General features: G+C 40.3%; 1 protein-coding gene and 1 non-coding gene across 3 annotated transcripts; both read left to right on the plus strand.

The window, feature by feature from the left end:
• The first annotated feature begins 1190 nt into the window (after positions 1-1190).
• Positions 1191-120015, plus strand: LOC126177122 (inactive pancreatic lipase-related protein 1). 2 transcript variants are annotated; one of them, XM_049924391.1, is made up of 8 exons: positions 2751-2800; positions 11558-11667; positions 17983-18031; positions 57076-57227; positions 88169-88420; positions 94573-94779; positions 110235-110394; positions 119686-120015. In XM_049924391.1, the coding sequence occupies exons 2-8, from the start codon at positions 11595-11597 to the stop codon at positions 119762-119764; spliced, it is 972 nt and encodes a 323-aa protein (XP_049780348.1). In that variant the 5' UTR covers positions 2751-2800; positions 11558-11594; the 3' UTR covers positions 119765-120015. The 2 variants fall into 2 exon arrangements, with proteins under 2 accessions (XP_049780349.1, XP_049780348.1); XM_049924392.1 differs by lacking the exons at positions 2751-2800; positions 11558-11667 and adding an exon at positions 1191-1282.
• Trnat-ugu (transfer RNA threonine (anticodon UGU)) lies at positions 40722-40795 on the plus strand. Its single transcript has one exon. It is a non-coding gene; the product is annotated as a tRNA-Thr (tRNA).
• Positions 120016-144179: the final 24164 nt, after the last annotated feature.

Below are 144179 nucleotides of genomic sequence, written 5' to 3' on the forward strand. Positions count from 1 at the left end.
ATACGCACAACCCATGAGGTGTTTTAGGTGTTTGTGTTTTGGGCATGTCTTCTCATTATATGGATGACCCTCTGTGTTGTAAACGTGTACACCCACTCCATGAGGGGTGCCCAGGTATTCCACCTCCCATGTGTGTTACTTTTCACAACCATCACTCTCCTCACTCTCCAGATAGCTGGTTTATAAGAAGGGAAAGTAGGTACAGGAGTATAAGCCCCTAGTTCGTTTATCCTAGGCAGAAATATCACCATCTTCACCCCATGTCAGTGGTATCTGAGTTTGACTCTGCTACATCCTTTCCCCCTCCACCAACCTTAACACCAAATACGCCCTGCCACCTTCCTTGTGACAGGTATTAGAGGATGACACTCATGTGGTTTTATGTCTCACCTCAGTTTTCTTCAAGAAAGTGGTTTGTCCTCCAAGATTTAAGTACCTGAATTTCCCTCCGAAATTGGAGTTCCTCGATTAGCATTGGTGTTGGTTGGAGGATTTGTCCTTCACACTGACCATGTTCTCCCCCCCCCCCCCTCCATCCTTTTACCCTACTTTTTTCTGGTCTTTTGTGCCATTTTGTTTCCCATTCTCTTGTGTCTTCTTCCCCTGGTGTTGTCGCCATTGTGCCATGATCATGTTGTAGTATGGGGATTGGGAAGAGTCGTCGATGTCGCTGGTACCCCAACGTGTGTAATGTCTTTGGGCCTGCTCTCACCGTCCACCCGTCCCGTTCCTATTCTTTACTCTTCCTACTGCCCCGACGTTCCTTTTACCTCTTTGTTTGTCCGTTTTCCCTCCTCCTTGACTGGACTGTGCTGTTTGGGTAGTTTCTCCCTTGGTTTCTGCTGCTTTAGATCATGGGACCGATACCCTTGCTGTTTGTACCCGTTCCTCAATCAAACCAACCAACCAACCATTCAATAATGACAGTTTACGCAGTCATAATAATATGGTGCGAAGAAAAAAAGGGCAGACAGGGATATTCTATCCACAGACCTCACGCTGTTGAAATTAACACTTAAACACGATCGGCTGCGAAGTGCGGACTTCTTGGTTGCTAGTGACCATACAAAATACATAAATACGCGTAAAATTTGCAAACTCGATTTTCTCGTAAACGGTTGAGAGTTTGCATCTACCTGTTGACCTATGTTGCATAGTCGTGTCCTACACATCCTGTCAATAGGAATCAAATGGGTGAGGGAAGTTCGTACGATCCTCATGTTAATGTTGAATCAAATCCACAACCTTGAAGATACATGCCAACTACCGCTACGGCAAGTGTGTAGGTATGGTGATACTTTACTAATTATACTATGTTATGTATCTCAAATTTATTGAAAAGAAAGTGAAAACTTAGGCGTTTCGGCATTTCATGTTCAAAGGAGGAGCCAAACCAATGACATATGTACTTATTAGAACTAACCACAGTATTGCTCAGAGAAAACGACTGTACCCTCAGAACTGAAATAAGAAATGCACTGCGTAAGCATTTAGCATACTGACCAGCAAAGCCTCTGATGTCTGTTAATGCTTTAGAATGTCTTACAATTTCATTAGCGGTAGGATAACACAAAATATGTGATACAAATTAGGGTCTACTTCCAATGGCGTAGCAATACTCGTGAACGCACGGTACAACCGCGACCAATCGACGCGCAGGTGTTTACATCACTATCGTTGTTACGATCAATAGGGTATATCAAAATGACAAAATCAAAAGGTCCTTGCATAGCAGAAGGCAGGGCAAAACATTTTTTGACAGTTAGCGGAACTTGTTCGAATATATATGGAGGAAACAGAACCAAACACCAGTCTCATTTTTTTTTTCTTTTTTTGCGGACTGCTGCATTGGTTTATAATCAAAGTGATTACAATTCTTCCACTTTAATTTTTGTGTTTTTCCTTCCCTAATTGTTATCCCTACTTCGAGGAGCAAGTCTATCAATATTATTGGTTGCCACAAATATTTGACTATTGTTCGAGATTACTGGTGTATCCCTTATTACGAGGTTATAGTTAGCATCTGATACGAAAGTTTGGTTGTGAGTTCTGAATGGTATAAAACCACTTAGTGGCAGACTGATCTGCAGTTTACCCGAGTTAATAGGTTAGATCGCGATGTGATAGTTTGGTTGTGAGTTGGCGGAGTCAGAAACTAAGAAGCCAACTTACGATGACAGACAGATCTTTAGCTTATTCCCATGCCTCGTTTAGGATGGGATGCAGAAGCCTAACGTACAAAAATCAAATTAATAATATACCTTGGCACAATTATTTTATTTTTTTCTGAACACGCCACAACATAGAGAGACTGTTGTTACGTTGTGACCTAATAACACAGCTTGCATTAGTATAACTGAAACGAGCAGCAGTTAAATTAAGATTTTGTTCACACACAAGTTTCACACTTTTTGTGAATGATTTCCAAGGCTGTGGCATATTCACGTGAGAATGTGTTTATTTCTTGGTCGCTTGGTTTCAAAAACGTCGTCCGTCTGCTGCTATTTCAATAGCTGCTTAAAACGAGAAGTTGACACACCCTCTTTCATTTTCATAAGCTTTCCTGTGTGCCCTGACAACATTGCTGCACAAAACACATAAGTAAGCAACTGGCCCCAATCTAGCAGTGTACATTCCTACTCCCCAAATCAATTACATCAAAACTGTAAATTTTAAAATGTTGCCCTACCTTGCATAAATTTTACGGGCCTGTATGACTACAGCTTTATATGTGTTATTTCAAACTGGCTGGGTATCCTGACTTATTGTGTTATGATTAGGTGACAGGATCAATAGGAAGGTGAGAAGAATATTATTGAATTGAACTCTGACTGTGAAAACTTATGCTCCTGTATTACCACAAAACTTTTTGTCCATTTCCATAGTATTGTTGCTTGTTCCAATTCTCCAGGAACCTCACTCTAACACAGTGTATCCCAAAATCCCAGAGAAATCAAACCTGTTAAGATTAGCAGTCAACCTCTTTTTCAAAAATAATATTTTCCATAGCTATTGTTTATTTTTTAATACTTTTTATTGGCTTAAAAATATTGTTTATTTACTGCAAACGCTCTGTTCTCCTTATTTCCACTGCAGAAATAATCTTGCAGTCGTTCTTAACAATCACTGTCCACGGCATTTTACCCCCATACCATTTTCTCTCATCATTATAATGGGTTTATCAAAGTGCTGAAGATAGAAAAAAATTTTTTTTTTCTATTACACTGGAAGAGACACGAAATATGCAGAACTTACTAAAAAGAAAAAATCCCTGTGATAAAATATTGAAATCAGTAAGTTAACAAATTTTTGGGTATTTTCATTCAGTAATGTCCTACTGAATAATGTTATGAGGCAACTCATCTTTAAGGAAGATACTTTTAATTACTCAAAAATGAGCACTGTGCTGTAAGAATAATATGTGGTGCTCACCCACGATCATCTTGTAGAGATATGTTTAAGGAGTTACATATTTTGACTAGGCCTACTGCCTCACAGTAAATGTACTGCCTCATGAAGCATGTTGTAAATAACCCACTACAATTTGAAGGAATGATGGTGTATGTAATTACAATACCAAAAGAAAAAAATGACATTAGTTATTCCACATAAATGTTGATATTTGCACAATGCTGCCAATGATACAAAATACCTGGCAGGGAACAGAGTAAAATTTGAAAACAAACTGAAAAATTTCTCTTGACAGCTTCTGTTCTGTAGAAGAATGCCTATTCCCGTAACATGAGGATAATCAGTGGAACATGAAACTAACTAACTTTACAAGTGTTAAATCAAATAAGCAAAAGAATTTAGTTAAGGTCTATTAGTTGGACCATACATAATTCACTAGGAATTATTTAGTAAAAACTTGTGAAGTCATAATCATAATGGCTGAATCAGGTATCCTCTGTACATAAACATTTTTTCATACTAATTAGTTTAGTTTTTTGCAATACACTACCCTTAACATAATCCAGGGAACTTGTACATACTCGTTCCGCTGAACAACTTTTCCGTATTATAATTAACACTAAAATATTCCCATTGCAAAGGGAAAGATTTGCCAAAAGAAAATCCCACTCCCAAGGGTTTAAAATTATATCTGTAATCTGTTGGTAATAACTATTGTCTCTTTTGGAAGCTTATTAAAAATGTAACAGATTGCTGCAGACAGTTTTACCGGTAACTGAGGATACACTCACAACATAAAGACCATTTCACTATCTTGTGCTCACCAATTGAATATATGAAAATGTCTGTTTCATAAACTGCAGAGTGCTTACGCAGAGACCTTCATGAAATTTGTGAATTAACATCACAAGTATGACAGGAAGACTGCTTCTGGTAAACATAGTCCTTCTTCCTGAATTCAATTGTCCCAACATATTACTGTATCCCACTTGATATTGAGGAGTGCAAACATGTGGCATGTAGTCAACTGCACTTTACAAGTCACTGCATGTAACATACAAAACAGGCAACAAAGTGAGCACATGGCACTTGGTAAAAAACTGAGATCGTATAGTGGCTCGCCCCTACAGCTCAACTCGCTGAAACCTCAGTCACGACATAATTTAAACTGGTGTACTGAATTGATTAGATGGAAGCCTAGGAACACTTCACATTATGGTAGCTTAATCAGATACTAACTGTTACCATTACATGTCAGTGTATAGTAACCTGTTTTCCATTACTTAGATGACACTGAAGTTATGTAAATGTCTTTTATACAAATCCATAGTCCTCTAATTTATTTAAAATGATTACACAGTCAAGTCGAAAAGTACGCCTGATGGGTGTATTATTTTTTATCAGTACCTTTGACTTGAGGACCGAGACTTCCGGTCAGGTGAATACAGGGTTATAAACACAAAATCAAATAGGGGTAATTCAGGAATAGGTTTAATACTGAATAAGAAAATAGGAGTGTGGGTAAGCTACTACATACAGCATAGTGAATGCATTATTGTCAAGATAGACACAAATCCCATGCTTACCACAGTAGTATAAGTTTATATGCCAACTAGCTCCACAGATGATGAAGAGATTGAAGAAATGTATGATATGATAAAAGAAATTATACAGATAGTGAAGGAAGGTGAAAATTTAATAGTTACGGGGTACTGGAATTCGATAGTAGGAAAAGGAAGAGAAGGAAAAGTAGATGGTGAGCAAGAAGGAAAAGTAGACGGTGAGCATGGACTGTGGGGAAGAAATGAAAGAGGAAGCCACCTGGTAGAATTTGCACAGAGCATAACTTAATCATAGCTAACTCTTGGTTTATGAACCATGACAGAAGGTTGTATATGTGGAAGAGGCCTGGAGACACGGGAAGGTTTCAGATAGATTGTATAATGGTAAGTCAGAGATTTAGGAACCAGCTTTTAAATTGTAAGACATTTTCAGAGGCAGATGTGGACTCTGACCACAATTTATTGGTTATGAACTGTATGTTAAAACTGAAGAAATTGCAAAGAGATAGGAATTTAAGGAGATGGGACCTGGACAAACTGAAAGAACCAGAGGTTATAGAGAGTTTCAGAGAAAGCATTAGAGAATGTTTGACAAGAACAGGGGAAAGAAATACAGTAGAAGAAGAATGGTTAGCTTTGAGAGATAAAATAGTGAAGGCAGCAGAGGATCATGTAGGTAAAAAGACAAGGGCTATAAAATCCTTGGGTAACAAGAAGTCTTTTCTGAAAGTATTTGTATGGAATTTAGCCACGTGAAACATGGATGATAAATAGTTTAAACAAAAGGAGAATAGAAGCTTTCGAAATGTGGTGCTACAGAAGAATGTTGACGATTAGATGGGTAGATTGCATAACTAATGAGGATGTGCTGAACAGAATTGGGAAAAAGAGGAATTTGTGGCACAACTTGACTAGAAGAAGGGATTGGTTGGTAGGACACGCTTTGATGCATCAAGGGATCATCAATTTAGTACTGGAGGGAAGCATGGAGGGTAAAAATTGTAGAGGGAGACCAAGAGATGAATACACTAGGCAGATTCAGAATTATGTAAGTTCCAGAAGTTTCTCAGAGATGAAGAAGCTTGCACAGGATAGAGTAGCATGGAGAGCTCCATCGAACCAGTCTCTGGAACAACACCTTTGACCACCTCATACAAGAAACAATATATGTGTAATCACATAAAGCGATATTGCTAAAACTTAATTGGGAGTCTGTCAATGAGCTGTGCTCAGAGAAATGGGTTTCCACATTATTGTACATGGCCTTATTGAAATTTTTGTAAACATGAGTGACAACAACAGTGGGCTGCCATTCCCAATCTCACGGTTTCCTATTTCCTGTATAGATGACTCACACTTGAACATTAAAGTTTGTTTCAGGAGAAACCAGCCAAAAAAGACAAGTTCGCAGGTAACGAAGTACGGTACACTGATAATATCTGACACACAAATCTTTGTCACTCTTCTTCACCTCTGGACATAAAAACATTAGATTTCAAAGACTCTGTAATTCCTTACTTTTGGTGCCACGTCGTTCACTTAAATTGTGTTTTGTAAGTAATCTGTGTACTGCATGGTATGCAAGTTCTGATTCAGTTTACTGGTGACAGACAGGAAATTATAAGTGATATTCTGCATCTCTCAGTAGTGCCAGCAAAACCTTAATTTTCTCATTTAAGAAATTGGTAACTGAGAATCCAGTCTTCATTCTGTGCTATTTTGTTTTGATTTTACTCTCAGATTTAAATATTGTACTCATAAAACTCATCCTGATATCATCTCTAATATTAACATATTATTTAATGTTTTTAAAGGCTTAAAATATTTTTTTATGTTAAGTTACTGCCAATGGCTCTAAAGTGTGCTTCTCACTTTGCTACTGTTCCTTCATTCTCTTTGGTGAGATTCCTTTTATTAAACAAATGGTCTGCCAGTCATCAGCTGAAAGCAGCTTACACAAAATGTGAAAGTTTTTTTTTTTTATTTTTGAGATCCATGGATGCTTGACATGAGTGTGGTGCTAGGATGTAGAACATATCACATTTTTTACCCAAAAATACATATATAAACGGTCATAAGGCTTAAAGTGTTAATTGTAAGTGAAGAGATACATGGAAAGCGGGGTCCAAGTGCACAAATGATTCTGGTAATAACAGCTGCACATGCAAATATTTTACTCAAGTCAGAAGCCATACAAAGCTCTGCACAACACAACAGTGCAATATTGTGGGCTGCTGCTAAAACAACAATTTACATTATTTACAATTAACTGAGTTTACATTACTGAAAGAAGAGGAGAAAACTAAATGATCTTCATCCAGTATTGTGCAACAGCAACTGTAGCACCTTCAGCCTTCATCAGCTCTTCATCACTGCATGACTCAGGGCAGTGTGGACAGTGGCACAGGTGATCCATTATCCATTCTCCTCTGCAGTAACATTATGTTGCTCCCTTGGAATATTCCCATTTGACAAGGTTGTCTTTCAATTTACCAGCACCTGATATTGGTCTGTTCAGTGGTCAGGTTATTTCTAGCTGCTAAGTTGTTCTTGGAGACATAGGTAGAACGGACAATGAACTAAGAAAACTACCTCTGGATTTCAACCTAGATCTTGGTGGTTGACGACCATGGGATGGATGTAAATTATTTAGTTTAAACTTTTTCCTTTCAATGTCTGTACCTACTTTACATCGAATATCTGATGGTACAATATATATCAAGCAGTAAACCTTGTATGCAAGTAGCACTTTCAGAAATAGTGACCAGTCATGCAGCTTCATTCAGTGTGACTTCCATTTGCTTTGCATAAGCAGAGCTGACCCTTACAGGAAATACATACTTTCTTTCAGAGAAACATTGTGCCTTGGTGGAAGTTCTGATTATTTGGGTTGGGTTCCCCATTTACTGCCAATGGTTTCCAGCTTATATTATTTAGGACTGAACCCTCTAGCTTAGTGCTCTGTGAGTGTTTGAGGAATGTTAACAACCTGGTTGAAGTGACATCAGGATATTCAGATATACAACAGTGTTCCAACTTAGTGCCCTTCCAATTAACTTCTAGTTTTCTATTTGCCAGTCTGTTTCAGAGGTGGAAAGCACAGACCCGAATTTTCCAACAATTGGCTCTCAGGTGGTTACTATCACAATAGTCAGTGAAATGTTGTAAGAACTTGTTTAACTTCCTCAGACTTCATTGTCTGAGTAGCTAAAGTGAGATCATTTGTATTTATGAAGCTTTTGTGCACGTTAGGCCTTGATTGGTCTTTGGCATATATGCAGGGCTATTACAAATGATTGAAGCGATTTCATAAATTGACTGTAGCTCCATTCATTGACATATGGTCACGACACACTACAGATACGTAGAAAAACTCATTAAGTTTTGTTCGGCTGAAGCCGCACTTCAGGTTTCTGCCGCCAGAGTGCTCGAGAGCGCAATGAGACAAAATGGCGACAGGAGCCGAGAAAGCGTATGTCGTGCTTGAAATGCACTCACATGAGTCAGTCATAACAGTGCAACGACACTTCAGGACGAAGTTCAACAAAGATCCACCAACTGCTTGCAATCTCACAGTTTAAAGTTTACGGCCCCTTTTTCTTCTGCGAAAAAAATGTTACAGGACACGTGTATGTGGATATGCTGGAAAACTGGCTCATGCCACAACTGGAGACCGACAGCGCCGACTTCATTTTTCAACAGGATGGTGCTCCACCGCACTTCCATCATGATGTTCGACATTTCTTAAACAGGAGATTGGAAAACCGATGGATCGGTCGTGGTGGAGATCATGATCAGCAATTCATGTCATGGCCTCCACGCTCTCCCGACTTAACCCCATGCGATTTCTTTCTGTGGGCTTATGTGAAAGATTCAGTGTTTAAACCTCCTCTACCAAGAAACGTGCCAGAACTGCGAGCTCGCATCAACGATGCTTTCGACCTCATTGATGGGGACATGCTGCGCCAAGTGTGGGAGGAACTTGATTATCGGCTTGATGTCTGCCGAATCCTAAAGGGGCACATATCGAACATTTGTGAATGCCTAAAAAAACTTTTTGAGTTTTTGTATGTGTGTGCAAAGCATTGTGAAAATATCTCAAATAAAGTTATTGTAGAGCTGTGAAATCGCTTCAATCATTTGTAATAACCCTGTATTAAAGAGTACAGGGGACTAAACACTTCCTTCATTTCAATGACTTCGCCTTCAGTGAAACTCAAGAAAGGATCTTCAGCTGCACAATATAGTACCAATTACTTTCATTAAGCCATAACTAGGTGTCATGCTGTAGATATTCTGGAAAATTAAAAGGTTGATTAGTATCATAGGTTGAACATAGATCAATAAAATCAACTCCAGTGATGTCACCTCTTTCAAATCTATCCTCTTTGCAGTAAGTTAAGTTGGCTTCTTGTGCTGTGTAATTCTTTTTTGGTCTGAAGCCTGCCTGTTTAGGAATTAGTAGACCATCAATCATCGGAAGGCTTTTGAATACACATTTGAATAACTTTTGGGATCAGATGGTTCCCCCCTTAGTTTCAAGATGGCAGCTACTTCAGTTTTTCTACATACTTTGGGATCTGATTTTGTATCAAGCACTCATTTCATAGTCACTTGCTCAGATCATTTTATTTACCCCACCCATTTATCATCCATGCCAGCTGAGTTATAGTTCTTGCATTATCGAATGACTTCTTGCAATTCTTCTTCACTGAGCTCTTGAGAGAGTTCATTAGTTTCCAGTTCAGCTTGTGTGTGTATCTTAGATCCAGCACTAGCCTTGCCCATTTTTCTTGGGATAACTAATGAGTCTCCTGAACACATAAGACAATACACTGACAGTAATGGCAAAGATTTCAGGGTAATTCCTCATTTGCTGCAGAAATTTCCCATGCTTCCATGTTTATAGATATGACTGTCAAAATTGGTCTTACCAAAGATCTCTTAGGCCGATCACTTCTGGAACTCAAAGGATCAGTTACCAGCGAATGTTCAGTCACTGATGTTGCCCAGAGTACATCTCTGGGGAGGCCCCTTTCATGTGCCCCACATACAAGTTATAAGGTTTAGAACTGGTGTGTAAGCCACATAAAACTTATAAGGCTTACACTCTTTCTTGTATAAAGTGCTACATGGTAAATTCTTATAGTACACTTAAAATTAAACACAGTTCACATATCATCAGAAACTGTCAAACTTATGTGAGGAGTAGAAAGTGTGATCTAGAAGACAAAGTTTTAGATTTTTTTTTTTTTTTTTTTTTTTTTTTTAATTTACTCAGATTACCAGTGACTCACTGGCATAAACATGGAGATTAATTGTATACCTTTGGACTCAAATGACATGCCCTTCTGTATCATGTTGGGATTTTTTTACATAATTTTGAAGGTCATGTTTACTTCGTGAATCATGATGATGACATGCTCTTTTTATTTTGTAAGTAATGAAATTCTTGTTAACAAAGGGCTTCACTGAAAAAAATGTACTGGTAAGTCATGAGGAGGATCCCCAACAGCTGGAATAAATTTCTGCAAGAGCATCTAGGGTGGACTCTACTCATAATACTGATGACTCTCTTCTGTGCCATAAACACTTCAGTTCCTTGTGGCAGGTTTCCCTATAATATAATGCCATATGTCATAAGTGATGATATATCCTATTTCCAAGTCATAAACAGATGCAGTTGAGTGAAAAATGCTTCCAAATTTGGTTTTTTGCATAGGTCAAGGAAGTGGAATGATGCAGTTTAGGTTGCTATTAGTATGTAATCCCAGGAATTTGGTTGACTCAGCCCTTGATATTTCTTTGTCACCACATTTTATTTCCATATCTTCCTGTTTTTCGTGAGTTGAACTGAGTTTTGCTAATTTTTAGGGACATACCACCAGAAGTGAACAAGTCTATAGCTTCCTTAAGTATAGTGGAGTCAGTGTTCTCTATACTGCACTGTCATTTGCAAATAGGGTGAAGTGCGCTTTTTGGTTCATACACCAAAGAAGGTTGTTGATGTAGTAAGGGACCAAGCACTGTTTATAGTAAAGGACCAAGCATGTGGTATTCAAAATTTCACTGTGCCTCAGTCAGGACAGGCAAGTGCCATTGCAGAATTATTCACAACCTTCTGCTTTTCTGTCATCTAGATATCTCTTGAGCCACAACCTTACTTCACCATTTATGCCATAGTGCTCAACCTTCCTAAGAAGAATTTTGTGATCCACCTAGCTGAATGCCGTAGAGTGGAGCTGTCCAACATATGGCCCACAGGTCACGTCATGGCCTGAGGCGATGAAGAATCCAGCACATAGTAGCCTGACGAAGTTTTTGTTTCCTTTTTTTTCCAAAACAGTAATAAATGAGGACAATGTTTTAAAATTAACATGTTTTGTCGATTGCACATGACACAAACAAACATGCATGTGGGGCACAGGAGTGGTTGCCTGCCTGCTAACCTACTAGCTATATTCTTCCATACCTGCTACCCGCCACATGTTTCCCCACCTGTGACTCATATGGGTGATGAATTGGCCAGACAGGAGATGTGCAATGGTATCCTCACCTGTACTCACTTACTTCCTTTGTTTCAGTTGAGTCAGTTAGTCAGATACACTCTGTGCTATTGCAATGGCAAGGCACTGCTTAATAGTTAGCTCCGAAGGTTACATATTTCCCATCATTTGCACATGGGTGATTAAAGGTATGTAAATACAAAAAAAACTTGTTTTAATTCAGAAACAAAGTTCAATTAGTCAACATACTAGTTCCAAATGAGACATGTGCATGTAGCATACTGTAGGTGGCTGCATGTGTGAAATCTAGCAGATATTTAACGGAATCTAACCTAATCTGTGTGGCTGCATGTGTATGTGCTTATAATGGAGTCATATATAAGCATAATTTTTCTGGCACTGTGTGGCTGGCAGTGAGGCTATAGGGCTTATGTTTGCAGTGTTTCTGGGATTGCTATGAGCTGCTGAGATGATGCGTAGTATCTTTTGTTTGGTGAACATACACAGCAACTTTTGTTTATTAGCCAATCTTTCATATATGGTCATTGTTGCCCATGTTTCACATCAACTTCCATGTGGTATGGAATGGGCGATGGCAACATTACCAGAAAATGATGCTCTTGTACAAGCTCCAAAGCCTTGGAAATTGATAGTGCACTGTAACCTTGTGAACTGATGTCAGATTACACATATATCTGTTCCCCTCTGACACTCACAGGGCTATGAAAGGAGAGTTCAATTTTATTGTAATTCAGGTCTCTTAGAGACCAATTTTGCCTCTCCACTACTTACTTACTTACATTTTATTTTGGGTTTTGGTCAACCAATGAGATTTATGAGAATAATTATAATTTTGTTCCAGAAGATGCATGTGATTATGAAGATAAGTATATTTGTTGGGTGTATTGATTATCAATCAACAATTCAGGACTGTTAATGCAGTCATGTCATCCATGAAAAAATGGAAAGCTAACACAGAATGTCATGTATTCAAATTGAGTTGGAATGAAGCCTATTGTGACTGAACAAAATAGGAACATACTGTATCTTATCTGTAATGAAAGAATATCAGTTTGTGTGAAGTACAACATAGAGTATCATTATTCTACAAAACATGCTCCTAAGTATAATGAATACAGTGGCCAAATAAGAATTGACTGATTCAGCTCATTGGAAGAAAAAGACTGGTACTTCAATGTTCAATAAATCAATTCTCACCAAGACATCACTATGCTTTTTAAGTAGCAGCATGATATTGACACAGCAGGTCATGTTTAAAGTACCAAAAGAAAACTTAGAAACTGTAACAAAACTAAGCTTTAAGATAGTAAAAGCTATTACCAAAAGTGGAAAACTTTTATCTGTATGTTTGGAAAAATTTCCTCAGCAGCATATACAAAACAAGTATCATTAGTGAGGCAATACTAGCTTGTCACATCAAACCACAGCACAATGAATTGATAACATGGCAAAAGATATTGAAATTTCACTTAATGCACAATTAAAGGAATGTGTATTTTACAGTTTAGCACTCAGTGAAAGTACTGATGTTTCAGATACAGCTCAGTCGGCAGCCCTTGAGAGAGGAGTGGCTGAGAACTACATGGTAATTGAGGAGTTACTCGACTTGCGTTCAATGAAAGATACAACAACAGGTCAAGATGTATATGAAGTAGTAATAAGTTGTATGGAAAAGTTTGATCTTTAAGGCAAAAATCTTTCCGGCTCAACAACAGATGAGGAGAATAAATGGACCTGCTCGTCTTCTTTATGGCTGCCAATGTCAGTGTCACCTGACAAGGGATGACTGCTAGTCACACACGCATGGTGCATGTTGTATCAGTGAATGTGCTGTTGATGTGTAGAATGAGGAAGGCTTAAGATCTATGTGAGTTTGACAGAGGGCAAATTGTGAAGGCCTGGAGGCTCGGTATGAGCATTTCAGAAACTGCATGACTTGTCCAGTGTTTGAGGAGTGCTGTGGTGAGTGTCCTCTACACCTGGTAACACCAAGGTGAAATCATGTTCAAATTCCATCAGATTGGGCAGCCACTCCTCATTACAAATGTTGGATTTTGTAAGCTTGGCAAACTGATAAAGCAGGACAGGCAGCAAATTGTGGTGGAACTAAAATCAGACTTTAATGGTGGGCAGAGTAAAATTGTGTTTAAACACACAGTGCACTGAACATTCCTAAACGATGATCCTCCACAGCCAACAACCCACGCATGTATCAATGTTAACATCATGCCATTGACAACTACAACTGAAATGGGCATGTGACCATCGGCACTCGGCTTGATGGCAGAGCATTGCATGGTTTGATGAATCCCCATACCTTCTTCATCATGTTGATGGGAGCGCGCAAATCAATGGTTTTCCAGGGCAGCTGCTCCTTGGCACCTGTAGTGAGGAATGAAGACAAGCTGGGGGTGCCTCCTTTATGCTCTGGGGAACATTCATGTGGGCATCCATTGGACCAGTGGAGCTCGTGCAAGGCACCATGATGATGACCAAGAAGTACCGTACACTGATTGCAGACCACATACACACCCCTTTATGACGGTCGTGTTTCTGACGGCAGTGGCAATTTTTAACAATATAATGTGCCATTTCAAAAGGCCAGGAGTGTGATGGAGTGCTTTCAGGAACACAGTGGTGAGTTCCAGTTGATGTACTGACCCCACAACTTGGCAGATCTGAACCTGATTGAACACATCTGGAATGTTATTGAATATGGTGTCAGAGCTCATCACGCCTCTCCCTAGAATTTATGGGAATCAAGTGATGTGGTGCCAGCTTCCTTCAGTGACCTACCAAGGCCTCATTACTTCCTTCCTTTTTGCAGAGTTTCACTGAAGATTTTCTCTTCATAATAGATGTTTTCGAAAAATGAACCATTTTTTGCAAAAATTGAAAAACGTAAAAAACTGAATTAAGAGGGGTGGGGTGGGGAATGCTCACCTGATAGGGGAGGGAACTTTTGTTTTTTACTACTACATCCTCTGAGAGTGTTCTCCCAAAGTTTCAAAACTTTAGATATTATTTCTCCCCTTTTTCCTAATTTTCCTGGGGTGATACAAGATTCTCATTTTCACAACTATAAACCCACAACTATCTGAGGGCATCTGCTTCTTGTGTCAGTATGAGATGAAACATAGGGTAAGTTACATGTTACCTACCCACAAACTAAAACTATATGAAAAACAATCCGTACTACATGGACGTGAAAGTATAAATAAAATCTGGAAGGTGAGGTGTGACCCAGATCTAAAAAATAGTGGAGGAAACCTGGAAAAACATAAGAAAAGCAAATGCTACTATAGTGTAGAAGATTTCTCAAGTGATAACCATGTAATATAATATCTGTCTAAATAAGTAGCATCACATGTGTTATGACCATAATTATTTCCTTTAGAATGATAAGCTTGTAAAAAATATCTCACTGAAGAATCAACAACATATCTATTGTAACCTTAGATTAAGATTATTAGTTTGCTTGTAGTTTCAGAACTGGCAAGTCATCTATCAAGATGTTTGTTTGAATGAGGCATGTTATGTGATAGTAAAAATTTAATTTTATGAAGAGAATACCTGAAATGTAGAATCAATCAAGTATGATCCTCATCATCACCATCACCACCATCATCATCACTGTCATCATTTTCCAACACAAGTCTCCTGGATGTGATGTACAAGCTCTTGCCATCTCCTTCTGTCTTCATACACCTTCTGCTCCAGGACAACTTGGTTGTGGCATCATACACAGCCATTAACCCAAATCCAAGGGGATAGGGCCACCTTCCCTATCATCCACTTGAGCAATTCTTGCTTCTCAAATCCACGCTGTGGCAGAGGGCATCCTCCACACCAGTAGGACAATGTGAAAGGATGGCTAAGTTGAGGCAGGGGCCTAGCTTCATGGGGTGTAACATGGAACCTATGCCCATGATTACAGGTGAAGACCTTAAGAGTACCTTCAGCAGAGGAAACCTTCGGAATAGTGGAGATGGTGAATGAGGAAACCTACCCTCCCTGCTGATAATTAGAAGAGTACAACACTGCCTTGTGGAGAAGAGGGATTTTCAATGATTAAGGGAGCAAACACTGGAAAAAAATCATCATTTGTGTTAGACATAGCAAGTCAGCAGCTGAGCAAATATGTATGGCTTTCAAACCTAAACCATGCCTCAGATGGAAGAAAAGAACTGTACTACCTCATGAAAAAACTGAGCTTTGTGCAAAGAATGAAAGCATGGAAAATAAGCCTGGAAGGGCCTACTGTCAGGAGACCAGACACTTGTCAGGCCAAAACTGTGCTTACTGAAACACTGGATGGTATCTGTCCAGTTGGAAGAGCAAGGAAGTGGTCGGAGGATGAACTGCAGAAGGACCAGCTAGGTGTCTACAAGAACTGGTCCTAAAGCACACAACATTGACATTTACACAGGAACATGTAAAGTCAGTGCAAGATCTTCAGGATTCATGATCACTAAGAAGGGTCTGTATGTATCCTATCTACTGGACCAACATGAATGAACACGGAAAACACCAAAATATATGGAAATCTTCATGAAATTTCTACTTATAGTGTTAGACACAGCCATTAAAATCAAATGTCAACAACAACATCAACCAACAGACTGTTCTCTGTACCAAATTGATGGGCTTCAGTCAACATAAAGACACAGCACATCAAAACCTGGGAAGAAAGCTGCAGCAGACATACAATAAAACCACCCTCTTACATGCAATCGGCTTCCCAGGAACCCCAGCCACAATAGTCATGTGCAAACTACATGGATGGACAAGGATCATGAAAATTGAACTTGAAACTCCTCATGAGTGAAATAAAAAGACTTGTCTTTTGTGAATTAATGTTTATTTTTGTTATATCTTTCATCATTTCTTTTATGCCTTTACTGTGACAAAACATTTACATTACACAAATTCAGAATTTTGAATTAACTGTGTATAATTTGTAAAATGACATTAAAAATTACTAAAAATAAAAAAAAGTAGTGGATGGCCCATTTCAGCCATCATGAGTCACAAAATTGATGACTATGTGTCTTCATTATGGTGGTGTTCTTCATAGTTGTGCTGCTTCCATCAGTTCCTATGTACCACTGAAACTGACATCCTTAGAGAGTACAGGTATTCAATCATACTCCATGTGAAGTACTGTAACATGACTAAACAATCTGAATATTATTGTGTCTGAGACACTCCTATTTTATTAATAAAATGTGATTTGAAACAAATGAGGGGAATGCCACTGGCATGAAATCTCTGATCCTGCTTCAATTCTGTGAACTGTGTAACTAGAGACAAAACAAATGCATCAGATAACAATACAATTTGTTGATACATTGTTGATTGTAGATTAAAAGTTTGCAGGCTAAGAGTTTACTGTGCATTTTCTGATATCCAACACTTTATATTAAACAAACGGGCTCTGTTTGTTTAGTTCAGTCATGAAAATTTAGTAAAAAGCTTCAACAAAAATTTATTTATTTGTGGTATATAATGACATTTCTGGTATCTATATAGTTTGCCCACTTAGGCTGTGCCACAATTGGTTATAGCTCTAAGGATTAATCACCTGTTAACAGATTCTTCCTTCAGTTCTTGGTGGAACAACATTTTTTAATCATCTGGTGTCTTGAATAAATAATCCAACTATATAATATGAGAATGATAATTTCAATAGTTAGGAAGTCTTTTCTGAGGATTGTAGAATTTAACAGAAGGGAAATGTGGATGATAAGCAATTTGAACAAGAAGAGCATATAAACTTTTGAATTATAATGCTGTAGAACAATGCTAAATATTAGATGAGTAGACTGTGTAACTGATGAGCAGGTTCTGAATCAAACCGGGAAGAAAATAAATTTATGGTACAACTTATTGATATGATAAAATCCAAGGCATCAAGGAATTGTGAATTTGGTACTGGAGAGAAATGTGTGTGTGTATTGGGGGGGGGGGGGGTGGGGGGGGGGGGGGGGGGAATTGGGAAATTTTAGAGGGAGATCAAGGGTTGATTCCCTACCTTTGAAGTATGCTACAAAATCTCTTAGGACATCTCTCTTTTTTGATGTTGTACAATTTTAATATATATAGGCATATTTTATCATACTGGAGAGTGAAATCTCACCCTCTCCATCACCAAATGCACTGACATTAACATCCCAACAGAGTAAATCTGTGTTCTGGATTGAAAACAACAGATTACCTTTCATGTACAATGGTGTGTCAAATGAGCACGTCTGTGCAAAGACAAAAAACTAAATTCCAGTCTCGATCCAACACACAGCTTTAGTCTGGGGGAAGTGTTCTACTAGTTGAGAATCTACTGCCATTTAAGATATTTTCACATTCCAACAACGTATATGAAAAATCACAAAACATATTTCTCATCCCTGATGTTATTGGCATGCTGAGATTGTAAAACAAAAGTTTTCAGGTAGTGATGTTAATACAGATATTTCTTTTTCCAGGTGGCATCAATGCTGGAGGTTCTGATTTCAGTTTTGCTTTGTACACAAGGTAAGTATTATCACGATTTGTTTGATCATTTCAACATAATCGGTTTCCTTGTTTATTTTTTGTGCATGAGTATGTCACATTAGTTTCCAATGTAAAAAATAGGCTGTGTTACAATTTTACTACAAATATCACTGTACAGTACCATTTTATAGAATGTGAATCACAGTAGAAGGATACAATGTAATCCACATTGAATGGGAACTGTTGAATGATGGATGTACATAAAAAATGTAATGATGACAGCTAGTGCTGTTTGTAGCACAAACAATTAAAATCAAATATGAAATATCAACAGAAGTAAATTATTAATAAACAAAAATGATGGAAGTCCACTAGTCACTGGTGGTAGTGCCACATAAAATGCATGGCTGTCCAGAAAATTTCACATTTCTAGTGACGTGATGAGAGAGTGATAAAGACCAAAATATCATTGAAGCAGTTAATGATGACGATATTAAAAGTATATGCCTTAAACCCCCTCCTTCCAATGAACCATGGACCTTGTCATTAGTGGGGTGGCTTGCATGCATCAGCAATACAGGTAGCTGTACCACAGGTGCAACAACATCAGAGGAGTATCTGTTGAGAGGCCAGACAAACGTGTGGTTCCTAAACAGCAGCAAAAGCATTTTCACTAGTTCCAGAGGCAACAGTCTGGACAATTGACTGATCTGGCCTTGTAACATCAACCATCAGCCTTGCTGTGCTGCTACTGCAAATAGCTGAAAGCAAGAGGAAACTACAGCCATAATTTTTCCTGAGGTCATGCTGCTCTACTATATAGATATATGATGATGGCAACCTCTTGGATAAAACATTCCAGAAGTAAAATAGTCCCCCATTTGGTTCTCTTCATGGGGCTTCCTCAGGAGGATGTTGTCGCCATGAGAGGGGTGGAGGGGGGGGGGGGGTAGGGGGAGGAGGTAACAACTGGTGTTCTACAGACTGTAGCATGGAATGTTAGATCCCTTAATTGGGCAGGTAGGTTAGAAAATGTAAAAATTTAAATGGATATGTTGAATGTATGATGGGAATTAGTGAAGTTTGGTGGCAGGAGGAACAGGACTTTGTTGGGTGAATACAGGGTCATAAATACAAAATCAAATAGGGGTAATGCAAGAGTAGGTTTAATAATGAATAAGAAAACAGGAATGTGAGTAAACTACTATGAACAGCATAGTGAACACATTATCATAGCCAAGATACACACAAAGCCCACACCCACCACAGTAATACAAGTTTATATGCCTTCTAGCTCCACAGATGGAAAAATTGAAGAAATGTGTGATGAGATAAAAGAAATTATTCAGACTTAATTGTGGACTGGAATTTGATAGGAAAATAAAGAGAAGGAAAAATTGTTCAATATGGTCGGGGTTGAAGGAATAAAAGAGGAAGCTGTCTCGCACGGAGCATTATTTAACTTTTGCTAACACCTGGTTTAAGAATCATGGAAGAAGATTGTATGCATGGAAGAGACCTGGAAATACTGGCAGGTTTCACATTGATTATATAATGACAGGTTTTAAATTGTAAGACCTTTCCATGAGCAGATGTGCTCAATTTTTTGGTTATGAACTGTAGATTAAAGCTGAAAAAATTGTAAAAAGACAGGAAATTAAGGAGACGGAACCTGGGTAAGTTGAGAGAACAAGACGTTGTTGAGAGATTCAAAAGAAGCATTAGGTAATGATTGACAAGAACAGGGGAAAGAACTACAATAGGAGATGACTGGGTAGCTTGGAGGGATGAAATAGTGAAGGCCACTAAGGATCAAATAAGTAAAAAGACAAGGCCTAGTAGAAATCCATGGATGATACAGGAGATATTGAATTTAATAGATAAAAGGAGAAAATATAAAAACATTGTCAAATGAAGCATGTGAAAGGGAATACGAATGTCCAAAAAAATGAGACTGACAGGAAGTGCAAAATGGCTAAGCAGATATGACTAGAGGACAAATGTAAGCATTTAGAAGAATAGGACACTAGGGTAAAGATAGATACTGCCTACAGGAAAATTAAGGGGCCTTAGGAGAACAGAGAAGCAGCTGCTTGAATATAAAGGGCGCAGATGGAAAATCAGCCCTAAGTAAAGACCTGAAAGGTGTAAGGAGTGTATGGAGGGTCTATACAAGAGAGATGGACTTAAAGGCAATGTTATAGAAATAGAAGAGGACGTAAATGAAGATGAGATGGGAGATATGACACTACGAGAAAAATCTGACTGAGCACTTAAAGACATAAGTAAAAACAAGGCCCCAGCAATAGAAGACATTCTGTAAGAACGACTGATAGACTTGGGAGAGCTAGCCATCACAAAACTCTTCCATCTGATGTGAAAGATATGAAATAGGCAAAATACCCTCAGATTTCCAGATGAATATAATAATTCCAATGCCAAAGGAAGCATGTGTGGACATGTGTGAATATTACCAAACTGTCAGTTTAATAAGCCATGGTTGCAAAATACTAACACACATTCTTTACAGAATGGAGAAAACTGTCAGGAGCCAACTGTGGGGAAGATCTGCTTGGATTCCAGAGAAATGGAGGAACATATGAGGCAATAATGACCATACAACTTATCTTAGAAAATGGATTAAGGACAGGCAAACCACACATCCAACAATCTTAGAGAAAGCTTTTAGCATTGTTGACTGGAATACTCCCATCGAAATTCTGAAGGCAGCAGGGGTAAAGTACAGGGAGCAAAAGGCAAATTACAGCTTTTACAGAAACCAGATGGCAGTTAAAAGAGTTATGTTATTCAGTCTGTACATTGAGAAGGCAGTAAAGGAAACTAAAGAAAAATTTGGAGTGGGAATTAAAGTTCAGAGAGAAAAAATGAAAACTTTGAAGTTCGTCAATGACACTGTAATTCTGTCAGAGACAGCAAAGGTCCTGGAAGAGCAGTTGAATGGAATGCACATGTGTTGAAAGATGGATTTACGATGAACATCAACAAAGGTAAAACAATGATAATGGAATTTAGTCAAATTAAGTCAGGTGACGCTGAGGGAAATGGATTAGGAAATGGCAGGATATAGAATGTAGCCAGGCAATGGCAAGAAAAGCGTTTCTGGAGAAGAGAAGTTTGTTGATGTCAGATATAGATTTAAGTGTTAGGAAGTCTTTTTGGAAAGTATTTGTCTGTGGGGTAGCTATATAAACAGTTTAGACAAGAACAAAACAAAAGCTTTTGAAATACGATACTATAGAAGAAGAATGCTGAAGACTAGATGGGTAGATTGTAGTGTGGGCCACAATTCTCAAAAATGATTGACTTTATTACAATATAACTCTTCTGAACAAGTTTCATTTCTTGGTACTTATTTTAAAAAATGATACATACAGAATCATTGCACTTCCAGACTTCATCTTAAGCAAGGGTAGACAAGCATCATCTGATTTAGGCAAACTATTAAAATAATGTGATTATTTAGTTTCTCCCGGCGTATTTGTTGCTCGAATAGTCCACGGGTATACTGCCGGTTCATAGTGTCCAACATGCACAATATTTCGGCGATCGGACATGTCGCCATCGTCAGGTGTGCTGACGAACTGAGCTCCTGAGGGCGGGCGGCCGATTTAAATCCCCTCCTCCCACGGGCCGCTCTCTTCGCCGTCTGCGCCCGCGTGCCGGCGGTCGCGAAGACGTGGGCGTCGGAATCTGTCGTAGCATCAATGTGCTTGCTACGTCCACCCTGGTTGCCAGTTCATACTTCTTGCTGAGAGTCTTCTTAATTACATTGAATGCCGGGTCCCAAGACATGCTGAGATTGTAGCCGCAATCTCGGCTGATAAGATCTTCCCTGGTGTGAATTTCAATAGCCTCCCTTATAACGCTGTCCCAATATTTAGAGGTCTGAACCAGGATCTTGGTACACTCATAATCCATCTCGTGTTTCTCGGACAAACAGTGCTCTGCTACCACTGACTTATTTGGATATATCAGTCGAGTGTGCCTTTGATGTTCTCGGCAGCAATCTTCGATGGTGCGTACTGTTTGTCCGAAATAAGTCTTCCCACACTCAGAGGAAATTTGGTATATGCCGGCATTCCTCAAACCAAGGTCATCTTTCACACTTCCCAGTAATGCCCGTGTTTTATTGGGCATCTGTGCATCTGTGAAAGTTTGTCTTTTACTTGGCAAGAACACAGTGTAAACTGTTGTGACAATGCAGACAGCTTACAAAGGACATGCTGTTAGTAAAACCCAAGCATACAAATTGTTTTCTCCATTTAAAAATGGATAAATGGCCATTGAACATCAGCCCCATTCCTTCGCTCTTCAACAGTTTGAAGTGAGGACATTGGCAAAATCTGTGATCTGATGAGTGAATATCAATGCAGGACAATTGACCAACTTGGACTTATTTGGATTGTTCTGGAGCTCAATTCAGCGCATTTTGATTGTTGATCTGAGGATGTGAAGAATGGCAGCAAAGTTCATGCTGAGACTTCTCACTGGAGATCAAAGGGATCAGCACATTCAAGCCTGTCATGCAACGAAGGATACATTTAAAGAAGATCCAATTTTTTTTCAACAAAATCATCACAGGTGACAAGTCATGGTGCTGTGGGTGCAATTCAGGAAGTAAACAACAGTCAGCTCAGTGGAAGTCAACTCGCACACCTCATCCGAAAAAAGCTTGGCAGGTGAAATCGAATATGAAGATGGTGATGATTTTTTTTCTTGACATCAAAGGGTCATATACTCAGAATTTGTCCTTCAAAAACAGACAGTAAACCAACAATTCTATTTGGAGGTTATGAAAAGACTGCACAGAAGTTTGGTGTGAAACTTTCCACCTTTATGGCATTCCAGGGAGTGCACATGCCTCTCTGTTTACCATTTTTTGGCCTTAACAAAGGTGGCTACCTTGACACTGCCTTGTTTGCCAGACTTCTTCCTGTTCCCGAGGATGAAAAGAGACTTGAAAGGGAAGTGTTTTGTGTATGTCAGAGACATAAAATGCAGTGTCAAGAACGTGCTAGCAAGTATTAAGAAGGATGAATTTAAAAGGTGCTTCCAACACTGGACTGAACATTTGGACAAGTTCATTAATGCTAATGGAAATTAAGGGTGTGTTTGAAAAACAATAAAGTGAATGCTTTCTACAAAGAAATTCCAATTGTTTTTGGGTTCCCCCTTTGTCTATTAGTAGATTATGAAATGATGAAAAACTGTATGCGTCAGTTGTTAGTACTGAAGAGGACTAGAATTTTTATACCCTCAAAGCACCACAATATGCACAAAAATAATGTTACGACCAAAAATTTACAAAAGTATGCACAATAACATAAAAGGTATGACCTAACAATATTAAAATTAGGTAACATTTATGCTGTAAAATAAATTAATGAGCTAATTTATTGATAATGAACTATTTATTTAAGAATAAAATGCACTTGAGAAGTAAGCTAAACTATGGAATTTGATGTTATTGTACAACTTTTATTAACGTTATCTGAACATAGTTAACATGTGGTTTTTGCTTTTTCTTTTTTCATCTTCATTTTTACTTCAGTTTATGAGCTCTGAGATGCAATATGCAAGAAATATGTTGTGCAAAATTTCGAATAAAAAAAAAACTTTTTATCTCAACCAGCAAAGCTCTGTACTTTGAAAAGCTTCTTTCTGCCTCAGCTGTCACAAGAAGAGCAAGTTTAAAATTGACACTATCATTTGAATCTAAATCTAAATGATTAAGAGAGAACTTCTCACCAAACAAAATCACTGAAGTGGAACACCGTGTGTGATATCCTAGGTTTTTTCCCTTACACCTTGTCCATTCTATTTGACACTTTGTTTCCAATTTTGCCACAAACAGCTCCTAATTTATTCACAATTCTTTTCACATGTTCTCTATGTTTCACTTGTGGCCCTTCTGATTGCTCCAAGGCCGTTATGGCAGCAGAAATAAATCTAAAATTTGATTTATGTACTAGGTTGCCTGAAATTTAGGCATTAGCCAATAATTCTTGAGCTAGTCTAATTGAAGTGGCTTCACCACTATCAAATGGAAAATGACACTTTTCACAACACTGAAGTTCCAGCAGTAACAGTAGCTGGCATCAATCTAGGACCACAATCCTGACAAAGTGGTAACCGGTGGTAAGGAAATGTCCGGAGCTAACAACTTAAATGCTGCAATACGTGAATGGGTTTCAAAAATACTTCTTTGACTGACCCGGTAAATTGTCAATATCACTAAATTTATTACAGATCTCTTCTGCAGATCTGTGTGAGATGTGAGTGAGCTAAACAAGTCACATACACAGTTTTTCTGTGTAAAACTTTCAGTGAATTAGCATCTTGCACCATATAAGGTGCAGTATCCATTACAAAGAGTAGTACACTACCAAGCTTAACACTTTCACGCCATATGGCACCCATAGCTTATAATGCAACAGCCTCCCCCAAGATCATTAGGAACTGTCTAATACCACCTTTTTTGTATGCATCCATGTATTTATCATACGGTTCAGTGCTTTCTAGGGCTTTTTATGTGTATTTTTGTAGGTATTGTTCGGTTCAGTTTGCCAGAAAAACCTATTCTTCTTTGTAATTACGTACAGAATATTCTGGAATGACATACATTCTCATCCCCCCCCCCATGAACCATGGACCTTGCTGTTGGTGGGGAGGCTTGCGTGCCTCAGCGATACAGATAGCCGTACCGTAGGTACAACCACAACGGAGGGGTATCTGTTGAGAGGCCAGACAAACGTGTGGTTCCTGAAGAGGGGCAGCAGCCTTTTCACTAGTTGCAGGGGCAACAGTCTGGATGATTGACTGATCTGGCCTTGTAACATAACCAAAACGGCTTTGCTGTGCTGGTACTGCGAACGGCTGAAAGCAAGGGGAAACTACGGCCATAATTTTTCCCGAGGGCATGCAGCTTTACTGTATGATTAAATGATGATGGCGTCTTCTTGGGTAAAATATTCCGGAGGTAAAATAGTCCCCCATTCGGATCTCCGGGCGGGGACTACTCAAGAGGATGTTGTTATCAGGAGAAAGAAAACTGGCGTTCTACGGATCGGAGCGTGGAATGTCAGATCCCTTAATCGGGCAGGTATGTTAGAAAATTTAAAAAGGGAAATGGATAGGTTAAAGTTAGATATAGTGGGAATTAGTGAAGTTCGGTGGCAGGAGGAACAAGACTTCTGGTCAGGTGACTACAGGGTTATAAACACAAAGTCAAATAGGGGTAATGCAGGAGTAGGTTTAATAATGAATAGGAAAATAGGAATGCGGGTAAGCTACTACAAACAGCATAGTGAATGCATTATTGTGGCCAAGAAAGATACGAAGCCCACACCTACTACAGTAGTACAAGTTTATATGCCAACTAGCTCTGCAGATGACGAAGAAATTGAAGAAATGTATGATGAAATAAAAGAAATTATTCAGATAGTGAATGGAGACGAAAATTTAATAGTCATGGGTGACTGGAATTCCAGTGTAGGAAAAGGGAGAGAAGGAAACATAGTAGGTGAATATGGATTGGGGCTAAGAAATGAAAGAGGAAGCCGCCTGGTAGAATTTTGCACAGAGCACAACTTAATCATAGCTAACACTTGGTTTAAGAATCATGATAGAAGGTTGTATACATGGAAGAACCCTGGAGATACTAAAAGGTATCAGATAGATTATATAATGGTAAGACAGAGATTTAGGAACCAGGTTTTAAATTGTAAGACATTTCCAGGGGCAGATGTGGACTCTGACCACAATCTGTTGGTTATGACCTGTAGATTAAAACTGAAGAAACTGCAAAAAAGGGGGAATTTAAGGAGATGGGACCTGGATAAACTGAAAGAACCAGAGGTTGTAGAGAGTTTCAGGGAGAGCATAAAGGAACAATTGACAGGAATGGGGAAAGAAATACAGTAGAAGAAGAATGGGTAGCTTTGAGGGATGAAGTAGTGAAGGCAGCAGAGGATCAAGTAGGTAAAAAGACGAGGGCTAGTAGAAATCCTTGGGTAAGAGAAGAAATATTGAATTTAATTGATGAAAGGAGAAAATATAAAAATGCAGTAAATGAAGCAGGCAAAAAGGAATACAAACGTCTCAAAAATGAGATCGACAGGAAGTGCAAAATGGTTAAGCAGGGATGGCTAGAGGACAAATGTAAGGATGTAGAGGCTTATCTCACTAGGGGTAAGATAGATACTGCCTACAGGAAAATTAAAGAGACCTTTGGAGATAAGAGAACCACTTGTATGAACATCAAGAGCTCAGATGGAAACCCAGTTCTAAGCAAAGAAGGGAAAGTAGAAAGGTGGAAGCAGTATTTAGAGGGTCTATACAAGGGTGATGTACTTGAGGACAATATTATGGAAATGGAAGAGGATGTAGATGAAGATGAAATGGGAGATACGATACTGCGTGAAGAGTTTGACAGAGCACTGAAAGACCTGAGTCGAAACAAGGCCCCCGGAGTAGACAACATTCCAGTAGAACTACTGACGGCCTTGGGAGAGCCAGTCCTGACAAAACTCTACCATCTGGTGAGCAAGATGTATGAAACAGGCGAAATACCCTCAGACTTCAAGAAGAATATAATCATTCCAATCCCAAAGAAAGCAGGTGTTGACAGATGTGAAAATTACCGAACAATCAGTTTAATAAGCCACAGCTGCAAAATACTAACACGAATTCTTTACAGACGAATGGAAAAACTGATAGAAGCCGACCTCGGGGAAGATCAGTTTGGATTCCGTAGAAATACTGGAACACGTGAGGCAATACTGACCTTACGACTTATCTTAGAAGAAAGATTAAGGAAAGGCAAACCTACGTTTCTAGCATTTGTAGACTTAGAGAAAGCTTTTGACTATGTTGACTGGAATACTCTCTTTCAAATTCTAAAGGTGGCAGGGGTAAAATACAGGGAGCGAAAGGCTATTTACAATTTGTACAGAAACCAGATGGCAGTTATAAGAGTCAAGGGGCATGAGAGGGAAGCAGCGGTTGGGAAGGGAGTGAGACAGGGTTGCAACCTCTCCCCAATGTTATTCAATCTGTATATTGAGCAAGCAGTAAAGGAAACAAAAGAAAAATTTGGAGTAGGTATTAAAATCCATGGAGAAGAAATAAAAACTTTGAGGTTCACCGATGACATTGTAATTCTGTCAGAGACAGCAAAGGACTTGGAAGAGCAGTTGAACGGAATGGATGGTGTCTTGAAGGGAGGATATAAGATGAACGTCAACAAAAGCAAAACGAGGATAATGGAATGTAGTCGAATTAAGTCGGGTGATGCTGAGGGTATTAGATTAGGAAATGAGACACTTAAAGTAGTAAAGGAGTTTTGCTATTTGGGGAGCAAAATAACTGATGATGGTCGAAGTAGAGAGGACATAAAATGTAGACTGGCAATGGCAAGGAAAGCGTTTCTGAAGAAGAGAAATTTGTTAACATCGAGTATAGATTTAAGTGTCAGGAAGTCATTTCTGAAAGTATTTGTATGGAGTGTAGCCATGTATGGAAGTGAAACATGGACGGTAAATAGTTTGGACAAGAAGAGAATAGAAGCTTTTGAAATGTGGTGCTACAGAAGAATGCTGAAGATTAGATGGGTAGATCACATAACTAATGAGGAAGTATTGAATAGGATTGGGGAGAAGAGAAGTTTGTGGCACAACTTGACCAGAAGAAGGGATCGGTTGGTAGGACATGTTCTGAGGCATCAAGGGATCACCAATTTAGTATTGGAAGGCAGTGTGGAGGGTAAAAATCGTAGGGGAAGACCAAGAGATGAATACACTAAGCAGATTCAGAAGGATGTAGGTTGCAGTAGGTACTGGGAGATGAAGAAGCTTGCACAGGATAGAGTAGCATGGAGAGCTGCATCAAACCAGTCTCAGGACTGAAGACAACAACAACAACAACATACATTCTCATGATTTTAATAGATTGTTGTCATGAACAAAATATGTATATATGCCAAATTAAATATCAGATCGTGAGATTGAAGTAATAAATGTTTGGCAACAAGTATAAATAGGCTGTGCAAATGTTAGCATAAATAACTAATCCCTCTAATTACCATAACTGTAATTTGTAATTTCACTAACACAAAAACCTCATTATGATTCAAATTAAAATAACAATCATTATCTAGTGATGTAATTTCATTTTTATTCCTTTTTATGTAATTCAATGTAATTAATGGTGCTTGTAAATTATGCAGATATTTACCTCTTGTTAGTTACATCACCCAAATTTATGAAATTCCAGTATTTGAGAAAACATATGTGTATTTAATTTATGTAATCTGGCAAAGCAAGATGCGTATTCTTTGAACAAATGTTAGCAATAAAATGCATACAGTAATTAACTATGAAATTAAAGTAAAATTAAATAATTGTTGAAATTAGATTGTGAATTAATTTTCACACATAAAACCAAGATGATGACAAAAATTATTATGTCATTTGACATCATATTTTATAACCTGTACAAATGTAACAGCAGTTATTTTAGATGAAATTATTTTTAATTGTAAATTACATTTTGTAATAAATTAACTATGGTAGCAATTGTTAAAATGGTATTTGAAGTGATGCAGCAACGCTGCAGCAGTCAGTTGAGTTGTGTTTTCTTGGAGGTGTCAGTGCAGTTCAGTTCGTCAGTTGTTTGCACTTACGTCAGTTCTGTCGATCATAATAATTTGTCAAGCTTGAAATTTTCATTATGTTCTCATTATTCAAAACATCCACAACATTGATGAACCACAGGCCAATGTAAGTTAAGTAGTAACATTTAAAAAGTTACAAGCTCTGTCAAACAATTTACTTTTTGTAAACGGTCACATCTGCAAATAAATTCTTTTCCTTGACTATCTTCTCACAATGACATTTGCAATATATCTTCCCATAGTAACTTTGGTTTCATCAATTGACACTTGTATTCTTTTTATTTGCAATCCATTGTCAGATTTGTTACATTGCTTTTTCATGGCTTCAAGTGATGTAGACCTGTCTTAATGTGAAAGAATGAGGAAGAGACTTGCCTTTGTATTTTTCTAAGAATTCACAAAACTTGAATGGTTCATTTTACTTAACGGAAAGTCAGCACAAAGGATAGCTGTTCAAAGTTCTTCAATGAATGGTGAATAAGATTGATGGAATTCCTCTAGGAAACATTCACTGTAGTGTTTCTCCATTTTTAGTCCAGTGTACTTCACACTTTTCTGAATGTTAAATAATGCCTCCACAGTTACTCTTATACTGCACAGTATTTTACTATCAGTTGAAAATACTTCCTCACCATATTGAGACACAATCTGTTGTAACTTTGACTTACTTTAGGGATTTTTTTTCCATAACTATACTGCACACCTCTGTCTTCAACAAGATTGAAGAACACAATGAGACACTTGCCTGCAGGCCAGATTACAGAATGGCTCGAACAACTACTTGCTCTTGGAGTAACAATAGACTACACAAATTCACTGTTGCATAAGGGTGAAGTCCATATTGTGAATTCAAATTCTCCAGGAAACAAAATGAGGTGCTTGACGGAATCACATTGGTTAAGTATCTCAGTGAAACAGTATGAACTGGAACAAGTATATAAGGAAGTAGTAGGGAAGATGAAATGGTTGACTTCAGTGTGATGGGATAATTTTAGGGAAGTGTAGCTCATCCACAAAGGAGATCCATATAGAACACTAGCATGACCCATTCTCAGGCACTCTTAGAGTGTTTGGGATCCCCACCGCCTTGGAATAAAGGAAGATGCCAAAGCAATTTAGAAGCAAGCTGCTATATTTATTACTGATAGGTTAGATCAATACACAAGTATTACAGATATGCTTTGTGAACTAAAATAGGAAACTCTGAAGGAAGATGACACTCTTTTCCTGAAGCAGCATTGAGAAAATTTAGAGGACAAGAATTTGAAGTTGACTGGAGAACAGTTAAACTGCCACCAACATGCATTTTGCATAAGGATTAGGAAAATAAGAGAAATTGGGGCTTGTAGAGAGGTATATACAGTCATTTTCCTCTCTGTCTATTTGTAGTGGACAAGAAAAGGAAAAAAGGAAATGAGTAGCAGTGGTACCTCCACCGTGCACAGTATGATGCCTTGTGGAGTAGGCCCTATGTGTGTTGATGTAACTAAGCAATTCTGATAAATTTAACAAGGAAGAAAGAAATTTGCATGAGAATACTTCTTTAATTTGTGAAAGAGTGAAAATATAAGAAATATGACCATTTACATATGAAAATATGCTCTGTCAGAGAGAAATGGTCATATATGCCTAAATATGACATAACAAATTACAGTAATTTATTTAGCTTTTTCATAGCAAGCACGCACACACACACACACACACACACACACACACACACACACACACACACACACACGGGAGAAAATGAGCATGAAACCAAGAAAGTTCAATAAGCATATGAAAGCTAAAAGAAGTAGAGTTGAAGAAACAATATCAGTGGAAAATAAAAAACAATATCCATCTGGGTGAGCTGTAGACTGTGGAAGAAGATTGGATGTTTCTAAGAAGGAGAATAAGGCACTTAGTGTGTGGTATCAATATAGGACACAAGATACAAGGGAAGAATATAAAATGTGAGAAAGAGGGAGGCATGAAAAAAGTTGTAGAGAAAAAAAAGTGAATGGAAATGTGGAACCCAATGATCGAACATGATAGTAAAGGACAAAAGAAAATAATATATGAAATGATACGAAATTGAAGAGGAATGGTAAAATATGTAAAAATGTTTGTTTGACCATCTCCATAGCCAAGTGGTCAGTGTGTCTGATTCTCATGTCAAGAACCTGGGTTCAATTTACAATATTGCCAGGGATTTTTCTTGGTTGGAGGATGAGAATGTAGTGCACTCAGCCTTGTGATGCCAATTGAGGAGGTACATTAATGCAAACTAGTGGCTCCAAGGTCTGAAAAAATCATCAGCAGATAAGAGAGCAGCATGCTGACACTATGCCCCTCCATTCTACATCTGAATGACATCATGTGGCAGAGGCTGACATGGTGGCCAACCAACATCATGTGGTCTTCAGGATCTAATCATGGAGTTCAGCTTTTAAAAAGAGAATGAGATAGAGGAGGAGAAGGGCCTCAGAGAGTTGTGGCAGGTGTATTTTGATTTGTAGAATATAGATGGAGCAGTGGAGGAAGAGAGTGAGTGTGTGTGTGTGTGTGTGTGTGTGCATGTGTGTGTGTGTGAGAGAGAGAGAGAGAGAGAGAGAGAGAGAGAGAGAGAGAGAGAGAGAGAGAGGGAGAGAGAGAGAGAAAGAGAGAAGGCTGAACTACTAATGAATAAATGGCTTCAGGCCAGGATGGTCCCAAAGGAAAGTGTGAGAGAGTAAAATTTTTAGAGGGTATTAAAGGCATGATTGCAGTAAGCAGGTTCAAGAGGATGTAGATTGCAGTAGTTATGTAGAAATGAAGAAGCTTGTACTGGATAGACTACCATGAAGAGCTGCAGCAAACCATTCTTCAGGCTGAAGACCAAAACCAACAACAACATGAAAACACCACTTCAGTTATAGTTAAGATATGCTTTAATTTTCAGTACTGGTTCATTGAACATCCTCAGTGACAGGTGCTTATGACCTTGTCAAGTGCTTTGGCACACAAGCGAACAGTTTCAGTAAAGTATTAAAGCAGCTCTTAACAGCAGCTGAGGTGATATTTTAAGTATATCTTAAGACAGAAAAGTTATTTGGTGATGATTTCATGGTGTGGGAGAATGAGGAGGAAGCATCGAAGCAGTTAGATGTTTGGGAAGAAGTTTTACAAGTATGTGATCTACAATTTAATCCAAAGAAATGTAAACTGGTAGTCATAACAAGAAAAAAAGGGTATCCTATAGGCTACAGTAAACATGGTACTCAATGGGGAGCAGTTGAAAAGGGTGGAAAGTTTCAAGTAATTAAGTAGTATGATACAGAAAGATGGAAAGAATCAGAGAGACATGAGTGAACATGCAAGGCAAGCTGATAGCCTGATGAAAAGTCAGAAAGGAAGAACAGGGAACAAAGATGTCTGCTATAAAATAAGAAGGTGTTCTACAAAATGTATTATACAGGATTCCACTTTCAAAAAGCTGTACAAAGAGAACCACTGCTCAGATGATGTCAAATTTGAACAGCATATTACTGATGTCGGGGAAACTTCACAGGAAAAAGAAAAAGAAGAAGAACAAGAAGAAGATCAATGAAAATTTGACCAATATATGGCACTGTAAGCACAGAATATGCACACCAACAGACATGCAGCACACAGCTGTTCCTCAGTTTGCATCCAAGACTCCCAACATGATTGTCTCCTTGATGGATCATGCACTACTGGTGAAGCTCTTTGACTGAATGGTTACTGTGGGCCAGTTGCCCTACGTAAGTTCCAGACACTCAAGGGTATGAAAAAAGGCATTGGTCCAATGTCTGCTAAGGGTCTGGAGAAAATGATTCAAAAATTGAAAACGATAGGTTCTTTGGAAGTGCAATGTGACACAGGAAGGAAAGCAGTTGATCTGACGTCTGTTGGTTGTGGCTGCAGCATTGCAGGAGACAGTTCGAGCAGTCGTGTGCAAACATGCAGTGCGTGAGGAATCGTCTAAGTGTTGAACATGCCTGTGAGCATGGTGCATAAAATTCTATGAAACATCCTGCACTACTATCCATAAAAAATCATCTATGTTCAGGAGTTGCTTCCTGCTGACCTGCAGCAAGGCAGACGTTCACTGTGGAATTTCTTGCTCATGTGGAAGTGGCCAATGAATGGCCATGGAACTTTCTGTGGAAGATGGAGCCCATTTCCACCTCCAAGGAATTACCAATACACAGAACTGCAGAAGATGAGCAACAGCTCTGCAGTCAGTACCACTTCGTCCTGCAGAGATGACAACACATTAGTGTGAGGTGACATCATTTATTGTATGGCCATATTATTTTCAGGAGAAGAGTTCTATAGGTTGTGTTATCTGTACCATCACTGGTAAATGCTATGATAGTCTTTTGTGCACCAACAGTCATTCCAACCCTTCAGCAGCATTTTTATGCAACACAACACTCTTCTGCACATTGTGCAGCCACTGAAGTGGCTGCTGCAGAGACAGTTCAGAAATGCTAGAATTATCAGCTGTCATTTCCCTTCAGCCTGGCCACACAGATTACCCTATCTTAGTCTGTGCCTTCTGGCTGTGGGGATATCTAGAATATGTTGTATTCAGTGCCCAATTATGAGGTTAGTTGAATGGAAGGCATGTATTGTGCAATGCATTCTGAATGTGACTCCCAAGACACTCTAATGTGTTGCGGAACATGCTGTTTCTCAGTTTCCGTTAGTGGCACAAAACTGTGGACAGCATATTGAACATGTCTTCCAACAATCTCATGACAGTTAAGAAACAAAGTCATTTTGCTTTTTATGTGGTTCTTGGCCTCAGGACAATTATCAACAGTTTTTTCTCATTCACTGTGGTACAATCTTGTTGTGGTGGATGGGCTTACCTACCTAACAGACTGCCAAACTTCTGCAGTCATATTGAACAATATGGATGGTGTAATGTGTAACTCAGTCCATAGCTGTCATATTGTGATTCCTCTATCAATTGTAGCTGACCCCCACTACATTAAGCATCAATAATATGCTATTCAAATTTGATGTCATTCTGAGCAGTGGTTTCCTCCTACAGCATTTAGAAACTGGAACTTTAGTTATGGACACCCAGTGTACCATACATGTGTACCATACACTGTGTACAGTGCAGAAACATGGGTCATCAAGGAAAGAAAAAGAGTTACAAGCTAGCAAGTGAAACATAGTTTTTGAGAAGTCAAATAGGAGTAACAAAAAATGGAAAAGGCAGGAAATGAAAGTGTTAGTGAGGTAACTCAAAGAACCCCTGCAAGATTGTGTTGAGAAGAAATATGAAAGTGGTACTACTATGTGAAGGAATACATGAGACAAGGTTGCTTAAGAAGATGCACAGCATGATGATGGAGGATAAGAAGCAAGGTGAAGGCCAAGGGACAAGTAACTAAAAGGAATGGAAGAAAGCATTCAGAATAGAGTAAACGGGGTGAGAGTAAGGACAGAGAGATGGTGGGAAGATCAGAGAAGATGGAGAAGCTAGTGTTCCAAGCAGACCCCCTGTAGTGGTGAGAAACTGTAGATGACGACAATGATGATGATGATGATGATGATGATGATGATGATGATGATGCTCATGCTCCTTTCCCTGTTCTATTTGATAATTAAAAAATTGTGATCCTACTGCAGTCTGCAATGACTAACTTTCATACATCTCAGTACTGCTGGAGGATACATTAAAAGTACAAAAAGTCTATTACCAGCTCCAGGAAAAATCTTTTCCTTTCCTCATCCTCAGATCAAGTGAGTCACTATCATCCTAAGGTGTGAGTGACCTGCCCACTTTTCCAAAAACTGAATTTTATCCTTGTATTCTCCTGACAAAGGAAGTAAAACTTCCAAAAGCTAGGAGTAATTTTTTTCCTATTTTTAAATGTGTGTATCGGCAGTCTAAAGGTAAGTTTTGTGACTCACAACATAAAAAAAAAAAAAAAAACAGGACACTACACCTCCAGAACAAGTACATTTAATGACCCCCATATGGCAAACATTCACAACAAATACAACTGCGTAGCAGCATGAAAAAACAGATGCAGTACATTTCTAGCTAGCATAGTAAATAGCGTGATGAGTGAGAGCAGACTGAGGGTGATTGTCAGGTGGTAATCGCATATGTAGACTGTGTCCACAGGTGTTGCTGGGATGTGGCTGTGCAGTCATCATGTGCGATTTCTCTGCAGCAGTGTGTACCACTGGTGGCCTCACTTTGCAATAATGGATTCTGTGTCACTCACAAATTACTTGTCAGTCGTGATGACAGCTGACGTTGGAGCTTTTGGCTGAAATCACGCATTGGAGAAGTATGTGCCGAAAAAGTGGGTTACGGATGGAAAAGACCCACCGTGGTTTAACAGCGCAATTTGGAGAAAGCTCAGAAAGCAAAGACAGTTATACTCACGGTACAAGAAAGATCAGGAGAATGAGGACAGGCAAAAGTTAGTAGAGATTCGTGCTGCTGTAAAAAGAGCGATGTGTGAAGCATACAACCACTACCACCATCATACCTTAGCAAAAGATCTTGCTGAAAACCCAAGGAAATTCTGGTCTTACATAAAATTGGTAAGTGGGTCGAAGGCTTCTATCCAGTCACTCACTGATCAGTCTGGCCTGGCAACGGAAGACAGCAAAACGAAAGCTGAAATTTTAAATTCAGCATTTGAGAAATCTTTCACGCAGGAGGATGGTACAAACATACCACCGTTTGAGTGTCGTACGGATTCCCGTATGGAGGACATAGTGATAGACATCCCTGGGGTTGTGAAGCAGCTGAATGGGTTGAAAATAAATAAATTGCCAGGTCCTGATGAGATTCCAATTCAGTTTTACAGAGAGAACTCGACTGCATTGGCTCCTTACTTAGCTTGCATTTATCGCGAATCTCTTGCCCAACATAAAGTCTCGTACAACTGGAAAAAAGTGCAGGTGACGCCTGTATATAAGAAGGGTAGAAGGACGGATCCTCAAAATTACAGACCAATATCTTTAACATTGGTTTGTTGCAGGATTCTTGAACATATTCTCAGTTCAAATATAATGAAATTCCTTGAGACAGAGAAGTTGCTGTCCATGCATCAGCACGGCTTTAGAAAGCATTGCTCCTGTGAAACGCAACTCGCCTTTTTTTCACATGATATCTTGTGAACCATGGATGAAGGGTATCAGACGGATGCCATATTCCTTGACTTCCGGAAAGCGTTTGACTCGGTGCCCCACTGAATACTCCTAACTAAGGTAGGAGCATATGGGATTGGTTCCCAAATATGTGAGTGGCTCGAAGACTTCTTAAGTAATAGAACCCAGTACGTTGTCCTCGATGGTTCATTGTTAGAATTTTGGGAATATGTGATTCATCTGTAAAGGAGACTGCTTATAAAACACTAATATGACCTATTCTTAAGTACTGCTCGAGCATTTGGGATCCCTATCAGGTCGGATTGAGGGAGGACATAGAAGGAATTCAGAGGCGGGCTGCTAGATTTGTTACTGGTAGGTTTGATCATCACACGAGTGTTGCGGAAATGCTTCAAGAACTCAGGTGGGAGTCTCTGTAGGAAAGGAGGTGTTCTTTTCGTGGATTGCTACTGAGGAAATTTAGAGAACCAGCATTTGAAGCTGACTGCAGTACAATTTTACTGCCGCCAAATTACATTTCGCGGAAAGACCCCAAAGATAAGATAAGAGAGATTAGGGCTCGTACAGAGGCATATAGGCAGTCATTTTTCCCTCGTTCTGTTTGGGAGTGGAACAGGGAGAGAAGATGCTAGTTGTGGTACAAGGTACCCTCCACCACACACCGTATGGTGGATTGCGGAGTATGTATGCAGATGTAGATGTAGATCTAGGTGGCAGTCCAGTGGAGTCCCACATCCCTTCTTCCATGGGGAAGTGGCGAGCAGTGTCTCAGTGAGTTGACACCCGCCTAGGCAATGCTCTCAAGCAGGTCAATGTCTTTGGAAGTGTCACATGACCCCTCCAGATTTACCACGTCCCAATGGGCACTGACAGGAGTGTACAGCTGGCAGGTCCCACTCACTAGCACAGTCCAAGCCTTGGTGGCTCATAAGTTCAAAGCACAGTCCACTCCAAAAGCAGAGTCCACTCCATGTCCACATTGGGCCCTGACATGGAAAAGAGCTGCAATAGCAGGTCTAATGCCGCAACCTGATCTTGTGCCTATGTCTGATCCATCTCAGGCAGCCTATAAACAGAGGAAGCTGAGGTCATGGCTGGATTGGTGAACAGGACTGAGAACCAGAGAACAGGAACATCTCAGGAACAGGAGAGGAGGCAGCAGAGGATCCAGTGAAGAAGAAATCATGGGAGGTGCAGCAGTTGGGTCTCCCACCATAGTCAGAACTGGCAAGTCATTGCCAGGTCTCCCATTACCACCCTTGCTGCTGCTGGATGACTGCTGGTGTCCACTCCTTCTCGCTCCTGAAACCCCACCCCCACACTGGTATACCTGGCAAGAAGCATGGATTCAGTGCCACGGGCATTGCGAGCATAAGATGGAGGAGGAAGAGTGTGCAGGGCTGATGGCCATGGAACAGTTCCACTGGGCTCTTCTCCTCTGTCAGCATTGACCTGTCAGGGTTGACTCGGAAGAAATCTGTTAGCACCTCATCCATAGGAGCATCAGCTATGTATTTCTTCATATGGATTTTAAAAATTCACGAGTCTTTTGGCCTCACTATTTGATTGGGGGTGGAAAGGCATGGACAGCAGGTGTTGAATGCCGTTGCTGCAGCAGAACTCGCCAAAAACCTGGGAGCAAGATTGTGGCCCTTTGTCAGACACCCACATGAGAGAAAGTTCTACAATAGCAAAAATTCTGCTGAGCACTGTGACCATAGCCCCCACACTCATGAATTGAGATCCAAAGTCAACATGAACCCTCTCCCACTGGTGTGAGGGCATTGGCTAGGATGCGAATGTTAGGTGAGGAGCCGCTTGCTATTGTTCACACAGATGACAGTTCAGGACAATATGTTACTTGCCGGTCTATTCCCAGCCAGTACAAGCCAGTACAGTACACATGGTGACCTTGATGCAAGAACCATAAGGTTTTAGGCTCTGGTTTTAGGCTCTGGCGGGACTACCCAGGGAGACAGCTGATCCATGGTTATTATGATAATCCTTTTCACTAAGACTAGCTAGTGGTCGATGTGGAAGTAATGCTACAAAGGTTTGGAGCCCTGATTGAGAATACTGACTGGCCAGCTCTATTGTATGTACTGATGTACAGGGCGACAATTATTGAACTATATGAAATAAACTCATCATAACTTCTGAATGGTTTACATTAGGACGTTCAAACTTCATGGTTGGTTGTGGGTCATGATGAAAATTAATATGCACATGCATGCTTTGGTTTAGCACAAAGCCCACTTTCATTTGGATGGACTCATTGATAAGCAAAATTGGCGCATTTGGGGGACGGAGAATCCACATTTCGTGATCGAGAAGTCTCTTCACCCTCAATGGGTGACTATGTAGTGTGCGATGTCCAGTCATGGAATAATCAGTGTGATATTCCTTGATGGCACAGTGACTACCAAATGGTATGTAGAGGTTTTGGAAGATGATTTCATTCCCATTATACAAAGTGATCCTGATTTTGACAAGATGTAGTTCATGCAAGTTGAAGCTTGACCCCTTCAAAGAGGAGAGCGTTTGTTGTCCTTGAGGAGCACTTTGGGGACCATATTCTGGCTCAGTGGTACCCAGAGGCCACTGGCATGTGCCTCAGTAGGCCAACATATTCTCCAGATCAGAACACATGTTGTAGCAGTTCCATATGCTTTATTTCTTCATTCATTTGATTGTCCTCAGTGTTGACGTATTGGCTGAAAAATGGGGTGTGGAAGTCAAACACGGACTACTTTAAATGATGTAGCTGACAGATGCACAGTTACATTTCACAGTCTTTTACTTTCACTTTTCACAACCACTCATATACACATTTAATATGGCCAGTGCACTATTGTTTAACTTTTAATAAGTCTCATTAACAGGCCAATATCCACATACTGCTACAATAGTTTACTAATGAACATCTATGAGCAGCAAAAAACTAACCACAAGGCTCACAGTTCTTGAAGCATAGAAAGGTATGTATGGAGCAGGCACTGTCATTGTTTTTAAACATGGCCTAATTGTGTAACATGTATTTCACTGTTAAGTCAATGCATTGTTGTCATTCTAACCAACACAGGTTCCTAATCTGAAACTCAGCCATGGACAGACTGTCTCGTGACCAAACATCAGGCCCTTATATGATCACAGTAATAGGGACTTAAACTACACATTGTTCAAAGTTAAATTTACAGAAATTACAATTGAAATTTAACTCATTTGATTAGCTGAATACATCATAAATTCATTCCTTTTAATAGTTTCTTCTACTACAAGGTTTAGGCTGAATTATTTGTTATATGATGAAATTAACATATATCATTACATAAACAATACTTTTGACAAAACTGTTAATTACTTTGGAATTAATGAAGGGCTGGTTTTGCTAACATGTTTTCGAATAGAGTCAAAGAGATACTTTAAGATTACTAGTATTTCGTCTTCCAAATGTTTACATTTATTACAGAATTTATATTTGTTTATATATCAACAACAGAATTTAAGTTACAAAACAATTACTGAGTTCATCCTATAACAAAAGATACTAACTAGGAATAGTCAAAATAGATTATAAAATCAACTACATACCTAAAACTATGCACAAAATAAGATCTGGTGTTATATTCTTTAAAACTGAGAACCAAACTTTCTCTGTTATGAAAATACAGATTATACACAAGTATGTTAATGGTAATTAGTTCAAAAATGAAAAAACAAATTTAAGTAGGCAGATGGCAAAACAAGAGGGGAATTAAAAATATCCCAGCTTGCTTCATCACAATGTGACTCTTTTTTTGTGAGACTATAGTGAAGACAACATATACAGCAATAACCCCAAAACCATTGCCAGGCAGAAAACAGCCATTCAGGAGGTCATCAACAGCAACAATGTTCCAACTTCCAACACTTCAGTGGCTCATGTAGAATTTCACTATTCGTCTGCACCACATCATCACCAATGATGGCAGACATATTGAACATGTCATAACCTAAATCCGAATATCTGTAGTGACGATTACATGTTGAATAAAATGTGTGCACACCATAGTTTGTAACTAATTTAAATTTTTTTGGTGTAGTTCAATAATTGTCACCATGTACCTACTGTAAGGAAGTGTCCTTGGCCATGGCTGTGGTCACAAGGCCCCCCCAAATGAGAAAAGTGCCCTCTGCCTCTTAAGTCTCTTTGTCCAACTGGAAGCACAAGATATTGTCTTGGTCAAATTCAGAACCAGGACCTATCTGTAAATGGGACAGGGCAGTCATGTTGACATGTAGAGTGGTGTTGCAAAAGTGAATTTTCTAATTGTACTTGCTGGGAAAAAGTGCTCAGCACTGGAGTCAGTGGGCAGTGCTGTCATGTAGCCTTGCAAGACCAAAGGGGGAGATAAATGGCTTATGATCCATAATGAGTTTAAATGATAATTAATTGAAACCCTCAGCTGCACAGGTGTTGTTGATGTACCTTGATGGGGACAGCTGAAAATGTGTGCCCCGACCGAGACTCGAACCCGGGATCTCCTGCTTACATGGCAGACGCTCTATCCATCTGAGCCACCGAGGACACAGATGAATAGCATGACTGCAGGGAGTGCATTTCATGCAGGCAGGAGTATTACATGGATTTCTGCCCAGGATGAGCTGGCAGTAGCTATAACAGTTATTATATTCATATATATTGTTAGAGGCTACCCAGCCATTGACCTTCATCTGTGCAAATGCACACAGGTTGCTTGAACTCTTACAAGAATTGTCACCTTAGTGTGCACAAGTAATGAGTGGATGGGCAAATATCTATTAGGTACATTACGTATGTAGATTGTGGACAGTTGGGAATGTGGGTCTCACAGGAAGCATGCAAGGGATAAGTCCCTGCAGTTGCACTATTCATCTGTGTCCTTGGTGGCTCAGATGGATAGAGCATCTGCCATGTAAGCAGGAGATCCTGGGTTCGAGTCCCAGTCGGGGCACACATTTTCAGCTGCCCCATCAGGGTATAACAACATCTGTTGGCAGCTGAGGGTTTCAATTAATTATCATTTATTCTAGAGAAGCTGCACAGACATCAATGGTCTTTGTTCTTTCAAGAACAGTTACTATCTTCATATACATAATGAGTTTGTCCCATATAGGTATATGTGGAATTTCTTCAGCACAAAGAATTTTCTTCTATGGACTCTTGAGCATGTGCACAATTGACGCCACATCCAGGATAAATGTTCTGTTATATGTTACAGGGAAGGTGATTTTATAATGGCCAGATCTGTTACCTGAAATGTGGCAAAGTGCTGCCAGAGGTGCTTCTTGTATGCTTACCACTCTTCTATCACCTTGTTGTGAGGTGGACAATGTAGCTTACTGATGTTTCTGTCCCTCTAACTGCTGTTGCAGAAATTGATGTAGTACACCTTCCATTTACACAGCTGGTAAGGTAGTCTGCTATGCAGAGTCCATGGTTGCATAATTAACACAAATTGCACACTATCCTCACCAATTATGCAGTAACTTACAACATAAAAAAAAAACAACAGATGACGCCTCCAGAACAACTATATTGAACAATGTCACAAGGAAAATAGTTCACAATGGATACAATGTATGGCATAGTCACATGGCAAGACAGGTACTCCACAGTTCTAGCTAGATAAATAACATGAGGTGTAAAAGCAGACTGATGGTGATCACCAGAAAGCAGTCATGTACATGTTGTTGTTGTTGTTGTGGTCTTCAGTCCTGAGACTGGTTTGATGCAGCTCTCCATGCTACTCTGTCCTGTGCAAGCATCTTCATCTCCCAGTACCTACTGCAATCTACATCCTTCTGAATCATGTACATAGGCAGTGTGTAATAGGCGGCCCTGGGAGGCAGCTATGCAGCTGTTGTGTGTGATCAATTGGCCACAGTGTCTTCCCCTATGCTATGCTTTGCTTTGCAATAGTGGATGCAGAGTGACTCACATTATACTTGTCAGTCATGTGATGACGGCCTACATTGGAGATGTTGGCTGGTGCCCTACACCTAGATGGTAGCTCAGTGGGTTACCACAGTAAGTACTGGTAAAGAGATTTGTCCCCCTTGATAGAAATATCTACATTAATGTGCCTGCTTCCGTGTTATTGGGGGGGGGGGGGGGGGGGGAGGAGCACTGGGTCTGGAATGAATCCATTCATGGGTTAATGGTGGTTTCCAATATGTGCAATGTGTGGAAAAGCCTGGATATGAGTTTTAGACAGTTTCCCTCATCCATCTAGGTAGATACCAGACCAGTTCCCACAACCTACCTCAGGTGGGTATCGCAAATTGTTTGGAAAACAATGTCACATTTGACAGCAGGAGTGCATTTCATGCGGGAAGGAGTATTACATGGATTCCTGCCCAGGATGAGCTGGCAGTAGCCTCGAAGACTGGTGGCCCTATCATAATAATGGCCTGTATATGGGTATTGTTAATTCTCCACATAATTGGAGAAGTCCCATACTGATCCCATCGCAGCACTGGCCAGATAAATGGCACCGGGAAAAGGGAGGGGATCTATGTTTTCTATACTCCATAATCCTACTGACAAATTTTGACAGAGTATTTCACATATCGGCACTATTAGTGTTCCTCACATTACTTGTTCTACACGTGAATAATACATGAGAAAAATGTTCTGAAGTCTCTGTATGAGTTAATTTTTTTTTTTTTTTTTTTTTTTTTTTTTTTTTTTTTTTTTTTTTTTGCTTTAATGTTATGGTTATTTTATGAGATGTGTGTAGCTTACCCCCTTCTCATCAAACTTCAGACTGGTAGTTGGTTATTAAATTGGTTATTAAATGTGGAAAATCATTTCAGCTGCTCAAATTTCTTTCAAAACTATATGCGCCACATGCAGTTGCATATGTGGACTAGGAATTAAAACAAGTTGGAACAATTCATGAAGCATGGCTATGATTGATTTCATTCCTTACCCATCCCAAGAGTGATGTTGTGCTCCATTTTTAATGATCCTCACATCATAGAATGTCCTACTGTTCAGATTGCTTCAGTTTAATTATTACAATATACTGATTTCAACCTGAGGTTCTTTTCTTGCTTGGTTTGGCTAGCCACCAATTTTACACTTCACAGCTGTACACTTCATAGACTCTGCTCAGATGCCTCAGTAGTACATATGTGCTGTGGCACTTCCATAGGCTGAATGTATGATACTAGTACAACCATCTGAATCTAAACATCCCTTCTATAATTTCTTTTACTCCAACGTACATGGAGAAGATTAATTTAAAAATTACAAATGAAGGATATAAATATTGAGACCTCATTTTAAAGGATTGTTTGTAATGGTTTTCAAACCTCACACATTTATAACCAAGAATCTGATTTCAAATCACCATTAAGTTAATCACATGAAAATGTGTGGAAACTCCCTCAAATTAAATCCACTCTCTTCTGCTTTCTCTGTCGGTCTCATGGCAAAAATGCCAGCCTGCTAATGAAAGTCATAGCTGTAGTAGCTAACTAATAGTTAATTGGCATCAGTCAAACACTAGGCTATGTAGAGACTAAATGTAATCTTAGAAACTATATTTAGTTGTTTTGGGTGGTCTCCAGAGCCTCGATAAATGTGAAGAGTGATATTGTTTCCAACAAGGTGTTATTTTTTAAAATAGTTCTATATTAAGTGTAAGTAGCTAGTTTTGAACATTGCTCATTCTTAAGTGCATAATACACGTTGATACATCACCACCATAAGGAGTTAAAAATAGAAATGATATTACACGCACAGTTACACATAGCACGATGACTATCAAGGTTTGTACCCAGTTGCCTCCTATGTTAATGCACTTACCATTTCAAGGAATGAGTATATCAGTGCCCTCACTGTAGAATTATGTCGCCTGAGAGCTAAGACATGCTTTGACTCTCTCCTTTAATCCATTGTCATCTTCAATATGCTGTGACCCCAGCCACTTCATCATATTTAAACATATTTGAAAATTGATGGGTGACAAGTCAAGATTGTACAAAGGATGATAAACAATTTCCAGTTGTAGCTGTTAAGGAATATTTTTTTTGCATTTGGTAGTATGTGGTCTCATGTTACCAGAAAAAAAGAAGAAGAAGCCTTTTGTTTCAGATGGATCTTCTGAACCTGTATGGGGTTTCATAATAAATTTTGAGTTTTATTGAAATGCCTCTTTCCATAAAATCAACGAGGAGTACTCCATTTTTAGCCCAAAACCAATTGTCATAAGTTTTCCTGCAGAAAGTGTTTGGTGGCATTTCAAGGTTTACATGGCAAGCTAACGTGGCCCCCACTCCATTGGTTCATATTTTGTCTGCAAGGTACCACATCAGAAATGATAATGTAGCTCCCAGTCTCTTAGTTTTTGACATCATTCAGAAGCTTTGAGACCTGTTGATAAAAATTTGTGATAACCAAGCTTGTCAGTCACAAGTTTGTTCAAAACTGCTTGTGAAATCTGACAGAAAGTGGCTGATAATTCTGTAATCATGAACTGACAGTTTTCTCTGATTCTGTCATTAAATTCTGCAACAAGTTCATTTGTTAAGTGCAACGGCCTTGCCGCAGTGGATATACCGGTTCCCATGAGATCACCGAAGTTAAGTGCTGTCAGTCATGGCCGGCGCTTGGATGGGTGACCATCTAGCCGCAATGCGCTGTTGCCATTTTTCGGGGTGCACTCAGCCTCGTGATGCCAATTGAGGTGCTACTCGACCGAATAGTAGCGACTCCGGTCAAAGAAAACCATCATAACGACTGGGAGAGCGGTGTGCTGACCACACGCCCCTCCTATCCGCATCCTCACTGAGGATGACACGGCGGTCGGATGGTCCCGATGGGCCACTTGTGGCCTGAAGACGGAGTGCTCATTTGTTAAAATAGATGTCTGCCCATTTTTTACTTCATGACCTTCCTAAAACAAATGGCAGAATTTTATTACACCATGATTACCATAATGTTGTACCTGTACACTGTACAAAGTTCACTATGAATGTCTCCATCTTTCATGTTTTTTGCACACAGAAAACAGATTTCATCATGCAGTTCAAAGGCAACAAGATTTTCAATGATAGTGGCCATTTTGAGACACTGTTACGGCATGAGCAACAGAGTAACATATCAGCACCACTCCCTGACTTGTATGAGCCAGATGACATTACTCTGCTGAAATCATTCCACTACCCCCACTCCTCCACTCATGAGACAATATTGGAATTTACTATTCAATCAACCCCTGTTTTAGGTGGGTAGAAGTGTATGGCATATCTGAAATATGTTATTTTATGGACTGAATTATATATTCACAATAAAATTACAACAGACAGTCAGTGACTGCAGAAGTAATGATAGCAGTAATGTACCTTCTTATTCACATTAATATTTTTCTCTGAGATATTTTTCTCCACTACAATTTAGCCACCACTAACCAAAAAAGCCACTACCAATTGACAACTTTCAGAAATTTGCAAAACAACTTTTTAAAAAATTGAGGATATCAGTGATAATGATAATACATTTCACACACATTAAGACAGTAGAATTGATTCTGATCTGGTGATTAATTATGGAAGAAATAATAGGGAAACAGCAGAACACTTTCCACGAATTTTGAAATATAGAGAAAAATCTTCAATAATATAAAGTGGAATAAAATATTTGAAATCATGAGAAATAGAGCTCATAAAAGTGAAAACACAAGTTTGTATTAAGATGACAGGGATTAGCATAGTACTGGTATTTAATTTGCATGGTAGAGAAGTAACAATGGAAGTGAAAGGAAATTTTAGTACTAGATTGAAAATGCAGTGGGGACAGATGCCTATACTAAACTTCACAGATGATTCCAATTTTATTCAAAAGGAAGTGAATCTTTAGAGGATTGTTTAATAGAATGAACAGCTTAATTCACAAATAATTTGGGTTAAGATTAAACTAACAAAGAAGAATGACAAATAGTAGGGACTTGATAAATGAAGGACCCAGTGGAAAAGGGGCACATGCCACCAGAGTATGTTGTGTCACGAAATGGGAATTAAGGAAACATGATTTTGTATAGTAATGTGAACTCCTGCTGTGATATCAACAATTGTTACAGTAACTAGATGGTGTTTTGCAAATACTATTAAATATTAGGCCACTTTATTACAATTTAAAGTACAGAAAATGAAATCCTTGACATGTTGACACATTACATAGCATGTCATTAAAAGTCAAACTCCTCATCAATGTTTTCCTGTTCCCTTGTATTGTCACTACCACCACTTTTCAATTGCAGATAAAAACTTGAATATATTGGAGGCACAAATTGCAGTAAGCTCTGAAGGTCCTTGAACTTTGCTGCTTTAATTTGACATCCATTAGAATACTTGGGAACTAATTGGCAGTCTGCAAGCTTAGTAAATCATCCACGACACTTCTGTAAACTAACTCTCGCAGGTTCCTCAGTTTGAGTGTGTGAATATTTGAACAGAATGTTCATCACTTACTAATCTAAACACCATTGCCTTTCGGATGTCTGCAGGCTTTTTGTCAACAGTAATGTTACGTTTGACGATACTGTTCATTATAGATAACAAAGACATGCAGTTATCTTTCTTCATTTCAGTCACAATGAATGGGTTCTTTTGTTTCCTCTTTCTTATAAGTTCAACTCATTTTGCTGGAGTGTACACAGCCTGTGCCTTTCTTTTCAGCTTCTCAATAACTCCAAAATCCCTGTCACATGGCAGGAAAGTGTGACCAGGAAGGAGAAATTTGTGCTCAACTACATCAAAACATTTTTTTATCTAGAAGATACAACTACAGACCTAGGATAATACAGTTTTTATTTTCCAACAAAATAATCAGAATGAATGATGAACCTTCAATGACGTTCTTCCTCCACCGTGTCTGAAGCTTTTAAAACACAGCTAGATAGGTCATCGGCCCCTCTAGATGCAACATTCTCAGACCAGATACACATCACTGCCTTCTCATTGCTACAATGGTGAATACAGAGATTATATGTCCAAAGTTGTATCTTATAAAAAATTATTTCTGTCGAAATATATGATGTTAGCAATGCTTGTTGTAACTCCATGCACAAAACGAGTGCATCGTTACCATCCTGTTTTGACTCATTTGAGTCAGTTTTCAGAGCACTATATTCAGCTTCAGCTTTCTCAAGGTGTAGTTTTATATCTGTAGATTCGGGGTTATTATGTGCCTTAGCAGAATCACAAATATGACGTATATCACTCAACAGCAATTTAAAACCAATATTATATTCTGTGTTGAAAATGGTTTCATACACATGTCATTTCACTGGAACTTCATCTGTATTTTTAAGATCTTTACAGTACAAATGATACATTCCAGCAACTGAGTGAACAGAGGTTATGAAGGACTTGTTCAGATTCTGCGTTCTACTATAATGTGATGTGTACCTTGGACACATTTTGATGTGGTTTCTAACCTTATTTTTTCTCTCATTATAAATGGCATGAGATCCATTAGAATGCTTGCTCTGGTATCCTCTCTAGGTGAATGTGCAGATACATGTGTTATAGTGTCATGACTCTCTGTGCCACAGTCTTCATTGCTACGGACAGTCCTCAAATGCTTAACAGAAATGGCATGAACAGCAAAAATGCAGTCCTACACACTTCAACCTCAGTAACTGGAATGTCACAAATAAAATACCTGAAAGAAACCTTCCTCTGGCTTACTGTTGGAACCTTCCTCTTCTTTGGATACACTTTTTTCCATTATTAGGCTGCTCTAATCCAAATAAATAAGCATTTTGCTTATAATCTCCCAACTGATAAAACTCAATAAATATCAACTCCTTCTGATCTTCATTCAATGCTGAGTATTCACAGAAGCTAGTATTCCAGCATGGATCACATGTACTGATGCATTTTCATCACAAGTAACATTAATAGCAACACCTATTGCTGCCATCTTGGAAACATATGAACAACATTTGAGAAACGCTTTCTGATTGGCTTTCCAAAACCAGGTCAACCAATGAGATGAATCGACTCATAAGACACAGAAATACTATTGGCATGGGCCTCTTTTCCACTGGGAATGTGTCAGTCCTGAATAACAGCAAAAATAATATGCTCTCTTTAAAGGAATGTGTACCTGCCTCTGTGCTAGAAGTTACCACCTACGATACTAGATGGCATCAGCTGTCTTCCTGTACCAAAATCACAAAATCACTGTGCATGTGCCCCTTTTCCACTGGGCCCCTCAAATATTAAAAGGGTGATAAGCTTCTGGTGAGGTAAATTAGTTCTGAAGAAGTGAAGTAAATTAGCTACTGATATTCTGTACATCAAAAGATGAGCACTGATGGTTCATAGCAGTGTTATCAGCTTTCAGCTGTGAAGCCGAAAGGCTGCTAATGGTAGAGATGCCATATGACTGAAAAGCTATTATTGTATACAGAGATGCAGCAGCATTGAGGCATTACTGTAGAGATGCACAAAAAATCATGTCATGTGTTTTGATGTGGTAGACATGGAAAGCTGCTTTAACTGTTAAGTCTCCTCTTTCGCTGTATAGACTATAGGAAGGAAAAGTAAACACCATGGATGTAATAATAGAGTGTTAAAAACCAAACTTGCTCAGGTGAATAAAATATTCTTTACTGAAAGAGCTCTTTACTGGTTGTTGTTGTTGTTGTTGTGGTCTTCAGTCCTGAGACGTTTGATGCAGCTCTCCATGCTACTCTATCCTGTGCAAGCCTCTTCATCTCCCAGTATCTACTGCAACCTACATCCTTCTGAATCTGCTTAGTGTATTCATCTCTTGGTCTCCCTCTACGATTTCTACCCTCCACACTGCCCTCCAATGCTAAATTTGTGATCCCTTGATGCCTCAAAAGATGTCCTACCAACCGATCCCTTCTTCTAGTCAAGTTGTGCCACAAACTTCTCTTCTCCCCAATCCTATTCAATACCTCCTCATTAGTTACGTGATCTACCCACCTTATCTTCAGCATTCTTCTGTAGCACCACATTTCGAAAGCTTCTATTCTCTTCTTGTCCAAACTAGTGATCGTCCATGTTTCACTTCCATACATGGCTACACTCCATACAAATACTTTCAGAAACGACTTCCTGACACTTAAATCTATACTCGATGTTAACAAATTCCTCTTCTTGAGAAACGCTTTCCTTGCCATTGCCAGTCTACATTTTATATCCTCTCTACTTCGACCATCATCGGTTATTTTACTCCCTAAATAGCAAAACTCCTTTACTACTTTAAGTGTCTCATTTCCTAATCTAATTCCCTCAGCATCACCCGACTTAATTTGACTACATTCCATTATCCTCGTTTTGCTTTTGTTGATGTTCATCTTATATCCTCCTTTCAAGACACTGTCCATTCCGTTCAACTGCTCTTCCAAGTCCTTTGCTGTCTCTGACAGAATTACAATGTCATCAGCGAACCTCAAAGTTTTTACTTCTTCTCCATGAATTTTAATACCTACTCCGAATTTTTCTTTTGTTTCCTTTACTGCTTGCTCAATATACAGATTGAATAACATTGGGGAGAGGCTACAACCCTGTCTTACTCCTTTCCCAACCACTGCTTCCCTTTCATGCCCCTCGACTCTTATAACTGCCATCTGGTTTCTGTACAAATTGTAAATAGCCTTTCGCTCCCTGTATTTTACCCCTGCCACCTTCAGAATTTGAAAGAGAGTATTCCAGTTAACATTGTCAAAAGCTTTCTCTAAGTCTACAAATGCAAGAAACGTAGGTTTGCCTTTTCTTAATCTTTCTTCTAAGATAAGTCGTAAGGTCAGTATTGCCTCACGTGTTCCAACATTTCTGCGGAATCCAAACTGATCTTCCCCGAGGTCGGCTTCTACCAGTTTTTCCATTCGTCTGTAAAGAATTCGCGTTAGTATTTTGCAGCTGTGACTTATTAAACTGATAGTTCGGTAATTTTCACATCTGTCAACACCTGCTTTCTTTGGGATTGGAATTATTATATTCTTCCTGAAGTCTGAGGGTACTTCGCCTGTCTCATACATCGTGCACACCAGATGGTAGAGTTTTGTCATGACTGGCTCTCCCGAGGCCATCAGTAGTTCAAATGGAATGTTGTCTACTCCCGGGGCCTTGTTTCGACTCAGGTCTTTCAGTGCTCTGTCAAACTCTTCACGCAGTATCTTATCTCCCATTTCATCTTCATCTACATCCTCTTCCATTTCCATAATATTGTCCTCAAGTACATCGCCCTTGTATAAACCCTCTATATACTCCTTCCACCTTTCTGCCTTCCCTTCTTTGCTTAGAACTGGGTTGCCATCTGAGCTCTTGATATTCATACAAGTGGTTCTCTTCTCTCCAAAGGTCTCTTTAATTTTCCTGTAGGCAGTATCTATCTTACCCCTAGTGAGACAAGCCTCTACATCCTTACATTTGTCCTCTAGCCATCCCTGCTTAGCCATTTTGCACTTCCTGTCGATATCATTTTTGAGACGTTTGTATTCCTTTTTGCCTGCTTCATTTACTGCATTTTTGTATTTTCTCCTTTCATCAATTAAATTCAATATTTCTTCTGTTACCCAAGGATTTCTATTAGCCCTCATCTTTTTACCTACTTGATCCTCTGCTGCCTTCACTACTTCATCCCTCAGAGCTACCCATTCTTCTTCTACTGTATTTCTTTCCCCCATTCCTGTCAATTGTTCCCTTATGCTCTCCCTGAAACTCTGTACAACCTCTGGTTCTTTCAGTTTATCCAGGTCCCATCTCCTTAAATTCCCACCTTTTTGCAGTTTCTTCAGTTTCAATCTGCAGTTCATAACCAATAGATTGTGGTCAGAATCCACATCTGCCCCAGGAAATGTCTTACAATTTAAAACCTGGTTCCTAAATCTCTGTCTTACCATTATATAATCTATCTGATACCTACTAGTATCTCCAGGATTCTTCCAGGTATACAACCTTCTTTTATGATTCTTGAACCAAGTGTTGGCTATGATTAAGTTATGCTCTGTGCAAAATTCTACAAGGCGGCTTCCTCTTTCATTCCTTCCCCCCAATCCATATTCACCTACTATGTTTCCTTCTCTCCTTTTTCCTACTGACGAATTCCAGTCACCCATGACTATTAAATTTTCGTCTCCTTTCACTACCTGAATAATTTCTTTTATCTCGTCATACATTTCATCTATTTCTTCATCATCTGCAGAGGTAGTTGGCATATAAACTTGTACTACTGTAGTAGGCATGGGCTTTGTGTCTATCTTGGCCACAATAATGCGTTCACTATGCTGTTTGTAGTAGCTAACCCGCACTCCTATTTTTTTATTCATTATTAAACCTACTCCTGCATTACCCCTATTTGATTTTGTATTTATAACCCTGTAATCACCTGACCAAAAGTCTTGTTCCTCCTGCCACCGAACTTCACTAATTCCCACTATATCTAACTTTAACCTATCCATTTCCCTTTTTAAATTTTCTAACCTACCTGCCCGATTAAGGGATCTGACATTCCACGCTCTGATCCGTAGAACGCCAGTTTTCTTTCTCCTGATAACGACATCCTCCTGAGTAGTCCCCGCCCGGAGATCCGAATGGGGGACTATTTTACCTCCGGAATATTTTACCCAAGAGGACGCCATCATCATTTAATCATACAGTAGAGCTGCATGTCCTCGGGAAAAATTACGGCTGTAGTTTCCCCTTACTTTCAGCCGTTCGCAGTACCAGCACAGCAAGGCCGTTTTGGTTAATGTTACAAGGCCAGATCAGTCAATCATCCAGACTGTTGCACCTGCAACTACTGAAAAGGCTGCTGCCCCTCTTCAGGAACCACATGTTTGTCTGGCCTCTCATCAGATACCCCTCCGTTGTGGTTGCACCTACGGTACGGCCATCTGTATCGCTGAGGCACACAAGCCTCCCCACCAGCGGCAAGGTCCATGGTTCATGGGGGGGGGGGGGGGGGGGTATTAGATATAATATGAATGTGATGAGTAGTCCTTATAGAGTTACTATAACTGTGTGGATGGAAATGAGAATTCTAAAACTCTGGGAGAAGGGAATAACTGTATGTGTCTTCAAGAAGAGAAGTGAAAGTTATGTAAAAAGACTAAAGTGTCATTACTCACATGTGCCACTGTACAAAAACATATGTGAAGATTCTGGAGGGATGAATTCAAAGAACACTAGAAAAGCAGCTGAGAAAAGAACACTGTAGCTTCAGGTCAGGAAAATCCACAGTAGGTCTCATATTGTTACAGGTGCAAAACCACCACAGTAAGTGTGGAAGGGATCTACTGATGGTCTTCCTGAACTTAAGGACAGTATAGGATACTGTATCCAGAAGAATAGTTTGGGAGGAGTTAAGAAAGTAATAAGTAGAGAAGCAAACTTTACTGAAGGTAAAAAGAGTGGATCCAGTGATTAGTAATTTGTGTGAGAATGAGAAGACAAAGGACATGGTGGCTGACAGAAAAATTATCTGAATCAAGGAAGACCACTATCTCCATGAATCAGGAGACAAATAAAGACTGATTAAACCTTTGCTGGATATCTTTTAACAGAAAACCATCTATAAGATGTAGATTATGAAGTTTTACAGACTGTTGAGAAAAACAGAAAGGTGATCCCATTGGAAGTACTGGAAATCAGTAAACATATGATACAGACTGCCAGCTGTGTTTTAAATGACCAAACTGTTTCCTTTCCCCTTCTCTTAAATCAAATTTTAGTTACATAAATATTGGATTACAATTGTAAATTCAACTTTATTTGTCATTAAATGTAACTGTGCCTACATACCATAAATGTTATATTTTTGTCATAAGCATTCCATGTGTCATAAATTTTGTATCTTTCATATCTTCTGTATAAATGTTATCAGTGTAAGTCACATGTCATTTTATCTGTGTTTGCAAAATTCAGATGTCTACTGATGATGACGTAAGAAACTGAAATGTGGTTCATGACCAAATACATATACACTGCCCAGTCACATTGATGTGACCACCTGTGGAAAGCCTGAATAACCACCTTTTGCAGCACAGAGTGCTGTGAGACAGGCAGAAAGAGTACCAGTAGGGTTCTGGAATGTATCAACAGGGATGTGGAGCCATGCCAATTCCAGTGCTGTGGCCAGCTTCACTATGTTCCTCAGTTGATGATACATGGTGCGACAGCCTGATCAATGTGGTGGTCCCATAGATTCTCGACTGGGTTCGAATCCAGGGAGTGTGGTAGCCAGGGGAATATTGTAAAGGTGCTCACTGAACTATGCACATACAATCCTAGCTGTGTGACACAATGCATTGTCCTGCTGGCAAATGCCAATGTGCCGAGGAAAATCAAGCTGCATGTAGCAGTGGACATGGTCCCCATGGATAAATGCCTACTTGTGATGAAACCATTCACCCGACCATAATGCTCCCTTCTCCAGCCTAGAACCTTTCGACGGTTGTTGCAGGGTGTTTGCTTTGAGATGTTTCACACTGTATGCACCAATAACCATCTGACACATGGATCATAAAACGTGATTCACCTGAAAAGGCCATCTGTTGCCACTCAGTGGATGTCCAGTTATAGTACTGGCATTAAAATTCCAGCCTTTATCACAGATGAACAGTGGTCAGCATGTGTGCATGAACCAGGTGCCTGCGGCGGAGACCCAAGCGCAATAAAGTTTGCCCAACGGTCATTTAGGAGACACTGTTGGTAGCCCCTTGGTTCATCTGGGTGATCAGTCGCTCTACAGTTTCACATCTGTTTGCCTGTAGACACCTCTGCAGCCATCATTCATTCCTGTCATTTACGACCCGCGGTGCACCACAGTTGCTTTGGTGCTGGTTTTGGGTAGTGCCATTTTACCATGCATGGTATACTTTAACCACAGCAAAAAGTGAACAGTTTAAAACTTAGCCTTTTCAGAAATGCTTCCATCCTTGGTCTGAAAGCCAATTATCATGCACTTTTGGCCATCAGATAAGTTGCTTTGTTTCCACATTACAACAATGACTGCGCTGTTTTCAGTGCCCCCCCAAATGTGTTTTGTGCACCCTCCACTGCTACTGCTGCCACATGCTGTCTGTGAGTGGTTATTGCATGTTAATGTTGAATATAGGAGGTGGCCACATTAATGTGGCTGGATGATGTAATATTCAAGAACATAGGAAAGTGTTTCCCATTAAATATTATCTCCATTCCTTTTCATAGTGGTAATGGATGGCATAATAACACAAGTGACGAGAAATGCAGGAGACAGAATGACAGCAATATTGCTTCTTGACAATTTGATGGTGTAGTAGAATGACAAGGCAGAGGTACAGAAGCAGGTGGATTTATGGGTAGAAGTTGGGCGAAAGTATGGCCTAAAAGTTACTGCAAAGAAGCATGAAAGAGTGGTCATAAAAAGGCAAAGATAGACATAAAGTTAAAATGTCACTCATGGAGAGCAGGTGAAAACTGGGGAAAGCTTTAAGCACCTGAGGAATGTAATACATGAAAACTGGGGGAATGATAAAGAGATACGTGAGCATACAAGCTGATAGCTTTATAGGAAGTGTGTGTGTGTGTGTGTGTGATGTGTGATGTATCAGTATCAGCTGGGGTTAGTAGTGAGTACAGAAGAGGAATGGGACAGGAAGGTGAATGATAGCATGTTAGAAAGTGGAGGAAGATACTGGAGGCGGGATGTGAATAGCTTAAAAACTTAGCCTTTTCAGTGGTGGGTGGCTGGTCACAGTTTTGGGAGCCTGTGCTTGGGGAGTTGGCGAGGGAAGAGGAGAAGGGGGAAGGACTATGCAGGTACACTGTGAGCTAGAATGTATGTGTGAGGCTAGAGAGGGATTACGGTAGAGGATGAAGCTGAGCGGATGGGAAACATTGAGGTCAGAGGCATTACAGGAATGAAGGATATGTTTCAGGAAGAGTTCCCACTGCAATTCAGAAAAGCTTTGTTTTGGTTGGAAGCATGCAGATGGTATGAGTCGTGAAGCGGTCCTTAAAATCAGTTTTTCATTGTCTGAAACACACAATGTACCAATTTTGTTGTGCACTACAAAAACCTGGGTTTCTCTTGATAGGACACCCACAATGACTGTATAGATTTTTCAGTATTGATAAAAACGCACACACAGTTGTTTTAAATTTTATTTTCCAATAAAAGCACAGCACAACCAGGTTTCAGGATAAAAGTCCTTTCATCAGTGGCATAGATTATCCATAACAGTCATCTAAAATAGGGTAACATAGTGATTCTTTGACACATGGCATGCAAGCAGAAAATTCATTTCATATTTTCTATGGTAGATGAAGTCTCTGCTGAAACTTGGTTGTGCTCTTGTTTTATTGGAAAATAAAATTTAATCAAGTTTTATGTGGATGTTATTAGTCATTAACAAAAAGCTGGGTCATAAAGGAAAGGAGGAAAAGTAAGGTGAGAGCAAGTGAAATGAACTTGGATGGGAATAACAAAACTGGAAAATGTGAGGAAAGAAAATGTTATTATAAAATGTAAGCATTTCCTAGCTATTATTGTATACAGGGGTAAAGAGTTTAAAATGAAATGAGTAGGTGAGACAAGGGATGTGAAAAGGATGCCTTGGAAGATGCACAAGATGAAGATGGAGGACAAGTGGGCAAGGGGAAGACCAAAGGACTAGTGGCTAAAACGACAGGAAGAAAGAATTCAGAAGACAGGACAGGAATGGGCCTGAGTAGCAATAGACAGGCGTTGGGGAAAGTGGAGGAGACGGAGGGACTTGTGTTCTCAGCAACCTTGCCAGTAGTGTGAAATTGTACAGGGAGGTGGTGCTGGTGCTGGTGCTGATGCTCCTGCTGGTGGTGGTGGTAGCAATGGCAATGATTTACACGATAAGGCGATGTCAATTTGTAGAAATGTGTAATGTGTCCAAGGATGATTTAATACTGCAAATAGCATTAAACAGAAACATAGATAGGGCATGATGTTTCTGAATGTAACAAAAACATAAAGGAGATAATATTAGTAAAATATAAGAAGAAATTAAAGTTGAAATCCAGTCAGTCAAACAAAATGAGAACTTGAAAAAGAAATGTCCTTTTCTTCATTTGATGGTGCTCCAAAAGGAGCAGTTCAGCAGTTTTCTTTACCTTCCTGTGGATAAAAGTGCCTTATCCTTCTTTGTTCTCTACAAATTACTTTTTGTATTTGTGCCCCCCTGCAGGGTGTCACACTCCAAAGAAGCCCCACAAACATGTGTAGTAGGTGCTGTTAGTGCGCTGTGTAATTTGTAATGTTTGACATGGCAATGCTGCACTCTGCAACATCATTTGACACCTACAGTGTGTTTCCGTGTGTCACTGGGACTGGAGCTCAGTGTTCAGCATTTAGTGACAATGTATCACTATTCTGATGAAGAGTGTGTATTTAATTTGAAATAATATTGGCTTACTGATTCCATTGAGACATGTCAGCAAATGTTTGTTGTACAGTTTGGTGACCAGTATGTACTGTTTAAATGCTGCATACATAACTTAGAGAAAAGATGGGTAGCAGTGGAATGGAGTTGGATATTACAGTGGGGTCAGCCACCATTATCAGAAGAAAAAGTTACTGCCATGAAACAATGATTGTTGGCCTCTCCTGCAAAGTCTGTTTGACATTTATCTCAGAAATGTGGAATATCACAGAGCCCATGTCACAGAGCTATGAAGAACGCCAGGGTGTGTCCATATAGGTTTATAGTTGTTCAGGAACTGAATGCCAATGGCAAAGACAAACGCAGGGACAAACCACACAACTTGCATGATTTATACGAGAATTTCATCCATGAAGTCCAGGCAGTAACACCAGAGATTCTGGCAGCAACATTAGAGAATCTGCAGCATTGTATTCAACTGTCTACAATATGAGGGTGGTCACTTCCAGCACCTTTTGTGATTCACCTTTATGTTTCCATGAACAAGGTGTGACATTTTCATTTCATTTCAGGATTTTTATGCAAAACATTTAAGTGTAATGTAAGCAAATGTACATTTGTGGGGCCTCTTTTGAGTAATTATGTATGTGCAATCACTTACACACATTCTCTCTCTCTCTCTCTCTCCCCCCCACTACCCCCCCCCCCCCCCTGTGTGTGTTTGGGGGGGGGGTCATATTTATATATATGCAAAGTTATTTTCATAATATACAGTTGTGTGAAGACCATTTTTAAAATTTAATGTTGCAACAAGAAAAACAACCTTTTCTCATAAGCCGCCTTGTTTTCAGATCTGCTTTGAAACCAGATGCCCTGGTAAATCTTAAAAATGCAGAGAATCTATTGCATCTGAAAGAGTACAACACTTCTAGACCAACAGTTTTCTACTTCTTTGGCTATATAGAGGACCTCAGCAGTGATAGTGTAAAGACAGTAATTGACGGTAAGAAGAAAAATAGTGGAAATTATTTAAACCCAGTATGGGTATGAACATGTTTTTAGTTTAATAATCACTTTAGCTTCCCATATTCATTAGTTGGCACCTCATTATGCATGAAATTTGTTTATTAATTTTTTATCCATTCATCATATTGATGTGATGATAGGTATGTCAGCTACATGCACGTGTGTTTCAAAAACATTTTGTATTCATATAAACACTAACGAACCCAGCAGTGCTTCGTAACTGCTAAATATGTAAGAGACTTAGATATATGTCCTAATCTCCTTCACCCTGTCTTTATCCATTTCCTTCCCCCCCACCCCCCCCACCCCCCACCCCCACCCCTTTCCTTTCTATGTCCATTTCCTCTCTCATTTTCAGCCTTGTTTATTGTTATTGCAAACAAAAACATGATGGAAATTTAAGTCATTTATAATGAATGGGTAAATTGGTTGGGATCATTGGTATACAGGGTACAAGAGATCTCTCCTTCTGCTGGATCTGTGAGAATGGTAGCTCTAATGACAATTGTTTGCATAGTTTTTCTCTGCAAATGTGTAGGATTATGAAGTTTTGGATGATTCAGATTCCACTGTATTGTTCTTATTGTAAGCTGATAGGCTGTAATTACAACTTTCCTGTTTTCTGTTAGAATAAATTGCAAGGAAACAAAATCAGCAAATAGTTGTTTATAAGTTTATGTTTAAAGTTGTATATAAGGAGAAAGATCATATATATTGGAGAAACAATTTTTGTAATTATTCAAAATCCTTGCTATCATATTTAAAACTGGCTGTGAGAAAAAGAAAGGAACCACACATTTTCTTTTTTGGATTAACTTCTAATGGAGAATCAGTACATCATTGTTTGAAAAATTTATAGCCTATTTCCATCTGAATGTTTATTAGAGTATCGTGTAAAAATTTGAAGTAAATCAGTCAAGAACTTTTCTGGAATTTTGCTAACATTATTTCCCTTTCCTATATTACACTAACTGACAAACCCGACATTGCCTGGGTATTCACTTCACCAATCTTCTTTTACAAATATAAACAAAATATGAGCTGTGTTTGAAGTTAGATATCGAAAAAATTTCATTTCCATGTGTTCGTGAAAACTCCTTTGAAATTATGAAACAGCTGTACAAAGAAATATGCGTACTTTCCTAATGTATACATGTAATATTGTAAAATGCTTCAGGAAATTTTCAATGTGCTGGACACAGCTGCTTCATATGTCTAGTATATGATTTTTCAAATACCTCTATGGCATTGCCTTTTCATAGCTCTGTTGAAAGGTGTCAAGAACATCACCAGGGTCTCGACTCGACTGTAGAAGTGTCAGTACAGAATGAATGTATTAAAACTTCAAGCATGATGTGGCATTCTTCAAATATCTCAATGTTTATGATGTCATATCTCCTGATCTATGTGTCTTATGATTATGAAATTAAGTATGTACACTCAGCAGCATATGTGGATACTGCCTGTGAAATTTACTGTGAATACAGGTAGTAGCATAGAAGTCGTAAATTCAAATGTCATACATGATGCAGCAGTTCTTCACACATCTCATTGTTTATGATGATGTATGCACACATGGTCCTGTCACTTCACTGTGACAGCTGCCTATGTTTTACATCAATGTGAAATCACCACAGTTGGCAGGTGGTGGCACTAGCAGTGGAGGGCATATAAAGCTTGTTGGGGGGATGTGCAAAAAGTGCAGTTGTCATTGTAATGCAGAAATGGAGCGATCTATTTGACATCCAACAGGGTATGATAATAGGCTTTTAGGCCAGGGGGGGGGGGGGGAAAGCATTTCTGAAACAGCTATGTTTTTATACTGTCCGCATGCTTCCATGATTAAATATACCCATTCATAGCAAAATGGCACTATCCAAAACTGGCACTGAGGCCACTGTGGTGCACTATGGGCCATAGATGATGGAGGTGAAAGGTGGATGCAGAGATGAGTATGGACAAATAGATGTGCAACTGTTTAGTAACTGACAGGCCAGATGAACCAAGGAGCTACCAACAATGTCAGCTCAATGACTGTCCAGTGAACGTTGCTGTAAATGGGCCTCCACAGCAGGCTGCTGTTCATTGGCGACAGTTGGAAACTGCATGCCAGTACCACAACTGGGCATCCACTGAGTGGCGACAGGTGATCTTTTCAGGTGGATCATGTTTTATGCTCCTTCTGACAGGTGGCCATTGTCACGCGGTGCGTGAAATGTCTGAAAGCAAACACCATGCAACAATTGTTGGAAGAGTACAGGACGAAGGAGGGAGCATTATGGTTTTGGGTTTGTTTTCGTGGTATTCTCTGGGTGATCTCATCATTCTGGAAGGCACAATGTGTTAACACAAGTGTGCATCTATCCTTGAGGACCATGCCCCCAACTAGATGCAGTTTAATGTAATTGGATGGATAAAATACATACTCACTAAGTGATGGCAGGGGAACACACATACAAAAAAAATGTATGCAAGCTTTCAGAACCAGTGACTCCTTCCTCCAGCAGGAGGATTGAAGGGAAGGAAGAGGGGTGACAGGAAAGGACTGGAGAAGTTTAGGAAAATGAGTAGAGTTTGAAAAAGTCATCCATCACTCCAAGTCAGGGCAGGCTTGTGGGTTGATCTCGCCTGACACGAGGTGCTGGGTGACTTTTCTTAACTCTAACATTTTTCCTAAATCTCTCCAGTTCTTTTCCATCACTCCTCTTCCCTCCATCCAACCCTTCTGCTGGAAGAAAGAGCCACTGGTTCCAGAAGCTTGCCTACACAAAACCTTTTTTTTTATATTTATTTTCTCCTGCTTCCACTTGGTGAATAGATTTTTTATCTATCCAGTTACATTAGATTGTAAAAAATTGATTATTTTCATTTTATATTGCTACATGCAGTTAGTTTATTTTTTTCAAGATGATTGTATCTGCCAGCAGGACAGTGCAATGTGTCACAAAGTTCACACATGGTTTAAAGAGCACCAGGATTACTTTACAGTACTCCCCTAGCCACCAAACTCGCTGGATTGAAATGCAATCAAGACTCTGTGAGATCACCTCAATTGGTCTGTTTGTGTCTCAGAAACCTAGCATAGCTAGCTATGGCACTGGATTCAATATGGCTCCAAATCCCCTGCTGGTACCTTCCAGAACCTCATTGATTCTCTTTCTAAACAGCTCACAGTTATCTGCACTACAATAGGCGTTAAGTCAGGCTTTTGACAAGTGGTCACATTAATGTGACTGGAAATCTATATTTATATACAACATATATTAAAAATATATAGGTTATGTCATGCCAAACATTTGTTATAGCATTATGTAAATATTTGAAGCAAATCAGTCAAGAATTTTTTGAGACTATTGCTAACTATGTTTCTCCTTTATTTATTATTAATACATTTACATACTATGTACATTCAAAAACATATAGCCTGTGTTCGTCCAACTGTCTATTAGGGTATGATTTAAAACTTTTGAAGTAAATTGGTCAAGAACTTTGAGATTTTTTGATAACAACATTTCTCCTTTACGTAGTACAAATATATTTATGTACTATATATATTCATAAAGTATGTAGCATTTGTCATTTTCTATGTTTATTACAGTAATGTGTAAAAATTTGAAGTAAATTGGTAAAGAGCTTTCCAAATGTTTTAGTAACAGCTTGAAACACCAACTTGTCTTTACATAGCAGTGTACATGAAGTATTATGCCAGGCACTTGTGACAAAAATTATAATGATTTAAAGTTTACACCACATGTGCATACAAATTCATACTGCAAGCAGCTTCCTCTCACAAAAATTTCACTTGTTTCAGATAAAGTTTGTAGTACATTGTAAATAATGAGGAGTAAAGGAGACCACTCACCAAGCAGCAGCACCATCGAGTCATTGACAGGCATACACAAGAGAGAATGAAAACTTATTAGCTATAAGAAGAAATCCTTTGACGAGCTAAAGTACAAATCAAAAAAGGCAAACACACATCCCTGTGCACCTACATTTTGCATTGCAGTTTGACACCTAAACTGAGGTGGGGTGTGTTGGGTAGGGTGGATGGAGGTGGGAAGCAGGAAGAGGTTTGGCAATGGATAGCTAGTGTTTTGGAAGGATGCAGCAGGTGTGCCAGCTAGGAATGCTGGAGGGTGGAGTGGCAGTTGCAGAGACTTGGCATGTTATTATTGACAGGTACTGGCAAGGTGCAGCACGCAATGAAGATGACGTAGTGGTGTAGCCTGGGAGGGGGGGGAGGGGGGGGGGGTGGCGGTGGAGGTGGTGGAGGGGGAAGGGGGACAGGACAGAGGAAAGGGACACAGTTAAGTAGAGAGTAGTTCAGAAAAGATGGTGGTGGAGGGAAGGATCCAGATGGGATGGGTTGTGGAGCTGCCATTAAACTTGAGCATGTTGCATCTCTGGGTAGTCAATTTTGTTCTTGGCCATATTTTGATGGTAGCCTTTCATTTTGGTGTTTGGTTGCCATGCTGACATAAAATGCTGTGCAGTGACTACAGCAGAGTTGGTACATAATAAGGCTGCTTTCACTAGTGGCCCTTCTTGATGGGATAGGTTAGGCCTGTGTCGTGAGTGGAGTAGGAAGTGCTGCATGGGTAAATTGGGCAGATCTCACACTTTTGTCTTCCACAGCGATATGGCCCCTGTAGCAGAGGACTGGGTGTGGGAGTGGCATAGTGATGGACCAGGATGTTGCGTAGTTTGCACGGGTGACAGTATATCACTTTAGAAGAGGTACACCATCAGAAGCAGGGCTATTGTGCTTGTGAATGGTCTCCTTTACTCCAAATTATTTACATTCTGCCAGAACTTCCCTTACTATGTTTACAGTACACTCACATATACACAAATGGATTATCTTTACATGATATTATTTGACAGTACTATAGATGAAAAAACAAGAGGATACTTGCTCTTTTATTCACCCATACAATGTAACAATAAATTGATATAAGATGATAGCTTAAGTTCTGTTTGAATGTCGATAGTGTTTTTCAAAATGTAAAGAAATTTGTTACAAAATGTGTGTCCATCTGTGTCAGGATTTTTGTTATTTGTCTTAAGCCTCTACATGTATACATATTGTAGTTATCTCTCCCTCTAAATTACCAAAAATGAAAAGGGGGCACAAAATAATAATCTTCATGTGTTGAACAATGAAAATGCATTTGTACCATATTTTACGTTGGTGTAAAATGTGGTGTGAATTGTGGAATTCAAATGGAAAATTAAAAGGTTTTTGTGACAGTGAGACCAGTGACTGACCACAGGAGTCCAATGATGTGGAGCAGTTTTGTATGTTCATAGTAAAGGCAAGAATTGCATTGCATTATTCTTTTGTTTCATTTATCACTACAGTTTGTAACTGTGATACTAACAAACAGTTTTTGTGAAATTTATAACAAATATTTGTATAAATTTTGAGGACTTTGCCATGATTAACAGAATAAGTGGATGACACAGGGTCAAATGGTGACACAGTTTCTGGACCTCTAGCCATGTTATTTACAATGAACTTTCTTGAGTATCTTTCTGTGACAACTACTGGACTCAACTGCATCGATTTTGGGTCTATGATGAGTGTTTGACCTTATGTGATGGTAGTGACACAGGAAATAAACAGTGGTTCGCAAGAGATGTTTGTAATGGTTTACTGCACCAGCATGACAAGGTTAACAATAATGTGACATATGGTAACACAATATAGAATGCTCCACTGGGTCCTGGTAGCACAAGTGTGACTGGCACCTGGTGACAATGCTCCAGCATGGGCATGGCTGGCACATGGCAATGGTGCGAATGGTGCTTAGCATGAAGGGCAGCATGGGTAACCTGATGAAATTGATATTGACAGATCGGTAAGCTCCGCAATGTAGCTTTGGGTGATGGGGAAGGGGGGCAGAGCAATTGAGCTGGCAGTGACAGTCACTAGGAGGTGGTGTTTGACCAGCAGAGGCCACCCAGGATGTGACATTCAAACAAAACTTAAGCTATCATCTTATGTTGGTTTGTTGTTACAGTGCATGTCTGAATAAAAGAGCAATTACCCTCTAGTTTTTTCATCTGTGGTACCACCAAATAATATCATGACAATGGGCCATCAACGTGTGATGGCGTGTGGCAATGAGCCAGCAGCAGCATCAGCAGGTGTTGGGCACTGATGGAAGTGGCAGTAGTCAACAGCTGCACCCTGAGATGTGACAATGCTGATAGGTTTGATAGGTTGGTGAGGTGGACAATGTTGCTCTGACTGATGGGCAGCAATTTGTGGCCATTGTAATTATCCAGAGCAGGAACCAGTCTGCCTACTGGCAGTTGTGCTGTGGCCTAAATAGGCAGATGGATGGATATGTATATTTAATCATGTGATCACAGGTGAAGAAACATACCCATGACTGCAGCAGTGCTATTGATGGTGCACACAGCTCAACAGAGTACTGACATCTCTGGAAGAGGAGTGTCTGTGGCCAGCAACTAGACCAACTGCAGGACACAGGTGACAGTTGATCTGGCCAGGAGCTATGGCCAGGCACATAACCCCCCCCCCCCCCCCCCCCTGCCCCGTATAGCAGAAGATGGCGGAGCCATTTTGGCTGAAGTTAAGATGGCCATGAAGGGAAAGGATACGTCCAGAGGGCAGAGATGGGGCCTTGGGTGGAGGGCAGGCTATGAGCACCAAAAATCAACGAGAGGAATGGGATGGCTCAACGGGCATTGGTGGCTCAAAGATAGTACATAGAAACTAGCCCACGCACCCAGAAGAGATGTGAGCCAGAAAACAAGCACACATCCAGTAGGATGGACAATGGGTTTGAGGTGCAGGAGCACCTTAAAGAACACAGAAGAGAACCAGAAGGACCAACAGGTCTCCTGTGGCAGCGAGAAATGGGGACAAAATATCAGCAGGGCGCTGGCTGCTGATGGGAAGCAGGAGCTACACCAACAGCAGCTGCCTGAGATGTGGGAGTTCTATCAGCAGCCAATGGGCGTTAGGATTCACCCAGGGCTGGCCGCTGATGACCCATTGCTGCTGGCAAGGCATCTGCAGCCGATGGGAGATGTGAACATGACCAGCAACAGCTGCTGGAGATACAGAAATGCTGACAGGGCATTGACCCAGAAGTGAGTAGTTCATTGAAGTGCTGGTGGCTCGGTAGGATGAAGGTTGGCAGGTGGGACATAGCTGTGGTGCCAACAGGCTCAGCCAGAGCAGACAGGCTGGTGGTACATCAGCAAGACTTGGGCAGTCAACAGGAGGCAAGTATGACCAGTGGTGGCTGCCAGAGATGTGACAACACTGATGTCCTTAGCTGGACTCTGGTGGACCAGTGGATATCAGCTGTAGATGCCGATGTACTTGACCACAGTGGAATGCCAACGGCCATGAGGACAAGGCAGCAAGCACGTCTACATGCAATAACACTTGAGAACATCATGGGAATGCTGATGGAAGAGCCTCATCACCAGCTTTTGTGTCCTTGCACACTGACTAGGGCAAAGGACATAAACAGTGGACCCAAGTGACATCTGTAATGATTTTGTTGGTGCAGCAATGCTGGGGCCCGGCAATTACACTGTGTCGTTGAAAGTGGCTGGCATCCAGCGAGGGTGTGACAGGCACCACAGCATGCTGGGCAGTGTTGTTAACCCAATGAGCCAGTAGCATCAGTGGCATATGGGAGACAGCCTTTAATCAGCAGCACCCAACTAGGATGAGATGATATACCAGGCATGCTTGGAAAGTAATGCGCTGTATTTTTTTTATATACACTCCTGGAAATTGAAATAAAAACACCGTGAATTCATTGTCCCAGGAAGGGGAAACTTTATTGACACATTCCTGGGATCAGATACATCACATGATCACACTGACAGAACCACAGGCACATAGACACAGGCAACAGAGCATGCACAATGTTGGCACTAGTACAGTGTATATCCACCTTTCGCAGCAATGCAGGCTGCTATTCTCCCATGGAGACAATCGTAGAGATGCTGGATGTAGTCCTGTGGAACGGCTTGCCATGCCATTTCCACCTGGCGCCTCAGTTGGACCAGCATTCGTGCTGGACGTGCAGACCGCGTGAGACGACGCTTCATCCAGTCCCAAACATGCTCAATGGGGGACAGATCAGGAGATCTTGCTGGCCAGGGTAGTTGACTTACACCTTCTAGAGCACGTTGGGTGGCACGGGATACATGCGGACGTGCATTGTCCTGTTGGAACAGCAAGTTCCCTTGCCGGTCTAGGAATGGTAGAACGATGGGTTCAATGACGGTTTGGATGTACCGTGCACTATTCAGTGTCCCCTTGACGATCACCAGTGGTGTACGGCCAGTGTAGGAGATCACTCCCCACACCATGATGCCGGGTGTTGGTCCTGTGTGCCTCGGTCGTATGCAGTCCTGATTGTGGCGCTCACCTGCACGGCCCCAAACACGCATACGACCATCATTGGCACCAAGGCAGAAGCGACTCTCATCGCTGAAGACGACACGTCTCCATTCGTCCCTCTATTCACGCCTGTCGCGACACCACTGGAGGCGGGCTGCACGATGTTGGGTCGTGAGCGGAAGACGGCCTAACGGTGTGCGGGACCGTAGCCCAGCTTCATGGAGACGGTTGCGAATGGTCCTCGCCGATACCCCAGGAGCAACAGTGTCCCTAATTTGCTGGGAAGTGGCGGTGCGGTCCCCTACGACACTGCGTAGGATCCTACGGTCTTGGCGTGCATCCGTGCGTCGCTGCGGTCCGGTCCCAGGTCGACGGGCACGTGCACCTTCCGCCGACCACTGGCGACAACATCGATGTACTGTGGAGACCTCACGCCCCACGTGTTGAGCAATTCGGCGGTACGTCCACCCGGCCTGCCGCATGCCCATTATACGCCCTCGCTCAAAGTCCGTCAACTGCACATATGGTTCACGTCCACGCTGTCGCGGCATGCTACCAGTGTTAAAGACTGCGATGGAGCTCCGTATGCCACGGCAAACTGGCTGACACTGACGGCGGTGGTGCACAAATGCTGCGCAGCTAGCGCCATTCGACGGCCAACACTGCGGTTCCTGGTGTGTCCGCTGTGCCGTGCGTGTGATCATTGCTTGTACAGCCCTCTCGCAGTGTCCGGAGCAAGTATGGTGGGTCTGACACACCGGTGTCAATGTGTTCTTTTTTCCATTTCCAGGAGTGTAGAACTATATGTTGCAGAGCAATCAGACTGGTTTGAGAGGTTAGGGGCAGGGGACCCTTAGCTTCCAAGTAGTAGGTCACTCAAATTGCCTCCATGCTCTTGGAGAGTTAGGATGGCTTCTTCTGTGAACCTCTATGTAGTAGTTGCGTCAAACTTACAATGGAGAAAACTTTAGTGCAATGCTCTGTGATAAAGTTTCGCATTAAGCTCAGCAAGATGATGTGGAAACTTTAGAATTCCTGAGGAAGTCTTCAGGGATGTCTGCTTTTCCAGACTGCATCGAATGGTTGGCAAAAGGTGTTTAGAGGTGGTCAGGAGGAGGCTACTGATGAGGCCTGCACAGGATCCCTGTCAATATCACAACTGGATGATCATGTGACTCATGTGTCTCAGTTACTGAATTCAGATCATCAAATTAATATTCACTTGATGTCAGAATTATTGGGCTTGTTGTTTATGGAAAACTTGGTCATGTGAAAGATCTGTACAAAACTTGTACCCAAGGTTTTGACCAGTGCGCAAATGCAACACCACATGGAAGTGTGTGAAGAACTCTTCCAACTCTGTGAAGCTAATCCCAATTTTCCGGACAATGTCACCACTGGGGATGAATCATGGGTCTTTCAGTATAATATGGAATCAAAGTGGCAGAGTGAAGAATGGCAGATGATGCTGTTGCTGTGTCAGAAAAAGGCTTGCATGAGCAAGTTATGTATAGAGCCAAAGCTCATTGTTTTTCTCTGATGCAAAGCAGGTGGCACACCATGAGCCTGTACTTCTTGGCCAGATCTCTACATCTACATCTACATCCATACTCCGCAAGCCACCTGACGGTGTGTGGCGGAGGGTACCCTGAGTACTTCTATCGGTTCTCTCTTCTGTTCCAGCCTCGTATTGTTCGTGGAAAGAAGGATTGTCGGTATGCTTCTGTGTGGACTCTAATCTCTCCAATTTTATCCTCATGGTCTCTTTGCGAGATATACGTAGGAGGGAGCAATATACTGCTTGACTCTTCGGCGAAGGTATGTTCTCGAAACTTTAACAAAAGCCCGTACCGAGCTACTGAGCGTCTCTCCTGCAGAGTCTTCCACTGGAGTTTATCTATCATCTGCGTAACGCTTTCGCGATTACTAAATGATCCTGTAACGAAGCGCGCTGCTCTCCACTGGATCTTCTCCATCTCTTCTATCAACCCTATCTGGTACGGATTCCACACTGCTGAGCAGTATTCAAGCAGTGGGCGAACAAGCGTACTGTAACCTACGTCCTTTTGTTTTCGGATTGCATTTCCTTAGGATTCTTCCAATGAATCTCAATCTGGCATCTGCTTTACCGACGATCAACTTTATGTGATCATTCCATTTTAAATCACTCCTAATGCGTACTCCCAGATAATTTATGGAATTAACTGTTTCCAGTTGCTGACCTGCTATTTTGTAGCTAAATGATAAGGGATCTATCTTTCTATGTATTTGCAACACATTGCACTTGTCTACATTGAGATTCAATTGCCATTCCCTGCATCATGCGTCAATTCGCTGCAGATCCTCCTGCATTTCAGTACAATTTTCCATTGTTACAACCTCTCGATACACCACAGCATCATCTGCAAAAAGCCTCAGTGAACTTCCGATGTCATCCACCAGGTCATTTATGTATATTGTGAATAGCAACGGTCCTATGACACTCCCCTACGGCACACCTGAAATCACTCTTACTTCGGAAGACTTCTCTCCATTGAGAATGACTTGCTGCGTTCTGTTATCTAGGAACTCCTCAATCCAATCACACAATTGGTCTGATAGTCCATATGTTCTTACTTTGTTCATTAAAAGACTGTGGGGAACTGTATCGAATGCCTTGCAGAAGTCAAGAAACACGGCATCTACCTGTGAACCCGTGTCTATGGCCCTCTGAGTCTCGTGGACGAATAGCGCAAGCTGGGTTTCACACGACCGTCTTTTTCAAAACCCATGCTGATTCCTACACAGTATATTTCTAGTCTCCAGAAAAGTCATTATACTCGAACATAATACGTGTTCCAAAATTCTACCATCAGTGCTAAGTTTAAAAAGGAAGTGCTCCAAAGACAATCACAGGGTTGCCCATGACTACGTGTATATCTACATCTACTACTACATTTACACTCTGCAAACCACCTTGAAGTGTTTGGCAGAGAGTATGTCCCATTGTACCATTTATTAGGGTTTCTTCCTGTTCCATTTGTATATAGAGTGTAGAAACAATAATGGTTTCAATGCCTCTGTGTGTTCTGTAATTCTTCTAATCTTGTGCTCACATTTAAAGCCAGTTCTTGAAACTTTGTTAATAGACTTTCTTAGAATAGTTTATGTCTACCTTCAAGAGCCTTCCAGTTCAGTTTTTTCACCTCCCCCATGGGTCAAACAAACTTGTGACCATTTGTGCTGCACTTCTCTGTATATGTTCAATATCCCTTGTTAGTTCTATTTGGTATGGGTCCCACACACTTGAGCAGTATTCTAGAATGGGTCACACGAGTGATTCGTATGCAAGCTTGTTTGTAGACTGATTGAAGATACCTGGTATTCTATAAAGAAACTGAAGTCTATCACCTGGTTTACCCATGACTGAGCTTATGTGATCATTCCATTTTGTATATCTACAAAGTGTTAGATCCAGATATTGATATGAGTTGGCCCATTCCAACAGTGAGTCACTGATATTATACTCATACGATAATATGTTTTTTTTTTCTTTTTTCATTTTTTTAAGTGTGCAATTTTACGTTTCTGAACAGTGAGAGCAAGTTGTCAATCTTTGCACAACTTTGAAACCTTATCAAGACCTGACAGAATATTTATTCATCTTCTTTCAGACAGTAATTCATTATAAATAAATGCATCATCTGCAAAAAGCCTGATGTTACTACTAATATCATCTGCAACATGAACAGCAAGGATCCCAGCACGCTTCCCTGGGGCACACCCAAAGTTACTTCTACATCTGACAATGACTCTCCATCCAAGATAATAAGTTGTGTCCTCCATACCAAAAAGTCCTCAATCGAGGACTACATGATTTAATGTTTGACAATAGGTGTAGGTGTGGTACTGAGTGAAACACTTTTTGGAAATTGAGAAATACTGCATCTACCGGACTGCCTTGATCCAAAGCTTTCCATATGACACATGAGAAAAATGCAAGTTGGGTTTCACATGACTGATGTTTTTGGAATCCATGCTGGTTGGCATTGAGGAGATCATTCTGTTCAATACCTCATTTTGTTTGAGCTCAGAATGTGTTCCAAGATTCTACAGCAAATCAGTGTCAAAGATATTGGACAGTAGTTTTGTGGATTATTTCTACAACTCTTCTTGTAGATGGGTGTTACCTATCATTCCTTCACAATTACTGGCTTTTTGTTTGAGGGATCTACAATAGATTATAGTTAGAAGAGAGGCTAACTCAGCTGCATATTTAGTACAGAATGTGATAGGGATTCTATCGGGCCCTGGAGCTTTGTTCAGTTTTAATGATTTCAGCAGTTTCTCAACATTGCTGATACTAATACTTATTTCACTCATCTTTTCAAGGGCATGAGGATTAAATTGGAGCAATTCTCCTGAATTGTAAAGGAATATTTAAAAACAGAGTTAAGCGTTTCAACTTTTGATTTGCTAGCCTCAATTTTAGTTCCTGTCTCATTCACTAGGGACTGGATACTATTTCTGGTGCTACTAAGAGCCTTTACATATGACTAGATTTTCTTTGAGTTCTGTGAAACATCATTTAACAATATTCTGCTACAGTAGTCACTGAAGTGTTCACACATTGCCGTCTTGACAGCCAAAAGTGTTTCATTCAGCATCTCTATATCTACAGTCCTATGCTTTGTTTAACACCTATTATGCAGTATATCTGTTTCATTAGAAGTTTCTTTACAGTGACTGTATACCATGGAGGATACCTACCATTATGAAATGTTCTACTGGGTACATGTCTATCCAGTGCATGGCCAACTATTCTTTTAAACTTGAGCCATAGTTCCTTTACATGCTCCTGCCCAGTACTGAAAGTTTCAAGTTCCTCATTGAGATATGACATTACTGATATTTTATCTAGTTTCTTAAACATATACAGTGAAGAGCCAAAGAAACTTGTACACCTGCCTATAATTGAGTAGGACCCCCGCAAGCATGCAGAAATGTTGTAACATGACGTGGCATGGGCTCGACTAATGTCTAAAGTAGTGCTGGAGGAATTGACATCATGAATCCTGCAGGGCTGTCCATAAATCTGTAAGAGTATGAGGGGCTGGAGATCTCTTCTGAACAGCACATTGCAAGGCATCCCAGATATGCTCAATAATGTTCATGCCTGGGGAGTTTGGTGGCCAGTGGAAGTGTTTAAACTCATAAGAGTGTTTCTGGAGCCACTCTGTAGAAATTCTGGATGTGTGGTGTGTCACATTGTTCTGCTGGAATTGCCAATTCCATCAGCAAGCACAAAGGACATGAATGGATGCAGGTGATCAGACACAATGCTTATGTACATGTCACCTAGAGTTGTATCTAGACGTATCAGGGGTCCCATATCACTCCAGCTGCAGTGCCCTACACATTCCAGAGCCTCCACTAGCTTGAACAGTCCCATGCTGACATGCAGGTCCATGGATTCATGAGCTTGTCTCCATATCTGTACATGTCCATTCGCTTGATGCAATTTGAAACGAGACTCGTCGAATAGGCAACATGTTTCCAGTCATCAACAGTGCAATGTCAGTGTTGATGGGCCCAGGCAAGGCGTAAAGCTTTATGTTGTGCACTCATCAAGGGTACACAAGTGGGCCTTCAGCTTGGAAAGCCCATATCAATCATGTTTCATTGAATGGTTTGCATGCTGACATTTGTTGTTGGCCCAGCATTGAACTCTGCAGCAATTTGTGGAAGAGTTGCACTTTTGTCACTTTGAACAATTCTCTTCAGTCATAATTGGTTCTGTTTTTTCAGGATCTTTTTCCAGGTGCAGTGATGTTGGAGATTTGATGTTTTACCAGATTCCTGATATTCACGGTACACTTGTGAAATGGTCGTACAGGAAAATCTCACTTCATCGCTACGTCAAAAATGCTGTGTCCCATCAATCATGCGTCAACTATAACACCATGATCAAACTCACTTAAATCTTGATAACCTGCCATTGTAGTAGCATAAGCAATCTAACAACTGTACCAGCAACTTGCTGTCTTATTCAGGCATTGCTGACCGCAGCACCATATTCTGCCTGTTTATGTATCTCTGTATTCGAATACGCATGCCTATAGCAGTTTCTTTGGCGCTTCAGCATATATCTTTCTGCTTCTTATGTTGTCATTTGTACTTTGGTAATCATTGTTGCCACAACTGCATCGTGATCACTGATACCAGTTTCGATGTGGACATCCTCAAAAAGGTTGGGTCTATTTGTTGCCATCAGATTCCATTATTTCCATTATGAGTGGTGTTCCGAACTATCTGTTCTACATAATTTTCAGAGAAGACATTTGTTAACATTTCAGAGGATGTCTTATCACACACACATTAACAAAACTTTAATTTTATGACCTTATTGTTGGTTGATTAAAGTCTCCACCAATGATTACTGTATGACTTGAGAGCCTACATATAAGTGAACTGAGGTTTTCCCTAAAGTTTTTGATTACAGCAGGAAACGAGTCTGGTGGGCAATAATATGATGCACTTACCATTTTATGCACACCCCTCATTCTGAGTTGTGCTCAAACAGCCTCACATACAACTTAAATTTCTATCTCGGTGGATTACAGTTTCTTGTCTACTGTGACAAATACAACACCTGCATCCTAAAGGAATTTTGAAATTTGTGGTAACTGCATCATGACAACATGCCACCTCATACTGCCTTTGTTGTCACAGCTTACACGACCCAGACTGCTGTGAAAATAGTGCCGTAACTGCCCTACAGTCCTGACCTGCCACCTTTTCCATTTCCTTGGCTGAAAAGAGACCTCAAGGGAAAGCAGTCAAGTCAGTGGACAATGTGCCAGCTACTTGGATGGCTTCCGTGAAGAGCATCCTAATTGAGGAGTTCCATAAAGCTTATGACACATAGAAATCATGCTACCAAAAATTTATTGATGCCAAAGGATCATACTTCAAAGAATTTTAAGTTGCTGATGTTTAAAAATAATGCTACACATTACTTTCCAGATGCACCCTGTAGATGGGCCTGTGAGGCATGCAGTGTAGCTCTAGGAATGTTGGTGGGGGTGGGAATGGGGGGAGGGAGGGTGGAGCCAATGAGCCAGTCGTGGCATCAGCAGGTGTCGGCAGCTAGTGGGAGGTGATGCTCAACCTGCAGAGGCTCTCCAGGATGCAGCGATGCAGGCAGCCACGTGAGGTGATTTTGTGGGCCAGTGTCAGTGTTGGTATGCATTGCGGCCCAGTGGAAGTTGGCACTTGACCAATGGTAGGCCCCCTGGGACATAATGATACCAACTGGCTGGCAAGCTGGACAGTGTAGCTCAGACTGATGGGCCGCAAGCAGCAGCCAGGCTAATTGCTTAGAGTGGGAATTTTTCTGCCTCCTGACAATTATGCCATGGCCTATTTAGGTAGGTGGACAGATAGTCATGTCAAATCATTTGATTCTGGGTGAAGGAATAGGTCCACAATTGCAGCACCATTACTGATAGTGTGTGCACAGTTTAATGGAGAGGAGTCTTCTAGCCAGGCAAGTAAACAACCCACATGAAATTTGTGTAGCATTGGCAATTGTGCTGGCCAGGCACAAAAATGAGGATCTGCTTTATTTTAACAATGATTGCAGTACAACAAGTGCAAGGAGAAATTTTGTATGTTTTAGTAAAAGGAGAAATGACGAATGAAGCAAAATACTATAGAAGAACCAATTTTGAATTTGGAATTTAGAGTTGGAGCTTGTAATTGCTGTTCATATAATAGATTTGTTTGGGCTATTTTAGAATGTTGTCAAGAGTGAAGAAACTTGATACAAGATATAGAAATGGCAATTGTAGGCAAAATTGAAGAGAAAAATAAAAATATAAGCTCTGCACTGGTTAAATCTTTTAAATCTTTATTTTTGAAATTGTCCGGATGATAGGGAACATCAGAAACATGTGTGAGAATTTTCTGGCTTTCCTTTTCACTCAAAAGCTGATAGACATAAAGCTCCAAAATCATATTTTGAAGCTTCATTGGCGTTAATTTGAACTATATAGTACAATGAAGAAAGAAAAGAGAGGATTATATTTTAACTTATTATCTATACAAATACCAAAAATTTCAACTGAAAATTGATATAAAATATAAGGAGTATGAGCAGGATGAGAAGGAAGGTAATGATAAAAAATTGAATTTACTGGAGAAAAAGAAGAAAAAATCCAATTCATAAACAAATAATAAAATCAAAGCACAATTTCCAGCACATATACAAGATCATTGCTAAGGTTAGTAATACAACCCATACAAAATGGTACAAAGAGGTACTACCAGTTAAATGTAACATGAATTCAATGCACCATGAAAGAGGCATGGTCTTAAAAATTTAGAAAGCTATTGACATTTCATTATAAATCTAAACAGTAGGAGACAATAAAATCATACTTTAGTTTTATGTATTGTTATACTGAACATGCCAGCAACACATGGATGGGACAGTAAGTGGAAAGTAGTGAAATTTATTGTGGAATATCTTTTGGGCAGATAGTGTTTTTTCTCATGTTTACGAGTTTGCACATTAACATTATGAGTTGCCCACCCAATTAGCCGTGTGGTCTAACGCATGGCTCTTTGGATTTGGAAGGAGCACCTGGTCCCCAGCATGAATCTGCCTGGCAGACTTGTGTCGAGGTCCAGTGAGCCAGACAGTCTGTGGATGGTTTTCAGGTAGTTTTCCATCTGCCTCGGCGAATGCGGGCTGGTTCCCCTTATTCTGCCTCAGCTACACTATGTCGGTGATTGCTGCGCAATTAAGTTCTCCACATACACGTACACCACCATTACTCTACCACACAAACATAGTGGTTACACTCATCTGGTGTGAGACATTCCATTGGGGGGTCCACCAGGTGCCAAACCCCACAATAACCCTGAAAGAGTGGTTTGGTGTGGAGCGGTGGAGGGGTGAAGCGGACTGCAGTAGTTGTCGTGGGGTTGTGGACCACTGCGGCTGCAGCAGGGATGGAGCCTCTCCATAGTTTCTAGGCCCCCGGTTAACATAAAATACAATACAACATTATGAGTTTCCTTCAACCACACTGTGACAGCTCCTTTAGTTGTATTCACCAGGTTTTGAGGCCAGGTGTAGTTGGTCACTACTTCAACTCCAACCAAACTGTGAACAGGATGTACTTTGTGCATCTCCCGTAATTGTATCTCAGCACATTCAAAGAATAAAATAATCTCTCAGAAATTTAAGACCAACGAAAAGGCAATACCAAGTCATTAAGAACTTATAAGTAAGAAAAATATAAGATAACACCCTCCGCCAAAAAAAGGCATTAATATGCACCTATAAGTATAGAGAGAACATTGAAATGTTTTCTGGCATAAATTATATAAAATGAGCTCTAAATCCCACTCATTACTGAAACTGCCACTATTATTACTGCCAGGCTGATATCAACTGCCTTCTTTATAAAACTGTCCCAAATTTTAGCATCTGCATAATGTGTTTTGTTACCTTTGTTTTTCCTTTCATGTGTTCGACATCTATCATGCACTATAGAGAATTTTTGATTTACGTTATACACTAGAAAGTCAACTCTATTCTGTGTTTGATAATTGTGGATCTTACTATTCAAAGATGAAAACTAATGAAACGGATACTTTCAGACATAAATACAGATGGCAGGGCCGTGATTTTTAATTCCTTAAAAATACCTCCACATGATTATTCAGTATCAACACCTTTTATTAATCTAACATCTTTCATCTGAATTTTAAAATACTGCTTTGCAAAATTGGTATTTCCCCAGAATAGTATACCTACCTTAGTAGGCTATGCATGTAGGCATAATAAGCACTTAACACTGTTTCAGCACTGCAACAATCTCTGAGAATTCTTAATATGTAAGAGCACTTGCTTAACCTTATCTTAAGCATTCTACATGTTTTTCCCATCTTAGATGTTAATCCACCTAAAATCCTAACCATGTCATATGGCTCTTTTTCTGAATTTGGCGATTCTGTAATGTAACCTTTTTGCTGTTTCTAGTTTTATTTCTTATATGATTGATGTTTGTCTATACAGTTTTCTCATCTTTACAATTAGATAGTTACCTTAAAACTGCTTTTCTGCTACTTCTACTGATTTGTCAGTTTTCTGCTGTGACTCGTTATCATTCTTTCCTTTCATAAAGGAGTTGGTATCAACACCAAATAATACTGTGTCTCCTGTTGAAAATTGTTGTGGTGCATCATTAATAAAACCCAAGAACAACAATGGGCCTGATACTGAACCCTGGGGCACCCCATAATTAAATTTCTTCTAATCACAATGGGACGCTTTACCTTCATGAAAAATTTCCACTCTGTTTACTGTGAGATAAATGTGACTTGAATCACTAACAGGAAACACCATGCACATCATAATTATTTAGTTTTGAAAGTAGTAGATCATGATTTTTAAGGTCAGAAGCTTTGGAATGGTCTAAAAACAAACCACAAATTAGTTCATTATCTTCCATTGCTTGATAAATAAGTTTTAGGAAACTGAAGAAGGCTGCTTGTATTTATTTGCAATTTCTGAAACCATTCCGTGCATTTACAAGAACTTTGCTTTTGTGTAGGGCCCTACCAATCTATCATACATGATATTTCAATAATTTTGAAAATAGAGATAATAGTTACAGTAACCTGAAGTTTCAGTCAAGCTATCACCACTTTTATAAAGTGTTGACAGCTTAGGTCTATGTGGAAACATTCCAATTTTAAAGGAATCGCTGATAATGTCAACAAGTTGAGAGATAATGTTATCAGTACCATATTTAATAATTCTGTCAGGTATAATGTGAGATCCATGTCATTTATCACCCCTTTCACCTTCTTTCGGTGTTACTTGATATGAATACACTGTTCTTTCTTTTATTGGAATTTCTATCTGTGTATTTGGATTATATTTACTTTTGATCAGATTTTGAGCTATATCAATATGATGATCATTAAATGTATTAGATATAATAGAACTGGATGATCAACAATTTCATTTTTGTTTTATGGTGAGTTTATTGCTTACTTGATCATGTTTCCCTGCATGATTATTAATAAGCTTTAAACTTTTATTTCATTTTGTTGTTCCCCTTTTTGATGTTTGAATTATTTGCTGTTCCTGCAGGCACTATAGTTTTCCTGTGTTTTTTACTAAAGCACTTCACACAGAGTTTGAAAGCTGTATTCTGCTTTGTACATTTATACAGTATTCACAGACATTGTGATGACTTTTGATTTCACTTGTTATCCATGCATCTGGTTTTTTATTGATTTTAATTATCTTCAATTGGAAAGAAAAATAGTAATAGTATTCATAATTAGACAAGAATATGTTGAATTTTATATGCACAGAACTATTTGTTTTCTTGTTCCAATTTACTTTTTATAACATGAGATTATGGACAAGTACTCCACCTACTGAACTACCCAAGCATGATTTGCAACTCATCCTCATAGCGTTCCTTCTGCCATCGCCTCATCTCCTTCCTTCCAAGCTTCACAGAAGTTTTCTTGCATTAACTTGCAGAACTAGCACTCCTCAAAGAAAGGATATTGCAGATAGATGGCTTAGCCCAAGCCTGGAAAATTGTTTTCAGAATAAAATTTCACTCTGCAGGAGAATGTGCGCTAATATGAAACTGGAAGGTAGGAGATGAGGCAAAAGGCAAATATACCAGGTTTGAGTCCCAGTGATGACTGGGTGTTGTGTGATGTCCTTAGGTTAGTTAGTTTTAAGTAGTTCTAAGTTCTAGGGGACTGATGACCATAGATGTTAAGTCCCATAGTGCTCAGAGCCATTTTGAGTCCCAGTCCATCTCACAGTTTTACTCTGCCAGGAAGTTTATATATGTTTGTCATTGTTGCATTTCTTGTGAGATTTCTTTAAAATCAGTTGAATTACTTGTTGATCAGAGAAACCTCAGTTTTATAGCTATGTCTTTTTATCAATTAAGATCTGGTCAACAGTGCTTTTTCTTTTGCTGCCATAATCTGTGGTATCTCCTACACATAAACCCATATGGTACATAGAGTAACTTCCCACATACATTGTGTGCAATTACCACAATGAGACATTCAGAGTAATTACAGCTCATCTGATGATTTGGCAGTAGTTGTTCTCCTGACACATCATTCACAAATGGAAAATGGAAGACCAGAATGAGTGGTACTGCATGTGCCCTCTGCCACACACTGTAAGGTTGCTTCCAGAACATGCAGATGTCCCTACTCTCTGCTATTCACTGTACAGTGGGTTGTTGAGTATGGATATAGTTGTTGATCGATGAAACAAGAAATGAAGTAATTAGTAATGGCATGAAGTGCCCTCCATTGTGCAATGGGCAATTAACTTCACTGTGTGGACCATTCCATAAATCTGTCAATCTCTACACTGTGTATCTTCAGTTAAAATTAAAATGTGACTGAAAACATGTGTCATCATGAGATTTAGTAGAAAAGTTATACTTAATGTTTCTGTGAAGTTATAAAGACGGCTTTGATCTGTATTAAAATATTACCTAACTTACAACTCAGAGCTTTGTGTATGCAAGAAAGCTAAGCTACACTGCAGTTTGAATTCCACTGTAAGGTGTGTCTCCTTATAACTGGCTGGTTGAGACAGTTCATTACTCAGTCAGACCAGGCCTGGTGCCATAGTGATTCAGAGTTTGGCTCATAATCATGAAAGTCTTAGTTTAAATCTCTGCCTGGTATTCAATGTTTAAGCTTTCCATGATTTTGTTAAATCACTCAAGGGAGGATTCTGACAATTTCACAATAGCAACAACTGATTCTTCCCCTCTGTCCTTGTGCTCGTCTGTTTCTAATAACCTCAATCTCAACACCACATGAAACTACAATTTTGACATTCCTTTCTTACCTCCCTCCTCACTCCCACCCTCACTCACCTTTTTTTCCCCTTCAGTTAACCAGAGAGAGGTGTTCTGTTGTCATCATCATCATCATCATCATCATCATTTCATCCCCATCGACATCAAGAGATTGGGAAAGCTGGGCAGAGCAGAAGGATAGGTCCAAATGGGAATAGAGTGTGTGGAGTCTGAAAGAGATGGTCAACCAAGAGGGCACCTCTCCGATAGGTTCTGGGAGAATCCCAAAGGGGATGGTGCACATTAAAGTCACTGAGCAGCAGAAAGAGGAGAGGGACTTGCCCAGTAAGCTGGAGACAGTCTGCCCTGGTGACATCAAATGACGGAGGGATGTAAATGGTAGAAAGGGAAAAGGTTAAGTGAGGAAAGAAAAGGTGAACTGTGACAGCTTGAAAGCAGGTAGTCAGGGAGATGAGTTGACTATGAACCTCATCCCATCCTTGGGGGGAAGGAAAAACAGAGTGGGCAGAAATGTGAGATCTCAAAATGGTCATGAGGACGTAATTTTGTTTCCTGAAGGCACAGAACAATGGGGCACTGTGATTCAAAGAGCAGCCATAAATCCTCTATGTTGAATCAAAGACCATGAGCATTCAATTGGAGGAGAGTCCTTATGGGGAGAAAATGAAGGGGTGTCACCTCAGCAGCTGCCGAGTGCCAGCCATTGAAGACTTGCTGATACAAGGCACAGAGGCAGGAGGATTCTGCTCCATGAGATATACAGAAGGGTCAGCATTCTATTTCTGTCGACCTGTGGAGAAAAACTGCGCTAGTCTGCAGTTGACCATCTCATCACTTTGCCCACCCATGTCATGAATGGTTTTCTGCAGAAATCCCAGACTGTGGCCACATTTTTCAACTTGGGGAAAGCTTATGACACCTGCTGGAGGATGGGTATCCTCTGTACACTCTACATGTGGGGCCTCTGTGATTGCCCAATGTGCTTCCTTCAGGAATTTTTAAAAGACTGAGTTTTCAAGGTGTGTGTGGATTCCGCCTTGTTGGACACCAGGAAAACGGTGTGACTCAGGGTTCCATCCTGAGTGTCATCCTCTTTGCTATCACCATTCTCCTGCTTGGCATCTCTGGCTCCATTTTTGCCATCTACTACAGTTCTCCACAGACCTGTCTCATGGAGCAGCATCTTCAGCAGTGTTTCAATCATCTTTACACATGGAACATTGACAATGGCTTTAGTTTTTCACTGACAAAACTGTTTGTATGAATCTCTGGCGGCACAGTTGGTTTCTTCCACCATCCTTACATCTCGGGCCTGTTGGTCTTATGTTCATTGAAACAACGAAATTCCAGGGGCTCATTTCAATAGGAAATTTTCTTGATCCTCCCACATGTCTTAACTGGCAGTCCACTGTACACAGTCCCTCAATGTCTTATGTGTCCTCAGTGTTACTTACTGAGGAGCATATCAAATGACCATCCTCCATTTGTACCGCTCCCTTGTCCATTCGAAAATAAACTATGGGTATTTCATTTATGTATCTGCATGTCTATCCCTCTTACTCTGTCTCAATACTATCCACCATCATGGCATCCAATTGGCCACTGGCGCCTTTTACACTATCCCAATTGAGAGTCTGTATGCAGAAGCTGCCGAACTACTGCCGTCCTACCGCTGTGATTTTCTGCTCAGCAGATATACATGCCATTTGTCTGCCATGCATGGCAACCCATCCTGTGCCTCCTTCATTGACAACTCCTTTGACCACCAGTGTAGGGTGCGTCCCTCTTCTCTGTTACCTCCTGGAGTTCACTTTCAGCTCTCGCTCTGGCAGCTTAACTTCACGCTACCTGCAGCTTTCCCCGTGGGTGTAAACCCTTCACTACCTTGGCTTCATGCGGTGGCTTGTGTTCATTCACTCCCTACGGACACTACTCCAGCCTTGGTCTATCACCTTCAGTTTCATGACCTTCGCATGGAACTTCACGATAGTACCTTTGTGTACACTGATGGCTCTCAGACTGACCCTGATCCCGGGTGTGCATACGTCATTGGTGCCAACATTTTTTGGTATCAGCTTCCAGAACACTGCTCAGTATTTACAGCAGAGCTCTTTTCCCTGTATCAGGCCATGCGGTACATCTGGCATCACAGGTTTTTCGATTGCGTCATCTGCTCAGACTCTCTCAGTGCCCTTCAAAGCCTCTGTGTCCTGTACACCTCCCATCCCTTAGTGCTATGGGTCCAGAAAAGCTGTCACTTGCTCACTTTTGATGGAGCCACTGTGATGTTTATGTGGGTTCCTGGTCACGCTGGTCTGACAGGAAACAAGGCTGCTGACACTGCTGCCAAGACTGCAGTCCTCATACCTCAGCCTGGTAGTTCTTACATTCCCTCCAACGCTCTCTGTGTTGCCATCTGTCAGCAGATAGTGTCACTTTGGCAGCATCACTGTGCCTACCTTCATGGGAATAAGCTCTGGATTATTAAGCCTCTCCCAGTGGCTTGGATTAACTCCTCTGGGCCGTCTCACTGCGAGGAGATCATTTTAACTAGATTGTGTATTGGGCCCTGTCTTTTTAGCTATTTCCATTTGTTAAGTGGTGCTCCACCACCACATTGTGCTCATTGCACTCAACTTTTGATGGTCCACCATTTCCTGATGGAATGCCCTTTTTTTAACTGCTTACATTCACGTTTGTATTTGCCATCTGAGTTATCGGCCATCTTAGCGAATGAAGCATGGGCTGTCAACTGCATTTTACTTTTTATTCATCATAGTGATATGGTGAAGGCCATTAATTTTTAGTTCTGGACGTCCATTTCTCTACAGCATATTTTATAGACCTTTCTCCATGTCCCTGTTTTTAGTTGTCTTCTCTTCCATCAACTGGGATTGATGTGTAGTCATTTTAGCTCCTCTATTTGTCTTTGTGCTCTACAGTTTTGACATGGGTGCGTATGACTCTAGTTATTTTTGCACCCTAAAACAAAACAAACAGACAGGCAGTCAGCCCAGTCCAGTCTTTGGAGGCATTGTAATTTTTCTGGTGGTCACCAATTACATGAAAAGAAACAGAAAACAATTTTTTGTAGTTACGAAAGAAACATACGTCTAATTTATAGTACAATGAAGCTTTATGAAATTTCAACATTATGTGAATATTACAATGGTCAATTGCCTATCAGGGCTTCTAGCATACATTTTCATGAATAACTCAGAAACAAATGTATTCATAAATAACCCCTTAGTGACACAGATAATTGTTGTTTATAAATGTTATGTTGATTATATGTTTATGGTACTCAGATGAGTAGACTCAGTTTTAGGAGCCCTCTAATCTGTATTTAATCAAGAAAGTGAGAAAATAATGTATACCCCAGGGTAGGAAGTAGGTAAACAGTTACATTTCTTAGAATTAGTGGTTGCTAGAAAAGAGGATATAATAGGTTTTCCCACCTACCATAAGCCAATGCAGTCAGATGCAATAAAAGGACAGATTCCAAAATCTTTCACAACCTAAAAAGTATTCTTCCATGCTATGGCAGCACGTCTTAGTAAATCACTGCTAGAACACAGAGATACAGTGAGAATTTAGTACCCTCAAACAACTGGCAGTAGATAACAGCTGTAGGAGTAAATAAAATTTACATTTCCTTAACAGAAAATAGGAGAGAGAATGGTTACAAAAAAACTTCAAAAACATAAGCATACCAAATTACCAAAAGAAGAAAATATATTTATTACTTTGCAGTATCAAGGTCTGCTTACTAAGAAATTAGCACCAGCCTTCCCTAAGAATTTCAGAATAGCTTTTTGGACAGCAGGGCACCTAGGATACAGGTGAAAAATATTAGTAAAAGGGAAAAAAGGATTAATAAAAAAAAATGTGCCAGGTGTATATAAATTGAAATGGATTCATCTGATCAGCTATATATTTGCCAAGCAGAAGCCACTAGTGGCTTCTACAAGCTCACTTTGACACAGTCATAACATGGACCTTCAATATTACTGATCTAGGGAGCTTGTCTTTGTGAAGTTGTTGGCACTGGAATAAGCATTACTGTTTTGTAGAAATATAATAACACAAGTTATGATAATTGTATGTGGTGTGTGCACTGGTGGAAATGTATGTTAACTTCTACAATGAAGGTATGTAATGTTAATTACACTAATGTGAGCTGTTCAGTTTTTCTGGAATGTAAAAAAAAAGTTTAAAACATTTTTTTTAAAGTTATGTTAACAATTATGTATTTCTTGTAAGCTATTGTTTGAGAATGGACAATGTATGAAGCATGTTTATAAAGTTTGGTCTCAAATTATTTTTCACAAAGGAAACATGATTATTGGCAATGAATGTTACATTGATGGAAAGGCTGTGCTTTCAGCTACTTTTTGAAGTAATCACTGTTGCAATCGATGAACATTGGCATGTGCTGTGGTCTTTTTTGTATGCCATTATCATAGAAATCTGCCAGCACGTTGTGTAGGTAGCACTCAGTCTGGGTTTTCAGTTCATGGCTTCAACGAATTCGAATGGTGCCACTGATAAGACTTCTTTTTAGCTTCATGTCTTGTGCAATGTATCCTGGTTTCATTGCCAGTGACAACTGAATCTAAAAATTACTCATCCTGTTCCCCATAGCATTCCAGTAACCATTGGGCCGCTTCATCACATTGCTATTTATGGACTTTGGTGAGCATTTTGGAGGCCCGCCTTGCACATATCTTGTGACAATGCAAATTTTCAGGTAAAATATTGTCATTTGTGCTATTTCTGGGTTCAGGGGTCTTTTCACACAGCTTGTGAACTGTCACATGCTGATCAAGCATTAATTTCTGCACATTTGCAATTGTTTTGGCCAAAACTGAGGGCCAACCATAATGCTGTTCATCATGGATGTCTGTACATCCATCCAATCCACTTTTACATGTTTTTGACATCCATACAGGCCCACAGACTTCATGCTGCACACAATTTGCAGCTGGTGGAAGAAGTGAAAAGGAGCTCCATCTTGAACAGCTAGAGCATGTACAGATGTAGATCAGTTGGAATGGTGATTACACGACAGGAACTCAGTTGCTGTCATGTAATGAATCTCAGCTAGACTTATTGTTACTCAGGCCCATTACAGCTAACAATGTGTAACTAATGCCACAGAGAAGCACCTGTTGTTGAAGTACACAGCACACCAAAGCATCACAAGTCATATGATGACTTTCTTACTTTACAACACCTAGTAAATTGTCAATGGGGATTGACAACCAGGCTCTTGCAACACACACAAATAAAATTATACTTTGACTAATAATGGTGGTTGTTGAGAAACACAGTCTCTCTCCAGCTTCTCCCTCCAACCACAGTGTGTTCTAGTTCCATTAGGACTGTGGCTATGAAAAATGAGTCATGGATTAAATTCACAAAATCACTGTTTTTATTCAAATTAGCCACCCCCTGGAAACAGTACACAGCTAAAACTGTTTTAAAATTGTTTTGGAACAGTCACTGCAGTCCTTTTTTGGAATTTCATTTGGAACTGTAGTTCGTTTTTCTTGGGTGTTCTTTTTTAGGAATTGCGCTTAGTGCTGCAGTATACCTTTCTTGGGTGGCCTTAATTGCATCACAATGGTGTACTTCCATTGCCAGCTTCAATTTGGGAAACAATCAAAAGATGGCTGTGGCCAAATCTGGTGAATACTGAGAGTGATCCAGGACTGTGATATGCCCACTGGCCAAAACCTCATGCATGATACCACTTTGTGGGCTGATGTACTGTCATGGAGGAACAACCAGTATCCTGCCTCTTCGCATTCATGTCAAATTCAAAATTTTTTGACCCGTACACAATGGAGGACACTGAGATAGTATTCAAAATTAACAGTTGCCCTTCTGGTACAAACTCCGGATTCCTTTAGGGGGAAAAAAACTATTAGCATTGTCTTCATATGACTCTTTTACAAGCACACTTTCTTTGGTTTCAGCTTCTGTGAGCTCAACCATGCTGCATGCTGCCACTTTCTAAGGGACTTGTCTTGGAAACACCACATCTTGTTAACAGTTACAATAAATTTTGTCAAATAAATATCACTTTGGATCACTTGCAAGAGGTCTTTGCAGGGTTTTACTCAGCCATGTTTTTCACTGTCTGAAAGTGGGTGCTACAAAAACTGTGCACAGACTTCTCTTTTGCCAAACTTCTGTGCACAAGAGTTTTCAGTATTCCTGAAAGGTTCTTGATGAGTTGTACAGAAACACATCAAATTGATTTAATGATTTCAGCAATTTTTTGCACATTTTTGTCTGTGTGACTTGTCTGCCACTTCGATGCTTGTGGTGTCTTCTTAATGTCCTCTCTGCCATCACGAAATAGAGCATATCACCAAAAAACATTTGAATGACTACCATAAAAACTTTTCAACATATAAAATGTTTCACTGGCTGATTTGCCTAACCCAACAAAGAACTGGTGTTGCCTCACAGCTCCACTGCCATTTTCCAAAGAGTGTCAAACACCTATTGTTACATTTGTGCCCAAAACACCTGCCGCAATGATTCTACACAGCTGCTGTTGACACTTCAAGGATCGTAATGCTGCAGCTCACCATGAGATGGTGTTGCACTCTGGATTTTCACCAGAGCTGTCTTAATGAAACTGACATCTCTTCAGGGTCCCCGTCTTGGCTGCTTTCCATCAACACAGCTCTCTGTCACTGATGATGTGGATGCACTCACCTTTCTTTTCATATACATTTAATCCTGTCTTTTGGTCTAGGATGCGGTAATACATTTTGTTTAAACTTTCCTTAATCTAAGACAAATTACTATTTCTTTTCCAGTTAAATTTAAGACACACAGGATGACATGATTTTATGATCACATTTCAGCATGAAAATATTGAAATTTTGGGTCACTGGTGACACAAGATAGCACCACATCACCTTGTGTTCAGTTACAATCCACCAGCCATAGAAACATTACACAGTCATAAAACAAGAGTACCTTATGCATAATTACAAAAAGGAGAGGTGCACTAATGTCCCATGCCCAGATCCTAGGTTAAACAGCCCTCATGGATGTGGAATAAGTCGAAAAATCTTAAATATATTTTCATTTAAAAGGTAATAACCAACTTCTCATATAATGTGTAAATACACAATACTCTGATAGGCATATGATGATTCTTAGACTATTGTAGCTATGCATCGCTAAAAAGAAAATCTGTTGTTGATTCTTATTTAAATTGATCAGATTACTGCTACGAAGATGGCCAAAAGTAATATTTTACTTAACATTCATGTTATTTAATACTGCTAAATGTTTAAAACAGTGACCTAGACAGCCAGTCCCTGTTGCAGGCCCACCTGGTGGCTTCCAGGACCAACAAAAGTTTGGGTTTTTGTAGTCCATATAATTATTATTGACCAAATTTAAAATGCTGTCATAATATACTCTTAATGATGTATAATCTTACATTAAAAGTCTAACACAATAAGTAAAAGTATTAAGTATTAAAGTTAGAAACTCTGTATATGTCTTGAGACAGTGTAAATAATGGCATGCAAATTATCCAGATTTTCCTGAATGAAATTATCCAGATTTTATTTACCCGGGGTTTGAGAAAGAGCATTAGCAACTTCTTGATAAATTTTACACACAATTCCATACCATTTCAAAACTTTTCTCACTGACAATCCCCAGAAAAAATTAATGGGAAAATGTTTATTACTTACTTCATTTTCACTGTTTGCGCAGTAATACTTTAGCATCAGTCATGCCACTTTAATTTATTACTTCTTTACTACTAACACTATGTGCTACACATTTTACAGACCATATCCACATATACCACTGGATGTATCTGCAAAATTACTGTACAACACACAGTTCAGGAGATGTGATGTCACAAATGCACTAAGAACTGGCTTTTCTTAAAATGCAGTGCAAATTACCCAGATTAAACTCACCTACTGTTAATGAGAGCACTTACTAATATATTTAAGACATTAACTCTATTGTTAAGTAATCAGATGTTTGAAGCTGTTTTATACATGAGATTTTGATTCTTTAAAAGGTCAGTTGTGAGGAGTTACAGGTTATCAGTAATGCAAGTGTTGATTAGTTCTGCTGAGAAATTTGTCAGTAACATAGAAGGAATGAAACATCAATAGATCCATTAGTTTCCTTCTAAACTGAACTTTATTAATTGCTGAATTTTTCATTGATGTTGGTGAGCTACTGGAAATTTGTGATCTGAAAGATGTCAGTTACTTAGAAAAAAAACACAAATGACTCTAAATCTATGTGTAGATTATGCTTATGTCATTCTATGAACTGAACTGTTCTGGTTTGAAAAAGAGATGTATTATTTATGACAAATTTCATTAAGAAATAAATACATTGTGCAGCAGTAGTTAATATTCACAGTTCCTTGAATAGATCTTGAGTTCACACCACAAATAATTTGTATTACTCATTTTTAACTCAGTAAACTTTAGTTTGGCTTGTTGAGTTAGAATGATCTCATGTTATGAAATTGAAACTGTGGAATGAAAAGGCTGACAAGCCTGGCATTGCCTGAATATTCATTTTGCCAATTTTCTATTACAAATGAAAACAAAAAAATTAACTGTGTTTGTTGTGTAATATCAAAAAAATTTCATTTCCATGTAGTCATGAAAACGCCTTTGAAATTATGCAGTAGACTCGATGTGAGATGAAGACTCGGTGTGACATGATGCAAGACAGTTTCTGAATACTGGACGCTGTTGATTCGCATGTGTATGACACAATTTTGTAAACATCTCTATGGCAATACCTCTTCATAACTTTGTAGGTGGCTATTGTTATCACCTGCAGCCATTTGCATTTCAACAGCTGTCAAAAGCACTGCTACATGTGTCGGGGATTTCCTTAAATGGACTCAAATGTAGGAGTGTCATGGTAGTAAAGAATAAATGTATTAAAACTTCATGCATGGTGCGGCATTTTTTCATGCATCTCAGTATTTATGAGATCATATCTCTTGAACTATGAGTCGCATGATGACACATTTGTGTAAGTACATTCAGTAGTATGTGTTGATGCTGTCTATGAAATATGTTGCAAGTAGAGTTAGTAGCAAAGAAGTAATAAATTTAAACATCAAGCATGATGCAGTGGTTTTTCATGCATCTCATTGTTTATGAAATCATATCTCCTGAATTATGACAGGTTGCAGGGTCTTACCCCTACAGAAACAGTTGCCTGACAGTAGGGGGTACGCGTACCAAGTCTGGTTGAAATCAGTCCAGTGATTTAGAACAAGATGTGATATAACCTATGTCTAACAGCATCTGAATTACAAATAAAATTTTGTGTAAGGTGATTACACATTTCTGTGGTATGCTCTTCTGAATTTCATTAACTATCAAGTTATAGTCCCAAGGATTCAATTATGTCATCTTTTACCTGTTTGTCATCATATTTTTGACATACACTTGGAGAAAACCTCTTACAGCCTTGTAAAACACTGCAGTTTTCAAAGTAACCTTTTAGTTTATATTCCTGTCAGTTTATGTTCAACTATATTTAAAATGTTATATGAGTCAGTAGATAATAAGTGTACTGCTCTGAAGTAATGCATGTGTTTGATGTTGACAGCATACTTGAAACGTGGTGACCACAACATTGTTGTTGTTGACTGGAGTGAAACCACAAAAATTCGACCCTATCCACTCAGCATTTTGAAGCTGTCAGCATCAGCAGATGAAGTTTCTGAGGCTCTGATAACACTGCTTGATTCAGGTCTCCAAAGAAATCTCACACACTTGGTGGGTCACAGCATGGGGGCTCAGTGTGCTGGTCTTGTCGGTGATCGCCTTTCTAAGACCCACAAACTTCCTCGAATCACAGGTCAGCTTCCAATTTTACTTCCTATGTGTACCTTAACGAAGTGGAAAGATAAATTATGTTATGTGTTGTGCTTTAAAATTCTCTCTGTTCACAGAAATATTTTAAGCTTGATATGTCATATATGAATATGAGACAGATCAGTGTTACATGAAAACTGAAACTGGTAAGTCACCTCACGCACACATGAACACTACCTCCAACCAATCTGAGCAGATCCTGGCTGAACATCTGTATGAGTGTGCTTGCTTGTGTGAACATGTGTGTTTGTGTGTGTTTCTTTTCAGAAGAAAGCTTTGTAATTATTTAACAGTAGATTAATTGTACATTCAATACATGCCTCACAGGAACATGAAACAGTTATGCATGTTCTTAGAACTGACTATTGTTTTATTGGGTTACTGAAGATGAAGTGGGAAACAGCAACACAGAAACATAATACAAGTAGTGAGCAGGCTGAAAATATACAGTGTTGCAGATCTGGAGAGATGCACAAGGAATCTTCTGCAGTCAAATGTAACACTTTTATCTGGGCAAGGATATAGTTTCAATGTTGTAATATAAGGCTGTCACAGGTATAGATTTCCCCTTGCCCTCACACAATCTATCTATCCATCCATTCATGCACTTTCATCTATTCATCCACTGTGTTCTGTAAATCCCATCCTGAAGGACAGCCTTCAGTGATGTGGAATGAATAAAGTCACACTTTAACAGGAGGTAGCTACCAATGCTAACTAATTCTGTAAAATGTACCGAAAACAAATTATGAACACTTCTAACCAGCACAAACTAATAATTCCACTGATTATTTGTGGATTACTTTCAGGTAAGGAAAAAGCAGCTACTTTGAAGAAAGATAAAGCTAACAAAGATTTCTGGTCAGATGAGTATCGGGTAATATCAACAGCAGCAGAAAATGGTGTAACAGGTGTAGGATTCGTTATGAATAGGAAGGTAGGGCAGAGGGTGTGTTACTGTGAACAGTTCAGTGACCAGGTTGTTCTAATCAGAATTGACAGCAGACCAACACAATTGACAGCAGACCAACACCGACAACGATAGTTCAGGTATACATGCCGACGTCGCAAGCTGAAGATGAACAGATAGAGAAAGTGTATGAGGATACTGAAAGGGTAATGCAGTACGTAAAGGGGGACGAAAATCTAATAGTCATGGGCGACTGGAATGCAGTTGTAGGGGAAGGAGTAGAAGAAAAGGTTAAGGAGAATATGGGCTTGGGACAAGGAATGAAAGAGGAAAAAGACTAATTGAGTTCTGTAACAAGTTTCAGCTAGTAACAGCAAATACCCTGTTCAAGAATCACAAGAGGAGGAGGTATACTTGGAAAAGGCCAGGATATATGGGAAGATTTCAATTAGATTACATCATGGTCAGACAGAGATTCCGAAATCAGATACTGGATTGTAAGGCGTACCCAGGAGCAGATATAGACTCAGATCACAATATAGTAGTGATGAAGAGTAGGCTGAAGTTCAAGACATTAGTCAGGAAGAATCAATATGCAAAGAAGTGGGATACGGAAGTATTAAGGAATGACGAGATACGTTTTAAGTTCTCTAACGCTATAGATACAGCAATAAGGAATAGCACAGTAGGCAGTACAGTTGAAGAGGAATGGACATCTCTAAAAAGGGCCATCACAGAAGTTGGGAAGGAAAACATAGGTACAAAGAAGGTAGCTGCGAAGAAACCATGGGTAACAGAAGAAATACTTCAGTTGATTGATGAAAGGAGGAAGTACAAACATGTTCCGGGAAAATCAGGAATACAGAAATACAAGTCGCTGAGGAATGAAATAAATAGGAAGTGCAGGGAAGCTAAGACGAAATGGCTGCAGGAAAAATGTGAAGACATCAAAAAAGATATGATTGTCGGAAGGACAGACTCAGCATACAGGAAAGTCAAAACAACCTTTGGTGACATTAAAAGCAACGGTGGTAACATTAAGAGTGCAACGGGAATTCCACTGTTAAATGCAGAGGAGAGAGCAGATAGGTGGAAAGAATACATTGAAAGCCTCTATGAGGGTGAAGATTTGTCTGATGTGATAGAAGAAGAAACAAGAGTCGATTTAGAAGAGATAGGGGATCCAGTATTAGAGTCCGAATTTAAAAGAGCTTTGGAGGACTTACAGTCAAATAAGGCACAAGGGATAGATAACATTCCATCAGAATTTCTAAAATCATTTGGGGAAGTGGCAACAAAACGACTATTCACGCTGGTGTGTAGAATATGTGAGTCTGGCGATATACCATCTGACTTTCGGAAAAGCATCATCCACACAATTCCGAAGAGGGCAACAGCTGACAAGTGCGAGAATTATCACACAATCAGCTTAACAGCTCATGCATCGAAGCTGCTTACAAGAATAATATACTGAAGAATGGAAAAGAAAATTGAGAATGCGCTAGGTGACGATCAGTTTGGCTTTAGGAAAAGTAAAGGGACGAGAGAGGCAATTCTGACACTGCGGCTAATCATGGAAGCAAGGCTAAAGAAAAATCAAGACACTTTCATAGGATTTGTCGACCTGGAAAAAACGTTCGACAATATAAAATGGTGCAAGCTGTTCAAGATTCTGAAAAAAGTAGGGGTAAGCTATAGGGAGAGACGGGTCATATACAATATGTACAACAACCAAGAGGGAATAATAAGAGTGGACGATCAAGGACGAAGTGCTCGTATTAAGAAGGGTGTAAGACAAGGCTGTAGCCTTTCGCCCCAACTCTTCAATCTGTACATCGAGGAAGCAATGATGGAAATAAAAGAAAGGTTCAGGAGTGGAATTAAAATACAAGGTGAAAGGATATCAATGATACGATTCGCTGATGACATTGCTATCCTGAGTGAAAGTGAAGAAGAATTAAATGATCTGCTGGACAGAATGAACAGTCTAATGAGTACACAGTATGGTTTGAGAGTTTGAGAGTTTGAACTCGGGACCTTTGCCTTTCGCGGGCAAGTGCTCTACCAACTGAGCTACCGAAGCACGACTCACGCCCGGTACTGACCCGGAACCCGAGTTCGAGTCTCGGTCGGGCACACAGTTTTAATCTGCCAGGAAGTTTCATATCAGCGCACACTCCGCTGCAGAGTGAAAATCTCATTCTGGAAACATCCCCCAGGCTGTGGCTAAGCCATGTCTCCGCAATATCCTTTCTTTCAGGAGTGCTAGTTCTGCAAGGTTCGCAGGAGAGCTTCTGTAAAGTTTGGAAGGTAGGAGACGAGGTACTGGCAAAAGTAAAGCTGTGAGTACCGGGCGTGAGTCGTGCTTCGGTAGCTCAGTTGGTAGAGCACTTGCCCGCGAAAGGCAAAGGTCCCGAGTTCGAGTCTCGGTCGGGCACACAGTTTTAATCTGCCAGGAAGTTTCATATCAGCGCACACTCCGCTGCAGAGTGAAAATCTCATTCTGGAATCATTTTTTTTTTCCAGTTGTCTCCAGCTCTTCAATTTGCTTCCTTTCCCATTCCTTTTTCTTTCTCCGATGCAGTATCTTCTTTGCTTTCCTTTTATCTTTATAATTTTTTACCACTAAACGAGTATATGATTTCTCAAGCATTTTCCTGTATGCCAGATTTTTTTCCTGACTTATTGTCTTACACTCTTCATCAAACCAGGAATTCTTCAGTTGTTTTCCTTCTTTCCCTAGCACTACTTCTGCTGCCGTAATGACTGCATCCTTGCAAGTGTTCCATTCCTGATCCAGATTATCACTTACACTAGGGGTGTACAATGCAAGATTCTCAGCAACCTTCTCAGAGTACGTTTTAGAGATGTCTTCATTTTTTAACTTCCATACTATACACTTACTTTGAGGTGTTTCTTTGACTTTTCTTGCACTGGATATTCAAACTCTAAGTTTCGCAGTTACAAGGTAGTGGTCTGAATCTACATTAACTCCTCTGCAAGTTTGTACATCTACTAAGTTGGAGGAATGCCTGTCATCAATAATTACATGATCAATTTCATTGAAAGTACGCTGATCAGGGCTACTCCATGTTGCTTTATGAACCATTTCATGTGGGAACATAGTGCTACCTACAGCCATGTTATGTGACAGTGCAAACTGAATGACTGTGTCCATTGTCATTTGTGTATTCATGGAGTTAGGCTGTGCTTTCCTATTGCTGGGAGGTAATGTTCTTCTTTACCAATCTGTGCAGTGAGGTCTCCAATAATTATCTTAGTGTCATACATAGGGTATCTGCCATAAGTTTTCTCAAGGTTCTCAAAGAAGGTGTCTTTACTGATATTTCTGTGGGTGCATGTACATTGATCAATGAGTAGTTTGAGAATTGGGTCTTCAATCTCATATGTGAGATCCTAGATGTTATTCCAGTGAATCCACTCACTAGGTTTTTAAATTTTTGTCTTGTCGTGAACCCTGTACCAAATTGATGGTGGCTCTCTGAACCATGATAGAAAATTATCCAGCTTCCTATATCAAGCACTCTGTGTCCAGTCCATCATATTTCCTGCAGGGCAATTATGCCTGCCTTTGTTTTATCAAGTTGATCTAGCAGTGACCTCAGGGCCCCCACCCTGTACAGCTATTGTACATTCCAGGTTTCAATAAACACATCATTTTTTCATTTTTATTTGCCTTTAACAGTGCCATGTTGTCGTCCATAAATCTGTGCAGCTTCTTTACTCTGAGGTTTCTGAACAAGAAAGGATTGTTACAGGAAGGGTTGTTAGCCACTTGCCCATCCTCCAACTTGGAGGACCAGGATTTGTATGAGTTTTACTCGTTTAGGGAACCTGGCTTCACTATGCCTATAGAGCTCTCCCTGCTCTATGTTGTGGGACACACTTTGTCTAACTCCTTTGTCAAGACCACTCCGGTTTGGGTGACCCTGCCAGTAGCTACACTACTATTGCTGACACAGCTCTCGACTACATCGGAACAAGCAAACCTTCGTGCCCAGCACTGAAGGTACCTTCGATAAGGCGGTGTCACCTGGGAAGGATCCCTATAGTTGCATCTGTTTTATCTCTGTAACTTTAAATGACATCCTGTTATGCATATCACATTTCTAGAAATACCTTTACATTTGTGATGTATTGTATTGACATAAGAAGATAATTTTTTTTTAACTAGCTTCTTGCATTCCAGAGCAGCCACAAGATCTGAGATATGTTCAGGTACTCTCCACACTGTAGATGCCTGTTAGCTTCGATGTGACCGAGGCAAAGTCTACATTAGAAATACTGGGCGACTGATAGCACATGTGTATCAAAGCATGAGCAGTGAGTGCAGCTGCAGCATACATCAAATCAGCCATAGCTTAATACCAACATGACTGTGGCCAGTTTATTAATTTTCAAGAACCTTGTGTGCTTGCTGGCTGCTGTGAATGTGCCAGCACAAAATAAGAGAGCCCATTGAAATAATTAAACACCCCATTAGCATGAAGAGTGAGGATGGCTACAGGTTGCTGAAGCTGCATGTGAACTGGATTTAACAGTATAAACAAATGGCCACATGGGAACTGATGTGCAGCATCAGTGTCCAGCTTCAGGAAAACACTACCCTGGGTACAACTTCCTAATTTACTGTTGCCCACCAGTACATGTCAGATTAGCATAGGCAGCAGCCAACCATACAGCCACCCCTCTATATGAACCTTTACTTCAAATTGTCCATTGGTATACCAGAATGTGCCACCAGTATCCACTTGAGAACTGAAATAACACGGTTCATAGATGGTATGTAGGTAGGATCATTTCCAGAACTTAGAAGTTAGCCACTCCAAAGATGAGATCATTGTATTTAGTCAAAACATCTGTGGTGTAGTTGTTTAAGCATTTTATAATGATTTGGCCTAACACCTAAAATTCAATTATTAAAGTGGGTTTATTGTGTTTATGTATAGCGGTTAGTCTCATATGGTAAACTAATATCTTAAAACAGGTTCACTGCCTTGTTCACATGCTCCAAAATTTTTGCTTGGTTTACGAACTGAAAATACAAACTGCAAACTGCACTGCGAACTGCAAACTGCTTGAGAAGGCTCTGAAATGATGACATTATTTTTGCTAGGATTTCTTAAAGATCTCATGTGTTCAGTAATAATAAACATGTTATATAAAATTTTACAAGCAATATTCATTACTAAATTTATGCACAGCACTTGACCCAGCTTATCCACTCCTGTACATTTTGGGAAACACTCACATCAAGGAAACATCAGCAGATTTTGTAGATGTGATTCACACTGATGGTGGCAAATATGGAGCTCCAATGAATACTGGCTCAGTGGACTTTTACCCAAATGGTGGAGAGAGAATTCAGCCTGGCTGCCCCAAACGATCACAGGGATTGTTAACACCATCTGGTAAGTAAGTTACACACATGCAGTGTCATTATGAAAGTGATTGCAGAATGCTGTTACATATGTATTTGTTTCATTAATAAGTATATGTTTGATTCACTTTCTGCAGTTCTAGACATCTTTTCCTGTCATTGCCTCTAAAACTTCCTTATTTACTCTCCATTTTTTCAAAGTTCCTATGGAGTATTTTTATGTGAATTTCTTTCTGCATATTATTAAAATTGCTTTTTGCATCACTGATTCTTACAGTTTTTGTTCCAAGAATTAGAAGAGGCACTTGGATAGAACAGAGTTCACAATTGTTTAACAACAAGTTATGTTTGGTGACCTCTTGTATTTTATAAAATCATTACAGATTAAGAGAAGTAGTCAGTTTGACAATATTAATGCTGAATTTTTGAAAAAATCAGCATACAATGTACAAATGAATTTGAGAAACAGAAATTCCATCAGTTTGGAAAACAGTAGTAATAATTCCAATCCATAAAATAGGTAAACCTGGCCCTGACATGAAAGATTTCTGTCTGGTCTTGTTAACAAGTAATCAAGGTATAATGATAACAGATTAGTTTCTGGGACTGAAGATGGCATCACATTAAAGCAACAAGATACTTGGCCATGTAAACAAATTCTCGACAAATTGTGAAAAAATGTAAAAATTGATCTACAGGGTGATTCAAAAATGCATGTAAATATTTCAAGGGTGTATTTGTGAGGTAAATATAAGACAAAAATGTTCTATACAATTTTTTCCATACTTGGCTTATTACAGAGTTATGAACAAAACAGGATAATACATTCAATACAACGTAAGGTATTTAATTCCCAGAGTTCACGGTTTAATTACAGTGCATTTGGACTAACAACGCAAACTGATAAATAAACGTGACGTAACAAACTGAAACAATTCCTCGCGAACACTGTATTCATTTAGGTCCTGTTGATTGAACTACAGCAATGCACAATAACTAAGGAAAATTGAAGCATTTTACAGACTGTACTGTACTGTACTGTATTTGCACAAATCTTAATGCAATGCATGTTCAAAATGCTGTCCCTGAACTTGCAGACAGACCCGTGCTCGTCGCATCAATGATCTCTGCACATTACACAGTCCGTTCAACTCTCCACGAATAATTTCACAACCACCTTCAATTCTTTGTTGTAGCACTTCTCTGTTCGGTACTGCAGAAGAATACACCAATGTCTTTAGTCGGCCCCATAAATAAAAGTCTAAAGGGTTCAGGTCAGGTGATCTGGCTGGCCAAGCAATTGGTCCTCCGCGACCTATCCATCGATGTGGATACGCAGAATTGAGGTACGCCCTTACGTTGCGGCTGTAATGGGCGGGAGCACCATCGTGCATAAACCACATGGTGGCTCGTGTTGCAAGAGGGACATCCTGTAACAATCCAGGCAATTCTCCCTCCACAAATTCGCAGTACGCGTGCCCATTCAGCCTTGGAGGCAGAACATGAGGTCCGAGTAAGTAATTCCCCACAATACCACACCAAATGTTTATGGAGAATTGATGTTGATATCCACGCACAATTCTCGCGCCAGGATTCTCGACAGCCCACTGGTGCATATTATGCGAATTGATTACACCCGCACGAGTAAACATGGCCTCATCTGTGAATAATATCCGCCGAATGAACATTGGATCATTCAAATGACGCTCTTGTAACCACTGGCAGAATTGCTGACGGCGAGGATAGTCTTCAGGTGTCAATTCGTGCACTTTTTGCAGGTGAAATGGATGCAACTGTTGTCTCCGAAGCAGCCGCCATACAGTAGATTGTGGAAGTCGTACAGCTGGACTAATTTGTCTCGTACTGATAGATGGATCTCGGTCTACCAGGTCCAAAACATGTTCCTCGACGTTCACTGCATGCTCAAGTGGTCGACCTGAATGCGGCCCAGGACGAATGCCATACTCCCGCATACGTCTGTCCACAGATACAAACGTCTGATGACTTGGTAACCGTCTTCCTGGAAACAGCTCACTGTACCTTCGTCTTGCTGCAAGTGCATTTCCATCTGCTGCACCATACACAAGGTGCATATCAGCATACTCACTGTTTGAGTACATCATGTGCACGAAACCTTTGGCCTTCCGACGATGAATGAACGACAGGACGTACTTTTCCGTTACCAACAACATCAGCGCCATCTTCCGTACAGTAGGAGTAAACATCACGTGCAAACAAAAACAAACACTATTCATGCAGTTTCGAATCAACTGTTGGGAGATACGTATGTGAATTACGTACCAGAATATGGCATCCTGCTGCTTGCACTGCCGTCGTTTTGATACGGACATGACTTTCGTATTTAACGATAACTCTGGAATTAAACGTTTATGGAAAAACATTTATAGAACATTTTTGTCTTATATTTACCTCACAAATACACCCTTAAAATATTTACATGCATTTTTGAATCACCCTGTATACAGTGACAGCAAGTGTATTTCTACATCTACATCTATACTCTGCAAACCACCATGAGGTACATGGCAGAGGGGAAGACCCATTCTACCAGTTGTTACGGTTTCTTCCTCTTCCATTCATGTATGGAGTGAGGGAAGAATGATTATTTGAATGCCTCGGTGCATGCAATAATTATTCTAATCTTATTCTTACAATCCCTATGTGAGTGATATGTGTAGTATATTCCTAGAGTAATCATTTAAATCTGCTTCTTGAAACTTTGTTAACAGGCTTTCTCAGGATAGTTTACATGTATCTTCAAGAGTTTTCCAGTTCAGTTCCTACACTATCTCTGTGACACTCTCCCATGGATTAAACAAACTTGTGACCATTCATGCTGCCCTCCTCTGTATAAGTTCAAAATACCCCGGTAGTCCTATTTGGTATGGGTACCAAGCACCTGAGCAATATTCTAGAACCAGTTGCACGAGTGATTTTAAGCAATCTCCTTTCTAGACTGATTGCATTTCCCCAGTATTTTACAATAAACTGAAGCTAATCACTTCCCTTACCCACTACTGAACCTGTAGAGGATAGGCAAAAATAATGTAAATATGTGTACTTACTTGGGAATGGTTTATTAATAAGGGCTTGGACCCCCATTTGCTCGTAATACAGCTGTGATTCTTCTTGGGATGCTGGTATATAATGATTGTATAGTCTCTAGTGGAATGTTATGCCACTCTTGGATCAGAACCTCATCTAAGTCCTGTAGTGACAAGGGAAGTGGAAATCGGCTCTGGAGTCTGCACTTCAATACCACCCAAGAGGGTTCGATAATGCTCAAGTCCTGGGACTGTGATGGCCGGGAAAGATGCTGCAGTTCAGTTGCATGCTCCTCATACCACGGTTGTACTGTCCCGGGTGTGTGAATGGGTGCATTAACATCCTGAAATATGGCATCATTGTTGGGGAATAACATTTGAATTATGGGTGCACCTGATTACCTAAAATGCTCACATAATCATTGGCTGTAACATGGCCTGTGAGAGTAATGATAGTATCAGCAGAATACCACAACATAGTTGCCCACACCATCACACTTCCACCTCCATGCTTAACCATTGGAATCATGCAGTCAGGATTATAGGCTTCTTTTGGCATTCTCCAGATATGAACCTGACCTGATATTGGAAGTAACAAAAACGTTGACTCGCTGAACCATACGACATGCTTTCACTGATCAAGCATCCAGGATTTATGCTCTTGACAACATGTTTTGTGCTTCTTTGTATTGGTTGTCATCAATGATGGTTTCAGTATACAGCTTGTCCACAAATACCCTTATGGAGTTCTCGGCGGACAGTGCCAATAGATATGGGGTCTTGAAGATGGCTATGAGTTCTGCATTCACTTTAACCACTATAGTTTTGTGTTGTTTTCACACAATTTGTGTTAGCATATCATGATTTCTGTCATTTAGTTTTGATTTGCACCCAATATTACATTTCTTGATGATATCTTTCCATGTTTTGTGTAGGCTGTCATGACTATTGGAACAGCTGCTCTTGAAGCATTCAATAAGTTGACCGTCTTGGTTACTGATGCTCCAGCTAATTGGGACCCCACAATTTGCCCTCTTTGGAACTCTGTTAGATCTTTCATTGCACATCAATATTGGCCTCTGAATGCAAATTCGAAGTGTGTTGTTGTTGTTGTTGTTGTTGTTGTTGTTGTTGTGGTCTTCAGTCCTGGGACTGGTTTGATGCGGCTCTCCATGCTACTCTATCCTGTGCAAGCTTCTTCAACTCCCAGTACCTACTGCAACCTACATCCTTCTGGATCTGCTTAGTGTATTCATCTCTTGGTCTCCCTCTACGATTTTTACCCTCCACGCTGCCCTCCAACGCAAAATCTGTGATCCCTTGATGCCTCAGAACATGTCCTACCAACCGATCCCTTCTTCTGGTCAAATTGTGCCACAAACTTCTCTTCTCCCCAATCCTATTCAATACTTCCTCATTAGTTATGTGATCTACCCATCTAATCTTCAGCGTTCTTCTGTAGCACCACATTTCAAAAGCTTCTATTCTCTTCTTGTCCAAACTATTTATCGTCCATGTTTCACCATGTTTCACTTCCATACATGGCTACACTCCATACAAATACTTTCAGAAATGACTTCCTGACACTTAAATCTATACTCGATGATAACAAATTTCTCTTCTTCAGAAGCGCTTTCCTTGCCATTGCCAGTCTACATTTTATATCCTCTCTACTTCGACCATCATCAGTTACTTTGCTCCCCAAATAGCAAAACTCCTTTACTACTTTAAGTGTCTCATTTCCTAATCTAATTCCCTCAGGATCTCCCGACTTAGTTCGACTACATTCCATTATCCTCGTTTTGCTTTTGTTGATGTTCATCTTATATCCTCCTTTCAAGACACTGTCCATTCCATTCAACTGCTCTTCCAAGTCCTTTGCTATCTCTGACAGAATTACAATGTCATCGGCGAACCTCAAAGTTTTTATTTCTTCTCCATGGATTTTAATACCTACTCTGAATTTTTCTTTTGTTTCCTTCACTGCTCGCTCAATATACAGATTGAACAATATCGGGGGGAGGCTACAACCCTGTCTCACTCCCTTCCCAACCACTGCTTCCCTTTCATACCCCTCAACTCTTGTAACTGCCATCTGGTTTCTGTACAAATTGTAAATAGCGTTTTGCTCCCTGTATTTTACCCCTGCCACCTTTAGAATTTAAAAGAGAGTATTCCAGTCAACATTGTCAAAAGCTTTCTCTAAGTCTACAAATGCTAGAAACGTAGGTTTGCCTTTCCTTAATCTTTCTTCTAAGATAAGTCGTAAGGTCAGTATTGCCTCACGTGTTCCAGTATTTCTACGGAATCCAAACTGATCTTCCCCGAGGTCAGCTTCTACTAGTTTTTCCATTTGTCTGTAAAGAATTCGTGTTAGTATTTTGCAGCTGTGGCTTATTAAACTGATTGTTCGGTAATTTTCACATCTGTCAACACCTGTTTTCTTTGGGATTGGAATTATTATATTCTTCTTGAAGTCTGAGGGTATTTCACCTGCCTCGTATATCTTGCTCACCAGATGGTAGAGTTTTGTCAGGACTGGCTCTCCCAAGGCCGTCAGTAGTTCTAATGGAATGTTGTCTACTCCTGGGGCCTTGTTTCGACTCAGGTCTTTCAGTGCTCTGTCAAACTCTTCACGCAGTATCGTATCTCCCATTTCATCTTCATCTACATCCTCTTCCATTTCCATAATATTGTCCTCAAGTACATTGCTCTTGTATAGACCCTCTATATACTCCTTCCACCTTTCTGCTTTCCCTTCTTTGCTTAGAACTGGGGTTCCATCTGAGCTCTTGATGTTCATGCAAGTGGTTCTCTTTTCTCCAAAGGTCTCTTTAATTTTCCTGTAGGCAGTATCTATCTTACCCCTAGTGAGATAAGCCTCTACATCCTTACATTTGTCCTCTAGCCATCCCTGCTTAGCCATTTTGCACTTCCTGTCGATCTCATTTTTGAGACGTTTGTATTCCTTTTTGACTGCTTCATTTACTGCATTTTTACATTCTCCTTTCATCAATTAAATTCAATATTTCTTCTGTTACCCAAGGATTTCTACTAGCCCTCGTCTTTTTACCTACTTGATCCTCTGCTGCATTCACTACTTCATCCCTCAATGCTACCCATTCTTCTTCTACTGTATTTCTTTCCCCCATTCCTGTCAATTGTTCCCTTATGCTCTCCCTGAAACTCTGTACAACTTCTGGTTCTTTCAGTTTATCCAGGTCCCATCTCCTTAAATTCCCACCTTTTTGCAGTTTCTTCAGTTTTAATCTACAGTTCATAACCAATAGATTGTGGTCAGAGTCCACATCTGCTCCTGGAAATGTCTTACAATTTAAAACCTGGTACCTAAATCTCTGTCTTACCATTATATAATCTATCTGAAACCTTCTAGTATCTTCAGGGTTCTTCCATGTGTACAACCTTCTTTCATGATTCCTGAACCAAGTGTTAGCTATGACTAAGTTGTGCTCTGTGCGAAATTCTACCAGGCGGCTTCCTCTTTCATTTCTTAGCCCCCCTCCATATTCACCTACTACGTTTCCTTCTCTCCCTTTTCCTACACTCGAATTCCAGTCACCCACGACTATTAAATTTTCATCTCCCTTCACTATCTGAATAATTTCTTTTATTTCATCATACATTTCTTCCATTTCTTCGTCATCTGCAGAGCTAGTTGGCATATAAACTTGTACTACTGTAGTAGAAGGTGTGGGCTTTGTATCTATCTTGGCCACAATAATGCGTTCACTATGCTGTTTGTAGTAGCTTACCCGCATTCCTATTTTCCTATTCATTAATAAACCTACTCCTGCATTACCTCTATTTGATTTTGTGGTTATAACCCTGTAGTCACCTGACCAGAAGTCTTGTTCCTCCTGCCACCAAACTTCACTAATTCCCACTATATCTAACTTTAACCTATCCATTTCCCTTTTTAAATTTTCTAACCTACCTGCCCGATTAAGGGATCTGACATTCCACGCTCCGATCTGTAGAACGCCAGTTTTCTTTCTCCTGATAACGACATCCTCTTGAGTAGTCCCCGCCCGGAGATCCGAATGGGGGACTATTTTACCTCCGGAATATTTTACCCAAGAGGACGCCATCATCATTTAATCATACAGTAAAGCTGCATGCCCTCGGGAAAAATTACGGCCGTAGTTTCCCCTTGCTTTCAGCCGTTCGCAGTACCAGCACAGCAAGGCCGTTTTGGTTATTGTTACAAGGACAGATCAGTCAATAATCCAGACTGTTGCCCTTGCAACTGCTGAAAAGGCTGCTGCCCCTCTTCAGGAACCACACGTTTGTCTGGCCTCTCAACAGATACCCCTCCGTTGTGGTTGTACCTACGGTACAGCTATCTGTATCACTGAGGCACGCAAGCCTCCCCACCAACGGCAAGGTCCATGGTTCATGGGGGGGGGGGGGGGGGGGTCGAACTGTGTACTATTCGTAAACAACCTGCACTAATGCCTAGTCCGTACTCAACATGCACAGTCCAGTGGAACATGTGCCTTACCTGTATTGTTGATCGTCAAACACAACCATCCCATTACTACTACTGTTCACATTAAAATGCCTATCCCCTGTAAGTGATCATTGCATTTCATATCCCTACAAAGTGTTACACCCAGGTATTTGTATGAGCTGGTCAATTCCAGCAGAGACTCATTGATATTATAGCCATAGGATACTACGTTTTTTCACTTGTGAAGTGCACAATTTTACATTTCTGAACATTTAGAGCAAGTTGCCAATCTCTGTGCCATGTTGAAATCTTGTCAAAATCTGACTGAATATTTATGCAGCTTCTTCCAGATAATACTTCATTATAGATAAATGCATCATCTGCAAACAGCCTGATTTTACTATTAAGCAAAGTCATTAAATATGAACAGCAAGGGTTGCAACACACTTCTCTGGGGCACAACTGAAGTTAATTCTACATCCGATGATGAATCTCCATCCAAGATAACATGCTGTGTCCTCCCTAACAAAAAGTCCACAATTCAGTCACAAATTTCACTTGACACTCCATAAGCGAAGGTTTGGTACTGAGTCAAATGCTTTTCAGAAATAAAGAAATACTGCATCTATCTAGTTGTCTTGATCCACAGCTTTCAGTATGTCGTGTGAGAAAAGTGAGAGTTAGGTTTCACATGAGCGATGTTTTCGAAATCCACACTGGCTGGCACTGAGAAGGTCATTCTGTTCAAGATACCTCGTTATGTTTGAGCTCAGAATATGTTCTAAGATTCTACAACAAATCAATGTCAAGGATATTGTATGATAGTTTTGTGGATCACTTCTATTACCCTTCTAGTAGATGCATGTGACCTGTGCCTTTTTCAAAGAACTGGGCACAGTTTTTCGTTTCAGGGATGTGTTCTAGTGTATCGATAAGTGCCAGTACAAAGATGAAGAACGCAATCGCGGAGAATTCTGTGAGACAACATCAGCCAACAGTGCGCTGACCAGGATGTTACCACGAGAGGAGCAGTCTCTACAAGAAGAGAATATAAGTGCTGCTCCTGCCAGCCTCGGCCAGACAGTATACACACAGTACTAGACAGTAGCGCACATTAATAGACCGGCACTATGATAGCAGTGATGTGTGATACATATCCATTGCTTACATGAGCATTATATGAAGTACATTCAAATGAAACCTGGTCAGTGCATCTACCTTTGCCTTACACATAAGGTGGCACCACATAACTGTGGGTATGGTTGTGCCATATACTGCTAGAGAGACTGACGCGTGCGCACTTTTGATGTTGCATAATGCCAGTTTGGTTTCACGCCGAAGAGAAGGTGGTCACACAAGTTACCATCCACTACTGAACATGCAGGCAAGTAAGCAGGAACAACAAGGAGTGATTCGATTTTAGGAAGCGGAGGAAGCTGGGGGCCGTGAAATGTATTGACGAATGAAGGCTGTGTATGGTGAGTACGGTCTGAGTCATTCAAGTGTTGCGGAATGGCGCAAACAATTCCTTGAGGGGCACGAGTCACTGGAAGACAATGCTCATCCTGGACAGGCTCATTATGTCATCACACTGGAAATGGTTGTGGAAGTGAATCTTTAGTCTTGGATAACCACAGAATCACCATGGATGAGATCCACCAGTTACTGGGTATTAGCATGGGCACCACCTGCACCACAATGCCTGGATTCGACAGCAGCCTACTAGCTTCTTCAAGGATCGAATCGACTGGCTGGTGTCACAATGGGATAAATGTGACAACAGTTTCTGACTTGTATGCATGTCACCCATCACTTGCGACACCATTGTAAATTCAAAGTTAAGTATTGTCAATCTTCTTATTGGTAATAAAAACTATTAATCTGATTTGCTTGGATTGTTGTGTAGCTATCTGAGAAACCAGCATCCTTTAGGCACTCTATAAGAGACGAATGGACCGGATCCCACAGGATGTATGATAGATTATAGTTAGAAGAGGGTCTAACTCGGCCGCAAATTCAGTATGGAATCTGACAGGGATTCCATCGGGGCCTGGAGCTCTGTTTAATTTTAGCAATTTCAGCTGTTTCTATACACCACTGACACTAATATATACTTCTTTCATCTTTTCTGTGGTAAGAGTATTAAATTGGAGTGATTCTCCTGGGTTTCCATCCATAAAGGAATTTTAAAAATAGAATTAAGCATTTCAGCTTTTGTTTGCTACCCTAAATTTCAGCTCCTGTCTCATTCATTAGGGACCAGTCCTTCCACTTGACTTGAAACCAAAGGGCCATGATTAGTTCTAAGGGCAATGCTGCAAATTGTAAGCTTTGTTGAAACTGTGTGCAAGGCTGGTCTTCTTAGTCCTTCTTTGCCATTCATTGGAATGACCCAAGAATTACCTCAGTGCCCAGATGACAGGCATCAGTAGTTCCAACGTGCACCACAATCTACAGTCAGTTACATCTTGTACCCTCAATGGCTGCTGGAATAGCCTCTTCAACAGCTGCTGGAATAGCCTCTTCAACATGCTGAATGAGGCCTCCAAGCACACACACTGAGTGCACCTGGTGTCTTTTCTTTTCCTGACCCTTGCTGCCGTTTCCCTAAGGTGCACCATCATTTGCCTTACATTTGAGTTGCTGATGATTAATAGATCCCTACCCTTTTGCATTTGCCTCCTCCTGACACCGGATAAAAGAGATTTCCCCAAAACAGGCGACACGAGTCCCACTGGCTCAGTTTCAGTGAAAGAAAGCACTTCAACTTGTTAGTTAAGGGGACCAGTATAATACCCTGAGACCTCCCTTGTCCTAGTGCACCCTGTACAGGACAGCTAGATCTACCATTGACACATCACTCACAGGCATGTGGACGAATAATGACAGATCCTGTACTTTCACAGAGGAGACAGTATCCACAGAAGAGGACAGTGCTTGAGGTGCCTCTGGTATATGAGTCACGATAGCTCTTCCAACACACTGATTCACAGCAATTGCTAATCATTTGACAGTAGTCAAGGCGATATCCAGCTGCTTACGATCATCAAACAACTCATCTCATGTTCGAGTAAAGCATTCACAGTGGGGTTGCATTTCAGCTGGTGCAATGTATTACAAGGCAGTGAACAAATAACTTTAAATTAAGCCCACTGATTATTTCTTAAATACATGTAACAAGATTTCTATTAAAGCAACACAAAAATCTGTGGTAAAAATTTCTAGTTTCTCAAAACATTTTGATGTCATTTATAGTTTTTAGCAAACTCGAAAACAGAATATACAGGGCTACTACATGTAACACAATATATTAGTTAGAAAATCTGCTACAGTAACTAAATCGCAAATGCTGATTTGTTACAAATTCAAGTAAAACAAGATCAGAAGTGCATGGAATGGTTATGACAAAGTGGGTTGCAAGCACTTCATCATGAGATTATTAACTTGTGTGAGAAAAATTAGACTCATAGCTTTGTGCCTGTGAAAAACATGTAGGTAAAGGAACAATGAGCTTTAAATGCACGTCTGTCTATCACTATAGTTTTGCAAGTGCTAATTGAAAAACAAAAGATATGATTTTGTGCAAAAGGTAAGGACAACAAATCAGCCATGATCCTGAATGGCAAGAGCTGCACAGGCAGAGTTATCTCACTTTTAGTAGAAGAGATATCACTCTTAATCATTTTGCAGTTACATTTTTTTGTAGCAATGCTACAGAGTTAATTTTTCTTTTCAAATCATATTAGAATTGTGATAAACTCACTATAATTCATTTTTGTGATTCAAGACAAAAAGCTATAGCCAGTATTCTTGCCAACTCGGAGATCCTCTTCAATGGTGTTGCTGCATGATACCCTCACCTGGCTGACCATTTCACTGGTGGCAACCATTTTTTGGCCATGGAATCCGCAGACTGACAGAGGGATAATGCCGACACCACTGTAGATCTCATGGAGCAGGATGCTCCAGCCTCTTTGCCCTGTAGCAGTGAGTCTTCGAAGGCTGGCACTTGGCAGCTGCTGAGGTGGCACCCCTTCATTTTTTCCCTCCTTACCCTTCCCTGTCATGTCTCTCTTCCAGCGGAACATTCATGGCCTTAGATCCAACAATTAGGACTTACCAGTGCTCTGAATCACAGCTCCAGTCATTTTCTGCTTCCAGGAAACATTGCATTTATTTCTGGTCAACTCTGCCCTTCCCGCTGAGGATGGTATTCCAAATCAAACCATCTCACTGACACCTGGCTGCAAACTGTTGCAGTCAGCATTTTTCTTCCTCACTTCACCATTTCTCTTTGTACTGTCTATATCACTCCATCACTCAGTGTCGCCAGGGCAGACTTCCTCCAGCTTCTTGGGCAATTCTACCCTCTCAGAACCTGTCAGAGAGGTGCCCTCTTGGCTGGCCTTCTCAATCAACTTAACCTAATCTACCTTAACACTGGAGCACCCATGCTCCTTTCAGACTCCACACACACCTATTCCCATCTGGACCTCTCATTATGCACTGTCCTGCTTGGCCGTCCTCTAGAGTGGTCCGTTCTATCTGACAAGTAGTCGAGCGTCCATTTCTCATGTGCTATCCATTTTCTGACTCCTACCCCACCTACATGTAAACCCAATTGACAGTTTTCTAAGGCCGATTGGAGGTTTTACTCCTCCCTGGCGACCTTTGACAAACATTTCTGCACTTGTGATGACCAGGTAGAATATCTTACAAATGTTATCTTTACTGCCACAGAACATCGCATTCTTCACACTTCATCTTTACCGTGCCATGTCCAGGTTTCTTGGTGGACTGAAGCGAGCCCGAGCCATGGTGCAATTCATGCACAGAGCCATACTTACCGTGTTTTTAACAGTCATCCTATGATGGCAAACTACATTTGTTATAAACAGTTGCATGCGCAGTGTCAAGATAGCTGGATTTCATTTACTAGTTCTTTTAAGTGTTTCACTCTCTCTTCTGTTGTGTGGGCCAACCTCCCACAGCTCTCTGGGACCATGATCCATTCCCCAGTTTTTGTCCCAACCATAGCAGATGATGTCACTGTGGTCCCTATTGCTATTTCCAACATCTTGGGCCATTTTGCAGAGATTTCGAGCTCCACATACTATCAGCCTGGCTTCTTCCATCGGAAATGAGTGGAAGAGGCTCAGGTGAGACTCTTCTCCTCTCAGAATCATGAAAGCTACAACATTACCTTTACTATGCAGGAGCTAGAGCTTGCTCGCGTGTCTCCTATCTTCCACCCCAGGGCTGGACAGTGTTCATATTCAGATGTTGCAGCAGTTTTGCTGTGGGCAAGCACTTTCTCCTTCATACGTACAATCGCATATGGGCACATGGCATGTTTATTAGATGCTTTAATGAAGCCACTGTCACACCCATACCCATACCCATACCCATACCCGGTAAGGACAAACACCTCCCTTCTAGCTACCACCCAATTTCTCTCACCAGCTGTATTTGCAAGGTGATAGAATATATGATTAATGCCCAGCTGGTATGGTGGGCTTGATTCTCACAATTTGCGAACCACTGCACAATGTGGATTTTGTGTGCACCGGTCTGCAGTTGACCATTTTGTCACTTCACCAACGTATGTCATGAATTGTTTTCTGTGGAAATACCAGACTGTGGCCAGGTTGTTTGATTTGGAGAGAGCCTATGACACCTGCTGGAGGACTGGTATTGTCCGTACACTCTACATGTGGGGCTTCAGAGACAGACTGCCTGCCCCGTTTCCTTCGGAAATTTTTTAAAAACCTAGTTTTCAAGGTATATGTGGCTCCTGTCTTGTCAGATACCTTTATCCAGGAAAATGGTATGCCTCAGGGCTCTGCCTTGAGCGTCCTCTCATTTGCTATTACCATTAACCCTATTATGGACTCTCTGCCATTTCATTGACGATTTTGCAATCTATTGCAGTTCTCCATGGACTTATCTCCTTGCAGCACCTTCACCAATGTCTCAATCTTCTTTACTCATGGAGCTTTGAGAATGGCTTTTACTTTTCCACTGACAAAATTGTTTGTATGAATTTGTGGTGGAGCAATTTGTTTCTTCCACTGTCTTTACAGCTTGGGCATGTTGCTCTTTCATTTGCTGAAACTATGAAAGTCTTGGGGCTCATCCTTGATAGGAAACTTGCTTGGTCCTCCCATGTATCTTATCTGGCCATTTGCTGTACCCAGTGTCCTACATGTCCTAAGTGGTACTCCTGGTGAGCGGATAGGATCACCCTCCTCCATTTGTACTGATCCCTTATCGAAACTAGACTATGGGTGTTTTGTTTATTCATCTACATGTCTATTCCTTTATACCACCTAAATACAATCTGCCATTGTGGCATCTGTTTGGCCACTGGCACCTTTTACACTAGCCCAGTTGCAAGTCTGTGCAGAAGCTGCTGGACTACTGCGTCATACCAGCGTGATATCCCCCTCAGCGGATATGTATGCCATTTGTCTGCCATGCCTGGCCACAAATCCCATGCCTCCTCCTATGATGATTCTTTTTACCCACCAGTTGCAGTTCATCGTCGTAGATAATTAACTGATCATCAAAGCTTGCCTTTTGTATTCAACAATGGAAAATCCAGGATGGAATGTAACAATAGTATGAAAAGGATCGTTGCAACACAACTTCTTTCTTACCTCCTGGAGTTCACTTAGGCTAATACTCTGGCAGCGTAACTTCATGCTACCTGCCACTTTCCCAATGGGTGTGAACCCCTCACCAACTTGGCTTTGTGTGGTGGCCTGTGTTCACTTTGGACCTCATTTGCTTTCTAAGGACACTACTCCAGATTTGATCTATCACTGAAAGTTCCTTGACCATTGTGCAGAACTTAGTGATAGTACCTTTGTATTCACTGGTGGCTCTCGGACTGACCATGATGTTGGGTGTGTCTTCGTCACTGGCACCGACCATTTTTGGTATAAGCTTTTGGAACACTGCTCAGTATTTACCGCAGAGCTCTTCACCTTATATCAGGCCACACAGTACATTCAACGACACAGGCTTTTCAACTGTGTCATTTGCTCTGATTCTTTCATTGTCCTTCAGAGCCTCTGTATGATGTACACAGTCCGTATCTTAATGCAACAGGTTCAAGAAAGCTTCCATATGCTCACTCTTGAGGGAGCCACTGTGATGTTTATGTGGGGCCCTGTTCATGTTGGTCTGATGGGAAATGAGGCTGCTGACACTGCTGCAGTTCTATCTCAGCCCACTAGTTCTTCCATTCCTTCTGATGATCTCCATATTGCCATCTGTCAGCAGGTGGTGTCACTGCTGGTCTTCCCTTCATAGAAATAAGTTCTTGGGAATTAACTCTCTCCCAGCAGCTTGGTCCACCTTCTCAGCTCCCTCTCCATGAGGACTCATTTTAACTAGGATGTGTTGTGGGGACTGTTGTTATAGCCATCAACATTTGGTAAGTGGTGTTCCCCCACCACTTTGTGTTCATTGTCATCAATCTATGACAGTTCACAATTTCCTGACATACTGTCCTTTTTTCCAACCACTTAAGTTCTAATGTATGTTTGCCATCTCAGTTATTGGCCGTTTTAGCGAACAACATGTGGGCTGTTGACTGCATTTTATTTTTTATTCATTGTAGCAGTATAGCAAAGGATGTTTAATCTTTATTTCATGACCTCCATTGTCCCTGCAGCGTATTTTGTGGACCTTTCTGCAAGAGTAAGTCCCTGTTTTTAGCTGTCTTTCCTTCTGTCAATTGAGCTTAACATGCAGTTACTTTAAACTCCTTTCTCGTGTAGTGTACCAAGATTCTGGTGTGGGCACGTTTAATCTTAGCTGCATTAATTGAACTTTAAACCAAAATATTTTTGTATGAGAGGTAGCTTTTCTGCATATGTTGCACTGCTGACAACTGAGATATAAATGAACTGGAAAATAACTATTTATTCTGTATTTTTGTAGACTTATGCAGCCACTGGAGATCCTGGGAATTCTATGCTGAATCCCTGTTGAAAGAAGAATCATTTCTTGCTGTTACTTGCAACTCTTGGGGCGACTTCCAGAAAGAAAGATGTCCCACGCAATCAGGACTGGCTGTTATGGGTTTCAAGGCTGATCCAAAGTAAGTGGAAGATGGAAAAAAAGTAACAATCAGTTTGAGCATTTAGAATGTAGTGCAGACCAATAGCTTACACATGTATAGGGAATATATAGTTGTGCTACAAGTAATATAATCCTGAACAGCTCAATGATGAGATCTGTGCTTCTCATGCAATGACACAAGGACCATTTCATTGTGGAGGCAATCATTTACAATAGTAACAGTAATGCTGAGGCTAAGCACTGTCTTGTTGAAAAATAGCCTTAGAATTGTTTAAAGGAGAATAATGTCTCAGGCTCTAAAGCCTCCCTGTTATAGCTGTATTCAGAATGCCATCAATCCATCAGTACAAGCTGACAGGCTGAGTACACTGTGATAGCATCTGTAGGACAAATTGACCCGACTTGCCGGCCGAAGTGGCTGCGCGGTTCTGGCGCTGCAGTCTGGAACCGCGAGACCGCTACGGTCGCAGGTTCGAATCCTGCCTCGGGCATGGATGTGTGTGATGTCCTTAGGTTAGTTAGGTTTAACTAGTTCTAAGTTCTAGGGGACTAATGACCTCAGCAGTTGAGTCCCATAGTGCTCAGAGCCATTTGAACCATTTTTGACCCGACTTAGTCAGGCCCAAGTGTCAGGAGACAGTGGTCATGTGTGTGTAAGCTGTGCTTATGGGAATATGTGTGTGTTTCCTATTTTGGGTGAAGGACTTTCTTTGCGCAAAAACTTAAATGGCTACCTCCCTTTTTCATTGAGCCTGTCTGTGGCTCAGCATCCCTATGTGGTGCATAGCAGTCTATCATTTTCACAATATCAAACAGTGAGAAGTCCAGGATGGAATAACAATAATAGTATGAATAGGATACATTAATAGTCACCATATAGAGGAGACAGCGAGTTGCAGACAGGCACAACTGTACATTTATGCATTCAGTCAGTTTTTAGTTTGTGTGTGTGTGTGGGGGGGGGGGGGGGGTCAGAATCTTGTCACCCATTATTTCGATAACTGCAAATCCTAACTGTACCCTCCATATACATTTATGAAATTATTATCTTCCTACACAGCAGGCAAAAATTATTTGAGGAAAATAATTTTAACCACACATACAACACAAGAAATAAAAATAATTTTATGCTTCCCACACACAAATTGAAACTATATGAACGGGCTCCACAGTATATGCAGATGATTATATATAACAAATTAATGGGCAAAAATATATTTAATGTTAAGCCAGAGATCCTAAAAATAAGGCTACATCAGATTCTGGGGGAAAAATGCTACTATTCAAAGGAAGAATTTTTAGAGGATGACATGATAATACGAGCTAGGATAATTTAGTGTTAGATTTTTAGATACTATTTTTGTTATTGTTATTATTATTATGATGCTGTATATAAACATTAGCTTTCTTTGTTTATAGTAAAATTTTACCAAACTTTTGACATGTCTCCTGTACCTGAATCAAATGATTTTTATTATGTATGTTATGAGACTAATAAACCACATTTCACAATTCACTATCTTCTAAATCAAATAAATTATCCAAAAGAGCAAGATGAATACAAAAAAAAACTAAAAATCAATTTTAAAAAACTACAACAGTTTCACATTTACATGAAATAGGAAAGAAAATCAATAATACTGGTACGATGTACCTTACATGACGCACTACATCATACCAGTATTATTGATTTTATTTCCTATTTCATTAACTTACTGAGGTAGGGAAAAATGACTAATGCCTCTACATGGCATGATGTCTCTTATCTTTTTCTCATGATTCCTATGTGAGATACATGTTGGTGGTTGCATAATAGCAGCACAGTTGTCTTCAAATGCAGGTCTTCTAAATTTTACCAACTCTTGAGAACTATTTAATCTTTCTTCCAAGGTATTACATTTAAGTTTGCTGAGCATTTATATTAAACTTTTGTATGAGCTGTACTGATTTGTATCAATCCTAGTAATGTGTTTCTGAATTAGTCCGATGTCTGTTGTCATGCCTACTTGAGAAGTACTCCCAAAACTAGAAGAAAATGTTCTAGAATCGGTCACACTACCATCCTGAATGTGATTTTCTTTATAGCTGCATTGCACTTTCCTAAAACCATTCCAGCAAACCTGTTTTCCATTTGCCTTCCCTGTTACTGATTTTACATGATTGCTCTATTTCATATTGCTTCTTAGTATTACCCCTAAATACTTACATGCTGTGACAGCTCAAGATGGTCACAACTAATTTTGTAATCAGATATTATTGGGCCTTTTTCTCTATGCCCGTGAGACTTGGACCCTTACAAATGACAGAGAAATAAGATTAAAGTGTCTGAAATGAGATTCCAAAGAGCTGTGGAGGAATGTAGAAAATCAGATGAAATAAAAAAAATGAAGAGAAAATGGTTAAATGTTGAACCAATAAATGATAAACAGATGAATGTAGATGTAAATAGACGGGCCACGTGGAAGGACTGCCAAAGTGGAATTTATCACTACAAGCAATAAAATGCATACATCGTGGAACAAACAAGTGTGGAAAGCAACAAGAAGAGATTAGGCTGTCATAGAGCAAGTGGCCAGCCTCCTTTTTACCAAGAGGCTGGCCTGCAATTCGAACATGCCACTTATACACGGCAAGGTCACGCGTTAACACAGGTAGAGGCAATCACAGGAGCCGGGTAGCAATCACTTATCAGCTACAGCACAGGCAACAGCATTGAACAGAGCCATTGAGCCATGCTGCACTACAATAGGCGATACAGATGACACACAAGACGTGGGACAAGCATCACATGTTATCCCTGACAGTCAAGAGGATGATTATGGTGGTGGTGGTAGTGGTGATGTGAGATTGGCACACAATGTGGTCACACAGCAATAGTGCTGCTGGGCCTACTTCTATGCCTTCTCCCTGCACTCTTAATCATTTACTGCTGGTACATTGTTCTACATTATCTTCAGAGTTCTTTCCGAGTATTGTATTTTTCACACATAGCAATATATTTTAATGTAGGATAGTCAGGCAACAGAATGAAAAGGTTAAGAAGAGAGATTTGATAATTTACAAAGATGTCCAGATGAAAGGCTTGCATTTACATCAGCAGAGACCTCTAGCAGCTAGCTATGTATATCAAGCTCCAAAAATTTGTAAAATCTGCCATAAGCAAAAGTGTGTTTTGGAGTTCACTGCATATAAGTTTTCCATATTTGTAAACTATCTTTGATTTCTTCATAATTATGATATTCATCAAAGGACAGCTCAAAATTCATCAGCTGATGTACAGTTGTTGCTTTCTGCTAAATTGATTTCTTGTAGTGTTACTTGACTTAACAATGACAATGTTTGCCAAGATGATGAATCAAATGGGAAGTAAGACAACCATCATTAACTTATCCATTAACAACTTTCATAAGTTAACTATCTTACTTGGAAATTTCGTAAGACCTTCATATTTCTAAATACATGCATCAATTTTGTTACTTATTACTGAAATCTCAGTTCTCTAAACAGTTCTATATTTAGAGGTCACACAAGATAACTTGATTCCAGCACAGATATGCAGTCTTATTCTGAGCATTTGGAGAGTCCAACTCTCTGCTCTTTAGAGGCAGCCACATCTGAGCTATGTGCTTAATCCATTATGAATGAAACAGTCTCTCCTATGTGCATGACAGCTGCTTTGCAATCTTTTTCAGACAATTTTAAAGAAACTGTTCAATAAATGAAATAACTGGTCATCTCACATTTGTCATATTTCCACATTAAGCAAGTTACTACATAAATTCAAACAGTTTGCAATTAAAAGTATGGGTCGCCATTAGCTTGCATTTGCTGTGTATTAGGTCATATGAAAGCTGTTCAAAAGGTATCACTTTTATTTTAAACTTGTCTGCAAGTTCTCTGATCATGGTTCATAAACCCTGTATCACCAGGGTTCTTATGTGATCAATAACAACCTCATCTGTAGATGTTGAGGACCTACTTGAATGAGCTTCACTCTTCACAAATGAGCAGCCATTTTTGAAACTGTTGTACCACCACTTTATATGTGTGGTAAACATTGCTTCATTCCCAAACAGTTGTCGAATCTTGCACATTGTGTCAACTTCAGTATCACCAAGCTTAAAAACAAAATTTGATGCAATAATGTCATTCCAACTTTCCTGTCATTTTTCCCACAACACAAACTCACTTATCAACAGCTACCCAGCAACTGCTTGTTTCTGCAGTAATGGAAAAAAAAAATCAGACATGTGCACTAATGCCTAGAAACATAGTGTGCGCATGCATCCTGATACCACTGTTGGTTTCAACAATAAAAAACAAGGTGGGATATTTTTTGACCAGCCTTTGTACTTTGCTGCACACAAAATGTAAACTTGAGAGATGTACAGGGTAATTCTGTGATGATGCTAGAAACTTTCAAGGACAACAGAGAAGGGTAAATGTATCAATTTAAAGTAAGAGACCCTGCTCCAGAAATGACCATTTCGAAAGCTGTAAGTGAAAATTATTTTGATGCCTCTGACAGTGAAATAGATGTAGTGGTACTGTTGCTACTAAGATTGTAGGGTAAGCAACTTTTAGAAGCTGTAGCATGGACCAAAACAGGGGAAAAATGCCTAATAAGCTTTAGGGCTCTGAAAGAGCAATGGGCAGTTGTTGCTATTCAGTACTGTGAGACATCTCTTCTACTGAAAAAAATGCACCTTTTTTCTTGTTTTGATCCATATTACCACCTCTCAAAGTTTCCTGCCCCACAATCTTAGCAAAACAGTACCAGTACTGGTACTCCATTGTCAGTGGTATCAGAATGATTTTCACTTACACTTTTGGACTCTAACATTTTTGGAGCAAGGTCTCTTGCCTCAAATTGATACATTTACCCTTCACCATTACACCTAAAAGTTTGCGTCATAATCATAGAATCACTCTGTATATCTCTCTCTAATCTTAAGGTAACAGAACTTTGTGTAGAGCACTCCCTTCTGCTCACGACTGCAAACAAGTGAAAGTGAAATATGCACAACGTCTCCCACACTTCATAAAATGTTTGAGATCACAGAGTTTTTGTCAAATGACTGTGCACAAAATTGAGACTATTTTGACATATAGCTGATATGCAAACTTTCTTGTCTATCACCACACATGAGTGAGTACAGATTTTTTCAATGAACTAATGTAATTATTTTAGGAGCTGTCAATAGCTGGTGAAACGTGAATTAGAACGGGTTTGCAACAAGATAACAGAAGAAATTCTGTTTATTTTCATACTGATAATGGGCTTTTCATAAGCTATTGAACTGACTTGTCCTCATTTTTTCGCTTATTAATAGACTATTTTAAGATTCTGTCATTGTGGTTTTGCAAACGAAGCTAATTTTAACATGGCAACGAGAAAGGGAAAATAAAGATTTACAAGTCACACAAAGCTAAATTGCTCCTTCCCTTGTGTTTCCAGCATAATCCTGTAACCTATTGTATTTTTAATAATAAATGATTGACTTGTCAAATTATCGATCATACTGGCATAACCTGTTAATACAATCAATTGCAAACTTGCTACCTGTACTACACAAGTCCTGATTGTGAGCAATCATCAGCTGTTGAACTGCACATTCCTTACCCTGTGGTGACCACCCACAATGGAGCCCCCACCACTACCACCATTCCCTGCCCTACTGTGCCATCTGTGCAGCTATGGGGCACATTATTTTGTTTTCAATATACCAGCATTGCTCAGGGACTTAGTGGTAAAGTGCCAGCCTACCAATCCAAAGGTGTTGTGTTTGATTCCCAGTCACTTCTAGGATTTTTATCTGTCATTGTTCACTTCCTTGATCTCTGGCAATGAGTATGAATGTGAAAAACTGCCAGTTGTGGCATGATTCAGAATCCCCATTAAACTGTATGTCTCCTAGTAAATGGATGGGGTAAGTCAGTTCAAAGGTTGGAGGAAGGAAAAGGCAATGCTACTTGTAATAGACTATACCTAGTAAAGTGCTGTGCTGTTCAAACCATCCTATAGCATTACAACATTTCACCTTCACTTACTTGTAGACTACTGATTTTGATTCAGTTGAGCTACGTTCTAATCCCATTCAGCAATACAGAATTATGATCTTGCCTACTCATCCTCCAACTGAAAGAAGCACAACTTCCAAGCTCCACAACTTCTGACTGTAATGGGGGAGCTGAGAGGGCAGATTTATGAGATTTACGAGATCTAAGAAAAACATGTCTTTGGCAAAGAAAAGAGGAAGACGAAAAAGTGGAGAATGCAAACAGTGGCAGCTGTAAAAAACCAAGCCAAGCTGTTGATTCCCACTAAGATCAAGAAGCCATTCATTCATCAGCTGCTCTTTTACTCAGCAGAATATTAAGATGCTATTGATCTCCAGTATGTTTACACTAATGATGATACAGACAAAAAAACTGATGATGGATAAAATTACATTACTTGTGTTGAATAAGGAAAAACAAACTTCCTGGCAGGCTGAAACTATGTGGGAGACCAGGACATGAATCTGGAATCTGGACTTTCAGAGGTGGTGATGATATTGACTGAGCTAAGTAGGAAAAATTCACAACCTGCTCTTATGGCTTTACTTGCTTCAGTATCTAGTCTCCTTCCTTCCGAACTTCACAAAAGCTCTAGTGCATGCAGAACAGCTTCTGTACAGTAAAGCTGTGAGAGCAGGTTGTGAGTCATGCCTGCTTAAGTCATTCAATAAGAACACGGCCTGTGAAAGAGCAGGTTCCGGATGCATATCCTGGTCTGCCACACAGTTTCAACCTGCCAGGAAGTTTCAAAGCAGTCTGCACTCTGCTGCAGAGTGATAGACTCAGTTTTGAAAGGGAAAACTTAGCTATGGTTCTAGTGTTCCAAGTGAGAGCAATGACACATGCCACAATCATCAGCTGTGATGAAGTTTAAAATGAAAACACTGCCCTTGGAAATGAAATTATTGTTAATAATTTTGTGACTGAATTCCTAGACCTTTCATGAAAGGGCTGCTGGATTAAGGAAATGCTTTGTGCATGGTAGGGTTTCATGAAAGGGCTGTTGGATTAAGGAAATTATTTCTAGCAATTCAATGTTGTTGGTACATTACCAAATGCTTATTCCATCCAATTGATCAAATGTACTGTGTTTAATTGTATCAACTGTATTTTATTATGATTCATTTTCTTAGCTACTAAAAAGCAGCATACCTCAAAATTTAAAATAATTTGTTGTTTAAAGTAAATCATTGGCTTAGTTATATTATCCAGCCTCATCATCTTAACTGCATATTTGGTTACAATGACAAACGTTCCTATAAGGAAGTTACTTTCTCGAGTTTCGGAGTAAAACATACATTTTAATGAGATTGTAGACAGATTCTACCAAGATTGTAGCCCCCCCCCCAAAAAAAGGGGATTGACAAAAACTATCCATAGCTTAAGACTGCTGTCTTACCCAACTTTTCCCTATATCAGCTCACCAGTGTGTTCATACCAGGAAAGAGTTACATGCTTAGAGGAATAACAGTTCCAATAAGTTTCTTCTGTTATAATGCAGAACATGATTAACTACAGGCAGTTAAAACTAAACTGGAATCACTCTTTATAGTTAACAATTTTTGCAAATTAACTGACTTCTTAAATGCATGCACCTGTTTCCTATATTAATATCCACACAAGGTATATGAGACTCACTTTTGTTTATTTACAACCAGAGAAATCTACAGGATGCACCTTGGAAACAGTGCAAGCTAACTTGAATCCATTTTCCAAAGCAAAGACTAGTCCACGCCATATCCAAATTCCACCTCGGTCTATGGCAAACAGTGCCCACCCTTGCCAGACCAGTAGCACATGCAATGCACATTCCACAGGCCACATCATAACTGACTCAGACCAACCCTTGGTTGGCTTATATACCAGATTTTTGGCATGGTCCTACCAGAAAGTGCTCCAGGTGACAAGGACCCTCTGGGTGGTGGTACCACAGCAGTCAACAGTAATGTTATGCCAGTTTTTCAATTATGTGTAGCATCAGATGGTGCCACTAGCTATGGGATGTAGTAGGAACTCACCTATGAAGTAGTTATATACTATATTTTTACATAGCAAGTGTCTTTAATGACAAGTGTTTGAATTCAAATTGTTAATGCAATGTGCTTTCTTTTGCGTTTGTTTACAGTGTGAGGTATGACAAAATTCAGTTTAACCTTGTGCATAGTAAATGGATACAATAAGGTTGTTCTGTAAATGCATGTTGTGTCCACAAATCCACAACTTTCCTAACCAGAAATATTTCCAAAATTAAATAAGAAGCCAATAACAGTGGCCATGAGAAGAATGTAATATGGATATTGGCTGTGGATGAAATGAGATTATTCAGGAGTTCATTGAGTCAAGGCCCCAGAGCCAGAGGGAACTCAACAGAACACATCCAACATACACTGAGGTGACAAAAGTCATGGAACACATCATAATATCACGTGACATGGCATGCATTCAACAAATTGTTGGAAGTATCTTGCAGAAATATTGAGACGTACTGCCCCTAGAGCCATCCATAATTGCGAAAATGTTGCCACTGTAGGATGTTGTGCACAAACTGACCTCTTGATTAAGACCCATAAATGTTTGACTGAATTCATGTTGGGCAATCTGGGTAGCCAAATCATTTGCTTGAATTGTCCAGAATGTTCTTCAAACCAATCCCAAACAATTGTGGCCAGATGACATGACATCGTTGTTTGAGAACATGAAATCCATGAATGGATACAAATGGTCTCCAAGTAGTCGAACCTAACTATTTCAGGTCAGTGATCGATTCAACTGGACCAAATGGTCACGAGACCAAGAGAGGTGTTCCAGGTGATGATGAGCTGTTGACAAAGACACTCTCATGGGTGATAACCCATTGATGCCAAATTTCACCACACTGTCTTAATGGATACGATCATCGTATGTCCCACATTGATTTCTCTCATTGTTTCATGAAATGTTGCTTGTTTGTCAGCAATGACAACTCTATGCAGGTGCTGCTGCTCTGTCATTATCTCAACACTGTCGGCCACTTCGTTGTCCATGGTGAGAGGTAATGCCTGACATTTGGTATTCTTCGCAGATTCTTGACACTGTGGATCTCTGAATATTGAATTCCCTAATGATTTCCAAAACCATCAGCATATGTGCATATCTCTATCCCATGACTTGTCACCTCTGTGTAGTACTTACATTAATCAAATTATGTAACTATCCACTGTATTGTTGAATACACAATATTGTTTAAACATATTTATTATTTCTTGCACAGGTTGAGAGGCTCATACTATTTGACTACAAACTCTGTGAGCCCATTTGGTCGTGGTGCAGCAGGAGCTGTTCCATTGTGATTCAAGCCACTATGCAGTGACAGTACTTCATGTACTCTGTGACCTCAGAGAGAAGTTAAACTATGGAGTTTGATATATCAACAGATAACAGTAGTTTGCAACATTTATGGCCAGTTCATTATACTATTAATAATTAATGTTATTTTTATATCCATATTACATAATTACAGTAAACATGTGGTGTGTTATTGACTCATTGTATGGATTTTGTATTGTGCCATATATATTTAATATTTTCACTCAGCGTTTTACGGGCCTTTACCAACATGGTTTGTTACACATATATTGAAATTATATGAATATATAAACAAAGATTATTTTATTTCAGAAACATTTCCACACATTCCTATGCACCATCACTGTAAATTTAATGTACTGGAAAGCCCTAGATGGAATTTAAAAAATGAAAGGAGTAAATGCATAGGCATTCACAATATAGTTGAGGCACTGAGTGGTTAACAGGCACATAAACAAGATTAAAAACTTAAGACAGTTATACTTTTACCAGAATGCTATGCACATCCTGTTGATGAACTTTTAAAAAGACAGCACCACTTATGTTATCATTTGTGTAACCTAAGATTGTAAAACACAGCAAAAGAAAACTGAAGACATTGCTTAGTTTTTGGGCAATGTCCTCCTTCAGAATATGAAAACCTGAGTTGTTTTAGCTACATTATTATCAGTCTTGCTGGCAGACACACATTGCTTCTCCCTTAAACATCAAATGAGGCTCAATGTAAATTTAATCCACATGTACATTTACCACAAGTTTTATGATGTTTCAAAAATTCTCCATATACTGCAATCTACATTTAAACTATTTAAACTGAACTGGACTATCGACTTTCTTACACTGCATGGATGACGCAAATTCAGGTAACTATTATTTTGTAAACAATGCTTACGGTAAATGTACATTAAGTGTAGCTGCCAATATGAGGGTTGGAACTTTAATCGTGACAACTATTTATTTACAGCTCGTACAAAACAGATACATGTTTCAAAGTTTTACTGACCTTCAGAGTACTCACCAGCATTGTGTATAACCCATTGCCAGCGATGTGGAAGTTGTAGGATACTCTTAGCAGTGCCAGTTGTGTTGACAGTTTGAGTGGCGCAGTCTATTGGCTGATGAATTTGTAGCAGTTCTGAAGCGAATGCCATGAAGAATTTCCTTCAGTTTAGAAATCAAGTTGAACTTATAGGGCTTAAGTCAGGGGAGTGCAGTAAATAGTATAGCACTTAGCAGTTCCATCAGTCAAACAAATCACTAACAGCCTGCACTGTACGTGCTTGAGCATTGTCCTGCAAAATGATGGTCAGGTCCTGCAAAAAGTGTCATCACTTCTGTGTCTATGCTGGTCGTAGGTTGTGTTCCAAAAATTAAAAAGCACAGAGACAGAAGTGATGACACTTTCTGCAGGACCTGACCATCATTTTGCAGGACAATGCTCAAGCACGTACAGTGCAAGCTTTTACCAATTTGTTTGACTGATGGGGCTGGTAAGTGCTATACCACATACTGCACTCCCCTTACTTAAGCCCTTGTAAGTTCAACTCGATTTCTAAGCTGAAGGATACACTTCACGGTATTCACTTCACAACTGCTACAAATTCAGCGGCCAATAGATCACACCACTCGAACTGTCAACACAACTGGCACTGCTAAGAGTATCCTACAACTTCCACATTGCTGACAATGGGTTATACACAGTGCTGGTGACTACCTTGAAGGTCAGTAAAACTTTGAAGCACATATCTACTTTGTACAAGCTGTAAATACACTCCTGGAAATTGAAATAAGAACACTGTGAATTCATTGTCCCAGGAAGGGGAAACTTTATTGACACATTCCTGGGGTCAGATACATCACATGATCACACTGACAGAACCACAGGCACATAGACACAGGCAACAGGACATGCACAATGTCGGCACTAGTACAGTGTATATCCACCTTTCGCAGCAATGCAGGCGGCTATTCTCCCATGGAGACGATCGTAGAGATGCTGGATGTAGTCCTGTGGAACGGCTTGCCATGCCATTTCCACCTGGCGCCTCAGCTGGACCAGCGTTTGTGCTGGACGTGCAGACCGCGTGAGACGACGCTTCGTCCAGTCCCAAACATGCTCAATGGGGGACAGATCCGGAGATCTTGCTGGCCAGGGTAGTTGACTTACACCTTCTAGAGCACGTTGGGTGGCACGGGATACATGCGGACGTGCATTGTCCTGTTGGAACAGCAAGTTCCCTTGCCGGTCTAGGAATGGTAGAACGATGGGTTCGATGACGGTTTGGATGTACCGTGCACTATTCAGTGTCCCCTCGACGATCACCAGTGGTGTACGGCCAGTGTAGGAGATCGCTCCCCACACCATGATGCCGGGTGTTGGCCCTGTGTGCCTCGGTCGTATGCAGTCCTGATTGTGGCGCTCACCTGCACGGCGCCAAACACGCATACGACCATCATTGGCACCAAGGCAGAAGCGACTCTCATCACTGAAGACGACACGTCTCCATTCGTCCCTCCATTCACGCCTGTCGCGACACCACTGGAGGCGGGCTGCACGATGTTGGGGCGTGAGCGGAAGACGGCCTAATGGTGTGCGGGACCGTAGCCCAACTTCATGGAGACGGTTGCGAATGGTCCTCGCCGATACCCCAGGAGCAACAGTGTCCCTAATTTGCTGGGAAGTGGCGGTCCGGTCCCCTACGGCACTGCGTAGGATCCTACGGTCTTGGCATGCATCCGTGCGTCGCTGCGGTCCGGTCCCAGGTCGACAGGCACGTGCACCTTCCGCCGACCACTGGCGACAACATCGATGTACTGTGGAGACCTCACGCCCCACGTGTTGAGCAATTCGGCGGTACGTCCACCCGGCCTCCCGCATGCCCACTATACGCCCTCGCTCAAAGTCCGTCAACTGCACATACGGTTCACGTCCACGCTGTCGCGGCATGCTACCAGTGTTAAAGACTGCGATGGAGCTCCGTATGCCACGGCAAACTGGCTGACACTGACGGCGGCGGTGCACAAATGCTGCGCAGCTAGCGCCATTCGACGGCCAACACCGCGGTTCCTGGTGTGTCCGCTGTGCCATGCGTGTGATCATTGCTTGTACAGCCCTCTCGCAGTGTCCGGAGCAAGTATGGTGGGTCTGACACACCGGTGTCAATGTGTTCTTTTTTCCATTTCCAGGAGTGTAAATAGTTGTCACTATTAAAGTTCCAATCTTCATAATAATGTGCTCCTACTATACATGTGACTTTGTAATTTTTATTTAAAAACTGGATTTGTTCCATTTTCAGCTGCATGTGTGAATACGTCACCTGAGAACACCTATTACAACATATTCACTATGTGTAGAATCACAAAATTCTTGTTCTAGGTGTCTTCTTTCGACACCATTCATTTTACATATTTAGACTATCCAAGGGATACTGATGCACAACTGCTGGGCACTATATGCTGGAGAATTTGATACTTTACAAGGGAAAGGACAGCACTCAGATTAATCTTAACTGTTACTCATCCAATAATGTTGGGTATTTCATCATTTGTGTCAATAAGACACAACACTAATTTTTGTTCACTCTTAATACAAAACCACTGTGTCTTGTTGAAATGGGCAAAACACAAAAAATATTTTTATGTCTTTCATATTATGAATAGCATTCTGATCTTCATACTGCTTACAATGTTCCAAGCTTCTTACCATCACTTTCTCGACATTTTCAATTTCTGCATCACATAAGCTTCTGCAAGAGGGTCCAGCTGTTGTCAAGGGAAATCTGGTTGCTGGTTTCAGCTTTGTATAAATCCTTACAAATGTCTTTACTTTTCCATCAACTATAAACTGTTCCATTTTTGTTATGCACTAATGTACTTTATGTGTATTGTAGGCTTTTTTAAATCTGATAAGTCAGTGAAAATTTTTTTCAGGCACTTTTCCTTTAGGTCTTCATTGATGGGTAAAGAAACTGTGTTCACTGTTTCATTCTGCGATTTGTAACTACTTTCACAGTCAGCCACACTATAGTACATCAAGTGTTTCTAGTATCTGAAAAAAGGATGTTCAATGTATTTATTAAACTAAACGTATACATAATTTCCAAAAGTGTCTGTATATATATTGTTAATTTATACAGTAACTGATGACATTACTGTGAAGCATAGTTTGAGAGCCTTGAAAATACTCATTCACATTGATCATTACGAAATTACAATTACAACTTATACTAACAATTGAGAAACACAACAGTTTAATAAATTTCACTTTAGTTGTTGAAGATAACCAAATAGCAGACCAGTCCATGCAAAAGTCCTGAACCACATAAACAAACAAACTGGTCAACTCATATGGAACAGATCTATTTACTGCCACTACAGGCAAGGCACTACTTTGTTTACGTCATAAAAAAGATGGCTTCCAGTACCCACGCCAGTATTTCTAGTCAGCCATGCACAACATAGGTACAACACAAGACTCCACATTAAACACAACAACTTAAACTTGAGAAAGCAACATAGAATCTGTTAACGGTGGCACTTGTGCATCCGCTGAACTCTACACAACAGGAAATCTCAACATTTACAAGGAAGGTAACAATTAATTGCTTCAAGAGAAAATAAAGAAAAAAATGAAGCTTACAGGTACCTGCCTTAACTTATTACCAGTGTATAAGACACATCCAATTTATTGAGCTTATTTTTGAACCAAAAAGGCATGTTCTCACCACCACCACCACCACCACCACCACAAAAAATATTTTTTCCTGTAATAACATTTCTCTCTACAAAGAAAATGGCAAATATTATGACTACAGTACAGTAACCAGAAGCAGTCAGCACACTGAATTAAAAAGTCTTAATCTGATTCATAAAGGAGTTTACAACTCCGGAATTGAGCTGTTTCATGCACTCCCGCCACATATTAAGTGTCTTAATCAAAAATTGCCCAAATTTAAATAACTTTTCAAAACATACTTGTCTGAGAAATCTTTTTATACGGTTGATGAATTTCTGAGACAAAATGAATACCACTGCTAAAATTAAAATTTTTATTCACTATATACTTAAATGATATGGCAGACATGATGGGCAGCAATCTGCAGTTGCTTACAGGTGATGTGGTGTATGGCAAGTTGCTGAAGTTAAGAGACTGCAGGAACATACACGATGACCTAGAAAAAATTTCTTGTTGGTGTGATGAATGGCAGCTAGCTGTAAAGGTGGAAATGTGTAAGTTAAGTTAATGTGGATAAGTAGAAAAAACAAATCTGTAATGTTCTGATACAGCATTAGAAGCACCCTGCTTGACACAGTCATGACATTTAAATATCTGGATATAACATTGGAAAGTTATACGAAATGGAACAAGCATGTGAGGAATGAGGTAGGGAAGGTGTATGGTCGACTTTGGTTTATTGGGTGAATTTTGGGAAAGTGTGGTTCATCTGTAAAGGAGACCACATATAGGACACTACTGCTACTTGAATACTGCTCGAGTATGTGGGACCAGTACCAGGTTGGATGAAAGGAAGATGTCGAAGTGATTCAGAGATGGAGTGCTAGATTTGTTACTGGTAGGTTCGAACAACACGTGTCACGGAGATGCTTCAGGAACTCAAATGGCAATCCCTGAAGTGTACGCAATGTTCTTTTCAAGGAACACAATTGAGAAAATTTAGAGAACTGGCATTTGAAGCTAACTGCCAAATGATTTTATTGCTGCCAACATATGTTAAGCATAAGGACCACAAAAATAAGATACGTCAATTAAGGCTCAAACTGAGGAACACAGACAGTCATTTCTCCCTTGCTTTATGTGCAAGTGGAACAGGAAAGGAAACGACTAGTAGTGGTACAATGTACCTTCTGCCATGCACTGTATGGTGGCTTGTGGTGTATTGATGTAGATGTAGATTTTTTTGTCAGGAATTGTAGACTCATGTTCAGAAAGAAATAGAACACCTTTAATGACAAGAGATAGGACATATATATTCACATGACATGTACATTAGTACGTTCTGCAGAAATTATTAGCATTTCAGTCACCTCAGTTCAGCACGTGTCCTGCTGCTTTGTAGGCACAGAGTCTGTCTGCCATGGGCCCTGATAACTTGTTCCAAGCATGATGGCACTGATGTGTTTAAGGTGAGAGTGCTGCCCTGTGGTATAGCCATCCGTGCAGCATTCACCTGGTTCCAAAGTTCATCTGTGGTGGCTGCATTAGGTCACAGCACTGCACCCATCATTTCACCATATCTCACGCATTTTTGATTGGCAATAAGTCTTGTGATCTGGGTGGCCAGTGCAAAAGGATGACATCCTGTGACACCAAGAAGGCACATCTTCATGCAGTAGCATGTGGTCATGCACTGTCTTGCTGAAAAATGGCAACTGGAATGTTGTGAAGAGAGGGTATGGCTGTGGATCGCAGGATGTCAATCTCGTATGCCGCACTGGTCACAGTGCCCTGCATATGCACCAACTGTGATTTGTGGTTGTACCCAATAGCACCCCACACCATAATACCATGAGTTGGCACTGTATATCTTGTGCAAATGTAGTCACTGTGATGCTACTCCCCCTGTCTGCATCAAACCAATATACATCCACAATTTTCAAACAAACAGAACCTGCATTCATGCAGAAACACTACCTGATGCCATTCATGCCCCCAGTGAGGTCATTCCATACACCATTACCATCTAGCCTGTTTCTCCACATTCATCAAAGATAGACGGGGAAGTGGACGACATGCATGTAACTCGTGCCGTAATAAACGCAATGAATTGTCAACACTGATAGTGTATGATGTGTTCCACTGTTGTGCCAGAACCAAGGAAGATCCAGATCTGTCTGGCAATGCCAATTGGATGATAAGCTGGTCTTCTTAGAGGGAGGGAGGGGGTGGGAGAACCAACCCTTCTACACACACCCATCGCACTGCTGAAATACTTCATCCCACGTGAGCAGCAATTCCCCAGATAGATGCATCACATTCTCTCATGCCAATAACTCACTTTTTTTCAAACTCACTGATTTGATGGCATGGCTCGAGCATACATCTACGAGGCATCCTGTACGTCTGCTCGAGTCACACTGATCCTTTACCATCAGTTTACAGCACAATGAGATCCACAGGCACATTTTACTCGTAGGTAGTGTTGCACTGTGATATCAATGTTGACCTTGACCCTGTGGGCCTACATGGTTCAAATGCTAATCATTTCTGCTGAACGTACTAGTGTACATGTCCTGTGAGTATGAACATCCTATCTCTAGTCATTCAAGGTGTTCTGTGTTTTCTGAACATGACTGAATTTTCAACACGTTTGTGATGCATCACTTCATGGCAGTGTAAATTACAATGAACATATTTTTTGTCTTCTTCTGTATACCAGTACACTGAATTTGAACTTCTACCATTCTCACATTATTTTGGGCATATCAGTGACACACGAAAACTTTTTTTCTATTCATGTATTTGCGTGTGGCAATATTTAGCATAACTTTGCTTCCTGTATATATTACTCATCATTTCACAGTGAAACACATTTTCCATCGACTGAATGTTTGTTTTTAATTGTAATCTTGTTTACATTACATCTTTTACTGTCGTGTTAGTTATGTTTGGACTCTGTACAATATGGCACATTCCATATACTTGCAACTGACTCGCTACCTGGAACCACGGAACACAAAATAAAAAATGAATTACGACACTATCCATGCCTGTACCATTTTAGTCTGGTGACTTCTCAGACTTCTAACCAAATGGTCTAGGATTAAACTTCAGTCACATCAAAGAATTTTTTTCTGTCTCTCATTACTTCTTTCACATCTCGCTATTGCTTGTATAGCGGTATGTGAGGAATATCCAGTCATATTGTGGTCTGGACTCCCCATGGAACTGCAGGGACCCATGTTATGGACTGGGATAAGTAGGTTCAAAGGACTGAGGAAATACCAGCTCCAATATGACCACAGTGCAGTGCACACCCAAATGGCATGGCATGGATACCTGGCAGTGGTGTGGTGGGGATGTAATGATGTTTCGAGACACCGCCACATTAATAAATAAAGCAATGCACACAGAGGTGGCCCAGCAGTGGCCCGACACGTCGCTTCATGCTCCACTCCACTTCCATCTAGCCAAGGGATGCACTCAAAGTGATGCACTGGGAACACATTCAAGTGGCACATCGCTGTTTTCATTAATTTGAAGTGTCAATGTGAGACAATTTAGAGTTTAAAGTAACATCCTGTCCACACCATGTCGCTACTGCCAGACGTCCATGCCACACCACTCATGTGTGAACTACACCTGCATCTAGTACAGCAATGGCATTCAAACCATTGATCAGATTGGTGATAGCTTTACCTGATCTTGTCTGTAGAAGAATTGGTCTTAAAATCTAAACATAAGTGAAATAATAGAGAGAAAACCATTGTGGCAGCTCACTTTCTAAACAGATTCATGACTGAACTCCCGGGATGGAATTTGTGTACCTCATTGTCCGAGTCTAGGGTTATTCCATGTGAAAGTATGGGAGCATTTGTGAATCATGTAAGTGAGGTGGAATGTGGGTACCAGCCTAGCATTCACTTAGATGTGCGACACCACCTGAAAACCAGATCTAGGCTGGCCAGGAAACTGTAACTTTTCTCCAATCTGTGGAGCAGATTCAATCTGGAGTCGGCATGTCTCCCCAAATCTCAAAAGTGGCATACTAATGCATGTATCTATCCAAAAAAAGCAACAAAATTTTACAAGACAATCACTCTGCTTTCTGAAGGTTTTGTGTGTGATGTGTCAAGGTCACTCATGTTTTCTCATTTGTCCATCCACCTTACATTACATCATCATATCATTTTCCACATAGCTTTTACAATACAGCAAGTAACTTGTTTGTTGCATCTGCAGTCTATTCAGCTGCCTATATTTCTTGACTAGATCTATTTAATTAACATTACATTTGTCAGTTCCATGACAAGTTTGTTTCTTCTCCTGTCTCCCAAGTAATTTGTATTGTGCATCTCTGCAGTGCTCACTGTGCAACACTTACTGATTTTACCATTAAAGCTTCATATTTTGCTGCCACAAGTCACCACTGGGCCAAAATCTTCCGAATGGAAAATAATCACTACACAGGTGTATCACACGGATCAATACTGTGTCCAACATTTTTTTTTGTTATATGTAAAACCTTACATATTACATCCAAGAAACAGAAATAGTTCTTTTGCTGATGATGGAAGTATTATAATCAAACCTAATGGAATAACTTTAACACTTGAAAATACAAATAAAATTTTCTTGAAAATTAATAACTGATTTACTAGAAATTTACTGTCACTGAACTCTTGAAAACTACAATACATGCAATTCTGAGCTGCAGAAGGCCTGACAACATCATCCATAAATAACAAATAAGTGTAATTCGATAAATAAAATGGAATATTCTACAGCCTCAGAACAATTTTAACAGTAAAACTGATACTCTATCGGCTGCCTAGGAAAGTGTATCATAATAACATCAGTGAGAGACTGCAAAGCATAGCCTGCTTCATGAAATGTCTTAGTGTAATATCTGAGCTGTTTAAACACAATTAGACTGAGCTGAAGATTTGCTGTGCTGTCAGTATGAAAGGGAGGAAAGGCAGCTTTAAGTAATGTTTCATTGCCATTTGTAGCACTGTTGTTGTAATATGAAGGGGAAGGTGCCAGATAATTACAGTTTCTGACACACTTGCCTTACATATGTTGTGTATACTATAATGGCACTGTAACCCTTATGTTTTGGAGGGCTCAGAAATATGTTTCAGGTAGTGGGAAATGGGATGGAAACAGGAAGACAATGCTTAAAGGAGGCTCAAGGCAGGAAGACTGACTTGTGTGGAATGGATAAGGTGACAATTGCCATATATGGAATTACAGCTTCAGGTGATGGAATGGAGGCAGTGAGCAAAATACTCTAACAGCACTGTATCAAAGCAGCTATTAAAGTAAACCATACTCTGCTGAGAACTGCACTCTGATACAAAATAATCAAGCTTCTCACTGACCATTGTGTGTGTCATTGTCTCTTCATACAGCTGGATTACTGGCTGGTGGCCACATTTAGATAAGACTTAGTGGAACCATTTTTTATTTTATTTTATTTATCCATCCATCCATAGACAATAAATATTGTATTTATGTTGTCAAAAGTACATATAAATTTATGGGAAACAATCTGTGCAAAAGGAACATACAAAATTTTACACATCATAGTACAAAGAATAATACATGTATACTAACAGTATTGTAACTGCGTAGTCTGTTTGCCCTAAGGCTTTACTTTTGTATTCCCTAAACAGGAAGCCCTTATATTCACTACAATTATTCAGTAAATATTTTACCACACTCAACAGCTGTCCATAAAATTTTAAAGAAAATATCAGACACTTTAGGGGATGAAAGACAATTTTTAAGTTTTGCCTTAATATAAACATTATCAGAAAAAAGCTGAATTAAGTTTCTGCAGAAGTTTCATTACATGATCATTAAAATTAAGATTTTCATCTACATGAATCTCCAGCAATTTTGTTGATGTCACTCTGTCTATGGCCTTGTCACCCCAACAGCAGATCAAGATTTACATTTTGACATATTTTCCCAAACTGCATATAATTTGTTTTATTTGCATTTAGTGGCAACCAGTTTGTATTGAACCAAGTGTGGACATTCTTTATTACTTGATCAGTAATTGTTTGCAACATTTGCTTTGGTGCACCTATTATCACACTAGTGTCATCTGCGAATAGTATGGCCTTCGCTGAGCCATCTGCGGTGTGAAAGTCATTTATGTAGACGAGGAACAATAAGGGACCTAGAATACTGCCTTGCGCCACTCCTGTTTCCACTTTTCTTGCATCTCATACTAAATTTATTTTGTGGTTGGAGTAATCTGACATCAGCCCTACAATCTGTGTTCTGTTTTGCAGGTATGATTCAACCCACTTTTTTCCTGTCCCATGAATGCCTAATGCTTCCAGTTTTTCTAAAAGAATGGCATGATTGACAGTGCCAAATGCTTTGGAGAGATCTAAATTTATTCCTACTACACTGTTGTCTTTTCCTAGATTTTTGATTATTTGATCAGTGTAGTACATTAGTGCTGTTTCTGTATTTTTACCTGCCTGGAAGCCAAGCTTATTTGTATTTGGCAACTTATGGTCATTTAGATACTTGTTAATTCTGTGCTTCATTAATTTTTCTATTATTTTGGAAAATGCTGGAAGGAGGGATATTGGCCGATAGTTTTCTACCTTATGCTTGTCGCCATTTTTGAATAATGGCTTCACTTTTGACATTTTCTTCTTTTCTGGAAACCCTTCTTCACTAAATAATAAGCTAGCTATGTATGCCAAGGGTCTTGCAATTTGTGCAGCTGTCATTGTTATGATATAAACAAGCACCTCATCTACTCCTGCTCACATTTTAGGTTTCAAGATTTTTATTACCTTCAACACTTCATGCTCATCTGTTGGATCTATCCTCATGCTACAAGCGGCTTTTGGAAATTCGGGTGTTCCTTGGTTTGTAAATTTTGAGCTTAATGAAGTTGTTGCATTTGTGATGTAATTGTTGATGTAATTTGGCAAATCTTGTTTTTAATATTGCCATTTTCTGTGGTTTTGAGAATGATATCCTGGTCATCTTACCTCTTTTCTATTTCAGTCTTCACAATACATCATATGGCTTTTGTTTTGTTGTCAGACTGTCTTATTAAGTTGTCATTACTCATAAATTTTGCCTTGGCAAATACTTTTAAATATACTCTCTTTTAATTCTTAACATATTCTATGAATTGTGGATCTGCAGATGTCTTCAATTTTGAACTTAGTGTCTTTAGAGTTCCACAAGAAGTTTTGATGCCAAGTGTGATCCAAGAACTTGGCTTTATATTGTAATGTGATGTGATTCTCGACAGCTTCTTTGGAAAGCACATATCAAAATATCCCAGGAAAATTGAAGAAAAAGTGTTATATGCATCATTGATATTTGTTTGGACAGCACTTCTGCCCAGGACTCACTAGTTAGGATATTTGTAAATTCTACGCAGTTTTCAGTGGAAAATTTTCTTTTATACATGAAGAACACTTTTCTCTTACAGTGGCATTGGAGGAATTTTGAAGACAGGAGCATTATGGTCTGATAATCCCAAATCAGTATTCGTTACTTCTACTTCTGTGGACTGTACAGTTGAAAATATATTATCTATAACACTGTTTGTATTATATGTTATTCTTGTGGGTTCATGTATGTGTGGAAACAGATTGGTAGGTAGCACCATTCCTTTTCATAATACCGATTATTCCTGCAAAGCTATTCATAGAATAAATTGTAAAACACCAAAACCTCTTTCCCAACAGTAAGAAAAAGGGCATGTAAGGTAAAAGTTCGAAATATGTATGTCCATAAAAATGTGAATTTTTCTCCTCTAAAGAAAAAGTGTGAAAAGCGTGAGGGCAAAATTACCAAGCCTAATCACAGCATTATCAGTTTACAGTTTGTAATCAGTGCCCTGAAAATGGGTATCTCCAAACGTCAATAAAGAAAAAGTGAAGTGAACACACCAAGTTTTCCACAGAACAATTCGATCATTTCAGAAAAATGGGGTAAAGTGAAGTTGAGTACCCACAAAGAGAAAGTGCATAATCAAACAAATTGCAAAATAAATGTAAGTTTTGTGTACAACACCTCCTTTCAAGTACTTTCTACAATGTATGATGGAAGCGCAGCACCAGTAAGTTCTCATGAGCAATATGAAAATCAAAAGGAAAATGTGAATACGGTAGGAAAACAAAATTTGTTGCTGCAGAATAGTACAAAACCCATTGTGACAGTAGTAAACACAAATTTGTCGACTTTAAATTGTTCCAATCAGTTACTGGCTTCTGGGATAAAGTTATGAAATAAACAATGCAAAACAAAATGCTACGCAAAGCAAAGGCATGCCTAGATTTTGTAGCTCCAATTCAGTATCAGTTTAAAATTGAAATCAGGTGTGAAATTTTGTACAGCAACATCAATAAGTCATGGAAAAAAATCTACACTTTAGGCTTCAAAGACTTTTCCATTTTCCTGGTGGGAACAAATGATGATGTGAGAAACGAAAAACAAGATTTAGTGCTCTTGCTTAAAAGAAGACTATGTGAACTGAGATGGACTAAAGTCATTATATATTCAGTTCCACATCATCATTACCTGGCAGAATGGTCCTGTACAGACAAAGATGTGAGATAAAAAATATATGCAGTCAATATGAAAATGTGACTTTTGTAAATGTAAGTAAATTGGGGATGAGATTTCATACTGAGCATGTATTAGGTTAAAACTTTGTAAAAGCCAATATTTCAGAAATAGTAAATATCAAAACAAAAGGAAATGGTAACATCTCAAATATCAGTCCCCTCAAGGACAAGAGCAAAGCATTATTTCGAAACTCTCGTGTGCAATTCACTAACAATGAAGTATTGCCACCAGATGACAAATTAATGTTGTGTCAACACAAGTGAGCACAACTGTAGTGCTAAAACCAACACCTGAAGCATCTGGAACAGAACCACCATCAGCAAGTACATAGATGACAGCATTAAAAACATCAGCAGCAGCAGCAGCAGCAGCAACACCACCAACAACAGCAACAAGCAACTCACCACATCCCAGTGAGGTGCAGAAACTGTCTTTCTCAAGGATTTTTGGTACCTTACCAGGCCTTCCCCATGAACCATGGACCGTGCCGTTGGTGGGGAGGCCTGCGTGCCTCAGCGATACAGATGGCCGTACCGTAGATGCAACCACAACGGAGGGGTATCTGTAGAGAGGCCAGACAAACATGTGGTTCCTGAAGAGGGGCAGCAGCCTTTTCAGTGATTGCAGGGGCAACAGTCTGGGTCATTGACTGACCTGGCCTTGCAACATTAACCAAAACAGCCTTGCTGTGCTGGTACTGCGAATGGCTGAAAGCAAGGGGAAACTACGGCCGTAATTTTTCCCGAGGGCATGTAGCTTTACTGTATGGATAAATGATGATGGCGTCCTCTTGGGTAAAATATTCCGGAGGTAAAATAGGCCCCCATTCGGATCTCCGGGCGGGGACAACTCAAGAGGACATCGTTATCAGGAAAAAGAAAACCGGCGTTCTACGGATCGGAGCGTGGAATGTCGGGTTCCTTAACCGGGCAGGTAGATTAGAAAATTTAAAAAGGGAAATACACTCCTGGAAATTGAAATAAGAACACCGTGAATTCATTGTCCCAGGAAGGGGAAACTTTATTGACACATTCCTGGGGTCAGATACATCACATGATCACACTGACAGAACCACAGGCACATAGACACAGGCAACAGAGCATGCACAATGTCGGCACTAGTACAGTGTATATCCACCTTTCGCAGCAATGCAGGCTGCTATTCTCCCATGGAGACGATCGTAGAGATGCTGGATGTAGTCCTGTGGAACGGCTTGCCATGCCATTTCCACCTGGCGCCTCAGTTGGACCAGCGTTCGTGCTGGACGTGCAAACCGCGTGAGACGACGCTTCATCCAGTCCCAAACATGCTCAATGGGGGACAGATCCGGAGATCTTGCTGGCCAGGGTAGTTGACTTACACCTTCTAGAGCACGTTGGGTGGCACGGGATACATGCGGACGTGCATTGTCCTGTTGGAACAGCAAGTTCCCTTGCCGGTCTAGGAATGGTAGAACGATGGGTTCGATGACGGTTTGGATGTACCGTGCACTATTCAGTGTCCCCTCGACGATCACCAGTGGTGTACGGCCATTGTAGGAGATCGCTCCCCACACCATGATGCCAGGTGTTGGCCCTGTGTGCCTCGGTCGTATGCAGTTCTGATTGTGGCGCTCACCTGCACGGCGCCAAACACGCATACAACCATCATTGGCACCAAGGCAGAAGCGACTCTCATCGCTGAAGACGACACGTCTCCATTCGTCCCTCCATTCACGCCTGTCGCGACACCACTGGAGGCGGGCTGCACGATGTTGGGGCGTGAGCGGAAGACGGCCTAACGGTGTGCGGGACCTTAGCCCAGCTTCATGGAGACGGTTGCGAATGGTCCTCGCCGATACCCCAGGAGCAACAGTGTCCCTAATTTGCTGGGAAGTGGCGGTGCGGTCCCCTAAGGCACTGCGTAGGATCCTACGGTCTTGGCGTGCATCCGTGCGTCGCTGCGGTCCGGTCCCAGGTCGAAGGGCACGTGCACCTTCTGCCGACCACTGGCGACAACATAGATGTACTGTGGAGACCTCACGCCCCACGTGTTGAGCAATTCGGCGGTACGTCCACCTGGCCTCCCGCATGCCCACTATACGCCCTCGCTCAAAGTCCGTCAACTACACATACGGTTCACGTCCACACTGTCGCGGCATGCTACCAGTGTTAAAGACTGCGATGGAGCTCCGTATGCCACGGCAAACTGGCTGACACTGACGGCGGCGGTGCACAAATGCTGCGCAGCTAGCGCCATTCGACGGCCAACACCGCGGTTCCTGGTGTGTCCGCTGTGCCGTGCGTGTGATCATTGCTTGTACAGCCCTCTCGCAGTGTCCGGAGCAAGTATGGTGGGTCTGACACACCGGTGTCAATGTGTTCTTTTTTCCATTTCCAGGAGTGTAGATAGGTTAAAGTTAGATATAGTGGGAATTAGTGAAGTTCGGTGGCAGGAGGAACAAGACTTTTGGTCAGGTGAATACAGGGTTATAAACACAAAATCAAATAGGGGTAATGCAGGAGTAGGTTTAATAATGAATAAAAAAAATAGGAGTGCGGGTAAGCTACTACAAACAGCATAGTGAACGCATTATTGTGGCCCAAGATAGACATGAAGCCCATGCCTACGACAGTAGTACAAGTTTGTATGCCAACTAGCTCTTCAGATGAGGAAGAAATTGAAAAAATGTATGATGAAATAAAAGAAATTATTCAGGTAGTGAAGGGAGATGAAAATTTAATAGTCATGGGTGAGTGGAATTCGAGAGTAAGAAAAGGAAGAGAAGGAAACATAATAGGTGAATATGTATTGGGGCTAAGAAATGAAAGAAGAAGCCGCCTGGTAGAGTTTTGCACAGAGCATAACTTAATCATAGCTAACACTTGGTTCAAGAATCATGAAAGAAGGTTGTATACATGGAAGAATCCTGGAGATACTAGAAAGTATAAGATAGATTATATAATGGTAAGACAGAGATTTAGGAACCAGGTTTTAAATTGTAAGACATTTCCAGGGGCAGATGTGGACTCTGACCACTATCTATTGGTTATCAACTGTAGATTAAAACTGAAGAAACTGCAAAAAGGTGGGAATTTAAGGAGATGGGACCTGTATGGCTGAAAGAACCAGAGATTGTACAGAGTTTCAGGGAGAGCATAAGGGAACAATTGACAGGAATGGGGGAAAGAAATACAGTAGAAGAAGAATGGGTAGCTTTGAGGGATGAAGTAGTGAAGGCAGCACAGGATCAAGTAGGTAAAAAGACAAGGGCTAGTAGAACTCCTTGGGTAACAGAAGAAATGTTGAACTTAATTGATGAAAGGAGAAAATATAAAAATGCAGTAAATGAAGCAGGCAAAAAGGAATACAGACGTCTCAAAAATGAGATTGACAGGAAGTGCAAAATGACTAAGCAGGGATGGCTAGAGAACAAATGTAAGGATGTAGAGGCTTATCTCACTAGGGGTACGATAGATACTACCGACAGGAAAATTAGAGAGACCTTTGGAGAAAAGAGAACCTCTTGTATGAACATCAAGAGCTCAGATGGAAACCCAGTTCTAAGCAAAGAAGGGAAAGCAGAAAGGTGGAAGGAGTATATAGAGGGTCTATACAAGGGCGATGTACTTGAGAACAATATTATGGAAATGGAAGAGGATGTAGATGAAGATGAAATGGGAGATAGGATACTTCTTGAAGAGTTTGACAGAGCACTGAAAGACCTGAGTCGAAACAAAGCCCCGGGAGTAGACAACATTCCATTAGAACTACTGACGGCCTTGGGAGAGACAGTCCTGACAAAACTCTACCATCTGGTGAGCAAGATGTACGAGACAGGCGAAATACCCTCAGCCTTCAAGAAGAATATAATAATTCCAATGCCAAAGAAAGCAGGTGTCGACAGATGTGAAAATTACCGAACTATCAGTTTAATAAGTCACAGCTGCAAAATACTAACGCGAATTCTTTACAGATGAATGGAACAACTGGTAGAAGCCGACCTCGGGGAAGATCAGTTTGGATACCGTAGAAATGTTGGATCACGTGAGGCAATACTGACCCTACGACTTATGTTAGAAGAAAGATTAAGGAAAGGCAAACCTACATTCCTAGCATTTGTATACTTAGAGAAAGCTTTTGACAATGTTGACTGGAATACTCTCTTTCAAATTCTGAAGGTGGCAGGGGTAAAATAGAGGGAGCGAAAGGCTATTTACAATTTGTATAGAAACCAGATGGCAGTTATAAGAGTCGAGGGGCATGAAAGAGAAGCAGTGGTTGGGAAGGGAGTGAGACAGGGTTGTAGCCTCTCCCTGATGTTATTCAATCTGTATATTGAGCAAGCAGTAAAGGAAACAAAAGAAAAATTCGGAGTAGGTATTAAAATCCATGGAGAAGAAATAAAAACTTTGAGGTTCGCCGATGATTTTGTAATTCTGTCAGAGACAGCAAAGGACTTGGAAAAGCAGTTGAACAGAATGGACAGTGTCTTGAAAGGAGGATATAAGATGAACATCAACAAAAGCAAAACGAGGATAATGGAATGTGGTCAATTAAGTCGGGTGATGCTGAGGGAATTAGATTAGGAAATGACACACTTGAAGTAGTAACGGAGTTTTGCTATTTGGGTAGCAAAATAACTGATGATGGTCGAAGTAGAGAGGATATAAAATGTAGACTGGCAATGGCAAGGAAAGCGTTTCTCAAGAAGAAAAATTTGTTAACATCGAGTATAGATTTAAATGTCAGGAAGTCGTTTCTGAAAGTATTTGTATGGAGTGTAGCCATGTATGGAAGTGAAACATGGACGATAAGTAGTTTGGACAAGAAGAGAAAAGAAGCTTTCGAAATATTGTACTACAGAATAATGCTGAAGATTAGATGGGTAGATCACGTAACTAATGAGGAGGTATTGAATAGAATTGGGGAGAAGAGGAGTGTGTGGCGCAACTTGACAAAAAGAAGGGACCGGTTAGTAGGACATGTCCTGAGGCATCAAGGGATCACCAATTTAGTATTTGAGGGCAGCGTGGAGGGTAAAAATCTTAGAAGGAGACCAAGAGATGAATATACTAAGCAGATTCAGAAGGATGTGGGTTGCAGTAAGTAGTGGGAGATGAAGAAGCTTGCACAGGATAGGGTAGCATGGAGAGCTGCATCAAACCAGTCTCAGGACTGAAGACCACAACAACAACAACAACAACAACAACAACAACAACAACAACCAGGCCACAGGAAGGAAGTGTAAATACAATGTAACCAGTAGAATTTTTGAACTAAGCAGTGTTAATATTAATCCATATAACCTGGCAAGTCAATATTGTACCAAAAAAAAAAAAAAATGCCTAAATGGGGGGTGGGCATATATGTCTCTACCAAATCAAGTATCTGTTATAAAAGAAGCTGTGAAGCTGAATCACTGAGTGTGGAAAATCATTTTTATGAAGCATCTGTATAGCTGTATGAAATACAGGGGTAAGTCATAGCAATATAAAGACCATCTACTGGGGATAGAGACATTTTCATCAATGAATGAGAGACACTGTTTGACATGCAATTTACTGAAAATGCCACTGTAATTGTTTGTGGGGACTTCAACAGAAATCTTATGAATGAAAGTAGGCTAGATCAGTTCTTAAATAAGTTGTGTAGTTTCAACGTATTCCCACACGTACATGAACCAACAACAATGTTTGTATTGCATGTTAGTATTATAGATAATATATTTCCAAATGTAGATTCTAAAAAAAAGTAGAAGTAACAAACACTGATTTGGGATTATGAGACCACAATGCTCTTATCATCAAAATTCCTCAGTTCCACTGAAAGAAGAAGGAAAAAAGCATACTTACAACATAAAAGATTTTTTTCTACAAAAACCATTTAGAATTTATAAATACTCTAACAAATTAGTTGTGGGAAGAAGTACTGTCTCTAATGGATACAAATGATACATACAACTCATTTTCTTCAGTTTTCACGGGATATTTTGAAATACACTTGCAGAAAAGCTGTCAAGAACCAGATCATATGGCAATATGCAGCCAAGTTCTTGGATCACAGCTGGCATCAAAATGCCTTGTGGAACTCAAAAGAGACTTAGTTTTAAAATGAAAATAATCAACAGACCCAAAGTTCATAGGATATGTTAGGAATTACAAGTAGATATACTGAAAAGTAAATGCCAAGGAAAAATTTACAAGTCATGGCAGCTTAAAACAGTGTGAAAACAAATCAGAAGCTATATGGCACATTGTGAAGGCAGACACAGGGAAGAGATGCAAAGATCAGAACATTATTCTCAAAAATACAGAAAATGTAAACACCAAAAACCATTTGGCAAATTATATTAACAATTATTTTATAAATGCAACAACTTCATTACATTCTCAATTTACAAACCAAGAAAGACCAAAAATTTCAAAAGCTGGTTGGTTGGTTGGTTGGTTGGTTTGGGGTATAAAGGGACCACACTACAGGGTCACCAGCCCCCTTTTTCCAGATGCAAGCAACACTCAAGGTACAAAAACACCCAAAGTAGGTTTGAGAAAGTAAAAGGGGGAAAATGAATGGGGAACCACACCTAAAAAGCAAATGATTGGAACAAATGAAAAACGGGAAAACATACACCACAAGGAAAGGTAGAAGAAGGTATTAAAACCATAGAGCAGATGGTCTGGGCTGGCTGATCACAATAATAAAAAAAGAGGATGAGCCAGTCACTCTGTAACACATTAAAATGTACACCCCAAAAAGACAAGGCGAGATAAACACATGTAGGGAAAAGATGACCACCAAGACAAACAAATGCAAAGAAAGTGTGACAGAGTTAAAATGGAGAAAGAGTGGTAGCTTCTGAGAGAAGACCACCCTTAGATGGTATGTCAAAAACCCCTATCGTGAATAAAATGTAAAACTAAATCTGCTGTTGAGGCACTGTCACCCAACACTGAAGGTAGGGTGCTGGGAAGGTTAAAATTCCGCTGCAGAGTGGCTAAAAGTGGGCAGTCCAGCAAGATGTGGACGACAGTCATAAGGGACATACAGTGACACCGAGGTGGTCCTCACGACAGAGGAGGTAGCCATGTGTTAGCCATGTATGGCCAATGCGAAGCCAGCAGAGAACCACAGAATCCCTGAGAGAGGCCTGCATGGACGTCTTCCACATATTCGTAGTCTCCTTAATGGCATGCAGTTCGTTGCGCGTACTGAGATGTCATTCCATCTCCCAAAGCTGAAAAACCTTGCGTCATAATAATGATCGCAGGTCAGTTAAAGAGATGCCGATCTCCAGAAGCGGTTTCCATGTAGCCTGTTTGGCCAGCCTGTCGACAAGTTCGTTTCCTGGGATACCGACGTGGCCTGGAGTCCACACAAACACCATGGAACGACTGGACCATTGCAGGACATAGGATGGATTTCTGGTTGGTCACTACAAAGTATGGTGGGTGTAGCACAGGTCGATAGCTTGTAGGCTGCTCAAGGAGTCAGTACAGAGAAGCAACGACTTGCCAGGGCTCGAGCAGATGCACTCAAGAGCACAAGAAATGGCCACCAGCTCTGCAGTGAAAACACGACAGCCATCTGGCAAGGAGTGCTGTTCAAAATGTCCTCCATGAACATACGCGAAGCCAACGTGACCATCAGCCATCGAGCCATTGGTGTAAACCACTTCTTGGTCCCGGTACATGTCAAGAATTGAGAGGAAGTGACAACAGAGAGCCACGGGGTTAACTGAGTCCTTGGGACCATGTGAAAAGTTCAGGCGAAGCTTCGGCCTAGGTGTACACCATGGAGGTGTACGTGAATGGACCTCGAATGTAGGTGATAAAGGCAAGGACTCCACTTCAGACAGCAGAGGTAAGACACGAACCATAATCGTAAGCCCTGACCTGCGCCTCCGATGCGGGAGATGAACCGCCATGGGTGGGAAAACGCGACTGTAATTCGGATGATCAGGAGAACTACAAATGTGTGGAACGTAACTGACGAGCAGTTGTGCTCGCGTAACCTTCAATAGAGGGACTCTGTCCTCCACCTCCACGTTTCGTCACCGGACTCATCCTAAAAGCTCCCATTGCCAGTCAAATGCCACAGTGGTGCAGTGGGTCGAGTAAACGCAATGCTGAGGGCCCCTCCGAACCATAAACCAGATTCCCATAGTCAAGGCGGGATTGAACAAGGGCAACGTAGAGCTGCAGCAGCAGAGAGCAATCTGCACCCCAGTTGGTGTTGCTCAGGCAGCGGAGAGCATTAAGGTGCTGTCAGCACATCTACTTCAGCTGACGAAGCTAAGGAAGCCACGTCAATTGGGTGTCAAAAACCAGTCCTAAGAATCTATGTCTCCACTACAGTGAATGGATCGTCATTAAAGTAAAGTTCTGGTTCTGGATGAACAGTATGATGCTGACGGAAGTGCATGACACACAACATTGCGGCTGAAAACTGGAAGCTGTGGGCTATAAAGCCCTGTGGGACCTCATTCTCCCGGATAAGGGGGTGGGGGGGGGGGGGGGGGGGGGGGACTATGGGAGGCACCAACTTGGACATGGAAAGTATGGAGCAATAGGAAATTTTGGATAAAAATTGGGAACAGGTCCCAGAGACCCCACTCATAAAGCGGCAAGTATATGTTGTTGCCAGGTTGTGTTGTAAGCTTTTCGTAAGTCAAAAACGATGGCAACCAGGTGTTGGCGTCTGGAAAAGGTTGTTCAGATGGCAGACTCGAGGGAAAGTAGATTATCTGTGGTAGAGCAACCCTGGCGGAAACTGCCCTGGCATGGAGCCAGTACACCACATGACTTCAGGACCCAACACAACTGCTGACTTACCATACATTTTAACAGCTTATAAAGAATGTTGGTTAGACTGATGGGCCAATAGCTATCCACATCAAGCAGGTATTTGCTAGGTTTGAGCACTGGAATGATGGTGCTCTCGCCACTGCGATGGAAAGACACCATTGCACCAGATCCAGTTGAAGATGATGCTTGTAGTCGGACAAGAGATGTTTGATCATCTGACTGTGCATCCGATCTGGCCCAGGAGCTGTGTCGGGGCAATGTGCAAGGATGCTGAGGAGCTCCTACTCTGTAAATGGAGCATTATAGGGTTCACTGTGATGTTCAGTGAACAAGAAGGCTTTCCTTTCCATCCACTGTTTGAGGGTGTGAAATTCTGGGAGTAATTCTCCAACACGGAGGAGGTTCAGACATACTGCTCAGCAATCGCATTTGCATCGGTAGATAATGTGCCACTGATGTTAATGCCAGTGACACCTGTCAGGGTCTGGTACCCACGAACACATCTGATCTTCGTCCAGACTTTTGAAGGTGACATATGGCACCCAATGGTCGAGACGTACCTCTCCCAACATTCCGGTTTGGACCATTTTATAACTTTGTGAATGCGAGCACGGAGTTGTTTAAAAGCTATCAGGTGCTCTTTGGAAGGGTGCCACTTATGTTGCTGTAGAGCTCGCCGGCGCTCTTTAATGGCCTCAGTGATTTCTGGTGACCACCAAGGTAATGACTTTCGCTGGGGACATCTTCAAGAAGAAGGGATCGAGTTTTCCGCCACAGAAACGATCATTCTAGTGACCCGCTCAGCTACCGCATCGATGGTACCATGTGGGGGAGATTCAATGGTGACAGCAGAGTTGAAAGCTTCCCAGTTTGCCCTATTTAAAGCCCATCTTGGTAGACGTCGGGTGGAAGGGGGGGGGGGGGGGAGATGGGAAAGTGGTCACTATTAGACAAGTCATTGTGGGCTCTCCAGTGAACAGTTGGGAAAAGTCCTGGGCTGCAGGGGGATAAATCAATGGCTGAGTAAGTGCTGTGAACCTCAGTGGAGAGGGAGGGAGGGAGAGGGAGAGAGGGAGAGGGAGAGAGGGAGAGAGAGAGAGAGAGAGAGAACAACAGTGGTCCTATCACACTTCTCTGGGGCACTCTTTATGATATCCTTGTCTCTGATGAACACTCACTGTCAAGGACAACACACTGGGTTCTACGACGGTCATTCTGAAAGTAACAGCAACCAAGTCTTGAAAATACTCTCCACATACTCCATTTTTCAGGGACCCAAAGAGATGGAAATGTGACAGTACTAACTCAGGACTGTAGGGGGGATGTAGAAGACAGTTCAGCTGAGTTTTGCAATGAAATCCATGGTCACAAAGCTGGTGTGGGTCCCGGTGTTATCATGTTGCAGGTGAAAGTTAGTCTTCTCTGGTCTTCCCCTGTAAATTCAGGCTTTCAGCTCAGTCAGTGTCATCTTGTAGTGTGCTGAATTGACAGTTTCTCCAGGCTCCAAGACATCCAAAAGAACCACACCCTGATATCCTAGAAGCCTGTACACATCACTTTGCCTACAGATAGCTGCGTCTTGAATTTCTTCTTTGACATAGAATTCGCATGTCGCCATGTCATGGAGTGTATTTTGGATTCTGGCTCATAGTGATGACACCATGTCTCACCTTTGGTGATGATGCTATTCAGAAAATTGTCACTTTCAGCTTCATATTGGTCCAGCAGTTTCTGACAAATTTCCATTCAATGAGTTTTTTTTGTTCCTCTGTAAGCATCTGCGGGATTTATCCACACAGACTTGTGATAAAGTAGATGTTCCACGATTGTTTCCAAGGCATTACAGCCAGCATTCATCTCTGCACACAATTCTCTGGTCATTATCCACTGATCAGAATGGATGTGTCGATCAAGACACTCTTCACTGCAAGGCATGTCAGCTGTGCAGGGTCGACCAGGTCATGGCATGTCATGCACACCCTTTCCACCACCTTGAAAAAGCCACACCCATTGCCTCACTTTGCTCATGTCTATAGTATTCCTCATACACCTTTAGCAACAGTTGATGGATTTCATTCAGTGTAGTTTCTTTAGCAGTGAGGAATTCAATCATACATTGCTGTTTTGTAAGCGCATTCATATCAGACTCCATTTTAGAACACTCTTCTGCTGGCGCCAGCTACCACAGGAGGGAAAAAAAAATGTGGCTTTACCGTTGGAATGGCCCTTGTATTAAGATGTCTCTGAGCCACTCAGATGTCTGTAAACTTATTCCATATTGTCATATCTTTGTTAACATCCTGCAGTGGGGCACCA

This window comes from Schistocerca cancellata, chromosome 3, assembly GCF_023864275.1.
Source record: "Schistocerca cancellata isolate TAMUIC-IGC-003103 chromosome 3, iqSchCanc2.1, whole genome shotgun sequence".
NCBI classification, from domain to species: Eukaryota; Metazoa; Arthropoda; class Insecta; order Orthoptera; family Acrididae; genus Schistocerca; species Schistocerca cancellata.

What these genes read in the sequence shown, in the direction of transcription:
- LOC126177122 (XM_049924391.1), top strand. Translation starts at nt 11,595, where the DNA reads ATGGCAAGGCACTGCTTAATAGTTAGCTCCGAAGGTTACATATTTCCC. An exon ending in TTGCACATGGGTGATTAAAG is followed by an intron (nt 11,668 to 17,982) that starts GTATGTAAATAC and finishes TTCTTTTTCCAG; the next exon opens with GTGGCATCAATGCTGGAGGT. An exon ending in AGTTTTGCTTTGTACACAAG is followed by an intron (nt 18,032 to 57,075) that starts GTAAGTATTATC and finishes CCTTGTTTTCAG; the next exon opens with ATCTGCTTTGAAACCAGATG.